The 144,179-nt window shown below is 43.1% G+C and overlaps 1 protein-coding gene across 1 annotated transcript; it reads left to right on the top strand.

Moving 5' to 3' along the window:
- Nucleotides 1–73,250: 73,250 nt before the first annotated feature.
- Nucleotides 73,251–77,372, top strand: LOC123044395 (uncharacterized). The gene is made up of 10 exons (XM_044467130.1): nucleotides 73,251–73,325; nucleotides 73,514–73,551; nucleotides 73,662–73,723; nucleotides 73,858–73,969; nucleotides 74,147–74,247; nucleotides 74,331–74,402; nucleotides 74,607–74,668; nucleotides 74,819–74,944; nucleotides 75,724–75,850; nucleotides 76,924–77,372. Coding segments are annotated over exons 1-8 (513 nt in total). The 5' UTR covers nucleotides 73,251–73,323; the 3' UTR covers nucleotides 74,883–74,944; nucleotides 75,724–75,850; nucleotides 76,924–77,372.
- The last annotated feature ends 66,807 nt before the right edge of the window (nucleotides 77,373–144,179 follow it).

The raw sequence follows: 144,179 nt of genomic DNA, 5'->3' as shown, positions 1-144,179 counted from the left end.
ACATCGAAAATCTCTTTTATGCAGTTGTTGGTGAGATAACCTCGACGCCACCCAGTACTGGGGCGGGAGTTCAGGAGTATTGCCTTAACTCGTATAACGGATGCTTTTCAAAGGTTGAGGTAAACGATTTCCGAAAGTTTCTTGGTTATGTGTTGAATGATGGATACAGCTGGATGTAGGATTTGCTAGATTTGGGTGAGATATTATGCTTCCCCTGTATCCCCAACACCTGATTGCATAACCGGAAAATTTCGGGAGTTTATAAGTGGGAATTCAAGTAGCTCTTAGGATATCTTTCCTACAGATGTATGATATGAAATTGGGGTTCGACGTCTAGTGGTCCGCCTATCCACGGTTGGTTTTACAGTGGTCTCGTTGTGTCTTAAAGAGTCCTTGGCTATGCCGACTCGGGGACGCTTCGTATGTCATGTGCACTGCCTTGTACATGATGGTGCTGTACGATCGAGCCCGTGTAGGCCCCACCACGAAAACTTCAGACGAAATCTCTATCATATGTTTGTTCCGGCTTATTCTGCAAGCCAATCCTTTGTTTTGTTTTGAGTTGTGGTATTCGAGTTGCTTCGAAGTCAAATGTTGATTCCATCCCTTGTCTAAGTGGTGTTCTCATATTCCGATGTGAATACTAATCCTTCTCGATCATCGAGTCTGCCATGTCAATCCTTTTCAACCGGTGTGTTTCTCTTCTAGTGGATCCGATCACTTCAACATTCGCAAGATCAATTATTAGTTCTTCTCAACAGTGTTTGTTTAATCCGTCCCAAATTGCCTTTGTTTTTCCCGCCCACCCACCCTTTTTCTTCAAGGACTCAGATGTCTTAGTCAAGTATCCTTTTATTCATGTGAAGTCTCTCCATTCTTTTCCTTCATGTTCTTACCCGGTGATTCTCATGAAGATTCTAACGGAGCCTCAAGTTCATCATTATTTGCCTTTTTTTCTCCGCTGGATTTAATTCAAGCTTTGTTCATCATATTTTTTCCTCGTTTCAAATGCCTTCTCATGCCGGTGCACCTCATATTCATTCATTTCTCGCTATTCAATTGTTCCGGAGTGCTCAAGATATCTCGAAGATTCGTGTTTCTACTCTGTTTTTGTTCAAGCTCTTTTGAGGATGTTATCTCATTCAAGCCATTTAATTCAACCGGCACAATCTCTCTTTTAGATCTTTTCAACGGTGTTTTTTCTTTTGGGTGGGCCCTAACTCACAGGTCTTCTTCCAGGATCTTACCTGACTCTTCTTATTTTACCGGAGCTTCTCAAATTCTTTTCAAAGTTTGACGTAAGAATGAAGTATCATCAGTCAAATGTCTTTCTCCAAGATCTTTGAAATTCTTTCACCATTGGTTCAACCTTTCTAATTTTTTATTCCGGAGTACCTCAATAATTCATGGTGGCATTTCTCGTCGTCATTCTCAGATTGGAAGACCGAAGAAGATTTTTTTTTCTCAATCTTGCTCCATTCTCTTCAAGATTCGTGATTCTAGCTTGTTGCCATCCTCTCATAATTATTTGAGATTGTGAGATATTATTTTCACCCATCCGGAGTAATTCAGAGTATTTTCAGTTTGATTCTCCGGATCCCATCATCTCATAATTATTCATTCCCAGCTTTCAGTTATCGTTCTCCTAATCTTACCGGTGCATCGATCAATTATCCTCTAATCAGTTCTTGATCTCTTCGTTCTCATGTAACTAAATCCCCTCAAGCTTCTTCGTTCATTTGCTAATTCTTACCGGTGTTTCTTTATCTTTTCTTCATTCATTTTCAATTCTTACGGTGGTTCGTGCAAGATTCCTCTTCTTTCGTTATCATAGCTATTCATTCGTTGTTTCGATTCTACCGGCGGTTCGTTGAAGACATTCTCAAGTTTATGTTATATCTCTCTTAATCTTTTCTATGAGAATTAGTAATATGTCAAATCCATTGATTGTCATCAATTTAATTGGTGAAGGATAAGCATAATGTAATTCTTATTCTTGCTTCATCGAGTAAATTCAATTCCTTATTCCGGAGGTTCATCATGTCACATACTCGGTTCGAGATGCTTTATCTTTTCTATTCCCGGAGTTCCAAGCTCTCTCAATTATCTCGTCGCATAGCTCCATCTAAATCTTTGCAAGGATTCACCTAGTGTTTTCAACTTCTATTTCCTTCCGTTTGATCATTCTTTTGTTTAACAGAGTTCTTCATGAAGGTTCTACATGATGGTTCATCAAGGTTTAAATTCCTTCTCGAAGTGTTCATCAACATTCTTTTCAGAGGAGCTCAAGCATTCTTCATCTTGCATCTCAAAGTACAATTCGCTCTATCTTATATTTTGAGGTGGTATTATGTCATTTTTGACAATTTCTGTGTGTTTCATGATTGACATGTTGTCAACAATGAGATATCTTAAATCCATCAATCTCTTTATTGGAGTTATCTTGGGTTATATTTCACCTAAAAGCTTTCCTAAGGAATGTTGCTATTTATGGTGTTTAGCAATGATCCAAGTTTCCTCCTATTCTCACGATGAAATATGTTTTCATCTCTCCGTCGCTCTCAAGCAAGCAATTGTTTTCGTTTGTGGCAGGTTTTCACCTCAAGTTTTTGAGATGTTTTCCATAAGCCCACAACAAGCTTTCTCTTTTCGTTGTTGGTTTTCCAACAACTCCGTTCGACTTTTCTCCTAAGGATGCCTTTTCAAGCTCAATTGTGACAGAAGTTGGCATTTTCTTCTCCATTCTTTTATTTCAATTATCTATCTTCTATTTATTCCTTCCGGAGGCATTGTGATGTTGCTCTCTTCAACCCATCTTCTTGTTTTGTCAGGATCGTGTTTTTTTCGTGCTTATCCATTTAACTGGAGTGTTGTGCCCTCTGCTCAAGTTCTTTTCATCTTATCAAGTTTCATATCACTTTTCAAACGGAGTGCTCTCCGAATTTGTTCTTCCTTGTTCCTCGTTCCTAACGGAGTATTTTTTCAACTTCGATCACCTCCGTGGTATTATTCCTTTCAAGCAGCTTTTCAAGGTTCTTTGGTTTCACTCCTTGTCAAAGAAGCAACTTAGTTTTACCGGTTCTCTTCCTCTTCCGTTTCCCTCCGGTGCCATCCTAGATCTCGGGACGAGATCCTCTCGTAGTGGTGGAGTGTTGTAACGCCCCAAGGCCGGAGCTTCAGATGCCTTCCAGGGTTTCCGGGTTTTCGTTGTGTGTTTTGTCTAGTTCATTACATTCATCATTGCATCATGTGCATTGCATCATGTCATCATGCAACCCGTTTTAAAACTCAACTAAATAAATTGCATGGATCTTTGATCCATTTAAACCGAGGGAATTCACATGGTGATTCTCTTTATAACATATCCTCCTAATATTTAGGGAGCTATATTAAAATAGTCCATTAACTTGGAATCACCCATAACACAATTGCACTACACTTCAACTCTTCCCTTACCCGACTCATCCTCCTACCCTTCCGTTTCAACCTTTTAAGTTAAATTGCAATTGAGTTGCAATTTTACTTTCTCCATTAATGTTCATCTTGTGCCCATAAATCATATCTATTATGTAGGGCCATCCTATAAAATTTAAGCCCATTTGGTTTCAGTTTGGTTAGGTTATAAATTCATACAAGTTTGAATTAAATTCGAACATGTTTAAATTTATAGTCTGTAAAAATTTCCAAACTAATTTGTTTAAATCGGGCATATTTCACGGTTTCCAAAAATATGTACCTCCATCCCTACTTCAACCCCAAACCCTCTATACTTTTCTCTTTATTTTTGTTTACGCATTAAATATAAAGGGAATAAGAGAGAGAAGCCCAACCTCTTGGGCCTAGTTCTGCCACGCCGGCCCATTTGCGCTGAGGACTCTGAGGCCCATCTGTAGCCCAGTCGCGCCCCCATGGTAACCCTAGCCCATCCCTTCGTTCCCGTGCCCGCTGCCTACTCTCGCATCGCTCCTCTTTCTCTCCCTCGATCTCTTTCCCTGGAGCGCCGCCGAGCTTTCGGTCCTCTCCCTCTTGCATCCGCGTGCACCCAGCGCTAGACCCCGCAATCCACCCTCGCCGGAGAAGTGGACCACGCTGGAGCCCAGTTGGCCTCCTCATCGTCGTTGCGCCCTTTCCATCAACAGCAGCGCGCCGGATCCCTTCCCTTTGCTCGATCCCATGCTCGAGCAGGCGTTCAGGAAACCTCCCGCGCACTCGATTCCTCTTGCCGTCCGCTGCTCCGGCTCCCTCCGGCTGTGCACCTCCCTTCCCGATGTCCTCCTCGAGCTACCTCGTCGCCCGAGGCAGTGCCTCCCCGCGTCCGGTCGCCGCAAGATGTCCATGACCAACACCGCGATTTCCTCCTCTGCTCGCAAGCCTTGCTTTGCTGCTGCGCCTCCCTGACCTTGCTGCCTCCATGGGGCACTAGTAGCACATCCACCTCGCCGTCTGATGCTGCTCCACCCTGTCGCCTCTGCCAGCCCCGCGCTGCTGCTTGCGTCCGCCAAGTTCGATTACCTTTTGCTGCCCCGATCAAGATCGCCAAGTACCGGGATGACCCGCGAAGCCCCCTGGACGCCATGTACCACAACCGCTACATTCTGTTTCATCTCTGTCGAGACCAAGAGGACGCCAAGTACCAGGATGACGACGACCCGTCAAGTTCATCTACGTGTGTGTACCACTACGTCGGAGTCCTCGGATCCGTCAAGTTCCACTATGAGATGTACAACTACCGTCGACCTCGAAGACCTCGGATTCACCAAGTTCCCACGACGACAAGTCTGACCCTTCGGATGCGCCGAGTTCGTCTACACAAAAATGCTTCATGTCGGCAAGACCCGCAAGTCGGACCCCGAACGATCGACGTCTCGTGGACCATGTACAACTACCGTCAACCCGAAGACGTTGGAGTCATCAAGTACCTCTCTGAAATGAACGTGAACGACTACCATCGCAAGAACGGGACTGGAAAGTCCGAAGACCCCAAGTACCACGACACCGATGACATGAACGTATACGGAAACTGGTGCAACGATAAACATGTACCTCTACCGTCGCCGAGATCACGAGAACCACTACCGGTGTCTCGAGAACGTCTACTTCCTCTACTTTGCACCGAACGAGAACTGTCCCGCTTGCACGCTTCGAAGGTACAACCTCGAGATGACGTCCGTGAACGAATGCTTGCGATGTATGAGTTGCACCATATGTTTGCACCGTGTCCGAGTTGTCACTTGCTCGATCCTCCTCTTCTGCCGCTAACTCGTGGGAACCCGATTACCAGGATCACCCCACCATCTTTTGCACGCATCCGCACACTTCTCCTTTGCATCGGTATCTCAATCGAGTTACCGGAACCGTTATCGTTGCCGTGGCACTCCCTTTCTTTCCACCACGGTGACAAATGCTTCATAATGCTCTTATCAACATTTTCATTAAAATTGCATAATCTTGAACATGTCATCCGCATCATGTTAACAACTTCAAGTTGGTTTAAATTGTTGTTTGCATTAAATTGCTAAATGCATATGGGGATTTACCAGATTTGTTGTTGGTTATATAAGGCCCCATTTAAATTGTTTAGATGGCATAGTTTTGTTATGCTTCACCTCTTGCCATGTTAACCAACCTTTAATATTGTTGAGTACCTAACCAGGAGTGAACTAAATAATTGATGTGGTGTTTTGTCAATATGCAACGGAGTTGCATATTGAGCTCCACTTAATTTGTAGAATTACTTGTGCACTTTGCCATGCCATGCATATTTAAACTGGACATGCATCATACTTGTTTGCGCATCGTGCCATGCTTATGTGGTGGTTGTTTACTATGTTGTTTGCTTCTTTCCGGTGTTGCTTCTTCGGGTTAGTTCCGATAACGTCGGGTTGTGAGGATTCGTTCGACTACGTCCGTTTGTCTTCTTCATGGACTCGTTCTTCTTCCTTGCGGGATTTCAGGCAAGATGACCATACCCTCGAAATCACTTCTATCTTTGCTTGCTAGTTGCTCGCTCTTTTGCTATGCCTATGCTGCGATACCTACCACTTGCTTATCATGCCTCCCATATTGTTGAGCCAAGCCTCTAACCCACCTTGTCCTAGCAAACCGTTGTTTGGCTATGTTACCGCTTTGCTCAGCCCCCTCTTATAGCGTTGTTAGTTGCAGGTGAAGATTGAAGTTTGTTCCTTGTTGGAACATGGAGATGTTGTTCCTTGTTGGAACATGTTTACTTGTTGGGATATCACAATATCTCTTATTTAATTAATGCATCTATATACTTGGCAAAGGGTGGAAGGCTCAGCCTTATGCCTGGTGTTTTGTTCCACTCTTGCCGCCCTAGTTTCCGTCATATCGGTGTTATGTTCCCGGATTTTGCGTTCCTTACGCGGTTGGGTTATAATGGGAACCCCTTGACAGTTCGCCTTGAATAAAACTACTCCAGCAATGCCCAACCTTGGTTTTACCATTAGCCACCTAGCCTTTTCTTTCCCTTGGCTTCTGCAGACTCAAGGGTCATCATTATTTTAACCCCCCCAGGCCAGTGCTCCTCTGAGTGTTGGTCCAACCTGTCAGCCGCCGGTGGCCACCAGGGGCAACTCTAGGCTGGCCTACCGGAAGTTTGGACAATCTGAGTGTGCCCTGAGAACGAGATATGTGCACCTCCTATCGGGATTTGTCGGCACATTCGGGCGGTGTTGCTGGACTTGTTTTACCATTGTCGAGGATGTCTTGTAACCTGGATGCCGAGCCTGGTCGGATTGTCTTGGGAGAAGGAATATCCTTTGTTGACCGTGAGAGCTTGTGATGGGCTAAGTTGGGACACCCCTGCAGGGATTTGAACTTTCGAAAGTCGTGCGCACGGTTATGGGCAGATGGGAATTTGTTAATGTCCGGTTGTAGAAAACCTAAAGTTTATCTTAATTAAAATGCATCAACCGCGTGTGTAACCGTGATGGTCTCTTCTCGGCGGAGTCCGGGAAGTGAACACGGTGTTGGAGTAATGCTTGACGTAGGTTGTTCTAGGATCACTTCTTGATCATAGTTTCTCGATTGTGCTTTGCCTTCTCTTCTCGCTCTCATTTGCGTATGTTAGCTACCATATATGCTAGTCGCTTGCTGCAGCTCCACCTCATACCTTTTACCCTACCTATAAGCTTAAATAGTGTTGATCGCGAGGGTGTGAGATTGCTGAGTCCTCGTGACTCACAGATACTTCCAAAAACCAGTTTGCAGGTGCCGATGATGCCATTCCAGGTGACGCAACCGAGCTCAAGGAGGAGCTTGATGAAGACCTTGTTCGTCATGTTGTTTCGTTCTAGTTGTTCAGTAGTGGAGCCCAGTTGGGACGATCGGGGATCTGTGTAGCTTTTGGGGTAGTCTTCTTTTATTTTGGGTTCCGTAGTCGGACCTTGTGTGTATCTGGATGATGTAATGCTTTATTCATGTATTGTGTGAAGTGGCGATTGTAAGCCAACTATGTATCTCTTTCCCTTATGTATTACATGGGTTGTGTGAAGATTACCTCACTTGCGACATTGCTTTCAATGCGGTTATACCTCTAAGTCGTGCTTCGACACGTGGGAGATATAGCCGCATCGAGGGCGTTACAAAACCCTAGAAGCTAGCCTATGGTATGATTGTATGTTGTCCTACGGACTAAAACCCTCCGGTTTATATAGACACCGGAGGGGGCTAGGGTTACACAAGGTCGGCTACAAAGGAGGAGATATACATATCCGTATTGCCTAGCTTGCCTTTCACGCCAAGTAGAGTCCCATCCGGACACGAGACGAAGTCTTCAATCTTGTATCCTCATAGTCCAACAGCCCGACAAAGGATATAGTCCGGCTGTCCGGAGACCCCCTAATCCAGGACTCCCTCAAATACCTAACACACAAACGACATGTATAAACAGTGTGTCGTATACAACATATAGTGCCATAAGTAGTTCCCAACCGTTAGCTTATCTCCATAGTTTCCACATTTCCCCCAAATCCCTACATAGCCTCCAAATTCCCTCGCGTGGCGCTGACATTGGGGGAATGCGAATGAGTGGTGCTGATGGTTTCGGTGCGGCTCGTCCTGCTCGTATCGCCGCCTCGATGGCGGTCGCCGTTGAGCACTTGCCTAAGGTCATTAGAAGGCAGGTGTACTACGGATCCAAATCGTCCTGTCAGGTTCCAATCTATCCCGGTCTATTTTAGCATGTACAAAGTATAGCTCCTTGCTGAATCTGTCCTGAATGACCCCCCCAGGAAAGTGATCTGCCGCCGGATCAGGAGCATGACTCCAGACTCCCTCAACACGAGTTCGACTCTGAGTTTTGCACCACCAAGATGTACCAAGAGCTGAGTTGTGTGCACGAGCACACTCCCGCTCGACGTGTATGCATGGAGGGATTTGACATTGGCAGGCGGTTTCTCAGTTGCCCCTTAGAGGTTAGTGCTAATTAAGTTCATCATTTTACTTCAGTTAATGCCGCAGCTCATCTAGAATACTATTTAACATTGGCAGGGATATGAGGCTTGTGCCTTTGTTAACTGGCTGGATGAAGAATGGCATGGCTGGGCTCTGAGTGTTATCACCAAGCTCGCAGAAGATAACGTAAAGCTGAAGAAGAAACTGGCTGATCCGGAATGTACAATCAGTACGATGAAGCAAGAAAGAATCAATCACAGGCAACAGATGAAAGAAAGAGACAAGAAGGAACTAGCATGTGTAGTTGTGGTTGTCGCATTAGCCATGTTTTATGCGTTGTTTGCAATGATGATTAGGGGTTTTGTTTGACAGTGTTGCTAAAGCACATCTAGATGTGCTCTAAGTAATGCATATCTAGGTCCTATGCCATTGATGTTACGCGAAGATTCATGCAGATATTTTTCTTTTTCTTTTTTCTTTTCCTTTCTAGTTTGATTATTACTGGCTTTATCAATAAGAAGAGCTCAATGTATTGCTTGCCAACTGTCCTACTCCATTCATACCGGTACCGGTGCATAATCCCAAAATTCCTTCCTTGTTTTTGTCCTAAAAAAGGAAACCAGCCAAATAGCCAATAGGAGTCATGTGCAACCCCGAGAATTTGGAGCGACTGGGTACAAATAATTGCGGTTGATAATATCAGCGGTTAGATAATATGTCAACCCCCGCTTCAATTGGCAGTTCCTCTTCTCTGCATACCGCTCTTAAGTGTCCACCATCTTCATCGTCCCCGGCAGGCCGCACTACACACTAGCACACACTCTTTAGCCATGTCGAGCAACAGCGAGGACGACAGTTCGGCCAGCAGTCTGGCGCCCGATGATAGGTCAACATCGGAATCATCCCGCTCGTCTTCCATGAGTCCGATGTCGAGCCCATACCTTGATTATATCCGGTTCATGGAAGGGACGCCGCCTCCGGAGTCATCAGACGACAACCAAACAGACGGGGAGCCGTCAGAGGACGAAGAAGAGGACGACGATGATGAGGAGGGGAAATGGTCGAACGAGGAGGACAACGATGATGAAAGCAACGACGATGACGATGGCGGCGGCGATGAAAAGCCAATGGTCAGCGGCAAGAAGTGTCCTCGCCAAGACGATGTCTCGGGGCCATCCAACAACAACAACAACAACAAGAAGGACTAAATTAAGCAGACTGTATATATCTCTGTTTATCCTGTCAATCTCATCGCAGACGGTTAGTAATATGTATTCGATAGAGGTCTTCTACATTATCGCCAACATGTTGGTTTGTTGAATTGTGTGCCCTGACAAGCACACAATTCACAAAAAGACCGTATGGGCTGTCTATAATGATCGAACACAATTATGATTACCGACCTGTTTGCCGGGTATCACACACATCTTGTTACGCCGAATCATTTGTGTTCACCTCAATCATCGCAAATGATTAATCGGAGTGAACTATATGCCATATATCGCACACACCTTGATCGGGCTGCCCATTTCTGTTGTTCTGTCTCATCACAAACAGTTTGTACAGATCAACCATATGCCCCTCATCGCACAGGCAACTAAAATCTGAACCGTGTTTGATGTATCATTCATCGCAAATGTTTTGTATCTTTTTTGATGGTTTTTTTACATCACCGTTTGCGATTAATGCATCACACACAGTTTCGTCAAAGGGTCTCTGATCATAGTGTCGTGTTAGCAGCATCCTGCAGTAGTGCCCCATCAAATATTATATGCCAAAATTGTTGACGTTGGACAAGGAAGACAACATAATGGTTTATTTTTGTTCATATTCACACAGAAGTTATATTGTCATAGATCCTTCAACATGTGATGATTGCCCCCCATCTTTGCTAGCCAAAAATTCCACACCAAGTAGAAATACTACTTGTGCATCCAAAAACCCTTAAACCCAAATCTTATTTTCAAGAGTCCACCATACCTACCTAAGGATTAAGCAAGATCCTTCAAGTAAGTTGTCATCGGTGCAATAAGGCAATAAAAATTGCTTCTAAAAGTGTGAGATCATTTAGTGTAAGAGAAAATTGAGCGTTGTACGAACTTGTGATGGCAAAGAATAAAAGTGACAGACTCCATAATAAAGATTGCTATCATAAGGAGCAATACAACATGATGTTCTTTTGCACTAAGGGGTTGAGCATACAAATAAATAAGCGCATGGCAACCTCTGCTTCCCTCTACGAAGGGCCTATCTTTTACTTTTCAGTATTTACTTTTATGCAAAGAGTAAAAGTTTTTCTGACTACTCCCTTTTATTTTTCTCTTTTGGCAAGCATCATGTGGTGAGTAAAGATCTAGGCACATATATCCAGTTGGATATGGGTGGCATGAGTTATTATTGTTAACATCACCCTTGAGGTGAATACGTTGGGAGGCGAAATTATAAGCCCCTATCTTTCTATGTGTCCGTTGAAACGTTTTGCTCCTATGTACAAGGTGAGTGTTAGCAATCATAGAAGACTATATGATGGTTGAGTATGTGGAGCTCTTACTTAAACTCTATTGAATAAGTTGAATTGGAATTGCTTGGTAACCGAGAACATTGGTTGTTGGGTTTCAAGAGAATTCATTATTTGAACCTTAACATGTGAATGGGTCGCCACTATAACGTGAGAAATTTTATGAGAAAGAATTGTTGTTATGATGCTAGGAAAAGTGATTAAAACTGTCACTGATCAAACTTATGCACTTTGGTAGCATTCACACTTCATAAATTATTTCTTTAATCATTTACCTACTCGAGGACGAGTTGGAATTAAGCTTGGGGATGCTGATACGTCTCCAACGTATCTATAATTTATGAAGTATTCATGCCAATATATTATCATTCTTGGATGTTTTACAATCATTTTATAGCAACTTTATATCATATTTTGGGACTAACCTATTGACCCAGTGCTAGTTGCTATTTTTTGCTTGTTTTTTACATCGCAGAAAATCAATATCAAACAGAGTCGAAACACTGTGAAACTTTTTGTGGATTTTTTATGGACCAGAAGACTCCTGATGGGCCAGAGCAGCACCTAGGGGGTGCCCCGAGGGGGGCACAACCCACCAAGGCGCGCCAGGGCCCCCTGGCGCGCCCAGGTGGGTTGTGCCCACCTCGGTGGCCTCCCGTACCCCTTCTATGCACTATAAATTCCCAAATATTTTAAAACCCCTCGGGGTTAACCTAGATCAGAAGTTCTGCTGCTGCAAGGCTCCATAGCCACCTAAAACCAATCTAGACCCATTCCGGCACCTTGCTGGAGGGGGAATCATCTCTGGTGGCCATCTTCAGCATCCCAGCGGCCACCACGATGAGGAGGGGGTAGTCTGCCATTGGGGATGAGGGTTTGTACCAGTAGCTATGTGTTTAATCTCGCTCTGTCATGATCTATATCAGGGGCTTTGTTAATATAGTCGGATCAGATGATGTTTCTCCCCTCTATACTCTTGTTGTGATGAATTGAATCTTTACCCTTTGAAGTTTTGTCTTGTCGGATTGAATATTCAGATATGAGAACACATGATGTATGTCTTGCGGTATGAATACTTGAGGTAACAATGGGGTATCATATTGATTCACTTGATATGTGTTTTGGCATTCAACTCGCGGATTCCCACGGTGATATTGGGGTAATCTATGCATAGGGGTTGATGCATGTTTTTATTATATTTTATCTGATAGAAACTTTGGGGTCTCCTTGTAGTTCTTTCGTGTTGGATTGAGTATTATGAATATGAATTTGCTTTGGTGTTATTTTAGTACAAACTCTTGGATAGATCGAACGGAAAGAATAGCTTTGTGTTATTTTAGTACGAACTCTTGAATAGATCGAACAGAAAGAATAGCTTTGAGGTGGTTTCGTACCCTACAAAAATTTCTATCTTTTGTTCTCCACTAATAGGAACTCGGGAGTGATTCTTTATTGCACTTTGAGGGACGATTATATGATCCAATTATATTAGCATTGTTGAGAGATTGCACTAGCATATGGACCCTAGGCCTCATTTTTAAGCATTGCAATACCGTTTTTGTGCCTGTTTACTATTTGTTACCTTGCTGTTTTTATTTATTCAGATTATAAAAATATATTTCTACCATCAATATTATACCTTTATCACCATCTCTTCGCCGAAGTAGTGCACCTATACAAATTACCATTGTATTTGGTGTGTTGGGGACACAAGAGAATTTTTATTATTTGGTTGCAGGGTTGTTTGAGAGACCATCTTCATCCTACACCTCCCACGGATTGATAAACCTTAGGTCATCCACTTGAGGGAAAATTGTTACTGTCCTACAAAACTCTGCGCTTGGAGGCCCAACACATGTCTACAAGAATAAAGTTGCGTAGTAGACATCACCCCTCCAAGTCGCACCCCTGCTAGCACATTCAAATCCCTCGTTCACCGTGAAATTTTGCCATGTGTTATTTTCATGGATATTTTGCTGTGTGAAAACAAATTTAAATATGAATGAATAATCAATGTCCGCGGTCTCCTACCGGGACACAGTTGGACGGCCTCATAGTAGTAGTAGTGTAGAGTATACTAGTACTACTAGATAGTGAGTGTTTACTACTGTATCTATGTACTAATTGCAATGCATTAATGTGTTCTCAGTATAATGACCACCTACCAATTTGATGGTAAGATTTGTGTAAGTTGGATGTCATATTATTGCTCTAACATGTGGTCAAAGTTAGCCTCCAAAACACATTTTAGACCTTATATGGATTGAGGGAGTACATGCATTGCTGAGGTTTCTCTTAATCCTTGCGTGCAACATTTTTATTGAAGCTTGAAATGTGAACATGTGAATGGGATAGACTACTACAACTCTTCAAAAAGAACTATAGTACTAATGGTATTGTACTCCCTCTGTTCACCATCTCACATGCTCAGTACTTTTGCGAACTATGGAAGAAACAAATTTATTCCACCACTCAGCATCTATTATGGATACATTGTGGATTTCAAATTGAGTCATATAGACCGGAAAGTAGGCACTTAGGGCATCCACAATGTATGCTTCCTGTTTCCTCTAAGCCCTTTATCTCCTCTTAGAGGCATGCCTCTATACATTGCATGAACCGCCTCTAACAAAAATTGGCTAGCATCGTGTCTAACCTTAGAGGCTGCTTCTAACAATGTAACAATCCATCTGGTTCCACTTGTCAGACTTAGGAAGCATAAGAAAGTAGGAGTACAATAGAAATAGTACTGATTGGACAAATGTGGTGCTAATCAATACTTTTAATATTTCTACTAGGGCCCACCTTAGAGGCTGGTTAGAGTCTCTATACATTGTGGTTTTTTCATTTGATAAGAGGCAAACCATGTGGGGCCTACCTTAGAGGCAAGGCTCTATACACTAGAGATGCTCTATACTGTATTACTTTTGATGTGTCCCGTCAACTCACAAAACGAGGAGAAGCTTGCTTAGTACGCCCTCTCCCCCACCCACGGGCGCGGTGGCTCACAAAGTCACAGGACGAGTAGAAGCTCGCCAATGTGATGGTAAGTACTACTAGTAGAATTGAGACTAATAAAATAGAAAAATGATTTTTTAGATGAGCCCTATAAACTGGAAAGGAGGGAGTAGTAAGTAGTACTACCTCCATAGTGGGTATGCACTCCGTAAAATCAGATTTTCCCAAAACTAAGTCGCTCAACCTTTATTTGCTTGTTTCCCTTCCTGCCTCGTTGCCTCAAACAGACTATGCCAAACTCCCCTACTTGCCGCGCGGGAAAAAACCCGCCCTTGCCTTTTTTAGTTTGGGTTTGTATCGATGGATCGCGCGAAGCAACAAAAACCAAGCCGTGTCTTGTACTCCTCCGTCGTATTAAAAGAGTGGAGACCGCTCGCTTTCATGAATTATGTACTTCCTCTCACCGACATGCGGGACATATAGTAACTGGGTCAACGTGTCATGGACCAAATAACGGTGCATAACAGTAGGGGGACGCATCCCAGTCGTAGCACCCTAGTAGTATTAATGAGCAATGAGACGTAAAATCACAATGTCGCACCTTGCCCCCAGAAGGACGAAGCAACCATTATTTCACCCTTTGCCGAATCCACTTTGCCATCATCTCCTTCAAGAAAACCACGTATTGCTTCTGCCATTATTCTGCCTCAAGAGGGACGCGCATCGCCTTGGTACATCATGACACGTCGGACCGCATGACAGGCCATGCTCCCCCGCCCACCGCTCCATAAAATCACCTCATTTTTACTACTTCCTCCGTCTTGGTTTACATGGCATGCACCTCATTCTAGGTTGAGAATTTAACTAGCTATATATGTATTATATGTGATGAAAATATATGTTTAGAAACTACATCCGCTTAAGAATCCAATGATATACTTTCTGTGACATATAACTCATATTTAGTTAGTTAAATGGATGACCTAGAACTACGTGCATGCCCTATAAACCGAGACGGAGGGAGTAGTATATCTTTTTAGATCAATATAGTCGTGATTCACCAAGGAGCAAAACCAAGTGGTAGGTTGCTCATGTCGTGTTGGCGTAGCAACTTAGCAGGGTCAGTCGGCACATGAAATGGTGACACACTTAACAGGTGCCCTTTGGCCGACATGTGGCTCATCCACCGTCTTGTTCCATGTGCGATATACCCGCGGCCGCGTGAAATTTGCTACTCAAAATAATGCATAAAAGTTCCTCCAAAAACATCTATAACTAATGGGAAATGAATGTATGCTTAAAATAAAAATGTAATACAAAGAGAAAAATGAATTGCAGTTAAAAGAATGACATTTCTAACAAAAATGTGAATGTGAACTACATATGTGTGCATGTGACCAACACATACATTATCAATACAAAATCTAATGCAAGAAATAACTTATGAGTAACATGCACGAATTGATAATGTGGTGCTTGCATGCATAGAGTACAAAAACAATGTGATTTATGACTTCAATGCATGATGTGTTCTTGTGCCATAGTTGCATGTCCAGGAAAAAAAACTACTAGTGGGTTGTACTAGCTATTTAGGAATTGAAGATGTATACATGGAAGTTGTAGGGAAAGAGATGACATGTATCTCAATTCCTATGAGTAGGGATTGGAAAAGAGATGTCATTTGGTTCACATCATAGGAACTTTTCTATTGAATCTAGAGATGACATGTATCTCAATTCCTATGAGGAGGGATTAGAAAAGAGATGTCATTGGGTTCACATCATAGGAACTATTCTATTGAATATACGCTAATGTTTATTTTCCTTTGAAATTATGGGAGTATAGGAATCCATTCATATGAACCAAGTGGCTCTAAAGCCATCAAAATGATATCATGTTTATTTTCCTTTGAAATGTGGAGTATATGAATCTATTACTATGAACCAATTGGCTCTAAAGGAAAAAATCCTATAGAAATCATATCATATAGTTGAAATTGCTGTAGGTGGTACGATGGTCTTTCTTTGTACACCACTCCCCATATTTATAGTTACCTCTCGAAGATGAATGAAATGATATATACTGGGTATTCTATATGTGCATTTTGGTATACGGAAACTTGGTAAAAGTTTGCAAGGTTCAAATTTTCAATAAAGCTATATGCACTACATTTTGGAACGGAGGGAGGAGCATACGGCAATTGCTAACACTCATGTGGAAGACTTTTGTGACGGAGGAGTGGCTGTTCTGTTAAATGCCATGGCAAAACTGACATTGTTGAATGCCGATCTAACGGTTCTTATGGCATTCATCAGGAAACGGCTTGTGGCGAACGTTTGTCAGATATGATTTTACGGACACATGCATTGCATTGATACGTGCCCCCTCTCTCTCACGCACACACGCACCCTCACGACTCACGACTCTCCCGAGTCCTCTCGCACCCACCATCTATTAGGTAGACGTCACACACATATGTGCTCTTCACACCCTACCCTCAGAACTTCAAAAAAATAGAAGACATCGCACACCTTTTATTTTAACTCACACGTCACACACTTATACTATTACTCTTGTGGCGAACATTCTTTGGGCGTAGTATATTGTATTCTCATGAAGAGAAGCGGTACACGCACGCACTAGTTCTCTCACACCCACTAGCGGGTACATGTAGGATCACATTTTTTTGAAGCTAGGAGCGCATTTGTTTACAAAGAGGTGCTACCTCTTGAGCACTTGCGTTGGTTTTCCCTTGAAGAGGAAAGGGTGGTGCAACAAAGTAGCGTAAGTATTTCCCTCAGTTTTTGAGAACCAAGGTATCAATCCAGTAGGAGGCTACGCGCGAGTCCCTCGCACCTACACAAAACAAATAAAATCCTCGCAACCAACGTGATAAGGGGTTGTCAATCCCTACACGGTCACTTATGAGAGTGAGATCTGATAGATATGATAAGATAATATTTTTGGTATTTTTATGATAAAGATGCAAAATAAATAAAAGCAAAGGAAATAACTAAGTGTTGGAAGATTAATATGATGAAGATAGACCCGGGGGCCATAGGTTTCACTAGTGGCTTCTCTCAAGAGCATAAGTATTTTACGGTGGATGAACGAATTACTGTTGAGCAATTGATAGAATTGAGCATAGTTATGAGAATATCTAGGTATGATCATGTATATAGGCATCACGTCCAAGACAAGTAGACCGACTCCTGCCTGCATCTACTACTATTACTCCACACATCGACCGCTATCCAGCATGCATCTAGAGTATTAAGTTCATAAGAACAGAGTAACGCCTTAAGCAAGATGACATGATGTAGAGGGATAAATTCATGCAATATGATAAAAAAAACATCTTGTTATCCTCGATGGCAACAATACAATATGTGCCTTGCTGCCCCTACTGTCACTGGGAAAGGACACCGCAAGATTGAACCCAAAGCTAAGCACTTCTCCCATTGCAAGAAAGATCAATCTAGTAGGCCAAACCAAACTGATAATTCAAAGAGACTTGCAAAGATAACCAATCATACATAAAAAATCAGAGACGATTCAAATATTGTTCATAGATAAACTTGATCATAAACCCACAATTCATCGGTCTCAACAAACACACCGCAAAAGAAGATTACATCGAATAGATCTCCACAAGAGAGGGGGAGAACTTTGTATTGGGATCCAAAAAGAGAGAAGAAGCCATCTAGCTAATAACTATGGACCCGAAGGTCTGAGGTAAACTACTCACACTTCATCGGAGAGGCTATGGTGTTGATGTAGAATCCCTCCGTGATTGATGCCCCCTACAGCGGAGCTCCGGAACAGGCCCCAAGATGGGATCTCGTGGACACAGAAAGTTACGATGGTGGAATTAGGGTTTTGGCTCCATATTTGATCGTTTGGTGGTATGTAGGTATATATAGGAGGAAGGAGTACGTCGGTGGAGCAACAGGGGGCCCACGAGGGTGGAGGGCATGCCTTGGGGGGGGGGGGGGTAGGCGCGCCCCCTACCTCGTGGCCTCCCTGTTGGTTGCTTGACGTAGGGTCCAAGTCTCCGGGATCTTGTTCGTTCCAAAAATCATGTTCCCGAAGGTTTCATTCTGTTTGGACTTTGTTTGATATTCCTTTTCTTCGAAACCCTAAAATAGGCAAAAAAAAAACAGCAATCCTGGGTTGGGCCTCTGGTTAGTAGGTTAGTCCCAAACATAATATAAAAGTTTATAATAAAGCCCAATAATGTCCAAAACAGTAGGTAATATAGCATGGAGCAATCAAAAATTATAGATACGTTGGAGATGTATCAAGCATCCCCAAGCTTAATTGTTGCTCGTCCTCAAGTAGGTAAATGATAAAAATAGAATTTTTGATGTGTAATGCTATTTGGCATATTTTCAATGTAATTCTTCTTAAATGTGGCATGAATATTTAGATCCGAAAGATTCAAGACAAAAGTTTAATATTGACATAGAAATAATAATACTTCAAGCATACTAACTAAGCAATTATGTCTTCTCAAAATAACATGGCCAAAGAAAGTTATCCCTACAAAATCATATAGTCTTGCTATGCTCTATCTTCACCACACAAAGTATTTAAATCATGCACAACACCGATGACAAGCCAAGCAATTGTTTCATACTTTTGACATTATCAAACTTTTTCAATCTTCACGCAATACATGAGCGTGAGCCATGGACATAGCACTATATGTGGAATAAAATGGTGGTTGTGGAGAAGACAAAAAAGGGAGAAGATAGTCTCACATCAACTAGGTGTATCAACGGGCTATGGAGATGCCCATCAATAGATGTCAATGTGAGTGAGTAGGGATTGCCATCCAACGGATGCACTAGATCTATAAGTGTATGAAAGCTCAAAAAGAAACTAAGTGGGTGTGCATCCAACTTGCTTGCTCACGAAGACCTAGGGCATTTTGAGGAAGCCCATCATTGGAATATGCAAGCCAAGTTATATAATGAATAATTCCCACTAGTATATGAAAGTGACAAAATAAGAGACTCTCTATTATGAAGATCATGGTGCTACTTTGAAGCGCAAGTGTGGTAAAAGGATAGTGACATTGTCCCTTCTCTCTTTTTCTCTCATTTTTTTATTTGGGCCCTTCTCTTTTTTATGGCCTCTTTTATTTATTTATTTTTGTCCGGAGTCTCATCTCGACTTGTGGGGGAATCATAGTCTCCATCATCCTTTCCTCACTTGGGACAATGCTCTAATAATGATGATCATCACACTTTTATTTACTTACAACTCAATACTTAGAACAAAATATGACTATGTGAATGCCTCCGGCGGTGTACCGGGATATGCAATGAATCAAGAGTGCCATGTATGAAAGAATTATGAACGATGGCTTTGCCACAAATACGATGTCAACTCCATGATCATGCAAAGCAATATGACAATGATGGAGCGTGTCATAATAATCGGAACGGTGGTAAGTTGCATGGCAATATATCTCGGAATGGCTATGGAGATGCCATGATAGGTAGGTATGGTGGCTGTTTTGAGGAAGGTATATGGTGGGTGTATGATACCGGCGAAAGGTGCGCGGTATTAGAGAGGCTAGCAATGGTGGAAGGGTGAGAGTGCGTATGATCCATGGACTCGACATTAGTCATAAAGAACTCATATACTTATTGCAAAAATCTACAAGTTATCAAAGTAAAGTATTACGCGCATGCTCCTAGGGGGATAGATTGGTAGGAAAAGACCATCGCTCGTCCCCGACCGCCACTCATAAGGAAGACAATCAATAAATAAATTATGCTCCGACTTCATCACATAACGGTTCACCATACGTGCATGCTACGGGAATCACAAACTTTAACACAAGTATTTCTCAAATTCACAACTACTCAACTAGCATGACTCTAATATCACCATCTCCATATCTCAAAACAATTATCAAGTATCAAACTTCTCATAGTATTCAACACACTCATAAGAGAATTTTATTATTAATCTTGTATACCTAGAATATTAGGATTATTTAAGCAAATTACCATGCTATTTAAGACTCTCAAAATAATCTAAGTGAAGCATGAGATATCAATAGTTTCTATAAAACAAATCCACCACCGTGCTCTAAAAGATATAAGTGAAGTACTAGAGCAAAACTATATAACTCAAAAGATATAAGTGAAGCACATAGAGGATTCTAATAATTTCTGAATCATGTGTGTCTCTCTCAAAAAGTGTGTACAGCAAGGATGATTGTGTTAAACTAAAAAATAAAGACTCAAATCATACAAGACGCTCCAAGCAAAACACATATCATGTGGTGAATAAAAATATAGCTCCAAGTAAAGTTACCCATAGAAGTAGACGAAAGAGGGGATGCCTTCCGGGGCATCCCCAAGCTTTGGCTTTTGGGTGTCCTTAGATTATCTTGGGGGTGCCATGGGCATCCCAAATCTTAGGCTCTTGCCACTCCTTGTTCCATAATCCATCAAATCATTACCCAAAACTTGAAAACTTCACAACACAAAACTTAAAGTAGGAAATCTCGTGAGCTCCGTTAGCGAAAGAAAAAAAAGACCACTTCAAGGCACTGTAATGGACTCATTATTTATTTATATTGGTGTTAAACCTACTTTATTACAACTTCTCTATGGTTTATAAACTATTTTACTAGCCATAGATTCGTCAAAATAGGCAAACAACACACGAAAAACAGAATCTGTCAAAAACAGAACAATCTGTAGTAATCTGTAGCTAGCGCAAGATCTGGAACCCAAAAAATTCTAAAATAAATTGCTGCACGTGAGGAATTTATCTGTTAATCATCTTCATAAAGAATTAACTAAATACAAATGGCAGCAGTTCTCGTGAGCGCTAAAGTTTCTGTTTTTTACAGCAAGATTAACAAGACTTTCCCCAAGTCTTCCCAACGGTTCTACTTGGCACAAACACTAATTAAACACAAAAAACACAACCAAAACAAATGCTAGATAAATTATTTATTGAATAACAGCAAGGAAAAATATTGGGTTGTCTCCCAACAAGCACTTTTCTTTAAAGCCTTATAGCTAGGCATAATATTTCAATGATGTTCACATGAAAGACAAGAATTGAAGCACAAAGAGAGCATCATAAAACACGTGACAAATGCATCTAAGCCTAACATACTTCCTATGCATAGGAGTATTATAGGCAAACAAATTATCAAGGCAAGCAAAAACTAGCATATGCAAGGAAGCGGAAAGAAACAATAGCAATCTCAACATAACGAGAGGTAATTTAGTAACATGAAAATTTCTACCACCATATTTTCCTCTCTCATAATAATTACATGTAGGATCATAAGAAAATTAAACAAAATAGCTATCACATAAAATATTTTCAGAACGATCCATATGCATGCAAAGTTGACACTCTTCCAAAATAGTGGGATTAACATTAACTAAAGTCATGACCTCTCCAAACTCACTTTTATCAAAAACTTCATAAGATTGAACATTCTCCAAATATGTGGGATCTAAAGATGACACTATTCCAAACCCACTTTCAATAATATTGCAAACACTATTATCAATTTCATATTCATCATGGGGCTTAAATAAATTTTCAAGATCAAAAGAAGAATCACCCCAATCATGATCATTACAACAAGTAGTAGACATAGCAAAATTAGCATCCCCAAGCTTAGGGTTTTGCATATTATTAGCACAATTGACATCAAGAGAATTTATAGTAAAATCATTGCAATCATGCTTCCTATTCAAAGATCCATCATGAATCACTCCATAAAGTACTTCATCACAATTTTCAGATTCACGAATTTCAAGTAATACATCATAAAGATAATCTAGTGCACAAAACTCACTAGCAATTGGTTCATCATAATTGGATCTCTTAAAAAGATTAGCAAGCGGATGAGGATCCATAGATCTTAGGTTCTCTGTTTAGTAATAAATAAACAACTATTCCAACCAAACGAGCAAACGAGCCAAGTAAGACATAAAAGCAAACAAAAAGACGAACAGAAGAAGGGCGAATAAAACGGCAAGGGTGAAGTGGGGGAGAGGAAAACGAGAGGCAAATGGCAAATAATGTAATGCGGGAGATAAGGGTTGTGATGGGTACTTGGTATATCTTGACTTTTGTGTAGACCTACCCGTCAACGGCGCCAAAAATCCTTCTTGCTACCTCTTGAGCACTTGCGTTGGTTTTCCCTTGAAGAGGAAAGGGTGGTGCAGCAAAGTAGAGTAAGTATTTCCCTCAGTTTTTGAGAACCAAGGTATCAATCCAGTAGGAGGCTACGCGCGAGTCCCTCGCACCTACACAAAACAAATAAATCATCGCAACCAACGCGACAAGGGGTTGTCAATCCCTACACGGTCACTTACGAGAGTGAGATCTGATAGATATGATAAGATAATATTTTTGGTACTTTTATGATAAAGATGCAAAGTAAAATAAAAGCAAAGGAAATAACTAAGTGTTGGAAGATTAATATGATGGAGATAGACCCGAGGGCCATAGGTTTCACTAGTGACTTCTCTCAAGAGCATAAGTATTTTATGGTGGGTGAGCGAATTACTGTTGAGCAATTGACAGAATTGAGCTTAGTTATGAGAATATCTAGGTATGATCATGTATATAGGCATCACGTCCAAGACAAGTAGACCGACTCCTGCCTGCATCTACTACTATTACTCCACACATCGACCGCTATCCAGCATGCATCTAGGGTATTAAGTTCATAAGAACAGAGTAACGCCTTAAGCAAGATGACATGATGTAGAGGGATAAATTCATGCAATATGATAAAAAACCATCTTGTTATCCTCGATGGAAACAATACAATACGTGCCTTGCTGCCCCTACTGTCACTGGGAAAGGACACCGCAAGATTGAACCCAAAGCTAAGCACTTCTCCCATTGCAAGAAAGATCAATCTGGTAGGCCAAACCAAACTGGTAATTTGAAGAGACTTGCAAAGATAACCAATCATACATAAAAGAATTCAGAGAAGATTCAAATGTTGTTCATAGATAAACTTGATCATAAACCCACAATTCATCGGTCTCAACAAACACACCGCAAAAGAAGATTACATCGAATAGATCTCCACAAGAGAGGGGGAGAATTTTGTATTGAGATCCAAAAAGAGAGAAGAAGCCATCTAGCTAATAACTATGGACCCGAAGGTCTAAGGTAAACTACTCACACTTCATCGGAGAGGCTATGGTGTTGATGTAGAAGCCCTCCATGATCGATGCCCCGATGGAATTAGGGTTTTGGCTCCGTATTTGATCGTTTCGGGGTACGTAGGTATATATAGGAGGAAGGAGTACGTCGGTGGAGCAACAGGGGGCCCACGAGGGTGGAGGGCGCGCCTGGGGGGGGGGAGGTGCGCCCCTACCTCGTGGCCTCCCTGTTGGCTGCTTAACGTAGGGTCCAAGTCTCCGGGATCTTGTTCGTTCCAAAAATCATGTTCCCGAAGGTTTCATTCCGTTTGGACTCCGTTTGATATTCCTTTTCTTCGAAACCCTAAAATAGGAAAAAACAACAATTCTGGGCTGGGCCTCCGGTTAGTATGTTAGTCCCAAAAATAATATAAAAGTGTATAATAAAGCCCAATAATGTCCAAAACAGTAGATAATATAGCATGCAGCAATCAAAAATTATAGATACGTTGGAGACGTATCAAGAGGCATCCCAATTGACATTTTGACTAGTCTAGTTTTCAACTTGATGGAGGGTCGGGGACCGCACTGAATGATACAGTACATAGTGCGTCCTGGACGCGTGGCACGTTATTGATTGGTTTTTATTTTTACTTGAAATTTAAATGAAAATAGTGGTTCACGAGTATTCAATTTAATAATGGCTGGTACAACAAAATTACTCCACTATATATATAAGCAGGAGCCTCGGTGCTTGCTTTACTAGGGTTCCTCTCTTTCATGTTGGAAATATGCCCTAGAGGCAATAATAAAAGTATTATTATTATATTTCCTTGTTCATGATAATTGTCTTTTATTCATGCTATAACTGTATTATCCGGAAATCGTAATACACGTGTGAATACATAGACCACAATATGTCCCTAGTGAGCCTCTAGTTGACTAGCTCGTTGTGATCAACAGATAGTCATGGTTTCCTGGCTATGGACATTGGATGTCGTTGATAACGGGATCACATCATTAGGAGAATGATGTGATGGACAAGACCCAATCCTAAGACTAGCACAAAAGATCGTGTAGTTCATTTGCTAGAGCTTTGCCAATGTCAAGTATCTCTTCCTTTGACCATGAGATCGTGTAACTCCTAGATACCGTAGGAGTGCTTTGGGTGTATCAAACGTCACAACGTAACTGGGTGACTATAAAGGTGCACTACAGGTATCTCCGAAAGTATCTATTGTTTTATGCGGATCGAGACTGGGATTTGTCACTCCGTGTAAACGGAGAGGTATCTCTGGGCCCACTCGGTAGACATCATCATATGCGCAATGTGACCAAGGAGTTGATCACGGGATGATGTGTTACGGAACGAGTAAAGTGACTTGCCGGTAACGAGATTGAACAAGGTATCGGTATACCGACGATCGAATCTCGGGCAAGTAAAATACCGCTAGACGAAGGGAATTGTATACGGGATCGATTGAGTCCTTGACATCGTGGTTCATCCGATGAGATCATCGTGGAACATGTGGGAGCCAACATGGGTATCCAGATCCCGCTGTTGGTTATTGACCGGAGAACGTCTCGGTCATGTCTACATGTCTCCCGAACCCGTAGGGTCTACACACTTAAGGTTCGATGACGCTAGGGTTATAAAGGAAGCTTGTATGTGGTAACCGAATGTTGTTCGGAGTCCCGGATGAGATCCCGGACGTCACGAGGAGTTCCGGAATGGTCCGGAGGTAAAGATTTATATATGGGAAGTCCTGTTTCGGCCATCGGGACAAGTTTCGGGGTCATCGGTATTGTACCGGGACCACCGGAAGGGTCCCGGGGGCCCACCAGGTGGGGCCACCTGCCCCGGGGGGCCACATGGGCTGTAGGGGGTGCGCCTTGGCCTACATGGGCCAAGGGCACCAGCCCCAAGAGGCCCATGCGCCTAGGGAACCCTAGAGGGAAGAGTCCTCAAGGGGGAAGGCACCTCCGAGGTGCCTTGGGGAGGATGGACTCCTCCCCCCCCCTCTTGGCCGCCGCACCAGATGCCATCTGGAGGCTGGCCGCCGCCCCTTGGGGTGGGAAACCCTAAAGGGGGCGCAGCCCTCCCCTTCCCCTATATATATGAGGCCTAGGGGCTGCCCATAACACGCGATTTGATCTCTCGTTGGTGCAGCCCTGCCCCTCTCCCTCCTCCTCCTCTCCCATGGTGCTTGGCGAAGCCCTGCGGGATTGCCACGCTCCTCCACCACCACCACGCCGTTGTGCTGCTGCTGGATGGAGTCTTCCTCAACCTCTCCCTCTCTCCTTGCTGGATCAAGGCGTGGGAGACATCACCGGGCTGTACGTGTGTTGAACGCGGAGGTGCCGTCCGTTCGGCACTTGGTCATCGGTGATTTGAATCACGACGAGTACGACTCCATCAACCCCGTTCACTTGAACGCTTCCGCTTAGCGATCTACAAGGGTATGTAGATGCACTCTCCTTCTACTCGTAGCTGGTCTCTCCATAGATAGATCTTGGTGACGCGTAGGAAAAATTTGAATTTCTACTACGTTCCCCAACAGTGGCATCATGAGCTAGGTCTATTGCGTAGATTCTTTGCACGAGTAGAACACAAAGTAGTTGTGGGCGTTGATGTTGTTCAATATGCTTACCGTTACTAGTCCAATCTTGTTTCGACGGTATTGTGGGATGAAGCGGCCCGGACCGACCTTACACGTACTCTTACGTGAGACAGGTTCCACCGATTGACATGCACTTGGTGCATAAGGTGGCTAGCGGGTGCCAGTCTCTCCCACTTTAGTCGGAACGGATTCGATGAAAAGGGTCCTTATGAAGGGTAAATAGCAATTGGCATATCACGTTGTGGTTTTGCGTAGGTAAGAAACGTTCTTGCTAGAACCCATAGCAGCCACGTAAAACATGCAAACAACAATTAGAGGACGTCTAACTTGTTTTTGCAGGGTATGCTATGTGATGTGATATGGCCAAGAAGAATGTGATGAATGATATGTGATGTATGAGATTGATCATGTTCTTGTAATAGGATTCACGACTTGCATGTCGATGAGTATGACAACCGGCAGGAGCCATAGGAGTTGTCTTTATTTATTGTATGACCTGCGTGTCATTGAAGAACGCCATGTAAACTACTTTACTTTATTGCTAAACGCGTTAGTCATAGAAGTAGAAGTAGTCGTTGGCGTGACAACTTCATGAAGACACGATGATGGATATCATGATGATGGAGATCATGGTGTCATGCCGGTGACAAGATGATCATGGAGCCCCGAAGATGAAGATCAAAGGAGCTATATGATATTGGCCATATCATGTCACTACTCTATTTGATTGCATGTGATGTTTATCATGTTTATGCATCTTGTTTGCTTAGGACGACGGTAGTAAATAAGATGATCCCTTAAAAAATTTCAAGAAGTGTTCTCCCCTAACTGTGCACCGTTGCTACAGTTCGTCGCTTCTAAGCACCACGTGATGATCGGGTGTGATGGATTCTTACGTTCACATACAACGGGTGTAAGACAGTTTTACACAGCGAAAACACTTAGGGTTAACTTGACGAGCCTAGCATGTGCAGACATGGCCTCGGAACACGGAGACCGAAAGGTCGAACATGAGTCGTATAGAAGATACGATCAACATGAAGATGTTCACCAATGATGACTAGTCCGTCTCACGTGATGATCGGACACGGCCTAGTTGACTCGGATCATGTGATCACTTAGATGACTAGAGGGATGTCTATCTGAGTGGGAGTTCATAAGATGAACTTAATTATCCTGAACATAGTCAAAAGACGTTTTGCAAATTATGTCGTAGCTCACGCTATAGTTCTACTGTTTAGATATGTTCCTAGAGAAAATATAGTTGAAAGTTGATAGTAGCAATTATGCGGACAGTAGAAAGCTTATGTCCTCAATGCACCGCTCAGTGTGCTGAACCCCAATCGTCGTCTGTGGATGTTGCGAACATCGGACATGCACGTTTTGATAACTACGTGATAGTTCAGTTAGACGGTTTAGAGTAGAGGCACCAAAGACGGTTTTCGAAATGTCGCAGAACATATGAGATGTTTCGAGGGCTGAAATTGGGATTTCGGGCTCGTGCCCACGTCAAGAGGTATGAGACCTCCGACGATTTTCTTAGCCTGCAAACTAAGGAGAGAAGCTCAATTGTTGAGCTTGTGCTCAGATTGTCTGAGTACAACAATCACTTGAATCAAGTGGGAGTTGATCTTCCAGATGAAATAGTGATAGTTTCTCCGAAGTCATTACCACCAAGCTGCTAGAGCTTCGTGATGAACTATAACATATCAGGGATAGATATGATGATCCTTGAAATATTCGTGATGTTTGACACCGCGAAAGTAGAAATCAAGAAGGAGCATCAATTGTTGATGGTTGGTGAAACCACTAGTTTCAAGAAGGGCAAGGGAACAAAGGGATACTTCATGAAACGGCAATTCAGCTGCTGCTCTAGTGAAGAAACCCAAGGTTGAACCCAAACCCGAGACTAAGTGCTTCTGTGATAAGGGGAATAGTCACTAGAGCGGAATTACCCTAGATACTTGGTAGATGAGAAGGCTGGCAAGGTCGATAGAAGTATATTGAATATACATTATGTTAATGTGTACTTTACTAGTACTCCTAGTAGCACCAGGGTATAAGATACCGGTTCGGTTGCTAAGTGTTAGTAACTCGAAATAAAAGCTAAGGAATGAAACGGAGACTAGCTAAAGGTGAGCTGACGATATATGTTGGAAGTGTTTCCAAGGTTGATATGATCAAGCATCGCACGCTCCCTCTACCACCGAGATTGGTGTTTGCGTTGAGCATAGACATGATTGGATTATGTCTATCGCAATACGGTTATTCATTTAAAGAGAATAATGGTTACTCTATTTTTGAATAATACCTTCAATGGTCTTGCACCTAAAGGAATGGTTTATTGAATCTCGGTCGTAGTGATACACATTTTCATGCCAAAAGATATAAGATAGTAATGATAGTACCACTTACTTGTGGCACTGCCATGTAAGTCATAATGGTATAAAACGCATGAAGAAGCTCCATGTTGATGGATCTTTGGACTCACTCGTTTTGAAAAGTTTGAGACATGCGAACCATGTCTATTGGGGTATATGCATGAAGAAACTCCATGCAAATGGATCGTTCGGACTCACTTGATTTTGAATCACTTGAGATATGCAAATCATACCACATAGGCAAGATGACTGAAAAGCCTCGGTTTCAGTAAAATGGAACAAGATAGCAACTTGTTGGAAGTAACACATTTTGATGTGTGCAGTCCAATAAGTGCTGAGGCATACAGTGAATATCGTTATGTTCTTACTTCACAGATGATTCGAGTAGATGTTGAGAATATTTACTTGATGAAACACAAGTCTGAATTATTGAATGGTTCAAGTAATTTCAGAGTGAAGTAGAAGATCATTTTGACAAGAGGATAAAATGTCTATGATATGATCATAGAGATGAATATCTGAGTTACGAGTTTTGGCACACAATTAAGACATTGTGGAAATTGTTTTGCAATTAATACCGCCTGGAACACCATAGTGTGATGGTGTGTCCGAACATCATAGTTGCACCCTATTGGATATGGTGCGTACCATGATGTCTCTTATCGAATTACCACTATCGTTCATGGGTTAGGCATTAGAGACAACCACATTCACTTTAAATAGGGCATCACGTAATTCCGATGAGATGACACCGTATGAATTATGGTTTAGAGAAACCTAAGTTGTCGTTTCTTAAAAGTTTGGGGCTGCGATGCTTATGTGAAAAAGTTTCAGGATTAAGCTCGAACCCAAAGCGGATAAAATGCATCTTCATAGGACACCCAAAACAGTTGGGTATACCTCCTAATTCAGATCCGAAAGCAATATGAATTGTTTCTAGAATCGGGTCCTTTCTCGAGGAAAGGTTTCTCTCGAAAGAATTGAGTGGGAGGATGGTGGAGACTTGATATGGTTATTGAACCATCACTTCAACCAGTGTGTATTAGGGCACAGGAAGTTGTTCCTATGGCACCTACACCAATTGAAGTAGAAGCTCATGATAGTGATCATGAAACTTCGGATCAAGTCACTGCCGTATCTCGTAGGGTGACAAGGATACGTACTACTTCAGAGTGGTACAGTAATCCTGTCTTGGAAGTCATGTTGCTGGACAACAATGAACCTACGAGCTATGGAGAAGCGATGGTGGGCCCGGATTCCGACAAATGGTTAGAGGCCATGAAATCCGAGATAGTATCCATATATCAGAACAAAGCATGGACTTTGATGGACTTGCCCGATGATCGGCAATCCATTGAGATAAATGGATCTTTTAAGAAGAAGACGGACATGGATGGTAATGTCACCATCTATGAAGCTCGACTTGTGGCGAAGTTTTCTGACAAGTTCAAGGAGTTGACTACGATGAGATTTTCTCACTCGTAGCGATGCTTAAAGTCCGTCGGAATCATGTTGGCATTAGCTGCATTTATGAAATCTGGCAGATGGATGTCAAGACAAGTTTCCTTACTAGTTTTCGTAAGGAAAGGTTGTATGCAATACAACCAGAAAAGTTTTGTCGATCCTAAGGATGCTAAAAGGTATGCTAGCTCCAGCGATCCTTCTAAGGACTGGAGTGAGCATCTCGGAGTTGGAATGTACGCTTGATGAGATGATCAAAATTTTTGGATTTATACAAAGTTTATGAGAAACTTGTATTTCCAAAGAAGTGAGTGGGAGCACTATAGAATTTCTGATGAGTATATGTTGTTGACATATTGTTGATCAGAAATGACGTAGAATTTCTGGAAAGCATATAGGGTTATTTTGAAAGTGTTTTTCAATGGAAAGCCTGGATTAAGCTACTTGAACATTGAGCATCAAGATCTATAAGGATAGATCAAAATGCTTAATAATACTTTCAAATGAGCACATACCTTGACATGATCTTGAAGGTGTTCAAGATGGACCAGTCAAAGAAGGAGTTCTTGCCTGAGTTGTAAGGTACAAAGTTAAGACTTAAAGCTCGACCACGGCAGAATAGAGAGAAAGGACGAAGGTCGTCCCCTATGCTTAAGACGTAGGCTCTTCAGTATGCTATGCTGTGTACCGCACCTGAAGTGTGCCTTGCCATGAGTCAGTCAAGGGGTACAAGAGTGATCCAAGAATGGCTCACAGGACAGCGGTCAAAGTTATCCTTAGTAACTAGTGGACTAAGGAATTTTCTCGATTATGGAGGTGGTAAAAGAGTTCGTCGTAAAGGTTACGACGATGCAAGCTTGACACCTATCCGGATAGCTCTGAGTAGAGAGACCGGATACACATAATGGAGCAATAATTTAGAATAGCTCCAAGTAGAACAGTTGTTTGGAATAGCTCCAAATAGAGCGTGGAAGCTGCATCTAGGAGATGACATAGAGATTTGTAAAGCACACACGGATCTGAAAGGTTCAGACCCGTTGACTAAAACCTCTCTCACAAGCAACATGATCAAACATAAAACTCATTGAGTGTTAATCACATAGTGATGTGAACTAGACTACTGACTCTAGTAAACTCTTGGGTATTAGTCACATGGCGATGTGACCTGTGAGTGTTAATCACATGGCGATGTGAACTAGATTATTGACTCTAGTGCAAGTGGGAGACTGTTGGAAATATGCCCTAGAGGCAATAATAAAAGTATTATTATTATATTTCCTTGTTCATGATAATTGTCTTTTATTCATGCTATAACTGTATTATCCGGAAATCGTAATACACGTGTGAATACATAGACCACAATATGTCCCTAGTGAGCCTCTAGTTGACTAGCTCGTTGTGATCAACAGATAGTCATGGTTTCCTGTCTATGGACATTGGATGTCGTTGATAACGGGATCACATCATTAGGAGAATGATGTGATGGACAAGACCCAATCCTAAGACTAGCACAAAAGATCGTGTAGTTCATTTGCTAGAGCTTTGCCAATGTCAAGTATCTCTTCCTTTGACCATGAGATCGTGTAACTCCTGGATACCGTAGGAGTGCTTTGGGTGTATCAAACGTCACAACGTAACTGGGTGACTATAAAGGTGCACTACAGGTATCTCCGAAAGTATCTATTGTTTTATGCGGATCGAGACTGGGATTTGTCACTCCGTGTAAACAGAGAGGTATCTCTGGGCCCACTCGGTAGGACATCATCATATGCGCAATGTGACCAAGGAGTTGATCACGGGATGATGTGTTACGGAACGAGTAAAGTGACTTGCCGGTAACGAGATTGAACAAGGTATCGGTATACCGACGATCGAATCTCGGGCAAGTAAAATACCGCTAGACGAAGGGAATTGTATACGGGATCGATTGAGTCCTTGACATCGTGGTTCATCCGATGAGATCATCGTGGAACATGTGGGAGCCAACATGGGTATCCAGATCCCGCTGTTGGTTATTGACCGGAGAACGTCTCGGTCATGTCTACATGTCTCCCGAACCCGTAGGGTCTACACACTTAAGGTTCGATGACGCTAGGGTTATAAAGGAAGCTTGTATGTGGTAACCGAATGTTGTTCGGAGTCCCGGATGAGATCCCGGACGTCACGAGGAGTTCCGGAATGGTCCGTAGGTAAAGATTTATATATGGGAAGTCCTGTTTCGGCCATCGGGACAAGTTTCGGGGTCATCGGTATTGTACCGGGACCACCGGAAGGGTCCCGGGGGCCCACCGGGTGGGGCCACCTGCCCCGGGGGGCCACATGGGCTGTAGGGGGTGCGCCTTGGCCTACATGGGCCAAGGGCACCAGCCCCAAGAGGCCCATGCGCCTAGGGAACCCTAGAGGGAAGAGTCCTCAAGGGGGAAGGCACCTCCGAGGTGCCTTGGGGAGGATGGACTCCTCCCCCCCCTCTTGGCCGCCGCACCAGATGCCATCTGGAGGCTGGCCGCCGCCCCTTGGGGTGGGAAACCCTAAAGGGGGCGCAGCCCTCCCCTTCCCCTATATATATGAGGCCTAGGGGCTGCCCATAACACGCGATTTGATCTCTCGTTGGTGCAGCCCTGCCCCTCTCCCTCCTCCTCCTCTCCCATGGTGCTTGGCGAAGCCCTGCGGGATTGCCACGCTCCTCCTCCACCACCACGCCGTTGTGCTGCTGCTGGATGGAGTCTTCCTCAACCTCTCCCTCTCTCCTTGCTGGATCAAGGCGTGGGAGACGTCACCGGGCTGTACGTGTGTTGAACGCGGAGGTGCCGTCCGTTCGGCACTTGGTCATCGGTGATTTGAATCACGACGAGTACGACTCCATCAACCCCGTTCACTTGAACGCTTCCGCTTAGCGATCTACAAGGGTATGTAGATGCACTCTCCTTCTACTCGTAGCTGGTCTCTCCATAGATAGATCTTGGTGACGCGTAGGAAAAATTTGAATTTCTACTACGTTCCCCAACATTTCACTATCTCATACTCTCCAGATCTAAGCAAGACATAGGTGGACACACTCTCTCTGCTCATGGCTAGTCATAAATCTGGCCGGACCACCTCGACCGGGAGAGGGGTGTAGGTGCATCATTCACACGGTCATCAGTGGTGAGGGAGGAGACCAACAGCTGCCCACGCATTCCGATCGGCGGCCGTGTCGTTCTCTCTGAGACAACGCTGGCTCAGGAGGGCCTCCGACCCCTTGTTCCTCCCTGCGGTATTGTGGCGAAGCCGCGGCCTCCCGACGCCGTGTTTGCCACATGCCGACGACCCTCGGGTATATATTCCTTCGAAATCTGCCTTGCTTTACAGCCCCAGCTCCCCACGTGGTTGCATGTCGATCTTTTTCTACTTCCATCAGCTATTCCAAAGCCACCTAGAATTTTACTATTATTAGAGGTAAAGCTAGTTCATACAGTCGAATCTAAGAGTTGGTTCAAACAAGGAAGAAAGTGGGAAAGCTGTAGCATGAATCTAGGACTTGGTTCTAAGAGGAAACATGGGAAAGTAGTAGATACTGGCAACCAGTCTCTTGGTAGAAAAGGCGAAGAAACCATGGTGGATGGCGGAGGGTGGGGGGAAGTGGACCTATCTCTTGGTCAAAAAAGGAAAGAAAGTGAGGGGTGTTGGGGGACAACACAAATGAGAACGAGCAGGTCTAGATTTCCTGTGCTCACATAGGAAAATGTCGCTGAGGAGATAGAAAATGGGACAAATGCAGACATGCTACCTGAGTGTTTGCCGCTCTCGGCAACCACATCTGTCTCACCACTTTATGCCCTGCTGTTCCTACACCCATATCGCTATCGTTAATGTAAAATCACATGAAGGGTTAAGCAATGCCACCTAATGTCACTATTAAGTAATGGTCTAGTGTCATCGATAAATTAAAGCAATGCCACCTAAGGTCACTATTAAGTAATGGTCTAGTGCCATCGATAAATTGAAGCAATGCCACCTAATGTCACTATTAAGTAATGGTCTAGTGTCGTCAATAAATTGAAGCAATGCCACCACCATTTTATGAAGTGCTTCCGTCTTGCTTTATTTCCCATGAATTGTGTTTTTGCAGTTACACTTAAATCTCACTCTGCTAACATTGCTTCATCCCAGTGGAACTGCACAAATTTGATTGCACATTTACTGACCATGTGCTACTCACATGATAGTAATACTAATGCTATTGTTCTGCATGTTAATCTAGTGGCAGTGTTGATGTGATGTGATGTTACTTCTTACTTAAGGGCACTTTCATACTGTCAATGTAGTGCCAATTACAACACAATATATGATGTTGTTAATCATATGCCACTACAAATAACTATCACTGTTTAAATAACCGTATTTCATATTTGCGCAAATAGGTATGTATGTCTCCATATCATTTCTATTTGCGCAATCAAAAGTACACACCTCAGTTTTAGTAGAACTGCACAAAATGAGATGGCTATTCCTAGCTGCCATCATCTAACCACCAGTATTCCATGTATTCCTACATTGGTAGTAACTAGGTAGAATGACGAATGCAATCTAAAAGAAGTTGATTCGTACATTTTACTTCCTGATTATGGTGCAGGGACGAGCGAAAACAAATGCATCCTAATCGGGAATGCACTTGCTCCCAGTTCATCTATGGACAGAGGACTAGCTGGCACGACTACACGGAGGTTTTTGGGACAGGTGCGCAGACAAGAGGCATTGTGGTCTGCTTATTTCCGCAAATAGCGGTGCTTAAATTGAGTCGAACCGCACAAGAAGTTCAGATGGTCAGTACACTACATGGTCCGGTTCAACATTCCAACTGAGAACACAATTATAATTGGTTATTCTGGAATGAGAGAACCTAACCCTAGATGGTGCCAACAAGAAAAACCAAAGTGAACTCCAGGAAATTAAAGCCTGCCCAGGGAGGCCCTTTGCTCAGAGAAGCCTTGCTTGATTTTTCCTAATTTGTAAACCTTCTCACCACTTTGTCTTTTGCTGTGAACTAGTAAATGTTTGTTATGTTCTATGAATCATTGAGATGTATAAAATTGTTGAACTTATGCTTTTCAAGTATTTTATGAAGCCGAGTTTAATGTGAATGTTCCACATGAACGCTGGACTAGTGTGTGAACATTTGGAATTTACATTGTGGCCTTAGTTAACTGCATGAACCACTATAACAAGATACGCAGTTGCTTATATGTCAGACATCAGATTATTGATTGTTAGCTGGTCGATAGCCGACTTTTCTAGGATTGAAGCGAGCTGAGCCAATGTCCCGTGTTTTGCACAACTGCTTACAAGTGGGGTAGCACCAAAAGTGTTTACAAGTACTTAAGCCTTATGTACCCTATGTATACGTCGGCGCACGGTTCCCCGAGTGAGTACTCTATTTCATCAAACACACACTGCCCATATGATAAACCATGATAACTTATGTCTTACCATGCCATATTACATGAAAAAACTAGTGAGGTCGCATCTGTTTTGGCAACAATTAGGATGGTTCTCACATGATTCACGGGCACACAAAAGTAGCAGTAGTTCTCATAGATGGATTCAAATAGAGTATGGCCCCAGAGGGCTCGATAATAGGCAAGGTTTGCATAATTAGACACAATCCAAACTACTATTAAACACTAGCTAGGGCAACTATTTCATGCCTCGATCTAATTTGGGATGGACACAAGACAGACCTTGCCATGAACATCATCGAGGACGTCCGGCAGCAGCTCAATCCTGTGAACCTTCCTGAAGATAACCTTGTGCCCTTGCCACTCATAAACTTGTTTATGGAGGCATGCCACGTCATCTTCCCGCGTAAGCTTGACAAGAACAGTATGCCTCACAAACGAAGGAGTAGCTTTGAACTTCTTGCGCTTCAGTACACCCTGGACAACACACCTGACAACTATGAGGCTGGAATACATCTCAACATTAGTATAAGTGCAAATGGCTTCCAGGATCCAACAACCTAAGAACTTTGTTTTCCCAGTGTGTATATTCAGGTCATCCAGCTCATAGTGAGTGACATGTACAACCACACAATCATTGTTTGCATCAGGGCTCTAATTGAAACAGAACAAATTCTAAACTACTTTCCAATATAAGAAACACAAGTTATTTAAACCACTATGTAGAGTTAAAAGTATGCATGACAGGGAAGGTAGCATGGCATCGAAGCTAATAAAATTTTGCATTATTTATCACCACATACTTACATGAAAAACCACAATCGAGACTGGCAAAGAAGAAAATCACCTTGGGCACCTCAGCGGGGGGGGGGGCACATCCTCGAAGCGGCAAAACTGCTCCTATAGGGCCACAGGGGCTGTAACCTCAAACAGGGCGTTGACCATCCCAGTAGTGACCGTAAGCGTATTTGGGGTCGGCTCGGTGGCTGCCTCCATCTTCTTGGAGCTCTCCGTCTCGTGGGGATCAGCCTCCTGCATTTTCTCCAACGTCGGTATATCATTGCCTGGCTCTCCTTGGTCCATCATGAATCTGGCGAATACTAGGAGAAAACTAAAAGGAAAACACAATCGCAATGACAAGGAAACAAAAAACAGAGTGAGGATCGGTTACTGCTTTGCAAAAGTTCTTTTTTTCTGAACAGAAATATACCAACATCACGGATGCGCTTACCTTCCCTTCATTGGGAGAGAAGAGCAATGGCAAATGCGAGTGTTGGCTTTCTTGAATACCATGAGGGAGAAGGGGATTCAACGAAGGGTGAAATGATGGTTGCTTCATCCGTCAAACTTAGACTATGGGGAGGTTGGGTTTTGTGATATGACGGCTCGTTACTGCCGTGCTACGACCAGGGTGACTCTCCTCCTACATACCACCTTATAATTTGGTGGATGGCATTTGGGCCCGCGCGCTGCATGGCCCGCATGTCGGTGAACCAAAGTAAAATGACATTCAGTAGAGGGAGATGTTTCGATGACCTCGAAGGAGCGAGAAGCGGTAGTGTATCCGCTGTACTAGTAGTAATTGTTTTTCTGGGTAGCTGTAGAGTGTCTCCACTGTACTAGTTGTAATTGTTTCTCTGGGCCCAAGACAAAACAGCCCATCCACCCTAGTAAATAATAAAATCAATTCACAAGCCCATATATTTACTTAATGAGAGGCGCTACCCAACACACCGCCCCCAAAAAACCTGGGTGCTCTTCTTCCTCCTCACTCCCATACACCTCATGTCAGCTCACTCCACTCGTACCCCCAAATTCCTCACCTCACTCCTACAGAAACCCTAGCTCTCCTTCTTCCTCACTACCACAGAAAAACCCCAGCTCCCCTTTTTCTTCATTCGCACTACAACTAGGCCTGTCATTCATTACTCTGCTCAAATCCGTGAGCTTGACGCGACGCCCTCGAGGAAAATGGAGTCGACTGACCCCAGCGCAAAGAAGACGAGGCCCCCGCCAGCGGCGACATCTGTTGTAGATCCCGCATCTGGCAGTGTGGGGAGAAGTGGCGAGCCCGCCCCCACCGGATCCCAGGAACCCGTGGAATCTCGGGTGGCACTGGTGCGCGTCGCTCCTAAACAAACAGTTTTTTACCCCTTTCCGTGACGGCCTTCGGAACCGTCGCCAAGTGAGTGTGTGTGATAGGGGGTCCTTCCAACATGACCCAAAATCCCGGGGATATGGAACAGTGATCCAGAGGCCTTCCAAAATGTAATCGTGTGCGATGCAGCACACACTAAATTCTTTCGCACACGTGGTATCGGTGATTAAGCGTTTCTAATGACGCAGTGAAACCATACGGTCTATCGTAACAAACTGTTTGGGAAACAATATGTAAGGCAGACGGGCCAACATATGAACTATGTGTGATTTGTGCCCTATCGCACGTGGGTTTTCTACGTAACCCGTCTGCCATGCTAGACTCCATCGCACACGTTTTCCAACAATTACCGGCTGCGATAATGTTCTATCACGAACTTTTTAGGAGCCCCTTCGCGCACATACAAGTGTTGCAGACCATTTGTGATTTGTTAGGTATCACCGACGGTTGCCGCAAGAGTGACATGTGCTTTTCGTTTGGGATCCCACACGTTTCCTGAAAAAAATACGACTGGGATTGTATTTTGCATTGGGCACGGTTTACTCCCCGTTCTCGTGTGCGATAATGCGATATCACAAACAGTTCCGGAGAACCTACGCACACGTAGTAGCACTGCGAATCGTTTGCGATCTGCTGTGTATCACCGACGGTTCCAATACGATTGAAGTATGCTTTCCGATGTGGATCGCACACACTCATTTTGTTGGACCGTGTGCGGAGCAATTGCCAGGTTAAAACAAAAATATCCCATTTTGAATCGCCATGCAAAAAGCAAATTCGCCACAATATTCAATTGAACAATAAACATAAATATCCCATTTTGAATCGGCACGCAAAAAACAAATTCTCCACAATATTAAATTGAACAAATAGTGTCCACAGGAAGAACACTCATCAGATTTCGCAACAATTGCAATTGAACATATGGTAGCTAAATTCCAATGATTTGTCCACACATATATGCATTACATAATTAATCATAGTGTACAAAATACGAAGACCTCATGAGATGGAAAACAATGGATCCATGAGTTATATGTTTAGCGGCTAACTCTTACTCAACGTTTCAGGAGAAGGCATGCTGAAGTCTTCATTATCACCAGTGGGATTGATGTAGTGATCCAGGAAGAAGTCAGTGATAAATCCCCGAACCATCAGCAATTCACCAGCCAGGAGCGGTTCAGGGGTCCTCGGTTTTAAGATCAGCTACAGTATTTTTAAGATCAGAATGTGCCATATGAGTGGAGTAGAAGATATTAATTAAGATAGACTTACTGGTACTAATTCGCGAGGATCGTCACAACTATCAATAGATTTGCAGATGGAGATCATGTGTCTGCAAACATAGTATCCACAAAGGTTGGTCCCTGCTTCTTGCTGAGGACACTGAAATTTGTTGTACAGAATTAGTCATGTATTTGTCCTGTTAGGAACAACCTAACCGGTGTTAGATGTATTATTTTTTATTTGGACAAAATAGAAAGAGGTTTATTTAGAATCTTGAACATTTGACTAGCATAAGGAAAGGTATTTACAGACTATTCGATAAATTTTCCGAAAATAACGGATTTCAGTGTGTTACTGGAGAAATGATCTCGTGCTGCAGTAGTAGTTCCCTCTTGAACAAGTTCCCTGGTTTAGTTTTCCACAATGCGAGCACACTGCAAATGATGATGAATTTTGAAAACATCCATTATTGAACCAAGCATGAATGCAAATTAATTTTAACATCATAGAATTCAATACCTATCCATGAATTGCTAAAGATGCATCAGATCCTGAGCGTTTCTTGACTCTCTGAGAGAATCGATGTAGTAAACTGTGTTCTTGTTTGGAACAATGAATACCAATTTCCAATGATTGCTACATATTAAGAAAGCCATGAACTTACGAATGATGCCGAAATCTGAAAGACAATTAGTGTATGCATGGTTGTTTACTTGACTTACCCTTCATGATATGGCCAGAGAAATGATTTTGCATGGGACGTGTTTTCGAAGATACGGACGACCGTGTTAACGACCCAGTCCCGTCGGTCCTTTTCTTGTAATGTTGTGCCATTTGCTAATGCAAGATCTATGAAATACACACTCTCACTTTGTCTTCTCTGCGCGTTCAATCCCCTGAGAGGAATAAAATGCAGTTAGCTATTTATCATTTACAACCTTGTATGGAGAAGTTGATCAGAGTTTGTTAAGTACTTACAAAATCACGCATCTAACAAGAGTGGCATCGAGCACGCTGAAGTTGAAGAAGAGATGTAAGTCCTCGAAACTCACAATAATGGAACCAACATCGTGTCGGAAATGATCTCTGCTGTAGTGGACTAGCAAATGGTGATGACCTTCTGACATTTGATCCATGCAATATTCATGTAACTCGCGGCAACTAGAGCTACACTCATCAAAGTATTCGCCAACAAGAAATGGCTGGCCATGGACGTAATTGCATGCTTCAAGTACGTCTGCTTTTCTTTTAGCAAGCAACAATTCTACTTCTTCATCATCCATGGCGTCAGAAATAATATTACTCCCCGATTCAAACAAGTTGTTGTTAATTTGGTTCTGGGCGATGAATGCTTTAAGTAAGAGGCAATCGCTCTCTTTCGTCTTCACTTTCTCACTACCTTTCCTCGTGGTCGTGGGTGTAGAGTTTTTGGCCACTTCCTTCTTGGTACTTGAAGCATTTCTGGCAGAATGTCTGGTTGCATGCATGGTAGACTGCCGAGCAGACGGTGAAGATTGGACGAACTTCTTAGCAGACTGTTTATCTAAGCCGGACCGCTGAGCTGGCAGTGCTGCAGTGATGGACTGTTGGGCTGTAGGAGCATAGGCATCGGGCTACTGACCATGCGTTGAAGCTATGTCGGGTTTCTGCGCAGGTGGTGCCAATTTGTCGGTGTGCTGAGGAAGCCGTGCCAACGCGTTGGTTTGCTGAGCAGGAAGTGCTCACGCATTGGTATGCTGATCACGCACCTGTGGACTGATGGACTGATGAGCAGTCGGTTCTGGACCTATAGACTGCTTAGCAGGCGGTTCCGAAGCATCAAACTGCTTAGCAGTCTGTTCCACCAGGTTGGTCTGTTGAGCATGTGCTGCAGCTGGGTCTTCCCTGCTGCTTCAGTGTCCAGCATCTGAACCGGTGGTGCGTCATCAACAGTTGTAGGCCTTGCCACTGGCTGCTTTGGGGTGGAGGATGACATGGCTTGTACGCCACAAAGTCGGTCCGGCTAATTAGAGGTTGATGCATCAACCCGCGAGAGCTGCTCTGGCAAGGAGAGCGTCACCGGTTGAGGGGCGATAGTGGTTGCTCTTGGCGGGGCTTTAGGAATCTCATCGATGAACTCTATTTCTTTTCGTGGGCACTGGATGTGATGTAACAGTGTTTCTCCCAAGGTCCTTTGCTCATCGAAGTCTCCTAGGGCATTCTTCAGGGCAAATTCATTGAGTCCAGGCTTTACTTCAATCACGTAGCACTTCACACAGCCCGGCTTCAATGGCACATTGTCCAAGAAGAGGCCATCTTCCAAGAAGGGTGGGCAAACCCAAGTTGTTGCACATTTTCTTGTACCTTCATAATGTGTAAGCATGCCCTTCAGTCTATCTTTCATTCTAGATAGATCAGATATAGCATCATCACGAGCAGCTGCAGTCTCAGTGTCGCTGGGGTCAGCTGATGCACAGCTACTCTTGTGCAGTGTTGTCGCACAATAAGCATCAACATCCATGCCCACCTCTCCTCCCATCTGTTGGCTATCTGTCAGTGTTAGAGTCTTCTGCCATCATCATTGACTCCTCAACATCCTTTCGAACAGCCAGATAAATCTCCTTCTTCAACTTTTCAAACAATGCATTCTGCTTCATTTCACTCCTCGCTTTTTTCATGTTGAGCCTCTCTTGTTTGCTTAGTGTGAAAGCCCTCTTGTGCGTGACATTAATGCCTATACCCCTTGCACGGCCAGGGGGCTCTCTTGTGTCCAAAGCAATGGACAGAATGTCACATGGCCCTGAGTTCCTGTAGAACCTTCCAGGGATCTTGGAAGCCTCTACCATCACTTCATATAGTTTGGTGTCACATGCGTTTTCAAAGTAATAAGTTCCGTCATCACTCCTCTTTGCACGTGCCCACAAGTAGTCTCTGGTGCGTTCGCCCTTGATTTCACTAAAGGCTGGACTCCCACCCGCCGCTACTGCTTCTTTGTCCTCATGTTCCCATATCAGTTTCATGTCGTAGTATCCTGCCACACCCATATGGTGGGGGTGTATGTTCTTCTTCTAAAGTTCCGATTGCTTGAAACTCTTCGCAGCAAACTCTGGAGTTGCCCTGACCCTTTTGAATTATGCCCAGTCTGCCTTTGTAATTTGGTGGTATGCGGGGATTGGGTCCTTGCCTTCACTCAAGTACTTCTTGTACAGCACGTGCTTCCAATTTCTCCAAGCATCCCTAGCCTTCTTCAGTGCAGCGTGTTCCACCTGCATTCTCCACTACTCTAGAACATTGAAGTGATCCATGATATCCCGGACTATCCTTCGCCGTGTTTCTGTGTCATCCTTCCGAAACCTCAGCAGATTAATGTTGAGCCTTGCCCTGCCAACAAATCCACACACTCCTGAACCTCATGTGTGCTTTATCTAGTTTAGTTGGAGCCCAGGACTTTAAATCAATCTCGGTTACTTCATATACACCTTTAGGCTGGTGTGTGGGCTTCCTTCGAGCGTTCCTCCGTGTCCTGACCGGAAGGGTAATTGCCGCAGCTCTATCCCGGTCAAGACTACTTGATCCCTCACAATCTGCTGAAGACCTAGGGTTGTCCGAATCAGATGAATATACATGGCCTGAATGAGTGTTGTCATTGCTACTCGGCATCTACAGAGAACACATGCGAAACTCAGGATAGGAGGATAAGCATAAAACTAACAACTTGGTATCAATCTTTCTAAACATGCCATGCAATAATTTAGAAAATGTACGGCTAATTTGTTAAGTTTGTGTGACTCGAGCGCCCGCGATCTATAAATAGGCAGTAACTTATTGGAACAAATACAGCTTATATGTAGTAAGGAAGGTAGATAGTGAACATATATACGCTCTTCGTTATTTTATAGCCAATTTGGGAATGTACAGAACAAAACTGGAAGAGGGATTGCGAGGAAATATGCCTCATCGCGATGGAGAGCGGTAACTAACAGGCTTCTTAATGCAAACCCAGCCGGACCACAAGAGAGGCGAGGGTGGCTGGCAAGCAAACGAAGACGGCGAGGTGCGGGCCGCCGCGTGTTGGGAACGACAGTGGAGGTAGGCTTGACGCCGAAGAGCGGGCACACGGCCGGGGTGAGCACGGCGGCGCCAGAGAGGGTTCTGTTGTGGATCTAGGAGAGGGGGAGCTGGTGAAGGAGATTGGGTGGACTAGTTCAGTGAAATGCGGGCGAACGGTTGGGGGGTGTTGGCGGCCTAGGTGAAAAGAGTGAAAAATATCCCCGGTCGCCGCGCGCGCAGAAAGGCCTATGCAAACAGTTGCCTCTAAACGCTCGTGTGCACAAACAGAATAATTTCGTTTGAAATGAAGACGTACTAATTTTGAAATGAAGACGTTAATTCATCCTTTCTCATCTAATTTTTTCGCACGTAGACCAATCACAATTTTACCACAGGTTTGATTTGCTGGCGCATTTCAGGTCTCGTGCGCTATATGTAAGACATTTTTTGGCATTTACCGTGCATGTTTGCATATAAATCAATTCCTAGCCGGACTGCATTTCCTGTCGAAAGGGATGAGGATTGCCGTTCGATCTGGGAGCATCCAACGGTGCAACATATGATCCGTGGGATTTCGGTTCTAGCCAATCAGAACGCACGACTCAGATCGCACGCGCAGCGAAGGGGGGAGGCATCGGCCACAATTTGGTAGGCACATGGCTTTCGCGTGTGAACCGTGTGCTATTTGAAAACATTTTTTGGGAGGGGATATTTGAAAACATGTGCATGTCTTGTCTAAAGGGATGAGGATCATGGTTCGATCAAGGAGAATCCAACGATGTAGAGGTACGATCCGTGGGGTTTGGGTTCTGGCCAATCAGAATGCACGACTTAGATCGCGCGCGTGGTAGAGGGGTGGGGGTGCATCGACCACGGTTTAGTGGACACACGGTTATCGTGAGTGAACCGTGTGCTCTTTGAAAACATTTACATTACCTAACATCATATTTTTGTTCGAATGAAAACATGAGTTCATCATTTCGCCTCCAATTTTTTTCCATCGTAAGAAATCATGAGTATAGTGGCAAGTGTCATATACTAGTATCATGAATATACAATACATATGATACTACCTTTAATTAATTGTAGCGCATAGTATAATACATAGAGTATAGTATATCATATATATATCATATTTATTTCATATTTATTGACATACATGACACAAATTAGCATTGCATTTAACATGATAGGTATCTACCTACTATATGTTACTCTAACCCTCTTTATATATATATATATATATATATATATATAGTGTTAATATTCATCACCCAGGGTGCAGAATAAGTTATTCTTCATCCGAGGTAATCTTACGATAATTTCGTAATTAAATTACGTTTGCAATTTAAATAGTTACATTCCTATTGATTCATTATGTAAAATTTGGCATAAGAAAATAAAAATATAGGTCATAAGACAAGAAAATTTGCAGTTTATGTGTATTTTACACTAAGTTTTTATGTTTGTAATTTTACATAGCATAAAATATTTTTTACAACGATTATATATTTTCTTACGGTGTTTTTTTACATTGGAAATAAGAGAAAAGTTACAGAACGTAAAATTATGGGGCATTGATGGTAAAATAGAGGGGGTGAAGAATAACTATTCGTCACCCAGGGTGAAGAATAGCGCGATTATATTTTTTTACGGTGTCTTTTTATAGCCGGTCTATTCTGATAATATTATCAGAATAACTATTCTGATAACACTTCCGCACTGCATGCTCAACGCGAGGGCACTACACTTTCTTTAGCTAGAGCACTGCATTACAAAGGCTAGTGAACTTCGTGTCGTAAAAAACTGTACGCAATGTTTTACGGTACTGTTTTTGCTCTATTTTTTAACCGTTTATCGAAATGAAACGTATGATATACCGTTGGAAAGCTATGGATTAGGCGCAACTTCGCCATGTTGAACACTTTTCGAGATTTCTCACGGTTTAAGAGCAGTTTTGAAATGGTGCGGCCCATGATGAGTGGCAGCGAGCGTTTTTTTGCGTTTTTTTCTAAACCGCTCGTCGGAATAAAGCAAACGATACATCGTTGGATAGATATCGTCGAGGCGCATCTTTTTCATATCTATTATTTTCTCTAATTCCTTACGGTTTAAAAGCAGTTTCAAATTTACTAAATCGCGGACTTCTGTTTTTAAAAAAAATTCAAATTTTCGGTACTGTTTTCGCTCCAGTTTTCTAACCGTTTGTCGAAACAAGGCATGTAATATATCGTTGAAAATCTACGAACGAGGCGCAACTTTCATATGCTGGAATGGTTTTGAGATTCCTTACGATTTTTAGTTAATTTTGAAAATCATGCGGCTGACGATGAAAGGCAGCGGCCGTTTTTCACGAAATTTTAACAAACCGCTCGTCAAAATGATTCGAACGATACGCCGTTTGAAAGATATCAACGAGGCGCAACTTTTTCATGTAGAACACTTTCTCTAGTTCCTTACGGTTTAAGAACAATTTTGATTTTAACGAAATGCGAAGACTTTGTTTTTCGCAACACCCAAATCCACGTGGGTACTTCATCCAACTGAAAACTGCACTCCATCGGATGAAAAAACGCACTGCATCAGACGGGTAAGAGAACTTCATGGTTTCTTTTATTCAAACATAATTTTTTCAAGGACGAGAAAGTAGAGTGCACTTCACATCGGGTGTAAATGAACCACAACACTATCAAGAAGTGAACCACATTACTTTTTCCCTTCCATAACATTATTTTTGCACTTACGAGATGAACAACATCTTATGGCCGACCGCACTGCTTCAGAATGAAAACTGCACTGCATCGGACGGGCAAGCAAGCTGCATAATTTCTTTTGTCGGACGTAAATTTTTCTCAGACGATTTTTTGTTGTCTTTTCTTTCAAAAAATTTGTGAACAAGAGTGGACCGCAGAGAGGAGGCAAGTAAACTGCGACATATATCGAAGTGAACCTCAGTACTATCTTTGTTGTTGCGCTAAATTTTTAGCACTTTGATTTTTGGTCACAAGTGAACAACATCACTCTCGAAAGTGAACCACGTTACCTTTTTTGTCATTGTCCAAACATTTTTCGTGTCTTGGATGGCTCTCGGGAGAACTGCTCTTTTTTTACTAGATTTATTTTCTGTCGTGGCGTTCTGCACTACAAGTATCCAGAGGTAATGAACATGTTTTTTGTTGCTAGTCATATCCTGCAATGAACAAACTAAACATCAAGAACCACGCGTGCTAGGAGTGAACCCCGTCATTTTGTCTTTTACAAAGAGAACCACCTGCTTCACATAGTGGACTGCATCGATTTTTCAACAAGTTTTTTTTACCTTTTTCTCAATTTTTTCTGCAAATAATTGAACACAGTCGTGCCCGAATCAAGCTGCACATTACACATACAAGAAAGGGGGTCTGGACGATAGATGCGGCCTAGAAATAGGAGGAACATCCATGTGCAAACAAAAAGAAAATTACATTTGAGGCCGAGGTTTCGAGCACTGCATGCGCTACCCTGCCGGACTGCACGTGTAGACGCCGCAGACCGCGAGGGACTTTCACCGCCACGCGCACGCTGCTGAAATGCATGACTGACATCCAGGGGCAGAAGCGCCGCAGCAACTTCCATGTTGCTGCCACTGAAGTAGTTGGCGTCAGCGTCCATCTCTGCTCCGGCAAGTAAACCACAGGAAAGATGTCGTTGAAGAATTGAAACACACATCGACAAATAAACAAACTATAGAGTATATCAAAGAGAAAAAAAAGCATCCACATAGGAACGATGATCTGATAGTCTGACTACAGTGCTAGTTGCCCACACCTTACCAACCTCACGATCCAGTGGGACCATTTGCACTACACGCCCAGCAAGAGCACTACACGCGCAGCACCACAGGACTAAACTAGATCACACCACGGACCCTCATGCCGACGGAATGAGAGATGACCCTAGGGGCGCTGGATCCGTAGAGACGACGACGAGAGGGATGCCTCAACCAAATTTCACGCCGTCGGCTTGCGCACTGCACGCGCACACTTGGTGTACTGCAAGTGCGTGCCACAACCAAACTTTAGGCTGTCGCTTTGCGCACTGCACGTTGTCGGCTTGCTCATTGCACGCACACGCCTGGTGTACTGCAATAACCAAACTTCATGCCGCCAGGGAGAGGAGGTGAGGTGGTGGACTCTGCCCTGTGCCCTTTCCTGAAGGAAAACGAAAGTTGGAGCTCCAGCACCGCACGACAACGTTTCCCCTGTCCCATTCCCGGCGATGAGCAGGCGAGGGACGAAAATATGTTGTTGCCTGAGTGCCATTGATCCCTAGTTTTCAAGATTGAGAGGAGGAAATGGCAAGGTAGGGGCGGATCTGGTGATGGCAACAACTGCTCCTCATTCAAAGGGACATGGCTACCGGTTGCTTCCAAAGGACACCCAGGAAGAGCAGTTCGCCCATGATCTTCATGCGGCGCAGTCGTCCGAGTGTTGCAGTGCATTGTGGATCGGATGCAGTCCACTCATCTCCCCACTGTCGGCGAACTGCGTGGAGTAGAGGGGAGAGCTGCAGGTGGGGCACTCCACGGGGTGATGACGTGGTGCCGCAGATCGACTGAAACTACGAAAAGCACATGGAAATAGCACACTGCCATGAACTGCACGGCTCGAGATGCAAACTCACCCTCTTGGAAATGCATGACGCGAGCTGCTGCCTCACCCGAACTGCATCCAGCCATTGTCGCCGATTCTGCAGCATGCTCGCCGGGGGCAAACAAATCATGCACAGCAGCAAAAGCCAGTGGCTGCGGCGCCGTGGCCGACGACAAGGGAGGACGCCGCTGGCTAGGAAGAAGGTTGTGGAAGGATGTGGCTGCCCGCTATGAAGGAGGCAAGTCGGATTCGGGCCGTCGCAGCTCCCGGGCGGCGGCCATGGCACGGATCCGGCGGAAGTCGGGCCATCGGACGAGGATGAAGGCGAGGGGGGCTAGGAGGAAGGTGGTGAAGGGAGGCGGCGCGGCTGGAGGGGGTGGGTGGCCGGCCGAGCGGCGCGTCGGGAGGGGTCGGTGGCCGGCCGGGTGGAGCATGGTGAAGGGATAGGTGGCCGGCTGGGCGGCGCATGGTGACGGGGTGGGTAGCCGGCCGGGCGGCGCATTCAGAGGTGGTGGGTGGCCGGCCGGGCGGCGCGTCGCGAGGTGGTGGTCGGCGGGCGCCGCAGGGTGGGGTGGATAATGGGGAGGAAGTGGTTGGGGTGGGTGGGGGAAGTAGTGGGGGTGGGTGTTTTTTCTTTCTTAGGGAGGGGCGGGCGGTTGTTTTTAGTGTTAGGTTCGGGGCGAGTCGGGTATTATCAGAATAAGGCGAAAGTGTTATTAGAATAAGGTCTTAAGGGGTGTTATTAGAATAGACCCACCCTATATACATAAACACTATTTTGATCACGGGATCAGAATAATATTCTGATCACAACCTGAACTGCATGAGTAACGCGCCTGACCTTCCCCGAGTACTAGGTTGAACTTCAGCTAAAAGGTGTCCAAATGGGTCTTGCGATATACCGTTGGAAAGCTATGGACACCAGTATCATGACCCAAGTTAAATTTTTGGCAAAATATAAGCGGTTTAAGAGCAGTTTTGAAAACCGTTTTTTCCTCATACAAAAAACGTGAATTGTATTTTTGATCTCATTTTTAAACCGTTTATCAGAATGAGGCAAATAATATGGCGTTGGAAAGCTGCTGCAAAACAGCTCCTTCCACATGTTGAAAGTTTTTGTAATTCCCTATGGATAAAGAGTAATTTGGAAAATCATAGAATTTCGCAAACGGAACACCCGAGTTTGTATTTTTGATGTCATTTCTAAACGGCTGATCCAATGGAGGCAAATAATATGGCGTTGGAAATCTTATGAAAATCCGCTACTTTTTCATGTTAAAAGTTTTTTCTAATTTTGAACGGTTTAAAAGTAATTTAGAAAACGATACAAGTTCCACCGAGTTCATATTTTCGAGCTAATTTTTCAACCTTACGTCCGAATATAGCAAATGGTATGGCGTTGGAAAGCTTGAACAAATGCCAAACTTTTTTGTATATATTGTTTCTCCCGATTTCTTACGATTTGAAGTCAATTTTGAAAATGGCTAAAAACATATTTTCCCCGTAATTTCTACAAACTTTATCGGAATGCGGCAAATAATACACCGTTGAAAAGCTACGGAAAATGCGAAAGTTTTTCATGTTGATGGTTTTCTCTGATTCCTGGCCGTTTTCATGTAATTTCGAAAATGGCGAGATCATTCGTTCTGCCATTATCGTGAAATAGATTCTTCGAAAATGCACCGCGTGAAGAACCTGAACTTCTCGGAGTGTGTACCTGAACTTCACTCTGTTTTTCACATGATTTTTTTGCTCGTAGCTCTCCACCCACTCACCGGAACACTCACCGGAATTGAGCAAATGATATACCGGTGGAAAGTTGTTGTAAACACACAACTTTCCCGTGTTGATCGTTTTTTCATACTCACGACAATTTTAAAAGTTTCTCATGTGAAATTCATTTATTGTAGTTGGTGAACTTCTTGCTGTTTTCACGTTGAACTTCGGTGACATATTTTCGTTTGTAATTTTCTCATCCACAAATGATATTCTTTCTGTACAAACCTCTCCCACAATATTTTTTTAACTTTATCCAACCGAGGGCTTGAACTTACAAAAATGATATTCCTGCCGTTTTGAAGTAAATTAGAAAATGACAAGATCATGATTTCTGCGTTCATTGCAAATGGAAATGCACTGCGTGAAGTAGTTGAACTTCTCGGGCATGTCTGTTTGAACTTCACTCTATTTTTTGACGTGTTGTTTTTTGACCGTAACTCGCCAACCACTTACCGGAATTGAGCAAATGCTATACCAATGGGAAGCTGTTGAAAAAACACAACTTTTTCGTGTTGATCATTTTTTTCAAACTTGCGATGGTTCAAAATATTTTTTAAATGCGTAAAAATGTGTTTTTAACGGTATACATAATACTTTTAAACCATTTATCAGAATGTAGCATATAATATATCGTTGGAAAGCTTATGAATAGGATAAACTTTTTCATCTACACAATCGTTAGAAATTCCTTGCCTTTTGAGATCAGTATGAAAAATGGCAAAACAACATCGGTTTTGCTTGTTTTTAACATGTAATTGGAGGTCGGACGTCTCGTAGTAGAGATCTTCCAGGAGGAGCACGTGAACTTCTTGCAACAAACCTTTTAGGCTTTTAGTATTTTATTCGTTTTATTCACATCTGAAAAGCATTCCGTGTAGTAGTTGAACTTCCCTTTTTCCATTTTGAACTTCTGTCACGTATTTTTGCTCATAATTTCTCACATGTTCGTCGGAGTTGCATGAATGATATACCTTTTTAAAACCTGTTGAAAAGACACAATTTTTTTCTAATACGGTTAAACTTTTGTTTCGAACCACATACACCAATTTGTGTTAACCATTTTTTGGAATAAGAATACTATGTACACTTGTAAACTTGTTGAACAAGAGCACTTTTTAAACTTTTCGGGCTAGGCACTTGAACTTCTAGCCACAAAATTTTTGGACTTCGCCTTTTATAACTATTTTCTCATACGAAACACACACCATGTAGTACGTGAACTTCTGCCTGTTATGAATTTGAATTTCTTCGAGTTTCGCTTTTTTAATTTAACCTTCTTGGTTCTTGGAATAAACAGTTTGAACTTCTATGCTATTTAAATTTGAACTTCTCCATTTTTTAGTAAAATGTAGAAAGACCATTTTTTTAAAAAAACATTTTGAACTGGTCCTTTTTCTTATTTTTCAACTTCTTGGTTTGCTCTTTAGTAACGGGGAAAATTATACTTTCTTTAAAATTGAACTTCATACTTTTATATTCGAAGAAATAGAAAGAATTTTGGGTTTTCTTTATACAATGAACTACTTTCGTTATTTGAATTTGAACTTCTTCATTTTATTTTTTTGGCAATTAGAAAATTCTAAGTTTATTATAAATATCGAATTGCTCTATTTTTATAATATGGACTTCTTGGTTTATTTTTTTAGTAACGGAAAAATCCTTGTTTTGTAATGAATATTAAACCTTCCATTTATTTAAATTCGAATTTTAATTATTTATATCTAGAAACAGTGAAAATCAATTTTATATGAATTTTGAACTGCTCCATTTTTAAAACTGAACGTCCTGCTTTTTGATTTAGAAACTGTGAAATGTCCGTTTCAAAGTGTTGTGTTACTTTTTGTGTTGATGTGTTATTTTTGTACTTCTCTATTTTTTTAATTTGAACTTCTTGGTGTATTCATTTATCACGGGGAAATCCTAATCTTGTAATAAACATCGAACCTTTCCATCATTTACATTTGAACTACTACTTTTTTTAGAAATGGGCAATTCCATATTTTATAAACAGGCTTTTATAAACTATTTTCTGAAGTTTCATGTTATTTCAATTTGACCTTCTTGGGGTTATTTAAAAAGAGTATGTCATTTTTCTACAGATGTCTAAAGGCTCTATTATTTTAATTAGAAATTTTTTGTTATCCATTTTGAATAATGGGAAAATTCATGGGAATAGGTTTTGTACACTAATAACATTCTATTAAAACTCTTAAATTTATCAAATGCGAACTTCTGAAGTTAACATTTTTTGTAGGTGACGCTTGTTTTCTTCTTGGTATATAAATATTGAACTACTCTGTTATTTTAATTTGAACTTCTTGGTTAACTCGTTAGTAACTTCAGAAATTTGAGTTTTGTAATAAATGACGAACCGCTCTATTATTTATTTAGTTTTTAAATCAATGTTTTTAGTGTTTTTTCAATTATGATAAATTTATTATATGTGAGCTCGTCTTTTTACTGGAGAATTAATTTTGTAAACTGGCTTTCAATATTTTTGTTAAAGATTGGACTTCTATTTTTTTAATTGAACTTCTATGTTTTATTAGATAAAACACAACATATTGCTCAATGATATTCATATTTCTTTACACGGGTTCCGAGTGATATCCAAACGAGTTTGTTTTTTTCAATTTTCTATTTTTTTGTGCCCCACGGCAATTTTGAACCACAGGACACACACATTTTTTGAACTCTTTTTTTTTACTTCATTTCCTACTCCCCAAGATTTCAACTTCAAATCTATGAATGGTTCGACCTCTAAAACTCCCTAGTTTTTTTGGAAAATCCCACAAGTATGTTATTTTTCTAAACCTTTTTTGGCCCTACAAACTTCATGGGCATGACAATTCGAACTTCCTGTACATTACGTCCAACCATTGAAAGAAAGCTCTAAAAATGTCATTGTTGCTTTTAAGTTCTTATAACATACCCTGGCCCTTCTTCCTCGACGAGATGACCCAAAACCAAAGATACGGACTTTTTGACAACAATAATCCATGAACTTCCAGAGGAGTGTTTTTTGAAATGCGTGACTCCAAAACAATTTTCTAAAGTGGATATGCGCACATGTTTCTGTTTCTTGTAAACACAAACATACTACTCCGAAAGAAAATTCATAAAATATCGAAAACACAAAGTCTGCATTTTCTAGGGTCAAGAAGTGGTGCTTGGGTGGTGTGTCCGCTGATTTCGAGGAAGAGCGGCGCGCGGTCTCGCCATAGAGGAGAACATGGGAGTTCAAAGAAAATCCCGCTGGCCGTTCTTCTCCTCTGTTCGCAGTAGAAGAAATGCAGAAATTAAAAATAGGTGCAAGTGGAAATTTGTTGCCATAGCCAACATCATCACTAGAATGTAACGCTACGTGAAAAACAAATGAATGAAGTACTCTATCACGGTAAACACAAAAGAGCAGCAATAGTTTTTGTTAATTCTACAGTGAAGCCCCCTTAATTTTCGCTCTCTCAGAGTGAGCACAAACATATGCAGCAGAGAGAACACATCAGCGCCAGACTCTAGGAGACAGTCGGTGTGTTGGGGCAACGACGTACGTTGGGACAGCACTGGAGGCGGACTGTAGAGACTACTCGGCAGGACTGCAAGGTGTTCTCCATCTATGTACAACAATTTTGTACTGCATATTAAACAATACTCGACGGGGCTGCAAGGCGTTCTCCCGTCTTCGTTGCCGAGGAGTGCCCAAGGGCAGAAACAAGGTGGGCGACGGCGCACATGGACAAGGGCAGAAAGCCGTCGAGCAAACCAAGTGCAACAGCCGTCGAGCAGACCAAGTGCAGCAGCCGTCGAGCAGACCAAGTGCAGCAGCAGCTCGCCTCGCATACCTAGTCGGAGCTCCATGCCTCCTTGTTTGTGGCACAGAGCACACCAAGTCTGACAGGAGCAGGAACTAAAGTGTTCGTGTAGCTTGGCAGGATCGAGGGATAGCAACCCACACATTGAACTGAAGAGGTTGGTCGAGCTGGACTTCAGAAGCGGCCACAGGCGGGGACGGTAGGCGGGCGGGTGGGTCTTGCCGGCCCCGACTGTGACAGCAGGCAACGAGCGGTGGATCCCATGGTGGGAAGCCGAGCAACGTGCGCCGAAGAGGGGATCGACGGGATGACCCCGATCCACTAAACGGCCCTTGTTCGCGTCATTGAACGGCCTGGCCGCTGCTAAACGGCCTGGATAGGGGGCGCCATCGGTGGAGAGCTAGGACGGGATGGGCGTCGCCGGTGGAGTGATGGGCTAGGTGGGCGTCGCCAGTGGAGCGGTGGCCTGGGTGGGCCGTCGCCGGCGCAGCAGTACCGCGCCGGAGATGCGCTAGGAGAGGACGGCGGCACCAAGGGCGGTGGAGATGGAGATGCAGGTCGGTAGAAGGTGGTGGTGGGATGGGTGGAGAGACCGCGCCGTCGAGCTCGAGCACGGTCGGCCGGCGGCGGTTTTGGCATGGTGGAGGCGGGGCGCCGGATCCGGGGACGGGGGTAGCACGGCGGCCAGACACGGGGACAGTGGCGGCGCGACAGCTGGATCCTGGGGCAGTGGGCGTGGCGGTCGGGTCCCGGGGAGGGAGCGGCGTGGCACGGCGATTTGCGCCCGGTGGCGGCTCGGGAGGAATCGGGGTGCAGAGGAGGTGCGGGAGTAGGTGGATTTTCCTTTTTTTTCTTCGCGGGTTCGGGAGTTCAGGGAGTTCAGGAGGACCTCTGCGCCTCCTATATAGGGTGATCGTGATCCAAATAGTTATTCTAATTCTGAGATTAGAATAGTGATGTCCCCTCTCTCTATATATATAGTATCATGCATATGATATTGCGTATGTATCTTCATAGTGCATATATAGTATTATAGAGTAGTACTAGCTCCATCTAAACTAATATAATTGAGTTTAAATTACTAAATAGTGACCTAAACGCTCTTATATTAGTTTACGGAGGGAGTATATATCATAGATGATCATATTTACGGCCATGCATGACACAAAGTAGTATAGCATTTATTATATATATGTGTGTGTTACGATATCTACTTATGTTACTGCTTCTTTGCCACATCATCATATTTATATTCCCGAGTGCATGATACCGGCTATGATACCCTCGCTATGGCCACCCTAATAAGGCTGGTCGTAATATGGGAGTATCAAGCGGTATGATGCATGCCAACTAGAATTTTTGGATGATGTGGCACACAGTTAAATGATGAAAGAGAGGGTGTGTGGTGTCATATCATGATATCGTATCATATTAATGTTGTACTACTTTGTGTCATGCATGGTAATCAATAATGAACCTAAGATACTAACTCATGATACTATGCATGCGCGCATTACGAAGGTATTGTCGATCATATACTAGTATCATGCATATATACTCCCTCCTTTCTGGTTTATAGGCTTATCTCCAAATTTTAGTTTGTCCATTTTATAAGGCTCAATTTGGTTGTTCCCCATCACATGTTCAGATTTCAAGGTGCATTAAATCATTGCATGCAAGTATTAAGAGAAAGTTAACCAATGCATGTACTTTATATATGCATGCATGTATTGCAATTAATACATTGGAAAGCATAATTTTTTGAGGAAAACTGTTCTTGCAAATTACAAAGGTACTCCACCACTCACCATCTACCTTGGTTGGTGAGATTTTTGAATTGAGCCCTACAAGGCTGGTTGTAATGGGGAGAGTATTATATATATATATATATATATATATATATGATAGGGCTATTCTGTTACTAGTAACAGAATAATATTCCGTTACCCTCCGGCTCTATATAGGAGCGACGGCGACCGAACCCACCACCTCCCTCCCGATCCCCAACTCCTCCTCCAGCGCGCCGCCCCCTCCCACCCCGCTGGCGCTCCGCCCCCTCCCTTCCCCACCGTGCGCCGCCCCCTCCCTCCCCGCCGGTGCACCGCCCCCTCCCTCCCCCGTCGTGCGCCTCCCCCGCCGGTGCGCCGCACCCTCCCTTCCCCGATGTGCGCCGCCTCCTCCCTCCCCCGCCGTGCACTGCCCCCTCCCCGCCGACGCGCCACCTCCTCCCTCCCCGCCGCGCGACACCCCCGCCAGACGCACCCCGATGCCGCTGGACCAGACCCATGCCGCGGCGACCCCAACTTACGCCGCCTTTCTTCTTCCTCCAGCGCGCAGCCCCGCCACCCCCTCCCCCCAGCGCGCAGCCCCGCAGTCCCTCCCTCCAGCGTGCCGCCCCGCACCCCCTTCCCGAGAAGTTCATGTATTATTGCCTGAGGAGTTCATGTGTTACTGGCCAGTAAGTAAACCTATTAATCACTCTCAAGTGTGATGAAAAAAATGGGCAGTAAATTGATGAAAAAATATCATCGAGTTCAAAACACACCGAGACACGCGACAGCCACCCCAGTTCAGGCGTAGTAAGTACCTCAGTACGAGTTAAAAACGATGGTCCGTTCGGAATAAAAGAAATGGCAGAAATTCAAATTGTAAAGTTCAAGCAAAAAAAGAAACCCCATGAAAATCCTGCTTAGTAAGTACTTCAGTACAAGTCGTAAAATGAGAGAAGTTCAGAACAACGTTGTCAAAAAAATGTTGAGTTAAAAAAGGAAACAAAACAAACACATTTTCTTTTTAAATAAAATATCATTCAGTTCGATGATACAAACCATACAAGTACAGGAGCGACGATACAGTAAATCGTTGAAAACTTACGAGAGCAATATTACCAAAAAAAATAGAGCAAAGTCTAGTTAGTGAAAACACGCTTAGTACAAACCCATGCAAGCATCAGTACAAATACCCTTTTTCGAAACCATTCAAAATTAATCTAAAAAAATAGCTCAGTACAACCGTACATATATATCAGTACAACTACTCTGTTTTTCACACGAGAAAACAGCAGGAACCGTCATGTCGTATTCAAAATTACTCTTAAACGGTTGCGAAGTAGAGAAAACATTCAACATGACTAAGTTTCGCATTTTCTATAGCTATCCAACGGTATATTATTTGCCATATTTCGATAAACTTTTTAAAAAAATTGTGTTCAAAATCAAATTTGACCGTATTTGAATTCGTTTTTAAATCGTAAGGAATTAGAAAAACATTTCTATACGAAAAATTTGCGTGTTTTACATAGCTTTTCAACACCGTATCATTTGCGTCAATCCGACAAACCGTTTGCAAAAAAATCGCGAAAATACATTTCGTCCAGAATTAAACCGTTTTTCAAATTACTTTTAAATCATATAGAATTAGAAAAAACAATACATATATGGAAGATGCGGATTTTCACCAGCTTTCCAATGCCATATTATTTGCTCAATTCCGACAAACCGTTTGAAAATTGAGTCCAAAATACGATTCATGTTTTTGGTTTTGAAAAAAAATGGTTTTTTCAAAACTGCTCTTAAACCATAATGATTTTGCAAAAACGTTCAATATACTTGAAATATGATTGTCAAGAGCTTTCCAACGATATATTACACGCCACGTTTAGACAAAAAAATTACAAAAAGTTTTTGAACTAAAGAAGACGATGTGTTAAACACAACTGAAAGCATTAGTTCAACCGCTTCGAAAACATCAGTTCAACCACCTGAAACCGTTAGTTCAAAAAGGGTAACAGAATAATATTCTGTTACTAGTAACAGAATAGCCCAGATGTATATATATATATATATATATATATATATATATATATATATATATATATATATACTAGTAGTATCATGCATATATATATATGATAGTGTAGCTAGGATATTAGCTACTTCCGTAGTGCATAGTATCATAAGTTAACATCTTAGGTTGCCTTACTAATCACACAAAGTAGTAGTAAAAAATTTAATATCACACGGTATCATGATATGATACCACATCCTCTCATGTGTGCCACATCATCCAGAAAGTCTAGTTGGCATGCATCATACCGCTTATTAAAATACCATTACAACCGGCCTAGCTAAACCGGAAAGGAGGGAGTATGAGACTAGTTAGCCACAATGGAGAGTAGTACACTGGTAACATACACATATCCCTAGACTATATATGTTACTACCTTCATAGTGGGTAGTAACAGAAGTGTAGTGTGATGCAAAGCTTCATTTCTTAGGTTACAGACTCCTATTGCATTGGGACATGTGATGCTACAATAACTATCTAAGTTACTGAAACTATCTCTCTCCTCATTAACGTATTGCCACATAAGCAAGTCTGAGTTAGAGTCGGTGTTACTGCTGAAGTTACTCCCACTGTGGCTAGTCTGATACTAGCTAGTCGTCTATGATATACTAGCTACCTCACTAAGAGCATGGTTAATAATACAACCAAGGGTCGGCTATAAGAAGTTAACATGTCATATACAGCCAACCGCTTAGCGGGTATGTACAATAATAAGTTTTATATACATAATAGTTTATGAATAGTTGGCTCACCTTACATGCTCATAAAGTGTCTTGGCAGGTCTCCTATTGTAGCTGGCTCTGCTAACCAAGAGCCCGCTTCTCTTCTCTTTCCTCGAACTAATAAGCACATATATATTATTCTATTCCTTATAGCCAGACTACCCACAGTGGGAGTAACATAGGTAGTAACATCACACATATCTAGATAAAATAGATGATGTGGCAAGCAATAAATGAAGAAATGGAGGAAAGTGGATATGTGTAATGTTACTACCAATGTTACTCCCACTGTGGGTATAGTCTGACTATAGTATGAGACTACCCACAATGAGAGTAACATAGGTAGTAACATCGCACATATCTAGATAAAGTAGATGATGTGGCAAGCAATAAATGAAGAAATAGAGGAAAGTAGTAACATAGCTAGTTACTAGTAGTATGAGTAACATCACATGTACATATCAAGGCAAGATCTGTCTATAGCCTAATAAATGAAGTGTTGCATGTTGCCACACATATATGTTACTCCCCACTATAGAGGTAGTAACATAGACTAGTGTAACACATGGGCATGTTACTACTCTATGTTACTACCCACTGTGGCTAGTCTGAGTAACATCACACATCTCAAGGCAGGATGAGTCTATAGCCTAATAAATGAAGTGTTGCATGTTACTACACATATGTTACTCTCCACTATAGAGATAGTAACATAGACTAGTAACATTCTATGTTACACATCGTGGCTAGTCTTATGTCATTCTATTGTGTACTTACTTGCTCTAATAATGCATAGTATCATAGAGTAGCTAGTATCATATGTAGTACTTTATTTATATTGTCATGCATGACACATAGTAGCATAACATTTATTATGATACGGTTTCAAGATATGATACTTAACCCTCTCTTTCTTCATTTAATTACTTCTATGACAGCTCATCAAATTGCCTAGTTGGCATGCATGATACTAGCTATGATACCCCCTTACTATCAGCCTAGCAAAGGTGTACATATCATTTGTGCGTCACTTTATGAGTTTTCATCCGCTTCTTCGAGAAGCGGGGAGAAGTTTCAAACATATTGGTCACGAGGTGCGGCCACTGGCGTAGGCCTAGTTGGTATTTTAATTACAGAAAATTCAGATGGAGTTCGGACATCATCAAAATCGATGTGTGCCTGCGGCGTGCTCTCACGCCCCCGTGGAAATAATTGGCAAAGTTTGGCACAAGTTTTGATGACCGCTCCTTCCAAACCGGAGCATCTCACATGAAGAATCATGGTTTTCCAAAAGGAGACGTGTCAATTCATACTCCTGTGGCCGGTGACTTCAACATTTGGCCTCATAAAAAATTCCACGGTACGCAATCACCATTATACCACGGGTTTGATCTTCTGGCGCATTTCAGGTATCGTTAGCTATATTTAAGACATTTTTTGATATTAACATGCATTTTGTGCATAAAAATAAAATTACAACCGGAACTGCATGTGCTATCGAGAGGGATGAGGATCGTCGTTCGATCTGGGAGCATCCAATGGTGCAGACGTATGATCCGTGGGGTTTGGGTTCTGGCCAATCAGAAAGCACGGCTTAGATCGTGGGTGGGGTGTGTTGGGGAACGTAGTAATTTCAAAAATTTCCTACGCACATGCAAGATCACGGTGATGCATAGCAACGAGAGGGGAAAGTGTTGTCTATGTACCCTCGTAGACCGTTCGCGGAAGCGTTATATCAACGTGGTTGATGTAGTCGTACGTCTTCACATCCGACCGATCCAAGTACCGAAAGCACGGCACCTCCGAGTTCTGCACATGTTCGGCTCGGTGACATCCTCGCCTTCTCGATCCAGCAAGAGGGGCAAAGTAGTAGATGAGTTCCGGCAGCACGACGGCGTGGTGACGGTGTTGGTGAAGAACAATCTTTGTAGGGCTTCGCCTAAGCACTACGAAAACTATGACGAAGGATAAACTAGAGGAGACGGGGTTGCCGGCACATGGCTTGGTGTTTCTTGATGTGTCTTTGGTGCTAGCCCTGCCCCTCTATTTATATGTTGAGCCCTGGGGTCAAAACTTGGAGTAAAAGCCTCCACAAAGTCGGTTTCACCCGAAAAGCAAGAGTCCTTCTCGGACTCCAGGGCCAGACGCCAGGGTTCCCGGCGTCTGGCCCCAGACGCTAGGGACCCTGGCGTCTGGCCCCTGGACTCCGCAAAACTTCCTTTTGCGCTTTCCAAAAACCTTGTGGGCTTTCCCCTTTGGCTCAAATAAAGTGTTCTCGTACCCAAACATTTCGGGAAACATCCGAAACCCCTTCCGGTGACCAAACACTATTATCCCATATAACAAACTTTATCTCCGGACCATTCCGGAGTTCCTCGTCATGTCCGTGATCTCATCCCGAACTCCGAACAACATTCGGTCACCAACATACATAACTCACATAGTACTATATCATCAACGAACGTTAAGCGTGCGGACCCTACGGGTTCGAGAACTATGTAGACATGACCGAGACACCTCTCTGGTCAATAACCAATAGTGGGACCTAGATGCCCATATTGGCTCCTACATATTCTATGAAGATCTTTATCTGTCAGACCGCATAACAACATACGTTGTTCCCTTTGTCATCGGTATGTTACTTGCCCGAGATTCGATCGTCGGTATCTCAATACCTAGTTCAATCTCGTTACCGGCAAGTCTCTTTACTCGTTCCGTAATACATCATCCCGCAACTAACTCATTAGTTGCAATGCTTGCAAGGCTTATAGTGATGTGCATTACCGAGTGGGCCCAGGGATACCTCTCCGACAATCGGAGTGACAAATCCTAATCTCAAAATATGCCAACCCAACAAGTACCTTCGGAGACACCTGTAGAGCACCTTTATAATCACCCAGTTACGTTGTGACGTTTGGTGGCACACAAAGTGTTCCTCCGGTAAACGGGAGTTGCATAATCTCATAGTCATAGGAACATGTATAAGTCATGAAGAAAGCAACAGCAACAAACTAAACGATCAAGTGCTAAGCTAACGGAATGGGTCAAGTCAATCACATCATTCTCCTAATGATGTGATCCCATTAATCAAATGACAACTCATGTCTATGGTTAGGAAACATAACCATCTTTGATCAACGAGCTAGTCAAGTAGAGGCATACTAGTGACACTCTGTTTGTCTATGTATTCACACATGTATTATGTTTCCGGTTAATACAAATCTAGCATGAATAATAAACATTTATCATGAAATAAGGAAATAAACAATAACTTCATTATTGCCTCTAGGGCATATTTCCTTCAGCCTCCCACTTGCACTAGAGTCAATAATCTAGATTACACAGTAATGATTCTAACACCCATGGAGCCTTGGTGCTGATCATGTTTTGCTCGCGGAAGAGGCTTAGTTAACGGGTCTGCAACATTCAGATCTGTATGTATCTTGCAAATTTCTATGTCTCCCACCTGGACTAAATCCTGGATGGAACTAAAGCGTCTCTTGATGTGCTTGGTTCTCTTGTGAAATCTGGATTCCTTTGCCAAGGCAATTGCACCAGTATTGTCACAAAATATTTTCATTGGACCCGATGCACTAGGTATGACACCTAGATCGGATATGAACTCCTTCATCCAGACTCCTTCATTTGCTGCTTCTGAAGCAGCTATGTACTCCGCTTCACACGTAGATCCCGCCACAACGCTTTGTTTAGAACTGCACCAACTTATAGCTCCACCGTTTAATATAAACACGTATCCGGTTTGCGATTTAGAATCGTCCGGATCAGTGTCAAAGCTTGCGTCAACGTAACCATTTACGATGAGCTCTTTGTCACCTCCATAAACGAGAAACATATCCTTAGTCCTTTTCAGGTATTTCAGGATGTTCTTGACCGTTGTCCAGTGATCCACTCCTGGATTACTTTGGTACCTCCCTGCTAGACTTATAGCAAGGCACACATCAGGTCTGGTACACAACATTGCATACATGATAGAGCCTATGGCTGAATCATAGGGAACATCTTTCATCTTCTCTCTATCTTCTACAGTGGTCGGGCATTGAGTCTTACTCAACTTCACACCTTGTAACACAGGCAAGAACCCTTTCTTTGCTTGATCCATTTTGAACTTTTTCAAAACTTTGTCAAGGTATGTGCTTTGTGAAAGTCCAATTAAGCGTCTTGATCTATCTCTATAGATCTTGATGCCCAATATGTAAGCAACTTCACCGAGGTCTTTCATAGAAAAACTTTTATTCAAGTATCCCTTTATGCTATCCAGAAATTCTATATCATTTCCAATTAGTAATATGGCATCCACATATAATATCAGAAATGCTACAGAGCTCCCACTCATTTTCTTGTAAATACAGGCTTCTCCAAAAGTCTGTACAAAACCAAATGCTTTGATCACACTATCAAAGCGTTTATTCCAACTCCGAGAGGCTTGCACCAGTCTATAAATGGATCGCTCTAGCTTGCACACTTTGTTAGCTCCCTTTGTATCGACAAAATCTTCCGGTTGCATCATATAACCCTCTTCTTCCAGAAATCCATTCAGGAATGCAGTTTTGACATCCATCTGCCAAATTTCATAATCATGAAATGCGACAATTGCTAACATGATTCGGATAGACTTAAGCATCGCTACGGGTGAGAAGGTCTCATCGTAGTCAATCCCTTGAACTTGTCAAAAACCTTTTGCAACAAGTCGAGCTTTGTAGACAGTAACATTATCGTCAGCGTCGGTCTTCTTCTTGAAGATCCATTTATTCTCAATTGCTTGCCGATCAACAGGCAAGTCAACCAAAGTCCACACTTTGTTCTCATACATGGATCCCATCTCAGATTTCATGGCTTCTAGCCATTTTGCGGAATCTGGGCTCACCATCGCTTCTTCATAGTTCGTAGGTTCATCATGATCTAGTAGCATGACTTCCAGAACAGGATTACCGTACCACTCTGGTGAGGATCTTACTCTATTTGATCTACGAGGTTCAGTAATAACTTGATCTGAAGTTCCATGATCATCATCATTAACTTTCTCACTAATTGGTGTAGGTGTCACAGAAACCAGTTTCTGTGATGAACTACTTTCCAATAAGGGAGCAGGTACAATTACCTCATCAAGTTCTACTTTCCTCCCACTCACTTCTTTTGAGAGAAACTCCTTCTCTAGAAAGGATCCATTCTTGGCAACGAATGTCTTGCCTTCGGATCTGTGATAGAAGGTGTACCCAACAGTCTCCTTTGGGTATCCTATGAAGACACATTTCTCCGATTTGGGTTCGAGCTTATCAAGTTGAAGCCTTTTCACATAAGCATCGCAGCCCCAAACTTTAAGAAACGACAACTTTGGTTTCTTGCCAAACCACAGTTCATAAGGCGTCGTCTCAACGGATTTCGATGGTACCCTATTTAACGTGAATGCGGCTGTCTCTAAAGCATAACCCCAAAATGATAGCGGTAAATCAGTAAGAGACATCATAGATCGCACCATATCTAGTAAGGTACAATTACGACGTTCGGACACACCATTACGCTGTGGTGTTCCGGGTGGCGTGAGTTGCGAAACTATTCCGCTTTGTTTCAAATGTAGACCAAACTCGTAACTCAAATATTCTCCTCCACGATCAGATCGTAGAAATTTTATTTTCTTGTTACAATGATTTTCAACTTCACTCTGAAATTCTTTGAACTTTTCAAATGTTTCAGATTTATGTTTCATTAAGTAGATATACCCATATCTGCTTAAATCATCTGTGAAGGTGAGAAAATGACGATATCCACCACGAGCCTCAACATTCATCGGACCACATACATCTGTATGTATGATTTCCAACAAATCCGTTGCTCTCTCTATAGTACCGGAGAACGGCGTTTTGGTCATCTTGCCCATGAGGCACGGTTCGCAAGTACCAAGTGATTCATAATCAAGTGATTCCAAAAGTCCATCAGTATGGAGTTTCTTCATGCGCTTTACACCGATATGACCTAAATGGCAGTGCCACAAATAAGTTGCACTATCATTATCAACTCTGCATCTTTTGGCTTCAACATTATGAATATGTGTATCACTACTATCGAGATTCATCAAAAATAGACCACTCTTCAAGGGTGCATGACCATAAAAGATATTAATCATATAAATAGAACAACCATGTGATTTAAATGAATAACTGTCTTGCATTAAACAAGATTCAGATATAATGTTCATGCTTAACGCTGGCACCAAATAACAATTATTTAGGTCTAAAACTAATCCCGAAGGTAGATGTAGAGGTAGCGTGCCGACCGCGATCACATCGACTTTGGAACCATTTCCCACGCGCATTGTCACCTCATCCTTTGCCAGTGTTCGCTTAATCCGTAGTCCCTGTTTCGAGTTGCAAATATTAGCAACAGAACCAGTATCAAATACCCAGGTGCTACTGCGAGCTCTAGTAAGGTACACATCAATAACATGTATATCACATATACCTTTGTTCACCTTGCCATCCTTCTTATCCGCCAAATACTTGGGACAGTTCCGCTTCCAGTGTCCAGTCTGCTTGTAGTAGAAGCACTCAGTTTTAGGCTTAGGTCTAGATTTGGGTTTCTTCTCCTGAGCAGCAACTTGTTTGCTGTTCTTCTTGAAGTTCCCCTTCTTCTTCCCTTTGCCCTTTTTCTTGAAACTGGCGGTCTTATTGACCATCAACACTTCATGCTCCTTCTTGATTTCTATCTCCGCAGCCTTTAGCATTGTGAAGAGCTCGGGAATCGTCTTATCCATCCCTTGCATGTTATAGTTCATCACGAAGCTCTTGTAGCTTGGTGTCAGTGATTGAAGAACTCTGTCAATGACACTATCAACAGGAAGATTAACTCCCAGTTGAGTCAAGTGATTATGATACCCAGACATTTTGCTCCATCTTGCTCCAATCCGGGCATTTGCTTGAAATATTAACTTCAACTCCTGAAACATCTCATATGCTCCATGATGTTCAAAACGTCGTTGAAGACTCGGTTCTAAGCCGTAAAGCATGGCACACTGAACTATCGAGTAGTCATCAGCTTTGCTCTGCCAGACGTTCATAACATCTGGTGTTGCTCCTTCAGTAGGCTTGGCACTTAGCGGTGCTTCCAGGACATAATTCTTCTGTGCAACAATGAGGATAATCCTCAAGTTACGGACCCAGTCTGTGTAATTGCTACCATCATCTTTCAACTTTGCTTTCTCAAGGAACGCATTAAAATTCAACGGAACAACAGCACGGCCATCTATCTACAATCAACATAGACAAGCAAAATACTATCAGGTACTAAGTTCATGATAAATTTAAGTTCAATTAATCATATTACTTAAGAACTCCCACTTAGAAAGACATCCCTCTAATCTTCTAAGTGATCACGTGATCCAAATCAACTAAACCATAACCGATCATCACGTGAAATGGAGTAGCTTTCAATGGTGAACATCAATATGTTGATCATATCTACTATATGATTCACGCTTGACCTTTTGGTCTCAGTGTTCCGAGGCCATATCTACATATGCTAGGCTCGTCAAGTTTAACCTGAGTATTCTGCGTGTGCAAAAACTGGCTTGCACCCATTGTAGATGGACGTAGAGCTTATCACACCCAATCATCACGTGGTGTCTGGGCACGATGAACGTTGGCAACGGTGCATACTCAGGGAGAACACTTTTATCTTGAAATTTAGTGAGAGATCATCTTATAATGCTACCGTCAATCAAAGCAAGATAAGATGCATAAAAGATAAACATCACATGCAATCAATATAAGTGATATGATATGGCCATCATCATCTTGTGCTTGTGATCTCCATCTCCAAAACACCGTCATGATCACCATCGTCACCGGCGCGACACATTGATCTCCATCGTAGCATCGTTGTTGTCTCGCCAATCTTATGCTTCCACGACTATCGCTACCGCTTAGTGATAAAGTAAAGCATTACAGCGCAATTGCATTGCATACAATAAAGCGACAACCATATGGCTCCTGCCAGTTGCCGATAACTCGGTTACAAAACATGATCATCTCATACAATAAAATTTAGCATCATGTCTTGACCATATCACATCACAACATGCCCTGCAAAAACAAGTTAGACGTCTTCTACTTTGTTGTTGCAAGTTTTACGTGGCTGCTACGGGCTTAAGCAAGAACCGTTCTTACCTACGCATCAAAACCACAACGATAGTTTGTCAAGTTGGTGCTGTTTTAACCTTCGCAAGGACCGGGCGTAGCCACACTTGGTTCAACTAAAGTTGGAGAAACTGACACCCGCCAGCCACCTATGTGCAAAGCACATCAGTAGAACCAGTCTCGCGTAAGCGTACGCGTAATGTCGGTCCGGGCCGCTTCATCCAACAATACCGCCGAACCAAAGTATGACATGCTGGTAAGCAGTATGACTTACATCGCCCACAACTCACTTGTGTTCTACTCGTGCACAACATCAACGCATAAAACCTGGGCTCTCATACCACTGTTGGGGAACGTAGTAATTTCAAAAATTTCCTACGCACACGCAAGATCATGGTGATGCATAGCAACGAGAGGGGAGAGTGTTGTCTACGTACCCTCGTAAACCGTTCACGGAAGCATTATATCAACGCGGTTGATGTAGTCATACGTCTTCACGTCCGACCGATCCAAGTACCGAAAGCACGACACCTTCGAGTTCTGCACACGTTCAGCTCGGTGACGTCCTCGCCTTCTCGATCCAGCAAGAGGGGCAAAGTAGTAGATGAGTTCCGGCAGCACGACGGCGTGATGACGGTGTTGGTGAAGAACAATCTTTGCAGGGCTTCGCCTAAGCACTACGAAAACTATGACGGAGGATAAACTAGAGGAGACGGGGTTGCCAGCACACGGCTTGGTGTTTCTTGTTGTGTCTTTGGTGCTAGCCCTGCCCCTCTATTTATATGTTGAGCCCTGGGGTCGAAACTTGGAGTAAAAGCCTTCACAAAGTTGGTTTCACCCGAAAAGCAAGAGTCCTTCTCGGACTCCAGGGCCAGACGCCAGGGTTCCCGGCGTCTGGACCCAGACGCCAGGGACCCTGGCGTCTGGCCCCTGGACTCCACAAAACTTCCTTTTGCGCTTTCCAAAAACCTCGTGGGCTTTCCCCTTTGGCCCAAATAAAGTGTTCTCGTACCCAAACATTTCGGGAGACATCCGAAACCCCTTCCGGTGACCAAACACTATTATCCCATATATCAAACTTTATCTCCGGACCATTCCGGAGTTCCTCGTCATGTCCGTGATCTCATCCCGGACTCCGAACAACATTCGGTCACCAACATACATAACTCATATAGTACTATATCGTCAACGAACGTTAAGCGTGCGGACCCTACGGGTTCGAGAACTATGTAGACATGATCGAGACACCTCTCTGGTCAATAACCAATAGCGGGACCTGGATGCCCATATTGGCTCCTACATATTCTACGAAGATCTTTATCGGTCAGACCGCATAACAACATACGTTGTTCCCTTTGTCATCGGTATGTTACTTGCCCGAGATTCGATCGTCGGTATCTCAATAGCTAGTTCAATCTCGTTACCGGCAAGTCTCTTTACTCGTTCTGTAATACATCATCCCGCAACTAACTCATTAGTTGCAATGCTTGCAAGGCTTATAGTGATGTGCATTACCGAGTGGGCCCAGAGATACCTCTCCAACAATCGGAGTGACAAATCCTAATCTCGAAATACGCTAACCCAACAAGTACCTTCGGAGACACCTCAAGAGCACCTTTATAATCACCCAGTTACATTGTGACGTTTGGTGGCACACAAAGTGTTCCTCCGGTAAATGGGAGTTGCATAATCTCATAGTCATAGGAACATGTATAAGTCATGAAGAAAGCAATAGCAACAAACTAAATGATCAAGTGCTAAGCTAACGGAATGGGTCAAGTCAATCACATCATTCTCCTAATGATGTGATCCCCGTTAATCAAATGACAACTCATGTCTATGGTTAGGAAACATAACCATCTTTGATCAACGAGCTAGTCAAGTAGAGGCATACTAGTGACACTCTGTTTGTCTATGTATTCACACATGTATTATGTTTTCGGTTAATACAAATCTAGCATGAATAATAAACATTTATCATGAAATAAGGAAATAAACAATAACTTTATTATTGCCTCTAGGGCATATTTCCTTCAGGGTGGTGGCGGGGTTTGGGCGACACACGGCTTTCATCAACAAACCATGTGCTATTAGCAAACCAGATTGCATATTTTTGTTCACACATACTGTAGTGAGATCGATTGAGTGTGCTACCTCTATGATATAATAATAATAATAATAACAAAAAACAGTTCATATTCAATGCCTGAGCTCATAGCATATCAAGGTCAACATATTAACGGTTCTTACAACAATAGAAAACCGGGCATAACTCATAAATTTAGTACATGCGACAATTCTAAATTGAATGACTTAAGTTGCAGGGTAGGCATAAAGACTAGTCTTACAACTTAATTCTCATGTACATGGGGGAACTGGGATCATTAAGTTGACCCCGAATGAACTTGGTTTTTTTGATGATTTTAAACTTCTTCTCTGTTGCACTGGTGCATGATCCCTTGGCTGGCAACTCATCAAATTCATCGTACTCGTCCTGATCGGCAACATCGTCAACACCCAGTACCCTTCTCTTCCCATGCATCGCTAAATGGTTGTTTTTATGCAAGGGGTCTTCCACAAAGAAAATCTGGGTAGCATCACTGGCAAGAATGAATGGGTCCGCGTGATATGCCATTGTTGTCCTGTTAACATAGGTCTTCCTGTACTCATCAATCCTTACCTGACCAAGAGAGATCCATGCGCACCTGAATAATGCCACCTTAACTTTCACATAGTCAAGCTCCCAAATCTCTTTGATGGATCCATAGTATACCCTTTTATCAGCTCCATTTACAGTCATGCATTCTATTCGAACAGAGCTGTTCTGATACGAGGTCTTCTTATCATGTTCCTCAGTGTAGAACGTGTATCAATTTATGTCATATGCTTGGTATGTCAACATCGTAGGTGATGGCTTTTGTGCCAACCACATAGCAATGTCATCGCTGGATCCTTGTGCCAAATGATTCTTCAGCTATTCGGCGTAGTTCTTAGTGTGCTCCTTCATCTCCACCTCTGATGAAGGAACCATTGGTAAGAATCTTTAGCGTATCTCCGCCAAGTGTTCTTCAGCATAAGCGATGAGAACTGGGCTGTTAAGCAGTACCGTCAAATGGGCTTTCTCTGCCAATTCTCCGGGTGCAGCCATTTGCTTGCCAGCAAGGACTGGCTTACCTTTCGGACTTCCCTCGTGGCGAGAGGGGCAAATCTATAGTTCGTTGTTTCATGTATTCGACGCAAAACTCAACCACCTCCTCCGCGGTATAACCTTGTAGAATGCTTGCCTCTGGATGATTTTGGTTCCGACAAAAGCGCTTCAGGATTCCCATGAACCGCTTGAAGGGATACATGATGCGAAGAAACACGGGACCATAATACTTTATCTCGTCGACAAGGTGCACAGTGAGATGGACCATGATATCAAAGAATGACGGTGGGAAAAACATCTCTAGGTTGGACAATATTCTTGCAATATCATCTTGCATAGGATCCAACTCTTCAGGATCTACAACTTTCTCCCATAGTTGGTTGAAGAAATCACAGAGGTCAATGAGTGTGTTTCGTATATCTTTGTCCATCAAATGGGGCTCAGTGGGAATTAATCGACAAAAAGTTTGAAAATTGTACCGCAATTCGCTCATCATGATGCCACCGCAACCTCTTTGCCTCTCTAGGGTTTGCAAACAAACGCTTCAACCTTGGAATTAAAGGCAAGTACCAAACAACCTTGAACCAGACTCATGTCTTGATCTCGTCGTCCAATTTGTACTTGTCCTTTGCTCTCATGTGCTTGTATCATGCATGCTTGCATGTGGGACATGCATGAAAATCTTCGTACTCACCACGGTACAATATACAATCATTCACACAAGCGTGTATCTTCTCTACTTCAAGTTCCAATGTGCAAACAATTTTCTTCGCTTCATTCGTGCTTCTGGGGAGCACATTATCTTCAGGAAGAATTTCTTTGAAAAGACCTAACATCTCTGTGAAGCCCTTGTTTGATAGACCGTTTGCTGCTTTAAATCTGAGAAGCGCCAGGGTGGCACTCAACCTGGAATATTTCTTTTTGCAACCTGGATACAATTCTTTCTTGGAGTCCGCATCAATGGTTGGCAGATCCTTGTACCCAATCATATGCTTATCTGGGCACTCGAAATCTGCAATCATAGCAGCAAAATCTGGCATATCAAAATCGTCGTCATCTGCATCAACGTCTTGGTTTTCCAGTGGGCGTTTCGGATTTCCGGTGTTCCATTGGTAGCTTGACGCCTCTGCCCCGATGTTAGATTCAACATCCATGTGACACTGATCGGGGTTTGGCATCTCTCTACCCTTGGTATCTTCATCCATGACCTCCTCTTCACCGTGTCTGGTCCAACGTGTATATCCATCCATGAATCCCCTAGAGACTAAGTGCATATGGACATCTGCAACTTCATGTGACTCTGTATTGGCACAATCAGTACATGGACACAGGATGTAATCTGCATCACCAATTCTCCTCTTTGTACTTTCAGCCAAATTCATGAACTCTGTCACGCCACTGATAAAATCTATAGTTTTTCGATTCTTCATCCATCGAGATCATTCTATCTGCAGCACACAGATGATAATAAAAAAAACAAAGAAACAACATTAATACATGGATTAACTATTGTCCAAAGATGCGTGCATAAATCACAAGGTCTTATTTAAAACAAAACAGAAGCTAGCCAACTCGCTCCCACGGTGATCCCCCGATGTCATGCATTCGCGACCGTCGGATCGTCCTCATTCTGAGTTTGGGCCATCAGATCTTCACGTCTGGTAAATCTAATATTCACCCGTTGGTAAGTTTTTCTAGAGTATGACTGGTGGGCTCGTTTCTGGCATCTATCGACTGGGTGAAACATCACGCAGGTGCAAAAGGATTTTGGCCAATCCTCTCCTCGCGCGCGTCGTGCTTCCAGTGGGTTGTGGAACCCTAGACCCCTTTCCCCAATCCCACGGCTGCCTCCATCCTCCCGTGCTCCACCCCGAGCATGCCTGGGCTCCGCCGCCTCCTCCATCACCATCCCTTCTCTTCTCACTCTTCCTCCTGCCGCAGCCGCCTCCTCTTCTCCCTCTCTCCCTCCTCCTCGCCCCACGCGGTCCCTCTTGTGCCGCTCGTCCTCCACCTCATATCCGGCATCCTCGCTGCTGCCATAGATCAAGGAGGACGACGCGATGACGACCATGATGCATCGGACATCCCAGGTCGACAACGCCATGGAAGCCATGAGAGCTGGCCGAGGAAGAGGGGGCAGGACCGCATGCCATGATGGGCACGGCTGTGGGCGGAAGCAGCATGGGTTGAAGGAGCGGCGGATGTGGGTGGGATCGGAGGTTGGGGGATACTCGTCGGCTGGGCAACAGGGAGCGCCGGTGAGCGCAACGCATGAGTTTCCAGAAGTGTCGTCTCCTACAAGGCAGGCAAGGATGATGTCATCGCTTTCGCAGGTCCTTCTCCCATCCCTTTTTTTAGAACGAAGACGTCGGGGGCGTCCGACTTTAAATTAATAAAGCCCACATAAGGCAGGATCCAACAGGTTCAACACATAACAGCAAAGATAAAACGGCCGCAACCAAAGTACGATACATGCTACCGGCCGAAGCCTGCAAATGGTAGAGAAGCAACATAAAGCACTAGGTCGGTCCAAAAGGACAGAACCTACAACAGGCTAGTGACGGGTATCAATCTGGATCAACCGAATCCGCTCCATAGCCTCCGTCAGCCGATCCGCATCACGCTGTTTCCCCAACGGCGTCCATGCCTGAAGAAATAAGTGGCATTTGAAAATAATGTCAGCCGAGTGAGAAGGAAATTTGTGCTCGATAGTCATCTTATTGCGAGTGGTCCAAATGGACCACAACAAAGCTCCCACGCAACTCCATAAGACCCGGCCGAAGCCACCCCTATGAGCGACTAGCAAAGCGCGCAGGTCCAAGACTGAGCGGGGATTCCAGTTCTGACCGAAAGCCTCCCTAACCGCACTCCAAGCAAAGCGAGCGAGGTGACAGTTGAAAAATATGTGGTTGGCATCTTCATGTTGACCACATAACACGCAAGAGCCGTCGGAGGGCCCATTCCTACGAGCGATATTATTGGAGGAGGGAAGGCGATCGCGAAACATCTGCCACAGGAAAATTTTGATCTTTAAGGGAATGGAAGCTTTCCATAGCCCCCTAGCTATGTCCAGGATCGGCCCCTCGATCAGTTTGTTGTACAAGGATTGGACGGAGAACTTCCTCGAGCGCGAGAGAGCCCAGGAAACCGAGTCAGCCTTAGGCCGAAGGTTCACACCCGCCAGATCCACTACGAGCCCGTCCTAACAGGCTCGTTCGTTATCGAGAAGGGGTCTTTTGAAGGAGACCACAGGCGGGCTGGTGCGCAGCGCATCTGCCACTAGGATATCAACGTTAGTAACCAGCCGATAGGCTAAGGAATGACTTTTCCACAAGGGTTCCGGGCCAAACCAGTGGTCCAACCAAAATCGTGTTGAGGACCCATTGTTGACACAAAACTTGGCTCCTAAAGTGAATGCCGGCATAACTTTTTGGATCCCATTCCAAAAAGTTGATCCCTTAGCTTTGGAAGTGAGGAAATTCCCATCTGGGAAGTATTTGGCGAGGAGGATATCCGCCCAGAGCCCTTGCTCGTTTTGGGAGAGTTTCCAAATCCACTTGGTTAAGAGAGCGACGTTCATTAGCTTCGAATTAAGAATCCCAAGTCCTCCAAATTTCTTAGGGCGACAGAGCGCGACCCATTTGATGAGGTGGTACTTCTTTTTGATCCCCGTTCCTTCCCAAAAGAACTTGGATCGGGGCGTATCAAGCCTGGCATGAACCCCATCAGCCAGCAAGAACATGCCCATCGTGAACAGAGGAAGGGAAGACAGGCTGGAGTTAGTTAGGATTAGTCTGTCCGCCAAAGAGAGGAAACGACCGCGCCAGGGGCTAACCCTATTTGCCACCTTGCCATACAAGGGCTCCCATTCCAGAATGGAGATGTGCTTATCCGAGATAGGCAGGCCCAAGTACTTAATTGAAAAGCTCCCTAGCTTACAATTAAGTAGATTGGCTACTCGAGAAGCGAGCAGAGGATCCATCCCAATGGCTATTACCTCACTCTTAAGGAGATTGATCTTAAGACCAGAGATGATTTCGAAAGCAAGGAGGATAAGTTTGACTGAGCTACGCTATGATCGTCAGGCTCAAAGAGCAGCAAGGTGTCGTCCGCATATTGGAGGTGGGTGAGTCCACCCGGGATAAGGTGAGGGACCACCACGCGGATGTGTCCGGCGTCCTTAGCCTTATGGATGATGGCTGACAATGCGTCCGCAACAAAGTTAAAGATCAGGGGCGAGGAGGGGTCCCCTTGCCTGAGACCTCGTTTGTTGCGGAAGAAGTTCCCAACCTCTCCGTTGATCGACACCGCGGTCTGGCCACCCGAGACCAGATGCATAATGCGGTGAACAAAGCCTGACTCGAATCCCTTCCGAGTCAGCACCTCGCGGATGAACTCTCAGTTCACGCGATCATATGCTTTCTCAAAGTCGAGCTTTAGGAACACGGCCTGTTGCCCGGTGCGTTTAAGCTCATGGATAGTCTCCTGCAACACTATCGGCCCTTCGAGAATGTTGCGACCTTTGAGAAAACCTGACTGACTACGGTTGATAACGCGCTGCGCAACCGATGCAAGTCTGGTCGCATACGCCTTTGAGCATATCTTGAAAGGAACGTTAATAAGAGTGATAGGACGGTATTGCTTGATAGTGTCGGCCCCTTTAACTTTGGGAATAAGGCTAATGCGCGAAACATCTACCGTACCTAGTGCAAAACCATTGATAATTCCATAGAAAAAGTCTTTGAACATCGGCCAGAACCGTCGAAAAAACGCGACCGGCCCCGGCCAACCGTCCGGGCCAGGCGCCGTGTCAATCTCCCATCCCTTTTGCCCCCCCCCCCCCTCCCCTGCCTCCTCACCTTGCCTTTGAGTCGGACGCAATGTAAGACAGCCCGCAGCCAAGCTCAAGCTGGAGGCGATGAAATCCCTCTCTTGTGCCAGAATCTAACTGCCACCTCCGTAGATTCTATATGTCCAGTTTTGGTCCTTTATTTGTGCAATGTTCTTTTGCTTCTATATGTATTGTACCATGGTTGTGCTCTGACCAGATCATTCTCGTTTGTTTTGCAGGTTCTATGATCTGTTCCATCTCTGTTCTCCTCGTCAAGGTTAGCTGCTCTATTTCCTAGGTACATGTGTATTATTGTTTATGTGTGTGCTATCATGGTGCTTGGTCTGCTGATCATTTTAATGTTCCGGATCTGGGGTGTGGCTGCAGGGGAGGGGATGCGGCCAATGACAGGGAGAAGGAGCAGGCCGTCGAGGAGTGCAAGCAGAAGCGTAAGATGTGTATTTTTTCATATTTTTGCAGATGGTCTTGACTATTTTGCAACATGTATTGCATTTCCAGGGATTATCCTTTTGCTTATTTAGTATTTCCTATGTTCTCTGAAGATTAATTTTGGCCCATACAGTTTCCGGTGACTGGAAGTCTGAAAATCAAGACAGGGCATATTGTTTTGGTTATGAGTGGTTGGAGATATTGTGGCTTGATGTCCCTAGAGCAGTCGGACCCTTCCAAGATATGTGAGCCTGATTTTTTCTGCAACTCTTCCACCATAGTACATGAAAATGAATAACTTCTACCTATCGCCACCATTTCTTGAGGAGGATTGGTGATTCCCCTTTATTTTGTCACACTTTGGTGTCCTTGAGTTCAGAATAGATTCACATTTGTTCTGATTCTTCTTTATATATTCCCAGGTGCTAAAATCCTAGGTGTCAAGGGCATTGTGGTGGTGCGATCCATGTCTCCTGCGAGCGCTCGGCATGGCGTCCATAGCCCCAAAGAGCAGGGCTTCAAGGTTCTTTTCATTGAATGACTTGATTTGTTTCTCCTATGTTGTGCTAGATTACTAACTGAAACTATGGCTCTACTATGTATCAGGCTGGACAACAAGCTTCACTTGATGAAAGCATTTCCCTTCTAAAACAGAGTACTGCTGAGATTAATGCACAAGTTAGTCTTGATACTAAGGTGGTTATGGGATTGCTTGATCTATGCTAGGTCAATATGTCAGCCACCACTTAAAAATAATCACTTACATTTCTTCCTCTGAACTCTGAAACCTGATGCAGAAGAAAAACTCATGCAGGTTCCCCTGTTGTTTCCCTTGGTTCATTAATCTAATTTGGATATCTTGTTTTATGTTTTTCTAAACAGGATGTGTGCAGATCGAACGAAGAAGAGAAGAGGAAGGATCTTGAGGAAGAGGGAAAAACAAGGTGAGCTCTATCTCTAATCTGCCTAGATAGTTTTCATTTCCAAGTTATACTCTAAATCATGTATATGGACAAATTAATGGGTCTGATAGTGATTGTTCTTTGTGTTTTTTTATTGGTTCATTTCTTGGTTATTTACTACTCTCACTTCAGGATGCTTGTTCATTCTTCTTACCTGCATTTCTCCCTCACTCCGATCAGGCAATGGGACTGTTGACCAGGTACAAGAGCTTCTTCAGAAAACCCATGCTGCTTTTCTAAATCGCAATTTTGTTCAAGGTAAAACCAGCCAAGCCGGAGACTATTACAACCCTTTTTGCAATATATAGTTGAGAGAATTCGACCCTGATACTATAGCTGGAGACTGTTACTATTGTCAATTATAAAAATTATATTCTTCTATGATTTAGTGAAGTCGGGAGGAAAGTGTTGTGCAAAGGCAGAAGCTTTTGTAGTCGTGGTGTTCTTAATAATGGCACTGAAGGCCGAAACACATATATTTGGACAGGTTTTATCTGTGTAAAAAAACACAAAAGAAGAGCTTTTGCATGATATTAAAAACAATGTTGGTTTGGTTCTAGAAAAACAGAGCAGTTTTCTGAACCCTGCTACTGTCACTATGGTTGCTATTTTCATTTTTGTTGCAGAACAGTTCTCTCATGGTGTTTCTATTAGCTGCGAGGAACGTTGAGCTAGCTTTTGTCTTGAATCTCTTAGGTGTTATGTAGAGGTTGGACTTGCCAGTGAGCTAAATGGCCCGTTGGAACTGCTTGTTTGACCTTTTAAAATGGTTTGGTGGTGCAGATAAGTTTGGCCACAACCCATTGGATTTAGATTTTAGGTGCCGTGTGAAACAATTTCTTAGGCAGGTTATTTTTTTTCTTAAGCAAGGGATATAGGTAGCATGGGGAACGATTTCTTGAGTAGGTTTATTTGTTTGTTATTATATTTGGGTACTTATTTCCTGATGTTTTTTTAGGTTCTATGTATAACATGTTAAAGTTGCCGGTATGATTTTGGAGGCAACACTGATATTTTTCTGCCGACTTTGTGGACAGGCTAACAATGAAAATTTTATCTGTAAAATATGGTGATCCCTATAGTGGTATTTCTGAAGCTTCGATGTGCTTGCTTTCCCCCCAACAAGCAGTAATCCAATCACGGGTGCATCAGGTGCTATATCATGTGAGAAAATCGAACCGCTCATTCATAAGACAAGATTTCCGCTCACATTTATCATGCTTCGACACTCACAAAATAAATACTTGGGCAATTGCTCTGTTTTATATTGCGAGCCTTAATTTGTGGTGGTAGTAGCATTGTTTGTGTTTATTTGAAAACCAGCACTAAATAACCATTATGCCTTACAGTGGCTCTTTTTTATATTGTACTCGCTGTTAATATGGTATCTTCTAAACCATGTTACAGAATTTTCAGTTGTGTTTATACTACATTCTCTTATAAATTTACATTACAGTATCTTCTAGCAAATATACTGAATCACTACTATGCCTTGTATGCATGTTTTGGTAAAAAAAATGAGTTAAAGTATTTAACAATACTTTTTGATTTGACAACCATACTGTGGACGTGGTACTGAAAATTTGAATATCTTGTTATTATTTAGATATAGGTGGTAAAAGAAGGGATTTTCTTGTGTTGCTCTAGCAGAATACTGTACTATCGGGTGTACAGTTGTGGTGAAAAATCTTCAGGTTTTGTTTCTGTAGCCCAAAAAAATCCATCATGTGTTCGTTTTTTTGTTTGTGTATGTCTCTCTAAGTTACCTTGCAAGTGTCGTGATGTTGTATACATATTTCTGTATCTATATGAATGTCGGACCCTGCATGATTGATCTTATTTTGTTCCTATGTGAGAACTAGCTCTCCTTTAGTAGTGTAGTACTTTTATACTAAACTGAGTTAGGAATGGTTTCATTGCGCTCTATAGGATCATGTGATTTCTTTTCATAGAATGTTGTCATCTATATCTTGCTGAATGTACAGAACTATTGGTCATTTAATTCTCTCACGCATCAATTTCCCTTCCCTTCTGTGCTCTCTTTCCTCTGAACTATCTCTCTTTTTAGACCCTCTCTCTGTTACACATTTGCATGAAAAAACAAAAGTAAAAGGGAAAACTTACTTTGGGTTCATATGGTGCAGACCAACAACAAAACGATTGTTAATGAAAGGTTTAAGTGCACGTATACTCAAAACAAGGTCTTTTATCTAATTGGTTGGATAACTTCTTTTCAGGTCTATGTGGATTTCCACAATGACACTACCTCCAACTTTCTCATTTCCCCAGCTCTGCATACAAGTTCCAAACTAGGCATGCCAGTCTTGTTATCACTTGTTCAGTCGCGTTCTGGTTTATGCCTTTTCACCTGCATGTAGTGAGGCAGTGTGTGGAATTTAGGTGCTGGTTTGAACAAATTACAATGATGTAGTCCTGCAGACCAGTACAGGTCACCGGCTTTATATTGTGGTCAGCGTGTTGTAAGTACTTTGGGAAACAAGTTCTGGGGCAAGTTTATCTGCTTGCTCATGCATTTTAATACTTGATTGATGTCCTAATAATTTGTGAAGTTCTTTGTACCATGTGATAAGCTGCACATCAGGTTGCATGGCAGCTTGTTTGTTGCTTTTAGGATGTGCATGTACCCGGGTGGATCACAGATACCAATCATATATTATTATTTTTACTCGTGTGTTTTTCTTGTGCCTGCCAAACATTTCAAAAATTGATTATATCATTCAAATGTATTCAGGCTGGGTTTCTGTGATCCAAAAAAAAAAATCATCTGGCATGGCTTTGTTTTTACATACAAAACTAAGTGTGGAGCAGTGTATATGTTCATTGCTTTCTTATCACATTGCATTTGTCGGAGGTGCTGTACTGATTTGAAGGAAATGCTTTTATATTTCCAAGTTGATCAACTACACATCTTCTGATCCTAAAGCCTTTCTTTAAAAGGGGCTGGTCAATGCAGCTCCATGTTGTGCTATCTTGCTATTGGGCTCTTTTTTCGTTACTTAAAATGGTCAGATATCTCTGATATTAAATTCGTGGTTGATTGCTTATATCCAAAATAACTATGTTAGTACACTGAAGCCAATTTCTACATTGTTAGTGAAGTTGGCTAAATAGTTTTTGCGCCACTAAGATATATATGTGCACTGCATTCTAACCCTGTAAATTGTTGTGCTATTAATTTAATCCGGAATATAATTATGTTAGTACACTCTGCAATATAATTATGTTATATTCTGCTTTTGTCAAGATGGTTTCCAACATCGTCTGAGATGGGCAGCCCGGTGCATGTAGCTCCCGCTTGCGCAGGGTCCGGGGAAGGGTCCGACCACTTTGGGTCTATTGTACGCAGCCTTGCCCTACATTTCTGTAAGAGGCTGTTTCCAAGACTTGAACCCGTGACCTCATGGTCACAAGGCAGCAGCTTTACCACTGCGCCAAGGCTCCCCTTCTATTTCTCAGTGCTCGTAAAATCAGGCACTTCTCCCTGATGAAAGATGAGAGATGGTTTCCAACATCGTCTAAGATGGTTTGGGCATATTCAGCGCAGACCTCCAGAAGCTCCGGTGCATAGTGGATGGCTAAAGCGTGCGGAGAATATGAAGAGAGGGCGGGGTAGACCGAATTTGACATGGGAGGAGTCCGTTAAGAGAGACCTGAAGGATTGGAGTATCACCAAAGAGCTAGCTATGGACAGGGGTGCGTGGAAGCTTGCTATCCATGTGCCAGAGCCATGAGTTGGTTGCGAGATCTTATGGGTTTCACCTCTAGCCTACCCCAACTTGTTTGGGACTAAAGGCTTTGTTGTTGTTGTTGTTGTTGTTCTGCTTTTGTCAGTTTGCTGGTCCATATTAATTTCCTCGAGCTTATTTTCACATCTTGTCATATTTACACCTCTCCGCCGTCTGCCACCTATCATGGAGGGAGATGGCTTGGCCAGGCCGTCAACACCCATCGGCAACTTCCGGCAGGCGCCGTTCCGTTCTTCCTCCCCTTACTCTGATGCCTTCATGGCCAAAATCATTATCAGGAGCAAGAAGGTTAAGCACCAATTATGGTTAAAGCTTTGTCTCTTTTGTGTACTATGCGTTTGCTGGTCAGCTTACAAATTCAAGTAATACGACAATTGCAATGCATCTTACTATGTGTGTATTTATTTGCATTGACATTTTCTCCTCCTTAGGCTCCAAATCGTTTGTGGGTCATAAATTATTGTGCATTATTGATGATTAATTTGCAATTTAAATAACAACAGGGCTGGGTTTTATAAGTGCAATGGCTTGAAATGTGACCTTCCAGTCAAGAAATTTCCTCAGTGAGAAGCTTTTGTGAAGAATGATGTAATTAAGTTAGCAATTTATAGTTCTCTTTGATAATTGTAACTGAATTGTCAATGGCCAGTTCTCTCGAATAATGAGTTACTCCCTCTATTTTACAATAGAGATAATTTGTCAAAATTTTGTTTTTGTGATGTCTTCTCTTTTCTTTTTCTTGATTTGTATTGGATATGCTACTCGCATATTTGAACATGCATAGGGTCTCTCAGTCTTTAACCCTAACTATAAAAATCCATTGATGGAAGCTGGGGAGGGCTCCCTGGGTCTAAGCCATCGAGATGGTAGAGGCGACGTTTCAATGTCATCTACTCCAGTAGCCGGACAAGGCATATAAAAACCATGGATCCTTTTTCCCCAGGCCGCAAAATGATCACAGTGAGGTCTACGACCTCCTCCTAGATGTATTAATCTCAATCTCATGTTTGGTTTTCTTACCTTTTCTCTTCTAATGATGTAATTTCTTTTACTAAGATAACACCATGTTTGTTGTAATGCCTTATTTGATGTAAGATCCCTTTTCTACTTTGAATGAATTTACTTTATATATTTCTTATTTAGTTTAGTTCATCATTCAGAGACGGTGGAATTTTTTTGTCCTTCACAGGTTAAATGAGCATTGCGTAGTCCTGCATAGGTTAAATGAGCATTGTGTAAAAGTATGTCTAAGTTCTCTTTCTTCAAGTGTTTCAAGTAAATGAAATTGTTTATTTCGAATTTAATACCTTTTAACAATAATCATAATGAGAGAGGGGTATGGTTCTCTCTCTCTCTGGGAAAATCTTACTTTAGACAACATGTACTAAGAAATAATAACTCTGGAAATGTATTTGAATCGCACAAAAATAGTTCGTAGTTCTTGTTCATACTTCAAACACGTGAGGCTCTACAAATTAAACCATGTTTTTTTTCAAGGCGTATATGGATTTAGCAGACCACAACTAAACCGACTCTATACACATGGCCTGTCCTTAGTAAAGGAAACTATTTTCATCGCAAACATGGCTTTAGTTGAAGGTTCTTGCAGCATGAAACTATTTTCATCGACAACATGTCTTCAGCAGATCTCTACGCCATTTGGCGCAACGGGTTAACTAGTTTTAATAATTACTGAGGGCGCTCCATGTTGTTATCCAGACGTGCTATGATAAAATTAATGGCCAGTCAATTTACACACAAAGTACTAGTACAACACTACTCTTAGGAATTGAATATCTAAATTTAGCCACTCATGAAAATAATACCTTAATTAATTAGCCGCACGGCGACCTTCATCCAGCAGACAGACAAGCGCGATGCGGCGGCACGCCGAGACAGCAGGTTCGAGGAGCAAAGCTTTGTGTGGCTGCCGCTTGAAGTTTGACCTCCACTATCCCGCCATCGACCGTGATGGATGTGCTCGAATCACGCCGCCGCCGACCTCGATGGTTGAGCTCCTCCTATCTCCAGCTGCAGAACGAGGATTGACCTCCTATGACGCCGCCACCGCCCATCGACCGAGGATTGACCTCTTCTCCGGTAGCCGCTGCCTAGGCCGCAGCCGCCATCTCTATATGCAGAGCGACTATTTTTTTTACATATATCCTTGGAGTGGCTATTTACACGGTATCTCACCGTAACTCAATTATATGGACAGGGTAGTACATCACATACGGTTATGTAACGACAACCGTGTCTAACCTACGTTATCTTCTCACACGGTTTGGTGCGGAAATCGTGTGTGACGTTGTAATACCTAACACAAACGATATGTACAAACAGTGTGCCGTATATATACAACACATATATAGTGCCATTAGTAGTTTCCGACCGTTAGCTTATCTCCACAGTTTCCCCATTTTCCCCAAATCCCTACATAGCCTCCAAATTCTCTCGCGTGGTGCTGACATTGGGGGAATGCGGACGAGTGGTGCTTATGGTTTCGGTGCGGCTGCTCCTGCTCGTATCGCCGCCACGACGGTGGTCGCCGCCGAGCACTTGACTAAGGTCATCAGAAGGCAGGTGTACTACGGATCCGAATTGTCCTGTCAGGTTCCAATCTATCCCGATCTTTTTTACCATGTCCAAAGTATGGCTCCTTGCTGAATCCGTCCTGAATGACCCCCTCCCCCCAGGAAAGTGATCTGCCGCCGGATCCGGAGCTTGACTCCAGACTTCCGCAACACGAGTTTGACTCTGAGTTTTGCACCACCGAGAAATACCAAAAGCTGAGTTGTGTGCACGGGCACACTCCCGCTCGACGTGTATGCACGGAGGGATTCGACATTTGCAGGCGGTTTCTCAGTTGCCCCTTAGAGGTTAGTGCTAATTAAGTTCATCATTTTACTTCAGTTAATGCCACCGCTCATCCAAAATACTATTTAACATTGGCAGGGATATGAGGCTTGTGCCTTTGTTAACTGGCTGGACGAAGAATGGCATGGTAGGGCTCGGAGTGTTATCACCAAGCTCGCATAAGATAACGTAAAGCTGAAGAAGAAACTGGCTGATCTGGAATGTACAATCAGTACGATGAAGCAAGAAAGAATCAATCACATGCAACAGATGAAAGCAAGAGACAAGAAGGAACTAGCATCTGTAGTTGTGGTTGTCGCATTAGCCATGTTCTATGCGCTGTTTGCAATGATGATTAGGGGTTTTGTTTGACAGTATTGCTAAAGCACATCTAGATGTGCTCTAAGTAATGCACATCTAGGTCCTATATATGCCATTGATGTTACACGAAGATTCGTGCATTTGTCTTTTTTCTTTTCCTTTCTAGTTTTATTATTAATGGCTTTATCAATAAGAAGATCTCAATGTATTATTTGCCAACTGTCCTACTTAGTTCATACCAGTACCGGTGCATAATCCCAAAACTCATTCCTTGTTTTTGTCCTGAAAAAGGAAACCAGCCAAATAGCCAATAGGTGTCCTACGCAACCAACCCTAAAAAATCTTGTTACGCCGAATCGTTTGTGTTCACCTCACTCATCGCAAACGGTTCATCGGACCGAACTGTATGCCGTATATTGCACACACCTTGATCTGGCTACCCGTTTTTGTTGTTCTGTCTCATCGCAAACAGTTCGTACGATCAACCGTATGCCCCTCATCGCACACGCAACTAAAATCTAAACCATGTTTGATGTATCATTCATCGCAAACGTTTTGCATCATTTCTGACGGTTTTCATACAACACCGTTTGCAATTATTGCATCGTACACAGTTTCTCGAAGAGTCTCTGATCGTAGTGTCACGTTAGCAGCATCCTGCAGTAGTGTGGATCGCATCAGGGATCTCCCGGACGCCATCCTTGGGGAGATCATCTCGCTTCTCCCCACCAATGATTGCTTCCGCACCCAAGTCCTATCAACTCGGTGGCGCCCTCTATGGTGCGCCGTGCCCCTTAATCTCGAATGTTGTCAGCTATCTCTCTTTAATGACTGTGAACTCCCCAGAGCCATTGTCTCCTCCCACCAGAGCTCCGTTCAAAGCCTCTGCATTCGGTCATGCTACCTGAGCAAGCATAGCATGCCCTGCATGGTGGACGCCTGGCTAAAATCCCCTGAATTCATAGAACTACAGCTGCTTGAGTTCTACTATTCCCCCGGAAATCACCTACCAAATACCAAACGCCATGTACTTGTGCCCTCAGCACCGATGTCCATCTTGCAGTTTTCCTCCTCTCTCCACACCGCCACCTTTGCGTTGTGCTACCTACCAAAGAATATGTTACTAAAGCTTTGACTCCCATTTCTCTAAAAACTTTCACTTGTGCGGTTTCGTATATCGGGGGCCTCATTGCACAACATCATCCGTTCTTGGTTCTTGTTTTCATAGTTAGAATCGGTTGTCTCCAAATAAAGTCGCCTAACCTTTTAAGAATTGGAATTTCTTTTGATGGAAGGCAACTCATCATTGAAGATGCCCCTTCACTTCAAAGGTTGATCCTTGATTCTAGTTATTCACCATCACAAATAACCGTCGTCTCTGCGCCTAAGCTGTAGACCTTGGGTGTAATAAATGATCTCTGCGCTCATTTCAAGATGGTGTTTGGCTCCACAGTTCTTTAGGTACTGTATATTATCATCTACACTTGTAACCATAAGCTGCATTTTAAATTTCTGCGAATAACACTACTACAGGATGCTGCTAACACGACACTACAATTAGAGACCCTTCGAGAAATTGTGTGTGATGCAATAATCACAAACGGTGGTGTATGAAAACCGTCAAAAAAGGTGAAAAAGTTTGCGATGGAGGATGCATCAAACACGGTTAAGATTTTAGTTGCGTGTGCAATGAAGGGCATGTGGTTCAGTTCAATTAACTGTTTGCGATGAGGAGGAACAAAAAAACGGGCAGCCAGATGAAGGCGTGTGTGATACATAGCATACGATTCACTCCTATGAACTGTTTGTGATTAGGCAACAGAAAAGAAACAGGCAGCCAGATGAAGGCATGTGCGATACACAGCATACGGTTCACTCGGATGAATGGTTTGTGATTAGGCAACACAAAAGAAACGGGCAGCCAGATGAAGGTGTGTGCCATATACAGCATACGGTTCACTCGGATGAACTGTTTGTGATTAGGCAACACAAAAGAAACGGTCAGTGTAACGCCCTGAGACCGATGTGCCAGGTGTCGTCCAGTTATTCGTTGTTGTTGCCTTGTCATTGCTTGCGTGTCATGCATTGCAAATCATGTCATCATGTGTATTTCATTTGCATACATGTTCGTCTCATGCATCCGAGCATCTTCCCCGTTGTCTGTTTTGCATTCCGGTGCTCCGTTCTCCTCCGGTGGTCATTTCTACCTTTCTTTCGTGTGCGGGTGTTAAACATTTCTGGATTGGACTGAGACTTGCCAAGCGGCCTTGGTTTACTACCAGTAGTCCGCCTGTCAAGTTTCGTACCATTTGGACTTCGTTTGATACTCCAACGGTTAACCGAGGGACCGAAAAGGCCTCGTGTGTGTTGCAGCCCAACACCCTTCCAATTTGGCCCAAAACCCATCTAAACCCCTTCTATCATCTAGAGCGTTCGATCACGATCGCGTGGCTGCAGACCGCACCTCATTTGGACTCTCCTAGCTCCCTCTACCTATAAATATGTGATCCCCTCCGAAAATCATGGTGCAAACCCTAGCCCCGCTCCCTCTCGTGTCGCCGGACAAATATCCCCGCGCCGGACATGTCCGCGCCGCCCTCCTCAGCCAATCACAGCCCGCCACATCACCACGCAGAGCCCCACTTCGCCGCCGCCCCCGGGGCCCAGATCCGGCCCGCCCCGGGGATGAATCGGGCCGCGCCGGGCCCGCGCTCCGCCGCCCGACCTCACCAGCGCCTCCACCGCGCCGCCCCTCGAACCCTGCTGCCTCGCCACCATCGACGAGCACCGCGCCGGAGCGTCGCCGTCCCGGTGAGCTCGCGCCTCCCCGTTGCCCTGTCTCTGGCTTTTTCTCTCTCTCTCGATCTCTCCTCATCTCTCTCTCTGTACTTCGACAGGAAGCGCGCCGCCGCCCCGATCCGCTCCCGACGCCGTTTGGAGCTCCTCCGAGGACAGATCCGGCACCCTCTCCTCTGGATCCGTCCATTCTTGCCGATCCCTGCCGTGCCCGCCTCACCGGAGACCTTCCCCGACCGCCGTTGACCGCCATGGCCTCCTGCCTCGTGCAGTCGGGAGGAAGGAGACGACGAGGGGAGCGTCGCACCTGGGCCCGACCTCGTCCAGGCCCATCTCCACCGGCCCAGCCTCATCCTGCCTCTCCCCCCTCGTGGGCCGAAGCCCATGGGTGAGCCACCACTATTCCCTGCCCCGTGCGCGACTTATTATCTTACGCCCAGTTCCAGACTTGGCGATTTTCACTAAGTCCCCGAAATTTCCAGATTCAAATGCCCATGTTCACCATGCCGTAACTTTGCATCCGTAGCTCTGTTTTGGGCATATAGCATATCAAAATGTTCGTCTCAGAGAGTACATCATTTCATCTCATTGCATCATTTTCATTTGAGTTCATCTTGATGCCCGAAATGCTGTTGTAAGAGTGCTATTTGAGTTATTTGCCAGATCTGCTGCACCAAATAGCTATTTGTCATTTTTGCCATGATTATTGTGTGCATGATATGCTCATGAGCTCTACACGAGTTTTGTTATATGCTTTGCCATCTTTACAGAGGTGCTTGCCATGTATTTTTGTGATATGTGTGGTGACTAGCACTAGCTTGCAAAGTAGTGCATTCGTTAATGCTGATTTCAGGGACTTAGCAATTCCACTAAGTCCTTGATCTGTTTTTATCAATATGCCATATATTCATGTTGTTTACTAGTGATCCGTGCCTCTTTTGAGGATGAAAAGTAAGGATGTTTTGTTAATCTTGTAGTGCTCTATCCATCCATGTCTTTGTTCGCGGTTATGGAGCACCCTAGCTTGAGCCAATCGAGCTCTACTTTTGCTATTTCGTGAATCTGGGCAGATTATCTACTTGTTAGCGATTTTGCCGAGGATGTTGTAGTTGATCCGTGCATGCTATGTTATTGTTCTTGCCATTTCTAGCTTGTATAATGTGTATTCTTGATGGGTGTATGCTTAGATTGTCATGACTTGCTCTGTAGTGAGTGCATCGAGCTCGCAAACATGCCTACTTGATATCTGTTTCAGCATGCTCCAGTTTTCACTAAGTCTATGATCTGATTGTGTTTTTGCCATGTTCACATGCTTGCAAATGTATTTTCTTATCCCTTTTGGCTCAAGGTCACTAAGGGACTTTTGTTAAGATCTTTGATTAGCTCCATGCCATGCTTTACTTTGGCATGTTCAGGTCCTGTAGCATATAGTTTTCATGCTCCAAAGTGTGCTACCTGATCTGAAATTCCAGACAAGTGTTAATTTCACTAAGTATGAAATCTGTTTGCCAAATGCATTTTTGCCATGCTTGTTTGAACCTGTTAATGGATGAATTGGCCGTAGCTCAGTGCTAGTCTTTTGTTAAGCATCATGTATGGATACCTGCCATGTATTTTGTTGCCATGATTGGGTACTGTAGCATGTTCATCTTGTTGCATTTAGATGGTTACTTGCTGTAAATTGCAGACCGGTATCATATTTGAATTGCTTGCCATTTCCAAACCGTAGCTCCGATTCCGGTGATCTTTATATCGTTTTCAAGCGATTTCATCTCACCTTTCTAGTGGCACACTTGGATTTCCAAGTTGAGGCCAGGTTCATTCATTCCCTTGCAAATCATGCATATGCATCGCATACCGCATCTCGCATATCATACCATGTTCTTGTGTTGGTTGTTTACTATGTTGTGTGCTTCTTTCCGGTGTTTGCTTCTTCAGGTTGGTTCTGGTAACGTCGTGTTTGTGAGGACCCATTCGACTACGTCCATTTGTCTTCTTCATGGACTCGTTCTTCTTCCTTGCAGGAATTCAGGCAAGATGACCATACCCTCGAAATCACTTCTATCTTTGCTTGCTTAGTTGCTCGCTCTTTTGCTATGCCTATGCTGCGATACCTACCACTTGCTTATCATGCCTCCTACTTTGTTGAACCAAGCCTCTAACCCACCTTGTCCTAGCAAACCGTTGATTGACTATGTTACCCCTTTGCTTAGCCCCTCTTATAGCGTTGTTAGTTGCAGGTGAAGATCGAAGTTCGTTCCTTGTTGGAACATGGAGATGTTGTTCCTTGTTGGAACATGTTTACTTGTTGGGATATCACAATATATCTTATTTAATTAATGCATCTATATACTTGGTAAAGGGTGGAAGGCTCGACCTTATGCTTGGTGTTTTGTTCCACTCTTGCCGCCCTAGTTTCCGTCATATCGGTGTTATGTTCCCGGATTTTGCGTTCCTTACGCGATTGGGTAATAATGGGAACCCCTTGACAGTTTGCCTTGAATAAAACTCCTCCAGCAATGCCCAACCTTGGTTTTACCATTTGCACTAACAACCTACCACCTTCCCTTGGGTTCTGCAGACTCAAGGGTCATCTTTATTCTAATCCCCCCGGGCCAGTGCTCCTCCGAGTGTTGGTCCAAACTAGAGTCCTGTGCAGCGCCCCCTCGGGGAAACTCGAGGTTTGGTTTTAGTTGTATGGAGAGCTCATCTGAGTGTGCCCTAAGAACGATATATGTGCAGCTCCTATCGGGATTTGTCGGCACATTCGGGCGGTGTTGCTGGTTTTGTTTTAACTTGTCGAAGTGTCTTGAAGAACCGGGATACCGAGTCTGATCAGAATGTCTCGGGAGGAGGTCTATTCCTTCGTTGATCGTGAGAGCTTGTCATGGGCTAAGTTGGGACTCCCCTGCAGGGATTTAAACTTTCAAAAGCCGTGCCCGCGGTTATGGGCAGATGGGAATTTGTTAATGTCCGGTTGTAGAAAACCTGAAGTTGACCTTAATTAAAATACATCAACCGCGTGTGTTACCGTGATGGTCTCTTTCCGGCGGAGTCCGGGAAGTAAACACAGTGTTGGAGTTATGCTTGACGTAGGTTATTCTAGGATCACTTCTTGATCATAGTTTCTCGATCGTGCTTTGCCTTCTCTTCTCGCTCTCATTTGCGTATGTTAGCCACCATATATGCTAGCCGCTTGCTGCAGCTCCACATCATACCTTTACCTTACCCATAAGCTTAAATAGTCTTGATCGCGAGGGTGCGTGATTGCTGAGTCCCCGTGACTCACAGATACTTCCAAACCAGTTTGCAGGTGCCGATGAGTCCTTGCAGATGACGCAACCAAGCTCAGGAGGAGCTCGATGAAGATCTTGTCCTTTGTGTTATTTCGTTCTAGTCGATCAGTAGTGGAGCCCAGTTGGGGTCGATCAGGGATCTGTGTAGCATTTGGGGTAGTCTTCTTTTATTTGGTTCCGTAGTTGGACCTTGATTGTATCTGGATGATGTAATGCTTTATTCATGTAATTGTGTGAAGTGGCGATTGTAAGCCAACTATGTGTCTCTTTCCCTTATGTATTACATGGGTTGTGTGAAGATTACCTCACTTGCGACATTGCTTCCAATGCAGTTATGCCTCTAAGTCGTGCTTCGACACGTGGGAGATATAGCCGCATCGAGGGCATTACAGTCAGCCAGATCAAGGTGTGTGCGATATACCGCATGCGGTTCACTCGGATGAACTGTTTGCGTTGACACAAGAGAATAGAAATGGTTCAACTTAACAAGACGTGTGTCTTGTGCGATGGGATTGCATGCGGTTCACTCGACCGTTGTTGTTGGTGTGTGACCTCTGTGGCAACCGTTCGCTCCCCAGGTGCCTCTTCGTGTACCGTGGCAACCGTCCACCGACTCTTCGCCTTTCCCTCTCGATTTGGAACTGCTGTCGCATGCTAGCTCTTCCTCCCTCCTCCATTTGCCTTCACCCTTCATTTTGCCATTGTTTGATCGTCTTCTCCATGGAGGGAACAAGCCGGAAACGACCCCGTTATTCTTGGCCCGATCTGAATGATGACGCGGTGGAGGAACTCATTGATCGGTGCGACGTCATCACCTCGGCTAGCATGGCAAGTTCATTTAAGACCATTCTCGACTCAACTAATAACATCGTTACAAGGAACCCAAGGGTTTAGGAGCGGTTTGATCTCCCCTATCTTCTTCGCCGTGACCCTGCTGGCTGGCGTGGGGACGAGGGAAGCCTCGCCTTGTGTAAGTTGATGCCACTTGATAATGATACGTATGATGTTAAGATGCCATTGCTTGAGGGCAAGGCTTGGACAGGCGCAAATGGAGATTGGGTTGTTTATATTGGGTACAACTGCGAGTGGGAACTTGTGAATGTGTACACTCGTCATCGGGTTCCAATTTGAAAAATCTCAGACGACTACCCAGAGGTTGAGTACATCGGTATTCTACGCGAGTTCAAATATGATCATGCTAACTGTCGTCTATGGAAGATAGCAATTTGTCGAGTTCCCAACTGCTCTTGGGGTTATAGGAATGCTTACGTTGTCGCTATCTTCGACAAACTTGTTGTCGTCCTTCATGGTTCGACTCGATGGATATTGCTCAAAAATCAGTTTCTATACACGGATGAGTACTGTGATGCAATTCAATAAGAGGGTCTTGTGTTTGCTGCCACCACTCGTGGCACTGTTTTTGCATGGAATCCTCATGATTTCGATATGTTTGTCTTCCACCATAATTATAATTGTTTCATCCACATGCATGCGGGTTAGTTAGTTTCGCTTTACTAATTAAGCTTCTAGTGTTTCCAAGGTCCTGTGAACATTTCACCACCTATACTTGAAAATTTTATTCACGAGCATGAGGATGAGCAGGACCCATATACTCAGTGGCACCTGGCAACTTATTTTGATGGATCACCTCTTTTTGTCTATATACGGGGCACTGCTGATGTTACTAAGGAAGGAGGTGTTGTCTCGTATGGTCGCACCCTCCAGACCTATTCCAACATATGTTGTAGGGTATTTGGGATGGATACTAGTGTACTAGTGCCAACACCTTATCCCTGGTTCAGTATTGAAAGTCTTGAAGGAAACTCGCTCTTCCTTGGACAAAACTATCCAATGATGGTGGAAGGCGATCCAGCTACTGTTGACACAATGTTACTACCATTTATGAGAAGCAACTGTATCCATACCTCGAACATTACTATGCTTCCCTACCATCCCAATATGGGTATTGAAATAGGTCGCTTCAGCCTAGATGATCAGTCCCGCGTTGGTCTTGAGATTGACAATAGCTGGCCCTTCCCAGAGAATCACTTCTGGTTCGAAGCAAGTGTTTCCAACGCCGACGAGTGGTTGAGCTGAATTTCATTTCATCGCTTTGTTATTTGTTGTATGAGAAAAACTTTACTAGAATGTTTTGTTGGAAATGATCTATAATCCAACGTGTATCCTCGTTGTCGTTGTGGGTTGATGACTTGTTGTATGTAATCAATGGTACATTTGCATATGCGTCCATGAACTCATGCCTGCTAGTGGTGTCCATATGAACAATGCTAGTGATTTTAGTTGCAAAAATTAGATAGTGCTAGTGATTTGTAGCTGCATATTTTGACAAATTGCAGTGTTACAATGTTGAAATATGGAAATGTTACTAGATAAACAAATGTCAATCTTTCCAGTTTGAGAAATGGCAACATACCCAAAATTAAAAATATGCAAATCTTACCCAATTCTTTGTACGTGGTTGCACATGGGTCATGCAAAACAACCATTTGCGTTGAAGGGATGCAGAAATCCTGCTCGGCACATTTTCCCTTGGCTTCCTGGGGAAGCTGTCGGTTTGCATACGGGTGTTCTAACTAAAACGTTTGCGATGAGTGTTTTATATTTAAAAACCTTTGACGTTTTTAAAGAAAATCATTTGATAAGTATGTACATTAAGAGAGAAAAATGCAAGTTCGTTCAAACCATATCTTTCATTCAGTCACACTGCGAATTTATATTCATATGATCGAGAATTCGAGATACAGTATTAAACCCCCAAAAAGTTATTTCCGGCAGTGGGGGAGGCGGCATGTCGCGCCGTCGTTGTCGTTGTCGTCCTCTGGGACGCCGTTGTTGAAGTCTTCAAGGCAGCACAAAATGTTCTTCACTTGTAAATCAAACATCATGTCATCGCGCGATCGACGGGCGGGGCGCGGGAGGACGGCGACTGGCGCCGCTAAGAGGGTAGCGGTCGACGGCAGCGTCCCAGGCCGCTGAGGGGGGGGGGGGGGCGCACAGGCATGGGCGCAGCGGGTGCAGCCAAACGCACGGGGACCGGTGCCACAGTGGGTGGAGGGGCGCGCACGGGCGTGGCGGGTGCAGCCAAACGCACGAGGGCCGGCGCCACGGTGGGTGGAGGGGCGCACACGGGCACGGGCACGGGTGCTGGCATGTACACGAGCTCGCGCGGGTCCGCGGAGACCTCGCTGACGCTCGCGGCTTCCAGCTCTGCAATAGTGCTCGGCGACCAGCCCGTCAATGCTACGGGGATGGTCGCTCGCACGGGCGCGGGGATGGGAGTGCTTCCTCTTGAGCACTGCGTTGGTTTTCCCTTGAAGAGGAAAGGATGATGCAGCAAAGTAGCGAAAGTGAGATCTGATAGATATGATAAGATAATATTTTTGGTATTTTTATGATAAAGATGCAAAGTAAATAAAGCAAAATAAAAACGGTGCAAGAAATAGCTTGTTGATGGTAGATTAATATGATAGAAAATAGACCCGGGGGCCATAGGTTTCACTAGTGGCTTCTCTCGAGAGCATAAGTATTACGGTGGGTAAACAAATTATTGTTGAGCAATAGACAGAATTGAGCATAGTTATGAGAATATCTAGGTATGATCATGTATATAGGCATCACGTCCGAGACAAGTAGACCGACTCCTACCTACATCTACCACTAGTACTCCACACATCGACCGCTATCCAGCATGCATCTAGAGTATTAAGTTCAAAAGAACAGAGTAACGCTTTAAGCAAGATGACATGATGTAGAGGGATAAACTCATGCAATATGATATAAACCCCATCTTGTTATCCTCGATGGCAACAATACAATACGTGCCTTGCTGCCCCTACTGTCACTGGGAAAGGACACCGCAAGATTGAACCCAAAGCTAAGCACTTCTCCCATTGCAAGAAAGATCAATCTAGTAGGCCAAACCAAACTGATAATTCGAAGAGACTTGCAAAGATAACCAATCATACATAAAACAATTCAGAGAAGATTCAAATATTGTTCATAGATAAACTTGATCATAAACCCACAATTCATCGGTCTCAACAAACACACCGCAAAAGAAGATTACATCGAATAGATCTCCACAAGAGAGGGGGAGAACATTGTATTGAGATCCAAAAAGAGAGAAGAAGCCATCTAGCTAATAACTATGGACCCGAAGGTCTGAGGTAAACTACTCACACATCATCGGAGAGGCTATGGTGTTGATGTAGAAGCCCTCCGTGATCGATGCCCCCTTTGGCGGAGCTCCGGAAAAGGCCCCAAGATGGGATCTCACGGGTACAGAAGGTTGCGGCGGTGGAATTAGGGTTTTGGCTCAGTATCTGGTAGTTTGGGGGTACGTAAGTATATATAGGAGGAAGAAGTACGTCGGTGGAGCAACATGGGCCCCACGAGGGTGGAGGGCGCGCCTGGGGGGGGGGGTAGACGCGCCCCCTACCTCGTGCCTTCCTAGTTGCTTTCTTGATGTAGGGTCCAAGTCCTATGGATCACATTCGTTCCAAAAATCACGTTCCCGAAGGTTTCATTCCGTTTGGACTCCATTTGATATTCTTTTTCTGCGAAACTCTGAAATAGGCAAAAAAAACAATTCTGGGCTGGGCCTCCAGTTAATAGGTTAGTCCCAAAAATAATATAAAAGTGTATAATAAAGCCCAATAATGTCCAAAATAGAATATAATATAGCATGGAACAATAAAAAAATTATAGATACGTTGGAGACGTATCAAGCATCCCCAAGCTTAATTCCTGCTCGTCCTCGAGTAGGTAAATGATAGAAACATAATTTTTGATGTGGAATGCTACTTGGCATAATTTCAATGTAATTCTCTTAATTGTGGTATGAATATTCAGATCTGAAAGATTCAAGACAAAAGTTCAATATTGACATAGAAATAATAATACTTCAAGCATACTAACTAAGCAATTATGTCTTCTCAAAATAACATGGCCAAAGAAAGTTATCCATACAAAATCATATAGTCTGGCTATGCTCCATCTTCACCACACAAAGTATTTAAATCATGCACAACCCTGATGACAAGCCAAGCAATTGTTTCATACTTTTGGTGTTCTGAAACTTTTTCAATCTTCACGCAATACATGAGCGTGAGCCATGGACATAGCACTATATGTGGAATAGAATGGTGGTTGTGGAGAAGACAAAAAGGGAGAAGATAGTCTCACATCAACTAGGCGTATCAACGGGCTATGGAGATGCCCATTAATAGATATCAATGTGAGTGAGTAGGGATTGCCATGCAACGGATGCACTAGAGCTATAAGTATATGAAAGCTCAACAAAAGGAACTAAGTGGGTGTACATCCAACTCGCTTGCTCACGAAGACCTAGGGAATTTTGAGGAAGCCCATCATTGGAATATACAAGCCAAATTCTATAATGAAAAATTCCCACTAGTATATGAAGGTGATATCATAGGAGACTCTCTATCATGAAGATCATGGTGCTACTTTGAAGCACAAGTGTGGTAAAAGGATAGTAGTATTGTCCCTTTTTATTTTTATTTTTTGGGCCTTCCTTTTTTTATTTGGCCTTTCTCTTTTTTTGGGACAATACTCTATGAATGATGTTCATCACACTTCTATTTATTTACAACTCAATGATTACAACTTGAAACTAGAACAAAGTATGACTCTATATGAATGCCTCCGGCGGTATACCGGGATAGCAATGATGCATGAGTGACATGTATGAAAGAATTATGAATGGTGGCTTTGCCACAAATACAATGTCAACTACATGATCATGCAAAGCAATATGACAATGACGAAGCATGTCATAGTAAACGGAACGGTGGAAAGTTGCATGGCAATATATCTCGGAATGACTATGGAAATTCCATGATAGGTAGGTATGGTGGCTGTTTTGAGGAAGGTATATGGTGGGTGTATGATACCGGCGAAAGGTGCGCGGTATTAGAGAGGCTAGCAATGGTGGAAGGGTGAGAGTGCGTATAATCCATGGACTCAACATTAGTCATAAAGAACTCACATACTTATTGCAAAAATCTATTAGTTATAAAAACAAAGTACTACGCGCATGCTCCTAGGGGGATAGATTGGTAGGAAAATACCATCGCTCATCCCCAACCGCCACTCATAAGGAAGACAATCAATAAATAAATCATGCTTCGACTTCTTCACATAACGGTTCACCATACGTGCATGCTACGGGAATCACAAACTTCAACACAAGTATTTCTCAAATTCACAACTACTCAACTAGCATGACTCTAATATCACTATCTCCATATCTCGAAACAATTATCAAGTATCAAACTTCTCTTAGTATTCAGCACACTCATAAGATTTTTTTACTAATCTTGAATGCCTAGCATATTAGGATTAATTTCCCAGTTTAAGCAAATTTCCATGCTATTTAAGACTCTCAAAATAATATAAGTGAAGCATGAGGGAATAATAGTTTCTATAAAACAAATCCACCACTGTGCTCTAAAATATATAAGTGAAGTACTAGAGCAAAAGCTATATAACTCAAAAGACATAAGTGAAGCACATAGAGTATTCTAATAATGTTCAAATCATGTGTGTTTCTCTCAAAAGGTGTGTGCAGCAAAGATGATTGTGTCAAACTAACAAATAAAGACTCAAATAATACAAGACGCTCCAAGCAAAACACATATCACGTGGTTAATAAAAATATAGCTCCAAGTAAAGTTACCGATGGAAGTAGACGAAAGAGGGGATGCCTTCCGGGGCATCCCCAAGCTTTCGATTTTAGGTGTCCTTAGATTATCTTGGGGTTCCATGGGCATCCCCAAGCTTAGGCTCTTGCCACTCCTTGTTTCATAATCCATTAAATCTTTTACCCAAAACTTGAAAACTTCACAACACAAAACTTAAAGTAGAAAATATGGTGAGCTCCATTAGCGAAAGAAAACAAAACACCACTTCAAGGTACTGTAATGAACTCATTATTTATTTATATTGGTGTTAAACCTACTGTATTCCAACTTCTCTATGGTTTATAAACTATTTTACTAGCCATAGATTCATCAAAATAAGCAAACAACACACGAAAAACAGAATCTGTCAAAAACGGAACAGTCTGTAGTAATATGTAGCTAACGCAAGTTCTGGAACCCCAAAAATTCTAAAATAAATTGCTGGACGTGAGGAATTTATCTATTAATCATCTGCAAAAATAATTAACTAAATAGCACTTTCCAAATAAAAATTACAGCAATTCTCGTGAGTGCTAAAGTTTCTATTTTTTACAGCAAGATCAAAAAGACTTTCCCCAAGTCTTCCCAACGGTTCTACTTGGCACAAACACTAATTAAACACAAAAAACACAACCAAAACAGATACTAGATAAATTATTTATTACTAAACAAAATCAAAAATCAAGGAATAAAAATAAAATTGGGTTGCCTCCCAACAAGCGCTATCGTTTAACGCCCCTAGCTAGGCATAAAAGCGAAGATAGATCTAGGTATTGCAATATTTGGTAGGCAATCCATAAGTGGCTCTCATAATAGATTCATATGGTAATTTAATTTTCTTTCTAGGAAAGTGTTACATACCTTTCCTTAACAGAAATTGGAATCTAATATTCCCTTCCTTCATATCAATAATTGCACCAATCGTTCTAAGGAAAGGTCTACCAAGAATTATAGGACATGAAGGATTGCAATCTATGTCAAGAACAATAAAATCTACGGGCACATACTTCCTATTTGCAACAATAAGAACATCATTAATTCTTCCCATAGGTTTCTTAATAGTGGAATCCGCAAGGTGCAAGTTTAAAGAGCAATCATGAAAATCACGGAAACCTAGCAAATCACACAAAGTCTTTGGAATCGTGGAAACACTAGCACCCAAATCACACAAAGCATAGCATTCATGATCTTTAATTTTAATTTTAATAGTAGGTTCCCACTCATCATAAAGTTTTCTAGGGATAGAAACTTCCAACTCAAGTTTTTCTTCATAAGATTGCATCAAAGCATCAATGATATGTTTAGTAAAAGCTTTGTTTTGACTATAAGAATGCGGACAATTTAGCACGGATTATAACAAGGAAATAAAATCTATCAAAGAGCAATTATCATAATTAAATTCCTTGAAATCCAAAATGTTGGGTTCATTGATATTTAAAGTTTTGACCTCTTCAATCCCGCTTTTAGCAATTTTAGCATCAAGATTTAAAGACTCCGAATTTTTGGAACGCCTTCTAGGTAAAGGTGGATCATATTCAGTCCCATCATTATCAAGATTCATATTGCAAAACAAAGATTTAATAGGGGACACATCAATAACTTTTAGATCTTCATCTTTATTTTCCAAAAAAAATTCGGCTTAGCGGCCACCTTATTAACTAAGGTGGCCTGCTTATCCGAAACTTCAGCTATTGACTTCTCAAGATGAGAAATCTGAGATTTCAAACCATCAAATTCTTTAGACATATCATTGAGCTCTTTATTCATATAACCCATAAAGCTTTTTTGGTCCATAAGCTCGTTTCTAAAGAAATTATTATGCTCAAATTTGAAGACCATAAAACTCCTGACGTTGCTTTCGATCTCTTCTAACCTTTTAAGGTGAGGATCACCAAATCTAGGTAGAGCCATCATGATAGGCAAGCAATCCAACACACAAGCAAACAAGAAACAGGCAAAAAGAGGCGAATAGGGAAAGAGAAGGAGGACGGAGAGAGAGGGCAAATAAAATGGCAAGGGTGAAGTGGGGGAGAGGAAAACGAGAGGCAAATGGCAAATACTGTAATGCGGGAGATAAGGGTTTGTGATGGGTACTTGGTATGCTGACTTTTGCGTAGAGTCCTTGGCAATGGCGCCAGAAATCCTTCTTGCTACCTCTTGAGCACTGCGTTGGTTTTCCCTTGAAGAGGACAGGGTGATGCAGCAAAGTAGCGTAAGTATTTCCCTCAGTTCTTGAGAACCAAGGTATCAATCCAGTAGGAGGCCACGCACGAGTCCCTCGCACCTACACAAACAAATAAAATCCTCGCAACCAACGCAATAAAGGGGTTGTCAATCCCTTCACGGTCACTTACGAAAGTGAGATCTGATAGATATGATAAGATAATATTTTTGGTATTTTTATGATAAAGATGCAAAGTAAATAAAGCAAAATAAAAATGGTGCAAGAAATAGCTTGTTGATGGAAGATTAATATGATAGAAAATAGACCCGGGGGCCATAGGTTTCACTAGTGGCTTCTCTCGAGAGCGTAAGTATTACGGTGGGTAAACAAATTACTGTTGAGCAATTGACAGAATTGAGCATAGTTATGAGAATATCTAGGTATGACTATGTATATAGGCATCACGTTCGAGACAAGTAGACCGACTCCTACCTACATCTACTACTAGTACTCCACACATCGACCGCTATCCAGCATGCATCTAGAGTATTAAGTTCAAAAGAACAGAGTAACGCTTTAAGCAAGATGACATGATGTAGAGGGATAAACTCATGCAATATGATATAAACCCCATCTTGTTATCCTCGATGGCAACAATACAATACGTGCCTTGCTGCCCCTACTATCACTGGGAAAGGACACCGCAAGATTGAACCCAAAGCTAAGCACTTCTCCCATTGCAAGAAAGATCAATCTAGTAGGCCAAACCAAACTGATAATTCGAAGAGACTTGCAAAGATAACCAATCATACATAAAACAATGCAGAGAAGATTCAAATATTGTTCATAGATAAACTTGATCATAAACCCACAATTCATCGGTCTCAACAAACACACCGCAAAAGAAGATTACATCGAATAGATCTCCACAAGAGAGGGGGAGAACATTGTATTGAGATCCAAAAAGAGAGAACAAGCCATCTAGCTAATAACTATGGACCTGAAGGTCTGAGGTAAACTACTCACACATCATCGGAGAGGCTATGGTGTTGATGTAGAAGCCCTCCGTGATCGATGCCCCCTCGGGCGGAGCTCCAGAAAAGGCCCCAAGATGGGATCTCACGGGTACAGAAGGTTGCGGTGGTGGAATTAGGGTTTTGGCTCTGTATCTGGTAGTTTGGGGTACATAGGTATATATAGAAGGAAGAAGTACATCGGTGGAGCAACATGGGCCCCACGAGGGTGGAGGGCGTGCCTGGGGGGGGGGGGGGGGGGGTAGGCGCGCCCCCCTACCTCGTGCCTTCCTGGTTGCTTTCTTGACGTAGGGTCCAAGTCCTCTGGATCACGTTCGTTCCAAAAATCACGTTCCCGAAGGTTTCATTCCGTTTGGACTCCGTTTGATATTCTTTTTCCGCGAAACTCTAAAATAGGCAAAAAGCATTGTCACTTCAGGGTTAACGGATCATAACACATAATAGGTGACTATAGACTTGCAAGATAGGATCAAGAGCTCTCATATATTGATGAAAACATAATAGGTTCAGATATGAAATCATGGCACTCGGGCCCTAGTGACAAGCGTTACGCATAGCAAAGTCATAGCAACAGCAATCTCAGAACATAGTGGATAGTAGGGATCAAACCCTAACAAAACTAACTCGATTACATGATAAATCTCATCCAACCCATCACCGTCCAGCAAGCCTATGATACGTCTCCAACGTATCTATAATTTTTTATTGTTCCATGCTATTATATTATCTGCTTTGGATGTTTATGGGCTTTATTAAACACTTTTATATTATTTTTGGGACTAACCTATTAACCCAGAGCCCAGTGCCAGTTTCTGTTTTTTCCTTGTTTTAGAGTATCGTAGAAAAGGAAAATCAAACGGAGTCCAATTGACCTGAAACTTCACGGAACTTATTTCTAGACCAGAAGAAGCCCACGGAGTATCGGAGTTGGACCAGGAGAGTCCCGGGCTGCCCACGAGGGTGGGGGCGCGCCCACCCCCCTAGGCGTGCCCCCTGCCTCGTGGACAGCCCGGAGGTCCACCGACGTACTTCTTCCTCCCATATATACCCATATACCCTAAAAACTTCGGGGAGCACAATAGATCGGGAGTTCCGCCGCCAGAAGCCTCCGTAGCCACTGAAAACCAATCTAGACCTGTTCCGGCACCCTGCCGGAGGGGGAAATCTCTCTCCGGTGGCCATCTTCATCATCCCGGTGCTCTCCATGACGAGGAGGGAGTAGTTCTCCATCAGGGCTGAGGGTATGCACGAGTAGCTATGTGTTTGATCTCTCTCTCTCTCTCTCTCTCTCTCTCGTATTCTTGAGATGATACGATCTTGATGTATCGCGAGCTTTGCTATTATAGTTGGACCTTATGATGTTTCTCCCCCTCTACTCTCTTGTAATGGATTGAGTTTTCCCTTAGAAGTGATCTTATCGGATTGAGTCTTTAAGGATTTGAGAACACTTGATGTATGTCTTGCGTGGGATACCCGTGGTGACAATGGGGTATTCTATTTATCCACTTGATGTATGTTTTGGTGATCAACTTGCGGGTTCCGCCCATGAACCTATGCATAGGGGTTGGCACACGTTTTCGTCTTGACTCTTCAGTAGAAACTTTGGGGCACTCTTTGAGGTTCTATGTGTTGGTTGAATAGATGAATCTGAGATTGTGTGATGCATATCGTATAATCATACCCACGGATACTCGAGGTGACATTGAGAGATACCATCTTGAGAGATACCATCTTCATCCTACGCCTCATATGGATTGATAAACCTTAGGTCATCCACTTGAGGGAAATTTGCTACTGTCCTACAAACCTCTGCACTTGGAGGCCCAACAACGTCTACAAGAAGAAGGTTGTGTAGTAGACATCAAGCTCTTTTCTGGCGCTGTTGCCGGGGAGGTTAGCGCTTGAAGGTATATCTTTAGATCTTGCAATCGAATCTTTTTGTTTCTTGTTTTAGCACTAGTTTACTTTATAAAAGAAAACTACAAAAAATATGGAATTGAGTTTGCCTCATACGCTTCATCTTTTTAGTATCTTTCGTGAGTATGATGGAAAGGAAAATTGTGCTCAAGTGCTAGAAGAAGAATGCATTAGAATGTTTGGCACTAAATATTTGAATGATGAGCATGATTGCAATGTTGGTAGTATGAATTCCTTGAATATCCATAGTACTAATGATGATTGTACTAGTTATGATGAAAATGTCTCCTATAAACATGTCAATTTTTGTGGAGTGCATTGGGTTTGAAAGTACACACCAGATAGGGAATATAGATATTGCAAGAGGCATAAGTACTTAGAAACTAAATGGTTGCAAGAAAGGCTAGACATTTGTGCTGAAAATTTAAATTTTCTTAGCTGTACTTGTGAACTTTGCAATGAACGTGATCATTTCAGTACCCAATGCAAATTGTTTCATGATCGTATCGTGTCCAAAAATTGTGATGACTTGATTTCTCTTGCACATCATAATGAACTTAGTTTGGTCTTGGGTTATGAAGAAATGAAACGTATAACTAAGGTTATTCCAGAATTTGCCCTTTATAGAGTTCTTAATTTTGATCTAGAAGAAATTTATATGTATCGTGCGGTGAATTGTATTGAAAATCCTTATATTGCCAACTACATAAAGAAAAGAAAACAAATAGAAGATGAAGAGAATACTAATGAAAGGGAAGAGACTTCCCAGTACCCTCCTATTATTTCTTATGATGAATCAGGTAACGAGGAGGAACCTTCTATTCAACCAATCTCATTAATAAGGAGCTCCAAAAAGAGGATTGAACCCACACATGATGTGGTGAAGAAGAAGAAAAGAAAAAGTAAGAGAGGTAAAAAGTCACTCCCAAATAATGTTGCTCCTATTACTGTTGTGCCTCATGAAAATATAATTGTGGAAGATGATGCACTTGATGATGATCTCGTCATGCCTATTGCTTGTTGTGATGATTATGATTGGGAAGATAATGATACTTCTTATGATCTTGAAAATCTTTTTGGCACTTGCTTGGAAGAATATGATAATTGCTATACTATTGGTGCTATCCATACTATTAATGATGAGAGTGATTATGCTTATGATATGAAAAGGCCCAAGCTTGGGGATGTTATGTTTGATGAAGATGATGTTTTTGAGAATATATTTGCTGCAATTAATGTTTGTCCCAAGCTTGGGGAAGCTATGTTTAATGAAGATGATATTTGTAGTCTCCCAAGTTTTGATATGCAAATTTATAATGATGATAGCATGCCTCCTACTTATGATGATTATATTGATGAAAGTGGGATTGGAAGAGTGTCAACTTTAGGAAGTAATGATACCACTATTTTGGAGGATGTTGAATCTTATTATGATAATTATGAAAGTGGATTTGGAGAGGTCATGACTTTATTTAGTGATGATTCCACTATCTTGGAAGAGGTTTCAATCGATTATGATGAGAACAAAGTTGCTACTTATGATAATTATTGTGATGCTACATATGCTATAAAAAGTAGTGATGATTATATTTATAAAACCTGTCATGATTGTGATTACCCTTTTTCTGAACATTACTCTTTTAATATGGAAACAATTTATAATATTCGAGTCTCTTATGATACTCCCACTATTCCGATTGAGAAGAATTCTGCTTATGTGGAGAGTAGTAAATTTTCTATGCTTGTAGATAATGAAAAGAATGCTTTATGTGCTGGTTATATTGTTGAATTCATTCATGATTCTACTGAAAATTATTATGAGGGAGGAACATATGCGTGTAGGAATTGCAATAATATCAAGTTTCCTCTCCATGTGCTTATAGTTTTGAAGTTTTGCTTGCTTTACCTTCCTATGCAAGTTGATTCTTGTTCCCATAAAGTGTTTGCTCACAAAATCCCTATGGATAGGAAGTGGGTTAGACTTAAAATGTGCTAGTCATATTCTTCAATATGCTCTCTTTATGTTTCAATTCTTATCCTTTATGTGAGCATCATTGAAATCATCATGCCTAGCTAGGGGCGTTAAACGATAGCGCTTGTTGGGAGGCAACCCAATTTTATTTTAGCTCCTTGCTTTTTGCTCCTGTTTAGCAATAAATAATTTATCTAGCCTCTGTAATTATCGAGTTTTTATGTTTTAATTAGTGTTTGTGCCAAGTAGAACCGTTGGGAAGACTTGGGAAAGTCTTGTTGATCATGCTGTAAAAAACAGAAACATTAGCGCTCACGAGATTTGCTGCCTTTTTATTATTGGAGAGTGCTATTTAGTTAATTATTTTTGAATATGATTAATAGATAAATTCCTCACGTCCAGAAATTTATTTTAGAATTTTTGGGGTTCCAGAAGTTTGCGCTAGTTACAGATTACTACAGACTGTTCTGTTTTTGACAGATTCTGTTTTTCGTGTGTTGTTTGCTTATTTTAATGAATCTATGGCTAGTAAAAGAGTTTATAAACCATAGAGAAGTTGGAATACCGTAGGTTTAACACCAATATAAATAAATAATGAGTTCATTACAGTAACTTGAAGTGGTGTTTTGTTTTCTTTTGCTAACGGAGCTTACGAGTTTTCTGTTAAGTTTTGTGTTGTGAAGTTTTCAAGTTTTGGGTAAAGATTCGATGGATTACGAAACAAGCAGTGGCAAGAGCCTAAGCTTGGGGATGAAAAAGGCACCCCAAGGTAATATTCAAGGACAACCAAAATCCTAAGCTTGGGGATGCCCCGGAAGGCATCCCCTCTTTCGTCTTCGTTCATCGGTAACTTTACTTGGAGCTATATTTTTATTTACCACATGATATGTGTTTTGCTTGGAGCGTAATTTTATTTTATTTTACTTTGCTTGCTGTTTGAATAAAATACCAAGATCTGAAATTCTTAAATTTTAGAGAGTCTTCATATAGTTGCATAATTATTCGACTACTCATTGATCTTCACTTATATCTTTCGGAGTAGTTTGTTGTTGCTCTAGTGCTTCATTTATATCCTTTTAGAGCACGGTGGTGGTTTTATTTTATAGAAATAATTGATCTCTCATGCTTCACTTATATTATTTTGGGAGTCTTTAGAACATCATGGTAGTTTTCTTTGGTTATGAATTTAGTCCTAATATGATGGGCATCCAAGAGGGATATAATAAAAACTTTCATATAGAGTGCATTGAATACTAAGAGAAGTTTGATACTTGATAATTGTTTTGAGATATGGAGATAGTGATATTAAACTTGTGCTAGTTGAGTAGTTGTGAATTTGAGAAATACTTGTGTTGAAGTTTGTAAGTCCCGTAGCATGCACGTATGGTAAACGTTGTGTAACAAATTTGAAACATGAGGTGTTATTTGATTGTCCTCCTTATGAGTGGCGGTTGGGGACGAGCGATGGTATTTTCCTACCAATCTATCCCCCTAGGAGCATGCGCGTAATGCTTCGTTTTTGATGACTTGTAGATTTTTGCAATAACCATGTGAGTTATTTATGACTAATGTTGAGTCCATGGATTATACGCACTCTTACCCTTCCATCATTGCTACCCTCTTCGGTACCGTGCATTGCCGTTTCTCACATTGAGAGTTGGTGCAAACTTCGCCGGTGCATCCAAACCCCGTGATATGATACGCTCTTTCACACATAAACCTCCTTATATCTTCCTCAAAACAGCCACCATACCTACCTATTATGGCATTTCCATAGCCATTCCGAGATATATTGCCATGCAACTTTCCACCATTCCGTTTATTATGACATGCATCATCATTGTCATATTGCTTTGCATGATCATGTAGTTGTCATCGTATTGTGGCAAAGCCACCATGCATAATTTATCATACATGTCACTCTTGATTCATTGCCCATCCCAGTACACCGCCGGAGGCATTCATATAGAGTCATACTTTGTTCTAGTATCGAGTTGTAATCTTTGAGTTTTAAATAAATAGAAGTGTGATGATCATCATTAATAGAGCATTGTCCCCAAAAAAAGAGAAGAAAGGAAAAAAAGAAAGGGCAAAAAAAGGAAAGGACAAATAAAAAATAAAAAATAAAATAAAAGGGACAATGCTACTATCCTTTTTTTCCACACTTGTGCTTCAAAGTAGCACCATGATCTTTATGATAGAGAGCCTCTTGTTTTGTCACTTTCATATACTAGTGGGAATTTTTCATTATAGAACTTGGCTTGTATATTCCAACAATGGGCCTCCTCAAGTGCCCTAGGTCTTCGTGAGCAAGCAAGTTGGATGCACACCCACTTAGTTTCTTTTGTTGAGCTTTCATACATTTATAGCTCTAGTGCATCCGTTGCATGGCAATCCCTACTCCTTGCATTGACATCAATTGATGGGCATCTCCCTAGCCCATTGATTAGATGCGTCGATGTGAGACTTTCTCCTTTTTGTCTTCTCCACATAAGCCCCTCATTATATTCTATTCCACCCATAGTGCTATATCCATGGCTCACGCTCATGTATTGCGTGAAAGTTGAAAAAAGTTTGAGATTACTAAAGTATGAAACAATTGCTTGGCTTGTCAACGGGGTTGTGCATGATGAGAGCATTCTTGTGTGAGGGAACTGGAGCATGACCAAACTATATGATTTTGTAGGGATGAACTTTCTTTGGCCATGTTATTTTGAGAAGACATGATTGCTTAATTAGTATGCTTGAAGTATTATTATTTTTATGTCAATATTGAACTTTTGTCTTGAATCTTATGGATCTGAATATTCTTGCTACAATAAATAGAAATACATGATGAATATGTTAGGTAGAATTCCACATCAAAAATTCTGTTTTTATCATTTACCTACTCGAGGACGAGCAGGAATTAAGCTTGGGGATGCTGATACGTCTCCAACGTATCTATAATTTTTGATTGTTCCATGCTATTATATTATCTGTTTTGGATGTTTATGGGCTTTATTAAACACTTTTATATTATTTTTGGGACTAACCTATTAACCCAGAGCCCAGTGCCAGTTTCTGTTTTTTCCTTGTTTTAGAGTATCGTAGAAAAGGAAAATCAAACGGAGTCCAATTGACCTGAAACTTCACGGAACTTATTTTTGGACCAGAAGAAGCCCACAGAGTATCGGAGTTGGACCAGGAGAGTCCCGGGCTGCCCACGAGGGTAGGGGGCGCGCCCACCCCCTGCCTCGTGGACAGCCCGGAGGTCCACCGACGTACTTATTCCTCCCATATATACCCATATACCCTAAAAACTTCGGGGAGCACAATAGATCGGGAGTTCCGCCGCCAGAAGCCTCTGTAGCCACTGAAAACCAATCTAGACCCGTTCTGGCACCCTGCCGGAGGGGGCAATCTCTCTCTGGTGGCCATCTTCATCATCCCGGTGCTCTCCATGACGAGGAGGGAGTAGTTCTCCCTCGGGGCTGAGAGTATGTACCAGTAGCTATGTGTTTGATCTCTCTCTCTCATGTTCTTGAGGTGATACGATCTTGATGTATCGCGAGCTTTGCTATTATAGTTGGATCTTATGATGTTTCTCCCCCTCTACTCTCTTGTAATGGATTGAGTTTTCCCTTTGAAGTTATCTTATCGGATTGAGTCTTTAAGGATTTGAGAACACTTGATGTATGTCTTGCGTGGGATACCCGTGGTGACAATGGGGTATTCTATTGATCAACTTGATGTATGTTTTGGTGATCAACTTGCGGGTTCCACCCATGAACCTATGCATAGGGGTTGGCACACGTTTTCGTCTTGACTCTCCGGTAGAAACTTTGGGGCACTCTTTGAGGTTCTATGTGTTGGTTGAATAGATGAATCTGAGATTGTGTGATGCATATCGTATAATCATACCCACGGATACTTGAGGTGACATTGGAGTATCTAGGTGACATTAGGGTTTTGGTTGATTTGTGTCTTAAGGTGTTATTCTAGTATGAACTCTAGGGCTATTTGTGACGCTTATAGGAATAGCCCAACGGATTGATTGGAAAGAATAACTTTGAGGTGGCTTCGTACCCTACCATAATCTCTTTGTTTGTTCTCCGCTATTAGTGACTTTGGAGTGACTCTTTGTTGCATGTTGAGGGATAGTTATATGATCCAATTATGTTATTATTGTTGAGAGAACTTGCACTAGTGAAAGTATGAACCCTAGGACTTGTTTCCTAGCATTGCAATACCGTTTGTGCTCACTTTTATCATTAGTTACCTTGCTGTTTTTATATTTTCAGATTACAAATACCCACATCTACTATCCATATACCACTTGTATCACCATCTCTTCGCCGAACTAGTGCACCTGTACAATTTACCATTGTATTGGGTGTGTTGGGGACACAAGAGACTCTTTGTTATTTGGTTGCAGGGTTGCTTGAGAGAGACCGTCTTCATCCAATGCCTCCTACGGATTGATAAACCTTAGGTCATCCACTTGAGGGAAATTTGCTACTGTCCTACAAACCTCTACACTTGGAGGCCCAACAACGTCTACAAGAAGAAGGTTGTGTAGTAGACATCAGCCTATGATGGAATTACTCACGCACGGCGGTGAGCAACATGAAATTGGTGATGGAGGAAGGTTGGCGGTGACGATGGCGACGGATTCCCCTCTCCGGAGCCCTGAACGGACTCCAGATCGGCCCTCCTGAGAGAGTTTAGGGCTTGGCGGCGGCTCCGTATCATAAAACGCGATGAATCCTTCTCTGTGTTTTTTTTCTCCCCAAACACGAATATATGGAGTTGGAGTTGAGGTCTGTGGAGCGTCAGGGGGCCCATGAGGCAGGGGGGCGCGCCCAGGGGGTAGGGCGCCCCCCACCCTCGTGGACAGGGTGTGGGCCCCCTGACGTGGATCTTTCTTCCAGTATTTTTTATATATTCCAAAAATAATCTCCGTTGATTTTCAGGTCATTCCGAGAACTTTATTTCTGCACAAAGATAACACCATGGCAATTCTGCTGAAAACGTCGCCAGTCTGGGTTAGTTCCATTTAAATCATGCAAGTTAGAGTCCAAAACAAGGGAAAAAGTGTTTGGAAAAGTAGATACGACGGAGACGTATCTCATTGGAGCATGTGCTTGTAGTTCAAATTTGAATTATGCACATAAAATGCCTAGAAAACCTAGTTAATGCATAAATAGGCCAAACAAACCCCGAAAAATTCCAAAACTGAACACAACAGTCTTGTTGTTCTATGTTGACACTAGAATTTTTTTGAAAGCAATAAGAGGCAATGGATATCTTTCCCAAAGGTGGTACGTTCCCTATCGAAACCATCATGCTTGTTGTGAGAAGCTTATACCCGAACCTGCCCCAAATGGGACAAAAGTTTCACCACAACATGTTGATGCCGCTCCATGACAACATGCCAAGTTTCATGAATTTCATACGAGTTTTGGATTTACTACAATTGAAAAACCAGGCATCTCAACGTTTTGCCGACAATCAACAGTGCCCTGGTGTTTGAATTTCATTCCCATCTCTTGCATGGGACCTAGAAATTCACCCAAGGACAGACATGTAATTTTTCAACCAACTTTGGTGCATTGGAGCATGTGCTTGTAATTCAAATTTTAATTATGCACATAAAATGCCTAGAAAACCCAGTTAATGTATAAAAAAGGCCAAACGAACCCCGAAAATTCCAAGATTGAACACACCACTCCTGTTGTTCTATGTTGACACTAGAATTTTTTTGAAAGCAATAAGAGGCAACAAACATCGTCCTGTCACCAAAGGTGGTACATTCCCTATCGAAACCATCATGCTTGTTGTGAGAAGCTCTGGTTTGTGAGTAGCTTATACTCGAACCTGCTCCAAATGGGACAAAAGTTTCACCACGGCATGTTGATGCCGCTCCATGATAGCATGCCAAGTTTCATGAATTTCAGAAGAGTTTTGGATTTACTAGAATTTAAAAACCAGGCATCTCAAAGTTTTGCCCACAATCAATAGTGCCATGGTGTTTGAATTTCATTCCCATCTCTTGCATGGGACCTAGAAATTCACACAAGGACACACGCGTGATTTTTCAACCACTTTGGTGCATTGGAGCATCCGCTTGTAGTTCAAATTTGAATTATGCAATTAAAGTTCCTAGAAAACCTAGTTAATGTATAAAAAGGCCAAACGAACCCCGAAACATTCATTCCCATATCTTCCATGGGACCTAAGCATGCACTGAAGGACACATATTTGTTTTTTCAACCAATTTGTATGCACCGGAGCATATGAATGTAGTTTGTGCACCTGAAATGGCTAGAAAACCAGTTTAATGTATGAAATGTCCAAACGAACCTTCAATAATTCCAATTCTTTTACAACACACATACAGTTGCATGTTCACTGCAGATAAAAGGTCTAGTAATTCAAACACCGTCCATTGTCGTTGTGACCCCATTTTGTAATTCAAATCAAGTAGATCCCACACAGTTTATTCTCACCAACCCTGTGAGATGTAGTACAAAATATCTTGGAGCACCGTTGGTGTATAGTACGCCTATGGCTTATGCGGGAAGGTGCGTCGGCTACAGTCCGCAACCAGCATGTCAAGCACACTAGCCCGCTCCCCCAAAACTCCCGCCTCTGCATCCCTCGCAATCTCGAAAATATCTACCGCCTGGAAGGTTTCAATGTTTGATAGCACACGATTAGTATGTGCGGACCGTGCGCGATGTCTGTTACTCCCGCTATGCTTCAGTCCCTTGATTGAAATTTTCAGTAGCCCCGGCATTTTACTTCCGCCTCTGCATCCCTCGCAATCTGAAAAATATCTGCTCGCCCTTGATCCAAATTTTCAGTAGCCCCACCTTGTTATTCCCGCCTAGTAAAATTTTCAGTTGCCGCAGTATTTCCTCAAACACAACCTCCGCTCACACAGACACACACAACCCTCGAAACCATTGGTAGGTCGCCGCCATCGCCGGTGCCTCCATCCTCAACCTATGGCTGTGTGCCGGGGAGCTCGAGTAGCCAATGGCCAAAAGGAGGTTTATTGCGGCCTTTTCTCCCGACGCCGACGAGGTGGCCACCGAGGTGTCCCCGTCGTCCTCTGCGGGCCCGATCCACCGTCGCCAGTCCCCCGATCCGCCCACCGCCGCGCCCCTATGCCAGTTCGATGACTTCCCCGTCCTCCCCCGGACCCGTCAGTCGACGAAGTCCTACTTCGGGGTCCGGCAGCGGTGGTGGGGGACGCGGGTCACCGAGATTACAGATCGAGAGACCCACACCCGCCGGTGGCTCGGTAGCTTCCACACGGCCGAGCTCGTGGCCATGGAGTACGACCACTAGCAGGTCTGCTACCACGGCGTGGCGACTAGGCTCAATTTCCCCTTCGGCACACGTCTGGTCCACCTTGTTCCGCCGGAGCCAGGGTGGTGAGCTCAGCTATGGCACGGGAGGACCGCGAGGCGTAGGAGCGTCCCGAGGTCGAGGCTGCCGACGAGGCCTACATGCAAGAGTTCCGCCGGCAGCACCCGGAGCTCGTGGAGGCGGAGCGGGCGATCTTTACCGGTGCGGAGGGCGGCAAGGTTATCGCGCTCTCCTTTGATGACGAGGTCGAAGGCAGCGAGGACGGCGGCGAGGTTATCGCGCTCTCCTCTGATGACGAGGTCGAAGGCGGCGGCGCGGAGGGCGTCGAGGTGGGCACCGAGGACAAGGAGATCGATGTCGATGAGTGGAGCAGTGCCTTCCCAACGACCCCGACGACGGTACTGGCCTGGACCCGGCTGGCGGCACATCGTACATGACGAGGAAGGATTCGCTCGACCTCTACTTCGACCGAAAGTAGTTTAGCTTAGTTTAAATTTATGTTTTATGCTCGGTTATGCAAAACTATCTATGTTTATGTTTGACAGCATGCTACTTTCGGTTGAACCTGCTTTGAACTTGATCAAATTGAAGTTTACAACCTTAAGTTTAGGGGATCGACTAGAAAAGGCCAAAAATTGCTGGAGTATATATATATATATCCACTAAGGGTTTTAGTCCTTTAACTTTTTAATGATCGCCTAGAGATGTCCTTATGACTTGTTTATTTCAGTTCTTCACAATGTGATGCTCTATATGTGCAACTATTTGCTGTGTAGTTCAATTTCATCAATAACAGTTTCAACAATACCACTATGAATTACGACATTTGGTTGCTGTTAAGGATATTGCAGTTAACATGCCTTTTCATTTTGCAATTGTTGTTTAGCAACATGCATTGTACTGAGTGACTAAATATGCAATCCCGGGCTACAAAGCAACAAGGAAGAGTGTTACCTTAATGTTCTGATGATGTCTAGATATACATGTAATAAAATCTTATATAATGGGATGGATGGAGTGTTGTACTACAACATTTTTCAATTGTTGTTTAGCTTCTAAAATTAACTTGGTGCTTTTAGGTACATATATCATTGCCAAAGATCCACACTTCGACCCTTTTTGCGTATGGGGCAATGAGATATTCATGAACCAACATCAAGTGAGGAAACTGATAAAGATTGTTACCAAAATGGGTCAAAAGATGTCAATTGAACTATTTGTTTACACTTTATGCAAGACAACAGTGAACTGCAGGATGGTAAGTAAGAACCCTGTAGCCTTTTTTTACTGCCCGTAATGAGTTGTGTTAGATGACAATATCCGAATCTTTTTTTCTTTTGCAGTGGATCCTGAAGCAGTTTACTGAAGATTACCTATCAAACTACATGATTGGCGGCCGGCCATCACAAGGGGTTGGACTAGAGTCCTGCATGCCTTCTGCATCCAGGAGAGCACAATAGGGCCATTCCGCTTCACCATGTTCAGCAATTGGAATGTCGGTCACCTCTTTCTTTACCATCTGTATTAGTACAAGTATAGAACCCTGGTACATCATTCTTTATTTGGTGCTTCTGTAATTCTTAAACATATGTACCTGTGAATCGAATAATGCATTGGTTGTTTGAACCTGATGGATATGAATAAAGCTATAGCCTACTTTCAAGTTTAAATTAGGTACAATTTTAAACAGTAGCAATTAAATTAGGGTGAAATTATGTTGTGCAGGTCATTACGGCACACACAGTTGGTAAAACACAAATGTTTGCGATATACACCATAATCTGAGACGATTCACAGAGAGGAAACGTGTGCAAGCATGCACACAGTTGCCGTTTGCAAAGCGTGTGTGATGTCAGACACTATCACATACGATGCGGGAAAACTAAATGTGTGTGATTGTCTACCTATCATACACGGTTTATAATCATGAACTGTTTGTGATGTGCCAGGCATCGTAAATCTCCCATGCCTAGAATCTCCTAGAAAACTGCCGTGCCTGGAATCTGCCTGGTTTTAGGCAGAACCACAAAACTCCGACTGCGATGGCAATGCGAGCACAAACGAGTGGAAATGATGAAGCGTTTGGGATATTCGACACATCAGAAACGGTTATACAGGGACAACTGTATGCATCAAGGCTCCCTATCCCCGACGGTTTCTGGGTCATGTGGGAAGGACCACCCTATCGCCCACACTCACTTGGAGACGGTTCCATATGCCGTCGCGGAAAGGGGTCAAAAGTCATTTGTTTAGGACTGACGCGCACCAGTGTAAGTTACATATCATCTTGGAGTGCACATTTTGTACTAATATTATATTCTATGCTCAATGAAGAGTTTCTCCATGGATACCCTATCAATGGTGCTGGATTCTGTCAAGATATTATATATCCATAACCTCGCCATCGTCCTCCGCCTTGGTTCACTCAGCATGCACGATGCGCCTCCCTCTGGCGTTGTCAATGTTGTCAACAACCGAGGCGAACAAGAAGCTGACTGTACGTAGAGAGGATGACAATAGTGACCCACAAGGGTCATGGCAATACGCAAGCAAGTGCCTCGTTATTACAAGCCCAAAAATGGTTCCTCCTAATGGTTGGACATCTGGGGCCCACACCATTGTCAACATAGTCAATAAACTTAAGAATTACACAACGAGCGGCTGACACCAGGGACCTAGCAGGTCGCGCAGTTGTTATTTACTTTTTTAGGAACAAGCAGTCGTTATTTATACTAGTTTTAGAGACGGATCAGGGTAACAACAGGGCTGTGGCCCGTCTAGCGAGGGTTTTATTTTATGTTTACCACATGATGAGTCCAGTTGTGTTTTGTCTTGTTGAAAATGGCTAGCCCAGTTCTACTTTTTTAAGAAATACCCAACCGAGGCCTACTTGCTTTGTCAGCCCTCCTAGGCAGCAAATCTTTCAAGACAAGGAGAACTGCATTCGGCTTGCCCAGAAAATGGGCTATCAGTAATGAGAAATGGGTTGTACATTTTTAAAACACATCAAATCAGAAATTAGTTTCAATTATTTTTTTCATTTCAAGATTTTAAATTCCATTGATTTTTATGCGTGGACAATTATTTTGATTTTATATTGATATAAATTTATTTTTCAAATTAGTTTGAATGTGACTTGAAATTTCGGGATTAAAATAGTTGGGACCGCACCGAAATATGCAACATTTCGTATTATTTTTAACCGTGGCCACAATATGGACTGTAATGCTAATAAAAAGAATATGGGCTCCAAAAAATCCTTAAGAATTAGCAAATGTCTTGTAAATTATTCGAAATAATGGTAGATGGGTTGTATGCTATTTTCCACACATTTGAGCCTGACTTGTGCACCTATATAGGTTGACGCATATTTTTCTTAAAAAAAGGTTGACGCACATGCAACGCCGTGTCAACTTAGTCAACACACACGAGTAGTGACTGTTGGATGTCCATCCAACAGCTGTCGTGCTTCTTCAATCTCTACTCTTCGTGCTCCAGCCGCTCAAACCAGCGCCGGTAGGACTGCCTTCTCTCTCCTCCCGTGGCTGGCTGTGCTGCCGTACAGGCCGCACTGTCCCCACCCTACTCCATTGCTAGCCAGGCAATTCCTCTACTTACACCCACCTCCTATTATTTTTCGGCGACGACAACTGAACCAGTAAACCCTCCTACTCCCCACCATGTGGGCAACAACTGCCGAGTCTTCCCCACCCCCTGGTCGTTCCCTTCCTAGGCCTCACCGTCGTCCACCGCCCTGGTGCTCTCGGCACGGCATGGTCAACGTGGTCAAGGAACAACATCCATCAGAAGAGGACTGTACGTGGAGAGGCTGACAGCTGGGTCCATGGCCGCACGCAAGGAAGTGCCTCCTTATTACGCGCAAAATAATGATTCCTCCACCTGACAGCAAGGACCCACTAGAAGGGCCTCTGTATTTCGAGAAAAAATGTTCTTCCCGTCGACAGCTCGGACCCACCAGCTATATCTTCGCACGCAAGGAAGTGCCTCCTTATTACGCACAAAAAAAAACAATACACCCCCTGCTATCTGGGACCCACCATAGTTGGAGGCTGACTTGTGAGCCTACTAAGTTGACGCGGACGGAGGGCTTTGTCAACTTAGTCAATATGAACGGTTCTAGCTCCAGTGACTGTACGATGTCCATCCAACGACCGTAGTGCTTCTTCAACATCTGGTCTTCTTGCCCCAGCCGCACAAACCAGCGCCGGTCGTGGCGCCTTCTCCTGCCTCCCGTGGTCAGCTCTGCTACCGCGCAGGCCTCACCGCCCAACCCTACTCCCATCGCTGGCCTCGCCATCCCTGTACTCACCCAGACCTGCTCCTATTCTCCGGCGACGACAGCCTCACACTGCAGCCCAACGAGTAAACCCTCATACTCCCCTCCATGCTGGAAACAACTGCCGAGTCTTCCCCTGCTCCGGGTCATTCCCTTCCTAGGCCTCGCCATCGTCCACCGCCATGGTGCTCTTGGCGTGACATGGTCAGCGTGATCAAGGAACGACTTATATTGGAAGATGATTGTACGTGGAGAGGCTAACAAGTGGGTCCACGGCCACAGCAAGGAAGTGTGTCTTATTATGCACAAAATAATGATTCCTCCACCTGATAGTAGGGACCTACCGGAAGGGCCTCTTTATTTTGGCTTAGTTGTATTTTGCGAAAAAAATGTTTTCCCCCTGATAGCTGTGACCCAACAGCCATATCTTCGGACACAAGGAAAGTGCCTCCATATTAGGCGCAAAAAAATGAATCCTCCCCTTGACAGCTCAGACCCACCTATCCTCCCTGATAGCCGGGACCCACCTGGTCGAAGCGTACGTAGCGTTCTCATGAACGTGTACGTACATACTGACGGTTGATCTCTCCGCAATGATGAACCATGGCCGAGCAAGCAGCGACATGTGTAGTAGTAGAGCCCCCGACGTACCAGTTTAGGCAATCCCTTCGAAACCATGTACACGTACGTACAACCACATGCCCAAAAATATGGCCACGTACGTACATATGGGCGGGGTCTCGAACGCGTACTCGCACATACGTATGGACAGGGCTCGTGTACATGGAGAGGCAACGGACAGTAGCAACGGCATCTTGTTCATCGGGCAGCCAACCGGCTGGGTTGGAACGGAGAAATAGCATCATGTTCATCGGGAGGCAACAAACTGGGTCAGAATCGTCCTGTTCAACAGGAGCCAATCAGCTTGGACGGAACAGCTGAAACGATGTCTGGCGTACCACAGTGTGGAGGAAACAACCTTCTGTTCGACTGGCTATGGTGGAAACAGGGTCTTGTTCATTGGGAGGGATGTAGCGTTCCGCAAAACAGAGGAAACGGACTTGTGTTGGAGTGCTACGGTCGAAACGGGGGTCCTGTTCATCGGGAGGGGCGTGGCGTACCGCAAAATGAAGGAAACGAAATTGTGTTGGAGTGCTATGGTCAAAACGAAGGTCCTGTTCATCGGAGGGGTGTAGCGTACCGCAAAACTGGACTCCACGGGCTGCTGTTCACCCACCGTTGACTTCCTACAGCCTCCACCTACACTGTTCATCCCCCGCGTCTTGCTCCTGCCTCCACCAGCTACTATTCATCCATGAGCTACTATTCATCCAGCCTTCCACCGGCTACTGTTCAACCAGCCCTCCATGGGGTCCTGTTCATCCACCCCCAACCAGCTCAACTGTGGTGGCCTCCTCTCCGGGTCTTGTTCATCCAACGGCAAAGGCCTACTACTACTACCATGGGGTCCTGTTCATTCAACCCCCTTCGGGAAATGTTCATCCAACCCCAACCACGTACGTCTCGACTCGTTCAACCAACCCCCACGTTCGCTGTTCATCAAGAGGTAGCAGGTTTGATCGGCTTCAATTAGCAGCAGTAACGAAGGAATCCCTTGATCGGGTTCAGTTAACAGCCAGGGATCGATTGATCGCTTGGGTTTGGTAACGTACCTAGTGCAATCGCTCTGGTTCAGTAAGTGAACGCCTCGCTCAGGTTCAGTTAGAGCCCAACGCCTCGCACACACGCATGTACGTGTACGAGAGAAACGTGCAATCCCTCTGTCCAACGCTCGGCCCCGACCACCCACGGTAACTGGGAACACCCCGAAATTTTCCTCGCCCTCACTTCTACCATGATTTTTTCTGTCATGGACGGCCCAAAGAATGTCATGCAGGTGCGTATCCGGCCCGCCCAGGACGAAAAGCCCTTTTTTTGTCATGATTTTTTGTCATAGAAGTAGGAGCCCACCACATCCATGATGATACCGGGTTTTGTCACAATTATCGTCATAGAAGTGTCATAAGCATGACAGAAAAAATGATTTGGCCCAAAATGTCACGGATGTGTCTTTTTTGTAGTGTTCATGCATGTGCATATCATTTTCATGGTCTAGCAAATATTGTTCTAGTGGATCAGTAGGATGCACGGCAATAGAAGTAAGACTGATTATTTCATCCTTACTAGGTAATTCTTTCTTATGAGGTTGTCTATTAAACTTGGAGAAATTAAATTCATGAGACTCATCACCAAAGCTAACACTGACAGTTTGTTGATGACCTTCTATAGTAGCATTGACAGTGTTTAGGAAAGGTCTACCAAAGATAACGGGGCAAAATTCATCTTGTGGGGAACCAAGGACAAGGAAATCAGTAGGATATTTTATTTTCCCATGCTACCTCTTGGGCACTGCGTTGGTTTTCCCTTGAAGAGGAAAGGGTGATGCAGCAAAGTGGCGTAAGTATTTCCCTCAGTTTTTGAGAACCAAGGTATCAATCCAGTAGGAGGCCACACACAAGTCTCTCATACCTACACAAACAAATAAGAACCTCGCAACCAACGTGATAAAGGGGTTGTCAATCCCTTCATGGTCAATTACGAGAGTGAGATCTGATAGAGATGATAAGATAATATTTTTGGTATTTTTATGATAAAGATTAAAAGTAAAGATTGCAAAATAAATGGTAATAGAAATAACTTGTTGACGGGAGATTAATATAATGGAGAATAGACCCGGGGACCATAGGTTTCACTAGTGGCTTCTCTCAAAATAGCATAAGTATTACGGTGGGTGAACAAATTACTGTCGAGTAATTGATAGAAAAGCGAATAATTATGAGAATATCTAGGTATGACTATGTATATAGGCATCACGTTCGAGACAAGTAGACCAACTCCTGCCTGCATCTACTACTATTACTCCACACATCGACCGCTATCCAGCATGCATCTAGAGTATTAAGTTCATAAGAATAGACTAACGCATTAGGTAAGATGACATGATGTAGAGGGATAAACTCAAGCAATATGGTATAAACCCCATCTTTTTATCCTCGATGGCAACAATACAATACGTGCCTTGCTGCCCTTGCTGTCACTGGGAAAGGACACTGCAATATTGAACCAAAAGCTAAACACTTCTCCCATTGCAAGAAAGATCAATCTAGTGGGCCAAACCAAACTGATAGTTCGAAGAGACTTGCAAAGATAACCAATCATACATAAAATATTTCAGAGAAGAATCAAATATTGTTCATAGATAGACTTGATCATAAACCCACAATTCATCGGATCTCGACAAACACACCTCAAAAAGAGTTACATCAAATAGATCTCCAAGAAGATCGAGGAGAACTTTGTATTGAGATCCAAAGAGAGAGAAGAAGCCATCTAGCTAATAACTATGGCCCCGAAGGTCTGAAGTAAACTACTCACACATCATGGAGGGGCCATGGAGTGGATGTAGAGGCCTGATGTCTACTACACAACCTTCTTCTTGTAGACGTTGTTGGGCCTCCAAGTGCAGAGGTTTGTAGGACAGTAGCAAATTTCCCTCAAATGGATGACCTAAGGTTTATCAATCCGTAGGAGGCGTAGGATGAAGATGGTCACTCTAAAGCAACCCTGCAACCAAATAACAAAGAGTCTCTTGTGTCCCCAACACACCCAATACAATGGTAAATTGTATAGGTGCACTAGTTTGGCGAAGAGATGGTGATACAAGTGCAATATGGATGGTAGATAAAGGTTTTTGTAATCTGAAAATATAAAAACAGCAAGGTAACTAATGATAAAAGTGAGCGTAAAAAAAGTTTAATATTGACATAAAATAATAATACTTCAAGCATACTAACTAAGCAATCATGTCTTCTCAAAATAACATGGCCAAAGAAAGTTCATCCCTACAAAATCATATAGTTTGGTGATACGTCTCCAACGTATCTATAATTTTTGATTGCTCCATGCTATATTATCTACTGTTTTGGACTATATTGGGCTTTATTTTCCACTTTTATATTATTTTTGGGACTAACCTATTAACTGGAGGCCCAGCCCAGAATTGCTGTTTTTTGCCTATTTCAGTGTTTCGAAGAAACAGAATACCAAACGGAGTCCAAACGGATAAATCCTTTTTGGAACGTGATTTTCTTCTCAGATAAGACCCAGGAGACTTGGAACCTACTCCAAGAAGTACCGGAGGCGGTCACAAGGGTAGGGGGCGCGCCCCCCTACAGGGTGCGCCCCCCTGCCTCGTGGGCCCCTCGGTGCTCCACCGACGTACTCCTTCCTCCTATATATACGCATGTACCCCCAAACGATCAGAACAGGAGCCAAAAACCTAATTCCACTACCGCAACTTTCTGTATCCACGAGATCCCATCTTGGGGCCTGTTCCGGAGCTCTGTAGGAGAGGGCCGTCATCATGGAGGGCTTCTACATCATCATAGCCCCTCCGATGAAGTGTGAGTAGTTTACCTCAGACCTTCGGGTCCATAGTTAGTAGCTAGATGGCTTCTTCTCTCTTTTTGGATCTCAATACAATGTTCTCCCCCTCTCTTGTGGAGATCTATTCAATGTAATCTTCTTATTTTGCGGTGTGTTTGTTGAGACCGATGAATTGTGGGTTTATGATCAAGTCTATCTATGAACAATATTTGAATCTTCTCTGAATTCTTTTATGTATGATTGGTTATCTTTGCAAGTCTCTTCGAATTATCCGTTTGGTTTGGCCAACTACATTGGTAGTTCTTGCCATGGGAGAAGTGCTTAGCTTTGGGTTCGATCTTGCGGTGTTCTTTCGTAGTAACAGAAGGGGCAGCAAGACACGTATTGTATAATTGCCATCGAGGATAACAAGATGGGGTTTATTTCATATTGCATGAATTTATCTCTCTACATCATGTCATCTTGCTTAAAGCGTTACTTTGTTTTTAACTTAATACTCTAGATGCCTGCTGGATAGCGGTCGATGAGTGGAGTAATAGTAGTAGATGCATAATCATTTCGATCTACTTGTCACGGACGTGATGCCTATATACATGATCATGCCTAGATATTCTCATAACTATGCTCAATTCTGTCAATTGCTCAATAGTAATTTGTTCACCCACCATAGAAAACTTATGCTCTCGAGAGAAGCCACTAGTGAAACCTATGGCCCCCGGCTCTATTCTCATCATATCAATCTCCATCACTTTAATCTTGTTTTGTTTTTACTTTTCCTTTTACTTTTCACTTTGCATCTTTATATCAAAAATACCAAAAATATTATCTATCGGATCTCACTTCCGTAAGTGACCGTGAAGGGATTGAAAACCCCTAATCGCGTTGGTTGCGCTGAGCTCTTTGTGTTGTGTAGGTACGAGGGACTTGCGCGTGGCCTCCTACTGGATTGATACCTTGGTTCTCAAAAACTGAGGGAAATACTTACGCTACTCTGCTGCATTATCCCTTCCTCTTCGGGGAAAACCAACGCAAGCTCAAGACGTAGCATTTGGTCATGCTCCATTTTCGTCACACAAGAATGCTCTCATCATGCACAACCCCGATGACAAGCCAAGCAATTGTTTCACACTTTAGTAATCTCAAACTTTTTTCAACTTTCACGCAATACATGAGCGTGAGCCATGGATATAGCACTATGGGTGGAATAGAATATAATGAGGGGCTTATGTGGAGAAGACAAAAAGGAGAAAGTCTCACATCGACGCGGCTAATCAATGAGCTAGGGAGATGCCCATCAATTGATGTCAATGCAAGGAGTAGGGATTGCCATGCAACGGATGCACTAGAGCTATAAATGTATGAAAGCTCAACAAAAGAAACTAAGTGGGTGTGCATCCAACTTGCTTGCTCACGAAGACCTAGGGCATTTGGGGAAGCCCATTGTTGGAATATACAAGCCAATTTCTTATAATGAAAAATTACCACTAGTATATGAAAGTGACAAAACAAGAGCCTCTCTATCATGAAGATCATGGTGCTACTTTGAAGCACAAGTGTGGAAAAAAATATAGTAGCATTTTCCTTTTTTTATTTTTTATTTGGCCTTTCTTTTTTGGGGACAATGCTCTATTAATGATGATCATCACACTTCTATTTATTTACAACTCAAAGATTACAACTCGATACTAGAACAAAGTATGACTCTATATGAATGCCTCCGGCGGTGTACCGGGATGGGCAATGAATCAAGAGTGACATGTATGATAAATTATGCATGGTGGCCTTGCCACAAATACGATGTCAACTACATGATCATGCAAGGCACTATGGCAATGATGAAGTGTGTCATAATAAACGGAACGGTGGAAAGTTGCATGGCAATATATCTCGGAATGGCTATGGAAATGCCATAATAGGTAGGTATGGTGGCTGTTTTGAGTAAGATATAGGGAGGTTTATGTGTGATAGAGCGTATCATATCACGGGGTTTGGATGCATCGGCGAAGTTTGCACCAACTCTCAATGTGAGAAAGGGCAATGCACGGTACCGAAGAGGCTAGCAATGATGGAAGGGTAAGAGTATGTATAATCCATGGACTCAACATTAGTCATAAAGAACTCACATACTTATTGCAAAAATCTACAAGTCATCAAAAACCAAGCATTATACGCATGCTCCTAGGGGGATAGATTGGTAGGAAAAGACCATCGCTCGTCCCCGACCGCCACTCATAAGGAGGACAATCAAAGAACACCTCATGTTTCAAATTTGTTACAGAACGTTTACCATACATGCATGCTACGGGACTTGCAAACTTCAACACAAGTATTCCTCAAATTCATAACTACCCAACTAGCACAACTTTGATATCACTATCTCCATATCTCAAAACAATCATCAAGTACCAAACTTCTCTTAGTATTCAATGCACTTATATGAAAGTTTTTATTATATCCCTCTTGGATGCCCATCATATTAGGACTAAATTCATAACCAAAGCAAATTACCATGCTGTTCTAAAGACTCTCAAAATAATATAAGTGAAGCATGAGAGTTTATCTATTTCTATAAAATAAGACCACCACCATGCTCTAAAAGGGTATAAGTGAAGCACTAGAGCAAATGACAAACTACTCTGAAAGATATAAGTGAAGATCAATGAGTAGTCGAATAATTATGCAACTATGTGAAGCCTCTCTAACATTTAATAATTTCAGATCTTGTTATTTTATTCAAACAGCAAGAAAAACAAAAGTAAATAAAATGACGCTCCAAGCAAAACACATATCATGTGGCGAATAAAAATATAGCTCCAAGTAAAGTTACCGATAGACGAAGACGAAAGAGGGGATGCCTTTCGGGGCATCCCCGAGCTTAGGCTCTTGCCACTCCTTATTCCATAGTCCATCGAATCTTTACCCAAAACTTGAAAACTTCACAACACAAAACTTAACAGAAAACTCGTAAGCTACGTTAGCGAAAGAAAACAAATCACCACTTCAAGGTACTGTAATGAACTCATTATTTATTTATATTGGTGTTTAACCTACTGTATTCCAACTTCTCTATGGTTTATAAACTCTTTTACTAGCCATAGATTCATCAAAATAAGTAAACAACACATAGAAAACAGAATCTGTCAAAAACAGAACAGTCTGTAGTAATCTGGATCAAGCGTATACTTATGGAACTCATAAAATTCTCAAATAAATTGATGGACGTGAGGAATTTATCTATTAATCATCTGCAAAAAGAATTAACTAAATAGCACTTTCCAATAACAAATGGCAGTAAATCTCGTGAGCGCTAAAGTTTCTCTTTTTTTACAGCATGATCGCAAAGACTTCACTCAAGTCTTCCCAAAGGTTCTACTTGGCACAAACACTAATTAAAACATAAAACCACATCTAAACAGAGGCTAGATGAATTATTTATTACTAAACAGGAGCAGAAAGTAAAGAACAAGAATAGGGTTGGGTTGCCTCCCAACAAGCGCTATTGTTTAACGCCCCTAGCTAGGCATGATGATTTGAATGATGCTCACATAAAGGATAAGAATTGGAACATAAAGAGAGTATCATGAAGAATATGACTAGCATATTTAAGTCTAACCCACTTCCTATGCATAGGGATTTTGTGAGCAAACAACTTATGGGAACAAGAATCAACTTGCATAGGAAGGTAAAGCAAGCAAAACTTCAAAACTATGAGCACATAGAGAGGAAACTTGATATTATTGCAATTCCTACAAGCATATGTTCCTCCCTCATAATAATTTTAAGTAGCATCATGAATGAATTCAACAATATAACTAGCACCTAAAGCATTCTTTTCATGATCTACAAGCATAGAAATTTTATTACTCTCCACACAAGCAAAATTCTTCTCATTCGGAATAGTGGGAGTATCATAAGAGACTCGAATACTATAAATTGTTTCCACATTAAAAGAGTAATGTTCAGAAAAAGGGTAATCATAATCATGACAAGTTTTATAAATATAATCACTACTTTTTATAGCATAAGTATCATCACAATAATCATCATAGGTACGAGGCATGCTATCATCATTATAAATTTGCATATGAAAACTTGGGAGACTAAAAATATCATCTTCATTAAACGTAGCATCCCCAAGCTTGGGACAAACATTAATTGCAGCAAATATATTGTCAAAAACATCATCTTCATCAAACATAGCATCCCCAAGCTTGGGACTTTTCATATCATAAGCATAACCACTCTCATCATTAATAGTATGGATAGCACCAATAGTATAGCAATTATCATATTCTTCCAAGCAAGTGCCAAAAAGTTTTTTAAGATAATAAGAAGTATCATTATCTTCCACAATTATATTTTCATGAGGCATAATAGTAATAGGAGCAGCATTATTTGGGGGAGATATCTTTTTACCTCTCTTCCTTTTACTTTTCTTCTTCTTCACCACATCATGTGTGGGTTCAATCCTCTTTTTGGAGCTCCTTATTAATGAGATTGGTTGAATAGGAGGCTCCTCCTCATTACCTGATTCGTCATAAGAAATAATAGGAGGGTATTGGGAAGTCGCTTCCCTTCCATTAGTATTCTCTTCATCTTCTATTTGTTTTCTTTTCTTTATGTAGTTGGCAATATAAGGATTTTCAATACAATTCACCGCACAATACATATAAATTTCCTCTAGATCAAAGCCAAGAAGTTTATCACAGGCAAATACTGGAAGATAGTTAGTTATGCGTTTCATCTCTTCGTAACCCATAAGCGAACTAAGTTCATTGTGATGTGCAAGAGAAATCAAGTCATCACAATTTTTGGAAACGATTAGATCATGAAACAATTTGCATCGGATGGTTAAATGACCACGTTCATTGCAAAGCTCACAAGTATGGCCAAGAAAATTTATATTTTCAGCACAAACATCTAGCCTTTCTTGCAGCAATTTAGTTTCTAAGTACTTATGCCTCTTGCAATATCTATCTTCCCTATTTGGCATGTATTTGCAAACCCAATGCACTCCACAAAAATTGACATGTTTATAGGAGACATTTTCATCATAACTAGTGCAATCATCATTAGTACTATGGATATTCAAGGAGTTCACACTAACAACATTGCAATCATGCTTATCATTTAAATATTTAGTGCCAAACATTTTAATGCATTCTTCTTCTAACACTTGAGCACATTTATCGGAATCCTTATTTTCATGATAGATATTAAAAATATGAAGCATATGAGGTACCCTTAATTCCATTTTTTGTAGTTTTCTTTTATAAACTAAACTAGTGCTAAAACAAGAAACAAAAAGATTCGATTGCAAGATCTAAAGATATACCTTCAAGCGCCAACCTCCCCGGCAACGGCGCCAGAAAAGATCTCGATGTCTACTACACAACCTTCTTCTTGTAGACGTTGTTGGGCCTCCAAGTGCAGAGGTTTGTAGGACAGTAGCAAATTTTCCTCAAGTGGATGACCTAAGGTTTATCAATCCGTAGGAGGGGTAGGATGAAGATGGTCTCTCTCGAGCAACCCTGCAACCAAATAACAAAGAGTCTCTTGTGTCCCCAACACACCCAATACAATGGTAAATTGTATAGGTGCACTAGTTCGGCAAAGAGATGGTGATACAAGTGGTATATGGATAGTAGATATGGGTATTTGTAATCTGAAAATATAAAAACAGCAAGGTAACTAATGATAAAAGTGAGCACAAACGGTATTGCAATGCTAGGAAACAAGGCCTAGGGTTCATACTTTCACTAGTGCAAGTTCCCTCAACATTAATAACATAATTGGATCACATAACTATCCCTCAACATGCAACAAAGAGTCACTCCAAAGTCACTAATAGCGGAGAACAAACGAAGAGATTATGGTAGGGTCTGAAAACACCTCAAAGTTATTCTTTCCAATCAATCCGTTGGGCTATTCCTATAAGTGTCACAAACAGCCCTAGAGCTCGTACTAGAATAACACCTTAAGACACAAATCAACCAAAACCCTAATGTCACCTATATACTCCAATGTCACCTCAAGTATCCGTGGGTATGATTATACGGTATGCATCACACAATCTTAGATTCATCTATTCAACCAACACATAAGACCTCAGAGAGTGCCCCAAAGTTTCTACCGGAGAGTCAAGACGAAAACATGTGCCAACCCCTATGCATAGGTTCATGGGTGATACCCGCAAGTTGATCACCAAAACATACATCAAGTGAATCACGTGATATCCCATTGTCACCACAGATACGCACATGCAAGACATACATCAAGTGTTCTCAAATCCTTAAAGACTCAATCCGATAAGATAACTTCAAAGGGAAATCTCAATCCATTACAAGAGAGTAGAGGGGGAGAAACATCATAAGATCCAACTATAATAGAAAAGCTCGCGATACGTCAAGATCGTACCACCTCAAGAACACGAGAGAGAGAGAGATCAAACACATAGCTACTGGTACATAGCCTCAGCCCCGAGGGAGAACTACTCCCTCCTCGTCATGGAGAGCGCCGGGATGATGAAGATGGCCACCGGAGAGGGATTGCCCCCTCCGGCAGGGTGCCGGAACGAGTCTAGATTGGTTTTCGGTGGCTACGGAGGCTTCTGGCGGCGGAACTCCCGATCTATTGTGCCCCCTGAAGTTTTTAGGGTATATGGGTATATATGGGAGGAAGAAGTACATCGGTGGACCTCTGGGCTGTCCACGAGGCAGGGGGGCGCGCCCTCCACCCTCGTGGGCAGCCTAGGACTCTCCTGGTCCAACTCCGATACTCTATGGGCTTCTTCTGGTCCAAAAATAAGTTCCTTGAAGTTTCAGGTCAATTGGACTCCGTTTGATTTTCCTTTTCTGCGGTACTCTAAAACAAGGAAAAAACAGAAACTGGCACTGGGCTCTGGTTAATAGGTTAGTCCCAAAACTAATATAAAATAGCATATAAATGCATATAAAACATCCAAGGTTGATAATATAATAGCATGGAACAATCAAAAATTATAGATACGTTGGAGACGTATCAAGGCCCTCCGTGATCGATGCCCCCTCCGGTGGAGCTCCGGAAAAGGCCCCAAGATGGGATCTCTTGGGTACAGAAAGTTGCGGCGGAGGAAATAGGGTTTTGTGGTGCTCTTGGATGTTTTAGGTGTATATGAACATATATAGGAGGAAGAAGTAGGTCGGTTGAGCCACGAGGGGCCCACGAGGGGGAGGGCGTGCCCAAGGGGGGTAGGCGCGCCCCCCTGCATCGTGGCCTCCTCCGTTGTTTCTTGACATCCACTCCAAGTCCTCTAGATCACGTTTGTTCGAAAAATCACGCTCCCGAAGGTTTCATTCTGTTTGGACTCCGTTTGATATTCCTTTTCTGCGAAACACTGAAATATGCAAAAAAACCCAGCAATTTGCACTGGGCCTTGGGTTAATAGGTTAGTCCCAAGAATTATATAAAATTGTATAATCAAGCCCATTAAACATCCAAAACAAAATATATAATAGCATGGAACAATCAAAATTATAGATACGCTGGTGACGTATCAAGCATCCCCAAGCTTAATTCCTGCTCGTCCTCGAGTAGGTAAATGATAAAAACAGAATTTTTGATGTGGAATGTTTTGTAGCATATTCTTCAATGTAATTTTCTTTATTGTTGCATGAAGCTTCAGACCCGAAAGATTCAAGATAGAAGTTTAATGTTGACATAAAAATAATAATACTTCAAATGCTAACCAAGCAATTATGTCTTACCAAAATAACATAGCCAAAGAAAGCTTATCCCTACAAAATCATATAGTTTGGCCATGCTTCATTTTCGTCACACAAAATGCTCTCATCATGCACAACCCCGATGATAAGCCAAGGAATTGTTTCATACTTAGCCTTTTCAAACTCTTTCAACTTTTATGCAATATATGAGCGCGAGCCATGGACATAGCACTATGGGTGGAATAGAATATGATGATTGAGGTTGTGTGAGAAGACAAAAAAGGAGAAAGTCTCACATTGACGCGGCTAATCAATGGGCTATGGAGATGCCCACTGATTGATGTCAATGCAAGGAGTAGGGATTGCCACGCAACGGAGGCACTAGAGCTATAAATATATGAAAGCTCATCAAAGAAACTAAGTGGGTGTGCATCCAACTTGCTTGCTCACGAAGACCTAGGGCATTTGAGGAAGCCCATCATTGGAATATACAAGCCAAGTTCTATAATGAAAAATTCCCACTATTATATGAAAGTGACAAAATAAGAGACTCTCTATCATGAGGATCATGGTGCTACTTTGAAGCACAAGTGTGTTAAAAGGATACTAACATTGTCCCTTCTCTCTTTTTCTCTCATTTTTTGTTTGGGCCTTCTTTTATTTTTTTATTTTATGGCCTCTTTTTTTCTTTTTATTTATTTTTCGTCCGGAGTCTCATCCCGACTTGTGGGGGAATCATATTCTCCATCATCCTTTCATCACATGGGATAATGCTCTAATGATGATCATCACACTTTTATTTACTTACAAATCAAGAATCACAACTCGATACTTAGAACAAAATATGACTCTAAGTGAATGCCTCCGGCGGTGTACCAGGATATGGGATGAATTAAGAGTAACATGTATGAAAAATTAAGCATGGTGGCTTTGCCACAAATATGATGTCAACTACATTATCATGCAAGGCAATATGACAATGATGATGCGTGTCATAATAAACGGAATGGTGGAAAGTTGCATGGCAATATAACTCCGAATGGCTATGGAAATGCCATAATAGGTAGGCATGGTGGATGTTTTGAGGAATATATAAGGAGGCTTATGTGTGATAGAGCATATCATATCACGGGGTTTGGATGTACCGACGAAGTTTGCACCAACTCTCAAGGTGAGAAAGGGCAATGCACGGTACCAAAGAGGCTGGCAACGATGGAAAGGTGAGAGTGCGTATAATCCATGGACTCAACATTAGTCATAAAGAACTCACATACTTATTGCAAAAATCTACAAGTCATCAAAACCAAGCACTACGTGTCGTGGATCTAAGACTGATAGTAGAATGGGGGGTAGGTATGAGGAGGCAAGGTCCTAGCTATGGCAAAGTTGTACACACGAGTTTTACGAGTTCAGGCCCTTCGTGGGGGAAGTAACAACCCTACGTCTCGGTGCCCTGAGGCGGTCGACTGGATTACATATGTGTGTGTGTGTTTACAGAGGGTGCGAACCCTTGTCTCAATGGAGGGGGGGTGGCTTATATAGTGCGCCAGGACCCCAGCCAACCCACGTTACAAGGGGTTCAAGGTACATAAAGAGGTGGCGTTACTAGTAACGCTAGCCTTAAATGCCTTAATGGCCTTAAAGATTATAGAGTGGACGCTTGCCCGTTGCTATTCTAGAGGACTCCTGGTCTTCAAACAGGTCGAATGGATTCTTGCATGGTCGAATGACCGAGTGGTCAAGTGACCCAAAGAAGGAGGGGTCTCCGAGTGACTGGTAGGTCGAGTGGATTGCACTCGACACCTTTGTTGGACCCTCCCTGTTGTCTCTTGAGCTTCTTTGCTTCAAAGACAGTGACCTTGGATAGGACGTATAGGTCAGGCCTATTACCCTACCCCAGTTCTATGTCCTTATCATTTTTTTGACAGAAAGACTGTAGGGGAACCCCCTACAGTATAATTGGTGCAACAAACCCAACTTGCAAGTACCATGCCTTGAACCTGGGCGGGTGGGAAGGCATCAGCCCCTTCCCACCACTAGGCTATGCCTTAGTCTGCTATGTCCTCATCATTATCCCCCGAATGGATTGAGGTCCGAGTGAAAAGAAAGTTGAAGTTGATCTTGCTTCGATTGGAACGTTCATCAACTATTTATCTCTGAACGGAAGTCAGTGTTGGAACTTCGGCTTCATTTCAGTCGCCTTGATCGATTCAGAAATTGCCGTTCAGTTTTATAACGTCACCCGTCGAGTGTTGTCTTCGACGCGAAATCTTTGGCGTGATTGTTACGGCGGATCCCGGATTTTGCGGGATTCAAAAATTCGGGGGAAGCGCGCCAGGCGGAGCGCGCCGTGGCGAGCGGAGTGGATAGATAGGAACGTTTCAATTTCCGCGCCACCTTCTTCGCCACGTATCTCATGTGCGACTGTTGAGGGATTTGACAGGATCACCCGGGCCCACATGTCAGCCACTCGGAAGTGGGCCTTTAAAAGTAGCGAGGCTGAGGCGTTTGCACTATGCGCGTCCATTCTCCTTCCCCATCTTGTTCTCCCACCACATCCGGCTTCTCCACTCTCGACGCTGCCGCTCCGCCGCCATGGGGAAGGAAAAGACGGCGGCGCTAGAAAGCATGAAGGAGGCGACGGGGGCGGCGAAAGGCAAGAAGACGAATCGGGGATCTTCGTCGCGCTCGGGGATGCCATCACGTTAGATCCAGGGTGATTGGATCCGATCTTTGATTCGGCAGGAAGATTTGGATGAGCTGGCCGAGTCCGGATTGATCATCCACAAAGCTGCCCGGTTGCCAGAGGGGGAGACGAAACCGTAGCCGTTGCCGGGTGAGTGTGTTCTTCTAGCCACCAATGTCGACCGTGGTTTCTCGCTTCCTCCGCACCCTTTTTTCTGGGGTTTCTTGAATTTCTTCGGGTCCCAACTCCATCATTTTACTCCCAGCACCATCACATATCTTGCCGCGTTTGTGTCCATGTGTGAGAATTTCTTGGGGTGTCGACCGCACTGGGGTCTTTTCAAGCATATTTTCACCATCTGATCCCAGACGGTGAAGAAAGGAAATTCGAATGACGAGAAAACCCACGTTATCTAGATGTGTGGGGGTTCGGGTATCCAGAAGAGGAAGAGGAGTTCTTTTCCTCCAATGACTCTTCCTGAGTCGGTTAGAGGTTGGCAGTCGACCTGGTTCTACTGCAAGGATATCGCGACTCCAGGCCAGTCGACTGGACTTCCTCCTTTTTCTTTCAACCGTGGTCAGACTCCTTCCTCGTTGAAAGTGACCGCTGCAGAGAAGGCGGAGACAAGCATGCTGGTCGAGAGGGTGGTCCAGCTGATCAACCAAGGCGTCGCCGACATGGATTTGTTGGAGGTGTTCCTCAGTCGGCGCATTCAACCGCTCCAGGCCCGTGATCACTCCATGTGGATGCACTCCGGTGCTGGCGACACCGCTCGGGTTCATCCAGAGGAGGTGCCGGCGGAAACAGTGGCCCAATGGCTGACGAGCATCACCGGAAACAAGGACAACCCTAGGGGAGCCAGGAGAGTCGACCCTTTCAGCAACAGCAACCAGCCAGACAAGGTTTGGCCGATATGACCGATTGCATTTGGACGCGTTTTCCGACTATTTGTTAATCTAACTGATTTCCACTTGACTTCCTGTCTTGTAGATTTACACAGATATGTACTCAATGCCCAATGGTGAACAAGCTCTGGATCAGGACCTTGAGGGCGAGGATAGCACGGAGGAGAGTGGTGAATGGGAGTCACCAGACGACGATGATGAAGATGAGAGCGACGAGTCAGACAACGAGGAGGTAGTCGACTCACCGCCTTGTTCAGAACATCGATCCAAGCAACACCATGATCCCACGGGCAGGCGCGGTAAGGCTGTGGCCTCGAGCGTTCCATCTCAAAAGCACGCTCGATCTTCGACTCCAGAGCTGGCTGAGAAAGTCACCAAGCAGCCCAAGATCAATCCCTCGAAGGCCCGGAAGACCTTGCCTAAGATCAAGATGAATGTTCTTGTTGCTTCTGGGTAAACGTTCTTCCCGTGTTTCTTTGCTTCGACTGATTCCCCTGTCCTGACTGAGTGGATGATGAACTTTTCCAGCCCGGCCTCTACCACGACTGATATGGATATCAACAAGGTCCCAGACGACAAGGAAACCGATGATGTAGCTACCTCCAAAGCCAGTAAGTCTACCAGACTCGAATTTATTCGGTCGACTGGACTGTTCGTCAGTTGTCTCTCTGATTTTTCTTGTTTGCTGCAGCTCCACGAGATGTTGTTGTGCTTCCGGACAATGAATAAGAAGTGCCTCTGAGGGAAAGGAGGAGGAGGGACCACGGACTGAGCAGGAAAGCGCCTGAGGTTCATGTCCCTCACTCAACACTGATGCCTGGGACGGCGGTTGAGCGATCCGTAGATCCGGCTCGCACCAACGTCACTTTCGCTATCCCGCTGTCGACTGACTGTCCATCAGGGTCAGCTTCTCAGACCCCTGCTGCTCCAGTACAACTCCACGCATCAGACCCAGCGGGTGCTTCGACTGCTCTGCCATCATTGCTTTTCACTGCGTACCAACCTCCAGACGACTCACCGGGTGCCGCCAAGGAAGCTCTTCTTCAGTTGAATCTTGTGATGGGATAGATGAAAGTGGTGCACGAGGCCAGTCAGGTGGCCTTCAACGTCGGCGCTACTCTGCAGACCAATGTCCAGGTTAGTTGATTTCCGACTGATCTTACTTCTCATCCACCCACTGGGGTTTGTCTGCCCTAAAGTTGTATAGGTCTTCCACTTGAGTCGACTTGGATTGAGTCGATTGAATTTTTGAACTAGTGGGGGCACGCTGAGTGCACCCACTGGGTGTAGTTCCCGAGACCATAGTTGACTGCGAGCAGTCGACTGTGGTCTAAGAATCTGAATTTTCTCACTCGGCCTGGGCGGGTCATGCTGAGTGAAAATATGAACCAGTGGGGGCACGCTAAGTGCACCCACTGGTTGTAGTCCCCAAGACCGTGGTGGACTGCGGGCAGTCGACTATGGTCTGAAAACAACTGTCTTTGCTTCTTTCTCTTTTTTGACTTGAGCTGCGCAAACCATGCCGAGTGTTGAATCCAACCAGTGGGGGCACGCTAAGTGCACCCACTGGGTGTAGTTCCCGAGACTACCGTTGAATGTTTGATTCGGCAGTAGTCTTAGAGTAACTTTCACTGTGATACTCTTTTGTTTCTGTTGGCTGATATGTCTTATATATTGACTGCAGAAATCTTGTGATCTTGGGGCTCAACTTTCTACACTGAACAAGCAGCAAATCAGACTCAACCTTGATCTGGAACTGGCCAATAAGAATCTCAAGACTGCTCATGACGAAGTAGCTGCCATGGGAGGTAACCAATCGTCAACTGTCCATCTTACGACTGGCACTTTTTCTTTCCATTTTTTGAACCGAGAGATTCCACTCGAGCATATGTACGTAGTGAAAACCGTCGACTCCAAGCTCGTCTGAAGAATGTTATTTCTTTAGAGAAAATGAAGCATGCTCTGGAGAAGAAGGATCTGGATCTTGCTACCATGCAGAAGGAGGCGCGAGAGAAAACATCACTTGCTGACAAGAAGCTTGCTTCAGTCAGCAAGTTAGAAGAAGAGAACTCCAAACTGAAGACTGCTGTCTTTGACGCCAATCGGGAGGTCGAGCGATTGAAGAAAGACAAGGACAAGCTGTCTGATGAGATTGGGAGCCTCAAAGCCAAGAAGGATGAGTTGGAGTCTTATCTCGGCCAGATTACTGCACAACTGGTCTTAAAGCTTGAAGGTACTGATGTTTGACTGACTTCTTATGGTCGATTGACAGGTCTTATTATATTGTCGACTCACCATTTATCTGATTGTGCCGAGCTTTGCCAGGACTTTGAAGCAGAAACTGGGCGGGTCGAGACGGGTCTCGACCCCATAAATTGCCCAGTCAAAGATGACGTCGCAATGAATGTGCTGCGGTTGGAATCTTGCATAGACAACACAATTGCTTATCTTGCCCGCCTGAAGGCGGCGATGACTCGGGTTGATGCTGAACTCTGGCCTCAAGCAGAACTATCTCAAGACCTCGAGTCTCTGATGGCCCGACTGAATCAAATACCTGAGCGAGTGAAGAATGGAAGAAGTCATCTGCTGGCTGCGACGCTGATGTCGCCCTGTCCCTGGTCCGAGTGCACTGCAAGGATGTCAAAGAAGACAAGCTGGCGGAGCTCAAGGTTGCTAACACAAAAAGGCACACTTTCCAGTCCTTCATGGACACTTTCCTTGACGCCGCCACTTGCATCGCAGACAGCATAGACCTTGACAGTTTCTGTGACCTAGCCAGTCCTTCTCCTGACGAGTGATGAAAAAACATTATGCTCCACCTTTATTTGCCTCGGTATGCCGAGTGATTATGTAATTGTTAAACCTCTTCAGGCTTAATGCTCGAGTACTTTTGATCCATGGACCGGAACCTTAGGATTTATCTAAACTTGGTTTATTTCTGAATATTCTTGCATTTGCCTTCGAGTGGAACTTGTTCTTCACTCAGAATATTCTTTGTACTTGAGATGCATTTCCGAGGGAGATGTCCCAGTCGACCTGCACTTTGTCGTCCTTGCGGATGAGGATGGAGCACACGTTGTATTTGTGACGTAGCTCCGAGGAAAAGGTTGCACTCGACCTACACCTCATCGTCCTTGAGGATGGGGATGGAGCGCACATTGTATTTGTGACGCAGCTCCGAAGAGAAGGTTGCAGTCGACTTGCACCTCATCGTCCTTGCGGATGAGGATGGAGTGCACATTGTATTTGTGGTGCAGCTCTGAGGAGAAGGTTCCAGTCGACCTGCACCTCATCATCCTTGTGGATGGGGATGTGTTTCAAAGTTAGGCAAGTACTGGACTACAGCTAAGCCCCCGAGTGTGAGGGTCGCTCATCACTCGGTAGGATTTTTCAAACTTAGGCGAGCACCGGGCTGCAGCTAAGCCCCGGAGTGTGAGGGTTGCTCACCACTCGGTAGGATTTTTCAAACTTAGGCGAGCACTAGGCTGCAGCTAAGCCCCCGAGTGTGAGGGTTACTCACCACTCGGTAGGATTTCTCAAACTTAAGCGAGTACTTGACTACAGCTAAGCCTCCGAGTGGGAGGGTTGTTCACCGCTCGGTAGGATTTTCCAAACTTAGGCGAGTACTGCACTGCAGCTAAGCCTTCGATTGAGAGGGTTGCTCACCACTCAGTAGGATTTTTCGAACTTAGGCGAGTACTGCACTATAGCTAAGCCTCCGAGTGAGAGGGTTGCTCACCACTCGGTAGGATTTTTCGAACTTAGGCGAGTACTGGACTGCAGCTAAGCCTTCGAGTGAGAGGGTTGCTCACCACTCGGTAGGATTTTTCGAACTTAGGCGTGTATTGGACTGTAGCTAAGCCTCTGAGTGAGAGGGTTGCTCACCACTCGGTAGGATTTTTCAAACTTAGGCGAGTACTGGACTGCAACTAAGCCTACGAGTGAGAGACTTGCTCATCACCCGGTAGGATTTTTTAAACTTAGGCGAGTACTGGACTGCAGCTAAGCCTTCGAGTGAGAGACTTGCTCATCACTCAGTAGGATTTTTTAAACTTAGGCGAGTACTGGACTACAGCTAAGCCTTCGAGTGAGAGACTTGCTCATCACTCGATAGGATTTATTTCAAACTTAGGCGAAACGGATTCGCAGCTAAGCCCTTGAGTGAGAGGCTTGTTCACCACTCGGTAGGATTTTCCGAACTTAGGCGAAACGGATTCGCATCTAAGCCCCCGAGTGGGAGGCTTGCTCACCACTCGGTAGGATTTTTAAAAACTTAGGCGAATCAGATTCGCATCTAAGGCACCCACTGGGGATTTGAAACATATAAAAAAGAAATAGCAATCATTTAGGAGACTGAAAAATTGTGTCTTTGATAATCAAACTAGAAGGTATCTCTTATTACATCTCAACAGTCTGAATGCTTAAGTGTAAAAGGGGCGGAGCAGCTCCGCATTCCAAGCGCGAGGTTCATCTTTCTTGTGCTCGACTTTATAAAGGTGGTATGCTCCGTTGTGGAGCACCCTGGTGACGATGAAGGGGCCTTCCCAAGAAGGAACGAGCTTGTGTAGTTTCTGCTGATCCACTCAGAAAACCAAGTCTCCCTCTTGAAATGCTCATCCCCTCACATTTCTGGCATGGAATCGACGCAGGTCTTGCTAATAAATGGTCGACCGGATCAGAGCCATCTCTCTTTCCTCTTCCAGGAGATCAACTACGTCTTGTCGAGCCTGTTCTGCTTCATCTTCTGAGAAAAGCTCGACTTGGGGCGCATTGTGGAGCAGGTCACTCGGGAGTACAGCTTCAGCTCCATAGACCAAGAAGAATCGAGTTCGTCCAGTCGACCGATTAGGAGTCGTCCTCAATCCCCAAAGTACTGATGGAAGTTCATCGACCCAAGCGCCGGCCGCATGCTTGAGATCATGCATCAATCGAGGTTTCAATCCTTTGAGAATCAATCCGTTTTTGCTCTTTCAGCTTGTCCATTCGACTGGGGATGGGCGACTGAAGCATAGTCGACTCGAGTGCCTTGTGACGCACAGAAAGCTCGGAACTCATCAAAATCGAAGTTCGACCCATTGTCAGTGATGATGCTGTGTGGAACACCATATCTAAATGTTAACTCTCTGATGAAGCTGTCAGCAGTACTGGCTTCAAGGCTTTTTATAGGCTTGGCTTCAATCCATTTGGTGAACTTGTCGATTTCCACGAGCACATGAGTAAAGCCGCTCCTACCAGTCCTCAGAGGTCCAACCATGTCCAACCCCCAAACAGCAAAGGGCTAGACGAGTGGAATGGTCTTCAGGGCTGATGCTGGCTTGTGAGACATGTTGGAGTAAAACTGGCACCCTTCACATTTGTCGACTATCTCTTTCGCCAACTCATTTGCCCATGGCCAATAAAACCCCGCTCGGTATGTGATAACCCACAAGTATAGGGGATTGCAATAGTTTTCGATAAGTAAGAGTGTCGAACCCAACGAGGAGCTAAAGGTAGAACAAATATTCCCTCAAGTTCTATCAACCACTGATACAACTCTATGCACGCTTTACCTAGAACAAGTATGAAACTAGTAGTACTTCGTAGGTGTTGTTGGATAGGTATGCAAGATAATAAAGAGCAAGTAAATAAAAAGTAGGGGCTGTTTAGATAAAGACACAACTAAGTTAGGTTTAGTAGAGAGTTTGTTGTTAAGAGAAAGTTATTTGTCCCTAGGCAATCAATAACTAGACCGGTAATCATTATTACAATTTTATTTGAGGGAGAGGCATAAGCTAACATACTTTCTCTACTTGGATCATATGCACTTATGATTGGAACTCTAGCAAGCATCCGCAACTACTAAACATCATTAAGGTAAAACCCAACCATAGCATTAAAGCATCAAGTCCTCTTTATCCCATACGCAAACAACCTACTTACTCGGGTATGTGCTTATGTTCACTCACGCCACCCACCATAAGCAAATCATAAACATATTGCAACACCCTACAGTGGGGATCCCTCACGCTTGCGCAACACGGAGAGCACCATAGGACAGCACCAATAATAAAACATGCAACTGAAACCAATCTTGATCATCAAATAGCCATTAGGACAAAACAGATCTACTAAAACATCATAGGATAGCCATACATCATAGGGAAATAATATATAGCATTGAGCAACATGTTTAAGTAGAGATTACAACGGGTAAGAGAGAGGTTACACCGCTGCATAGAGGGGGGAAGAGTTGGTGATGATGGTGGTGAAGTTGTTGGTGAAGATTGTGGTGATGATGATGGCCCCCGGTGGCACTCCGGCGCCACCGGAAGTGTAACATCCCAAAATTTCAATTTAGAATGTTATACATTAGGTCATCACTGCATATCATATTTTATTTGATTTTGGCCTGATCCAGAAATTCTACGCAACTCAAGGACCCACGGAGAGAGTTGGGGATTTCGTTATTTTCATATTTGGGGTTCCCTCAAATTTTGAAAATAGGATCATTGATTTTATTTATTCTCTCTTCAATTATTTCTATAATAAAAATATGAGAGAGGGAATAAAATGACTTTCCCAAAATAAAGAAATATTGAAGGTTTAATAAAAAAATCAAGTAAGAGTATATTTTCGGAGTTTTCTCGCTATTTTATTTGAATTTAGGAAAAATTGCACGTTTTTCAAAACTGCATTTTAGGGCCAAAAAAATGTTCATCTTGTTCTAAATATTTTATTTAGATGGTGAAAATTTGGTTTGGCATTTTTAGATTTTTATTTATTTTTCAAGGATTTTTCTTAGTTCGGCGGAATTATTATAAAAAAAAGTCTCCGCGCCCGACTGGGCAGAAGGCCGAGCCGAGCCAGGCCGGCCCGCGCCGCCGCCGCCTTCCCCGCGCTGTGCCGCCGCCGACCCGGACTCCATGTCCGAGCCGGACTCCTACTCCGCGCCGCCGCCGCCGTCTTGCCCCTTCCCCAAGCCGCAGCCCCCCTCTTAAATAGCCGCCGCCACCCTCCGCAGCCCCGCCACCCCACGCCGCCCCGCCGCCGCACCGGAGCCCCGCCGGAGTCGAGCCGACGTAGCCGCCCGCCGCCCCGGTTTTTGTAAAGAAACCGATCCAGTTTTTTTAGAAAACCCTAGATTCGTTTTTTCTAAATAGATTGTTTTTTCCGGTTTATTTATTTAGCGAGTGTTCGCTCGTTCGTTCATTCTAACGAACGCGTTCGTCGTTTAGTTTCAGTTAACGAACGTTCATTCGTTAATCTGTTCATCGTTTTTCTTTTTCTCGGATTTTTCCGCGATTATTTCTGATCGCGATTTCTGATCCGATTTTCATTTTAGTTTATCTTTTCGCTCGTTTATCGAAATCAGGCAATTCAAGCGCCTGGAGTTTCGTCTCGAAACCCTCTTTACGTTTAACCAACTCAAACAAGTTTTTGCATTTTTAAAATTTGACTTAGGTCCAGATTAGTAAACGAAGTTTGCTTCTTTCGCCGTTTGACTTTTGTTGCTTCGTTCGATTTGCTTCTTTTGCAAACCGGAGTTCTTAAGTTGAACTTTCTGGTTAGATTTCTTATTTGAGTTTTACCCGTGCATTAGATGAGTACTTATTGTATGCTTGTTTGTTTGCGATAGAGTACCCGGAGTGCGCCGCTTGCTACTTTGAGTCTCTAGGTTTCACGGATCATCAGCAAGGCAAGTAACACTTTAATCATACCTCTTTACTATCCAGTTTTATTGCATTAGATCAATCCTCAAACGATTGCATGATTAGGACCTGTTTAATATGTTGGTTTTGGGAAGTAGATGAGGTAGAACCTATTACCTGTTTTATTATCAAACCCTTGGGAGTTACTTCTACGTTTGGTTATCATGCCATGCTATGCTAGTAGACGTGGATTGGGTGAGTGTATCCATGATAGATGTGAGATTGTTAATTAATGGTTTATTTAAGGTGGCAACTTTAATACACATCTGGGTGGATTGAGGCACCTGGGTATTCCAGCGATTGCCTGTTTTTCTTTATAGACTGCCACCCAGGCTCAAAGGGATCATGAGATTATTCATACTAGAAACTTCCATGTGCAGCCACAAGCTACTATGGGCTCTAGCATAGTTGACTAAGTCGTGCGAACTCTTACAGTGGTACACTAGCAGATGTAGGGGATGTAGGTTGGTATTGTCTACCCGATCGTAAGGTGCTAGCGCTTCTGAAAGACTATGACTTGGTCATCCGTTTCTCAAACACCATGTAGTGCGAGAATCCCAATGGAGGAGATCGAGTCTTGTGGGGAAAAGTGCGCAAACATCTACAGAGTGTATAAACTAATCATGGTTAGCCATGTCCCCGGTTATGGACGTCTTGAGTATCTAGTACTTGGATTATCATGTGAATCTCATCATGTTACTTTAATTAATTTTGTTAGGTTTTAATGATGATGCTTAATTGGGATTGAGAGGGTGTCTAAACTCTCAATGTTTAACAACTACTATGATAGTTAAATAAAATTTATTCCTTTGCAGTAGGGAAAATTGGCTTTATGCAAAAACTGTAACCATAGAGCTTTCCACCAGCCATATATGCATGTAGTATAGCTTTATTCTTCCATTACTCTCTATGTGTTACATTGCCAGCATATTCCATGTGCTGACCTGTTTTCGGGCTGCAACGTTCATGTTGCAGACTTTTCAGACGATGAGTAAGGTGCCTATAGGTCGTGGTTCTATACTCAGTGATGCCGTTGGAGTAGATGGACTCACTTATCTTCCAAGCCTTCCGCTGTTATCGTTATTAGATGGCCTTAATCCATATTTATTGTAATAAGTTCTCTTTTGAGACATACGATGTAATAAGTGTGTGATTGCTACTCTGTTATAAATCCTTCAAGTATTGTGCGTGTCAGCATTACTGATCCAGGGATGACACTAAAGCACAGAGATCAGACTGTTTGAGGTCTGGTCGTTACAGGAAGCAAGGGGGGAGGGCCCCCCTTCTTCTTCTTCTTCCTTGACCTCCCCCCCTAGATGGGAGAAGGGTTTCCCCTCTGGTCCTTGGCCTCCATGGTGTGGGAGGGGCGAGAGCCCCTCCGAGATTGGATCCGTCTCTCCGTCTCTCTCTGTTTATGCGTTCTCCCCTGGCTCTGTTTCACCATTTCGTGTATATATGGAGATCCGTAACTTCGATTGGCCTGAAACCATCACCGTGATTTTTTCCGAAAATTAGCTTTCTTGCAGCAAAACAAGAGCATCAACCGCCTTACGGGTGGCTAACGAGGGTAGGGGGCGCGCCCAGGGGGCAGGCGCGCCCCCCCTGTCGCGTGACCACCTCGGGCACCGTCTCGCATGGATTTTTCTTCCAGAATTTTCCAAATATTCCAAAAAGTATCTCCGTCTGTTTTTATCCGTTGGACTCCGTTTGATATGGATATTCTGCGAAACAAAAAACATGCAACAAACAAGAACTGGCACTAGGCACTGGATCAATATGTTAGTCCCAAAAATAGTATAAAAAGTTGCCAAAAGTATATGAAAGTTCAATAATATTGGCATGGAACAATCAAAAATTATAGATACGGCGGAGACGTATCAGCATCCCCAAGCTTAATTCCTGCTCGTCCTCGAGTAGGTAAATGATAAAAAAGATAATTTTTGATGTGGAATGCTACCTAGCATAATCTTGATCACATATCTAATCATGACATGAATATTAAGATACGAGTGATTCAAAGCAATAGTCTATCATTTGACATAAAAACAATAATACTTCAAGCCTACTAATAAAGCAATCATGTCTTTTCAAAATAACATGGCCAAAGAAATTTATCCCTACAAAATCATATAGTCTGGCTATGCTCCATCTTCACCACACAAAATATTCACATCATGCACAACCCCGATGACAAGCCAAGCAATTGTTTCATACTTTTGACGTTCTCAAACCTTTTCAACTTTCACGCAATACATGAGCGTGAGCCATGAACATAGCACTATAGGTGGAATAGAATATGATGGTGGAGAAGAAAAAAAGGAGAAGATAGTCTCACATCAACTAGGCGTATCAACGGGCTATGGAGATGCCCATCAATAGATATCAATGTGAGTGAGTAGGGATTGCCATGCAACGGATGCACTAGAGCTATAAGTGTATGAAAGCTCTAACTGAAACTAAGTGGGTGTGCATCCAACTTGCTTGCTCATGAAGACCTCGAGCATTTGAGGAAGCCCATCATCGGAATATACAAGCCAAGTTCTATAATGAAAATTCCCACTAGTATATGAAAGTGATAACTCAAGAGACTCTCTATATGAAGAACATGGTGCTACTTTGAAGCACAAGTGTGGAAAAAGGATAGTAGCATTGCCCCTTCTCTCTTTTTCTCTCATTTATTTATTATTTTTTTGGTGGGCTTCTTTGGCCTCTTTTTTTATTTGGGCTTCTTTGGCCTCTTTTATTTTTTTGTAAAGTCCGGAGTCTCATCCCAACTTATGGGGGAATCATAGTCTCCATCATCCTTTCCTCACTAGGGCAATGCTCTAATAATGATGATCATCACACTTTTATTTACTTACAACTCAATATTACAACTCGATACTAGAACAAAGATATGACTCTATATGAATGCCTCCGGCGGTGTACTGGGATGTGCAATGATCTAGCGTAGCAATGATATCAAAAAACGGACAAGCCATGAAAACATCATGCTAGCTATCTTACGATCATGCAAAACAATATGACAATGAATGCTCAAGTCATGTGTATGATGATGATGGAAGTTGCATGGCACTATATCTCCTAATGGCTATGGAAATGCCATGATAGGTAGGTATGGTGGCTGTTTTGAGGAAGGTATATGGTGGTTTTAAGGTACCGGCGAAAGTTGCGCGATACTAGAGAGGCTAGCAATGATGGAAGGGTGAAGTGCGTATAATCCATGGACTCAACATTAGTCATAAAGAACTTACATTCTTATTGCAAAAATCTATTAGTCATCGAAACAAAGTACTACGCGCGTGCTCCTAGGGGGATAGATTGGTAGGAAAAGACCATCGCTCGTCCCCGACCGCCACTCATAAGGAAGACAATCAACAAATAAATCATGCTCCGACTTCGTTACGTAACGGTTCACCATACGTGCATGCTACGGGAATCAAAAACCTCAACACAAGTATTTCTACAATCCACAAATACCCACTAGCATGACTCTAATATCACTATCTTTATATCTCAAAACTATTGCAAGGAATCAAACATATCATATTCAGTGATCTACAAGTTTTATGTAGGATTTTATGACTAACCATGTGAATGACCAGTTCCTGTCATCTCTCCAAATAGATATAAGTGAAGCAAGAGAGTTTAATTCTTTCTACAAAAGATATGCCCGTGCTCTAACAAGTATAAGTGAAGCAAAAGAGTATTCTACAAATGGCAGTTGTCTATGTAAAGAGAAACAGGCAATCCAAACTTCAAATGATATAAGTGAAGCACATGAAGCATTATATAAAGCCATACTCAAAAGATATAAGTGAAGTGCAATGAGAATTCTATAAATCAATATCTCATACCAGCATGGTGCATAAAAGAAAAATGAAACCTAAATGCAAAAGACGCTCCAAGATTGCACATATCGCATGAACGAAACGAATCCGAAAACATACCGATACTTGTTGAAGAAAGAGGGGATGCCTTCCCAGTATCCCCAAGCTTAGAAGCTTGAGTCTCCTTGAATATTTACTTGGGGTGCCTCGGGCATCCCCAAGCTTGAGCTCTTGCCTCTCTTCCTACTTCTCACATCGAGACTTTCTCGATCATCGAGCACTTCATCCATACAAAACTTCAACATAAAACTCGGTAAGATCCGTTAGTATAATAAAGCAAATCACTACTCCAAGTACTGTTGAAACCAATTCATATTTTGTTTTTGCATTGTGTATACTGTAATACAACTTTTTCATGGCTTAATCCACTGATATAAATCGATAGTTTCATCAAAACAAGCAAACTATGCATCAAAAACAGAATCTGTCTAAAACAGAACAGTCTGTAATAATCTGAACATTACCATACTTATGATACTTGAAAAATTCTACAAAAATTAGGAAAAATAAAAATTTGTAAGGAAGACAGTGCAAAAAGAATTAGAACCATTTGATATTCCAGCAAAAAATGTAAAATCACGCACTACAGCCAAAGTTTCTGTCCTGCACGATACAAACCATCAAGCAAATGTAAACATCCTAAAGGAAAACCTTGGCACATTATTTTTATAATACAATGGAATTGTACAAGGGGATAATTATTTTTGTTGAAAGGTTTCTGTAATTAAGATTCAAAAGTTCCCACGGGCATGAACAAAGTTCAAGGACGTCCCCCACTTTCACAATGCTCGTCTCTCTCACTTTCACTTTTCTTTTAGAAAAAGTTTTGGGTTCCCCTCTTTATTTTTGTTGTTTTTAAACTATATGAAAGCACTCAACAGAAATAATTGACTCTCTAAAACTTCCGGGTTGTCTCCCTGGCAGCGCCTTCTTTAAAGCCATTAAGCTAGGCATATAGTGCTCAAGTAGTGAATCCACCCGGATCCCAAGGTATATCAAAGCCAATTTGAATCAACAATGATTTGTAATTTAGTAGTGAGCACAAAGTAACATATATCAAGCAATGACAAAGTCTAACTCTCTTCCTATGCATCGGCATGTCATAAAAGAACAGTTCATGCACACATAGTAAAGGCCAATGCATAGTATAAACAGTTTCTTGCAATTTTTTCGTGTTGGAAACATAGAGAGGTGGAGATATAGTTCCTCTCTCATAATAATTGCAAGTAGGAGCAGAAAGCACATGCATATTATATCTATCAAAAACATCATGTGCAACGGTAAAAGGCAACCCATCAATATAATCCTTAATAAAAGCAAACTTCTCCGATATAGTGTAATTGGGAGAATTCAAAAAGATAATAGGACTATCATGTGTGGGTGCAATAGCAACAACTTCATGTTTAACATAAGGAACTATAGCAAGTTCATCTCCATAAGCATAATTCATATTGGCATCTTGGCCACAAGCATAGCAAGCATCATCAAAAAGGGATATTTCAAAAGAATCCAAGGGATCATAACAGTCATCAGAGCAATCATTCTTTGGTAAGCACGAAGGGGAATTAAACAATGTATGAGTTGAAGAGTTACTCTCATTAGAAGGTGGGCACGGGTGATCAATCCGCTCTTCCTCCTTTTGTTCTTCGCTCTCTTCCTCATCTTTTTCATCCAATGAGCTCACAGTTTCATCAATTTCTTCTTCCATAGACTCCTGCAAAATATTAGTCTGTTCTTGGACAGCGGAGACTTTCTCAATAAGTGCATTAATTTCGGAATTGTATTCATAATTCTCATAGAAATATTTGAGGATAGCTAAATTTTCAGATCTATAAACAACATCATCAAAATCTTCAAACTCTTTACACATAGATTCAATTTCATAAGCACCCATAAAAGCAACAAATTCTTCTATTTGTTCCACATCATAGTAATCATATATACCATTAGCATAAGAAGCTAAGGTTTTATTATCATTGAATTTGCATGAAAAGGGAAGGTGTGGAGCCTTCATCCTAGAGTAACAAGTATAATCATAACTCACGCATAATTGCCAAGGATACCACTTCAATATATGAATTTCATCCCATAATAGTTTCCCTTTTTGTGTCAAGCGATAATCCCTAAAGTATTCACGTTGATCCAATGTGACTCCCATTACATAATTAAATGGGGTTTTCTCAGGATTATTAAAGTAGTACATAATATCTTTCACATAACCAGCATTGAGGGTTTTAGGAGGTTCCCCATCTCCATGAGCAGAAAGTACACCTAATTTTTTGGGTATTTCATGTTCCATATCCATAACTAAAGATAGAGAACAACTAAGAACAGCAAATAAAAATTACTTAGTGATAAAGCAAACAAACACACACGAGAATATTCACCCCACGCTATTGCTCCCCGGCAACGGCGCCAGAAAAAGGTCTTGATAACCCACAAGTATAGGGGATCGCAACAATTTTCGATAAGTAAGAGTGTCGAACCCAACGAGGAGCTAAAGGTAGAACAAATATTCCCTCAAGTTCTATCGACCATCGATACAACTCTACGCACGCTTTACCTAGAACAAGTATGAAACTAGTAGTACTTTGTAGGTGTTGTTGGATAGGTATGCAAGATAATAAAGATCAAGTAAATAAAAAGTAGGGGTTGTTTAGATAAAGACACAACTAAGTTAGGTTTAGTAGAGAGTTTGTTGTTACGAGAAAGTTATTTGTCCCTAGGCAATCGATAACTAGATCGGTAATCATTATTACAATTTTATTTGAGGAAGAGGCATAAGCTAACATACTTTCTCTACTTGGATCATATGCACTTATGATTGGAACTCTAGCAAGCATCCGCAACTACTAAAGATCATTAAGGTAAAACCCAACCATAGCATTAAAGCATCAAGTCCTCTTTATCCCATACGCAAACAACCTACTTACTCGGGTATGTGCTTCTGTTAACTCACACCACCCACCATAAGCAAATCATAAACATATTGCAACACCCTACAGCGGGGATCCCTCACACTTGCACGACACGGGGAGCACCATAGGACAGCACCAATAATAAAACATGCAACTCAAACCAATCTTGATCATCAAATAGCCATTAGGACAAAACAGATCTACTCAAACATCATAGGATAGCCATACATCATAGGGAAATAATGTATAGCGTTCAGCACCATGTTTAAGTAGAGATTACAGCGGGTAAGAGAGAGGTTACACCGCTGCATAGAGGGGGGAAGAGTTGGTAATGATGGTGGTGAAGTTGTTGGTGAAGATTGCGGTGATGATGATGGCCCCCGGTGGCACTCCGGCGCCACTGGAAGCAAGGGGGAGAGGGCCCCCTTCTTCTTCTTCTTCTTCTTCCTTGACCTCCTCCCTAGATGGGAGAAGGGTTTCCCCTCTGGTCCTTGGCCTCCATGGCGTGGGAGGGGCGAGAGCCCCTCCGAGATTGGATCTGTCTCTCCGTCTCTCTCTATTTCTGCGTTCTCCTTGGCCTTGTTTCACCGTTTCATGTATATATGGAGATCCATAACTCCAATTGGCCTGAAACCTTCGCCGTGATTCCCCCCCCCCGAAAATTAGCTTTCTTGCGGCAAAAGAAGAGCATCAACCGCCTTACAGGTGGCTCACGAGGGTAGGGGGCGTGCCCCCTGCCTCGTGACCACCTCG

The sequence above is a fragment of the Triticum aestivum genome, chromosome 1A (genome assembly GCF_018294505.1).
Source record: "Triticum aestivum cultivar Chinese Spring chromosome 1A, IWGSC CS RefSeq v2.1, whole genome shotgun sequence".
Lineage (NCBI taxonomy): Eukaryota > Viridiplantae > Streptophyta > Magnoliopsida > Poales > Poaceae > Triticum > Triticum aestivum.
Note: the sequence above shows the minus strand (reverse complement) of the source record. Positions and strands in the feature narration are given on the sequence as shown.

Coding starts and splice junctions, on each gene's coding strand:
- LOC123044395 (XM_044467130.1), top strand. Junction 73,970..74,146: donor GTCGGACCCTTCCAAGATAT/GTGAGCCTGATT, acceptor ATATATTCCCAG/GTGCTAAAATCCTAGGTGTC. Junction 74,248..74,330: donor CCAAAGAGCAGGGCTTCAAG/GTTCTTTTCATT, acceptor ACTATGTATCAG/GCTGGACAACAAGCTTCACT.